The sequence below is a fragment of the Aotus nancymaae genome, unplaced genomic scaffold (genome assembly GCF_030222135.1).
Source record: "Aotus nancymaae isolate 86718 unplaced genomic scaffold, 86718_ANA_hifiasm-v0.15.2.pri h1tg000006l, whole genome shotgun sequence".
Taxonomy (NCBI): domain Eukaryota; kingdom Metazoa; phylum Chordata; class Mammalia; order Primates; family Aotidae; genus Aotus; species Aotus nancymaae.
The window spans coordinates 70702333-70846511 of record NW_026988417.1 but is presented as its reverse complement, the minus strand read 5'-3'; the positions used below and the strand labels follow the sequence as shown (position 1 = coordinate 70846511).

The window sequence follows — 144179 nt, the reverse complement described above, 5'->3', positions numbered from 1 at the left end:
GGCATAGACAATTGGGTAAGTGCTCACTGTAATGAAGTCTTTGTTTTTTGTTTTTGTTTTTGAGACAGAGTCTCAGTCTGTTACCCAGGCTGGAGTGCAGTGGCAAAATCTTGGCTCACTGCAACCTTCACCTCCTGGGGTTCAAACAATTCTCCTGCCTCAGTCTCCTGAGTAGCTGGGACTACAGGCACATACCACACACCCAGCCTAATTTTTGTATTTTTAGTAGAGACAGGGTTTCACCATGTTGGCCAGGCTGGTCTTGAACTCCTGACCTCAGGTGATCTGCCTGCCTCAGCCTCCCAAAGTGCTGGGATTATAGGTGTGAGCCACTGTACCTGGCCTCAGTCTTTGAAATAGACTCATAGAGAGCTCTTTGATTCTAGTGCAATTACTTAGATCTATAGAGTCCACTTACTATCTGCATTAGTAGTTGCTAAGATTTGGATTCTTTTTTTTTTCTTTCAGAGACAGTCTTGCTCTGTTGCCCAGGCTAGAGTACAGTGGCACAATCATGGCTCATTGTAGCCTTTAATTCTTGGGTTCCAGCAATCCTCCTGTGTCAGCCTCCCTAATAGCTGGGATTATAGGCATGAATCACCGCACCCAGCACTGGTTTGGATTTTATATGCTGAAAAGTTTAGTCCTACTGGATCACCAAAGTAATAATCTATACTAATTTTCTAACCAAGGTTTTAGTGAAAAGCATTTCTACAATACAAATTGTAGTTCAAAGAAGTAAAACTACATTTCAATGTAATTATAAATAGCCTGATGAAAGGTAAGAATACCTGTTTTTGAGACCTAGATCTGCCAAACACAAATAGATCTTGTGAATTTGAAGATCTCTTGGCATCTCTGTGATTTCTTATCTGATAAAAATGACAGTTACGATAGGACTTTGATTTCTTCGCAACATTATTGTGAAGATCAAATGAGCTGTTGTTGTACCTCACAAAGCTTTTTAAATTGTGAAGTGCTATACAAAATCAGAAATACCATAATAAAATATTTGTAAAAAAGCAAAGTAGTAGCTGGGCGTGGTGGCGCATGCCTGTAATCCCAGCTACCCAGGAGGCTGAGGCAGGAGAATCGCTTGAACCCAGGACGGGGAGGTGGGGAGGTTGCAGTGAGCCGAGATCATGCCACTGGATTCCACCCTGGGTAACAGAGAGAGACTGTCTCAAAAAAAAAAAAAAGCAAAGTTTTTTTTTTTTTTTTTTTTTTTTTTTTTTTCAGTTGAAGAGGTATAGAATGGTTTTTTTCTTTTTTTTTTTTTTTTGCCTTAATTCTTTTTATTGGATCTTTGGATTTCAGGTAACTATACTTATTGTCTGATCTGATTTTAATGAAATAGTATTATTTACATTGTCTAGGAGACAGCATGCAGGCTGGACACAGTGTCTCATGCCTTAATCTCAGCACTTTGGGAGGATGGCTTGAGCCTAGGAGTTCAAGACCAGCCTGAGCAATATGGTGAGACCCCCTCTCTACTAACGGAAAAAAAGTGGGGGCATGGTGGCCTGCACCTGTAGTCCCTAGCTAATTGGGAGGCCAAGGTGACAGAACTGCTTGAGCCTGGGAGGTTGAGGTTATAGTGAGCCGTATATGTGCCACTGCACTCTAGCCTAGGCAACAGAGAGAGAGCTTGTCTCAAAAAACAAACAGTGTGCCTATGTCCACCATTAAGAATTTTAACCAGCTTCAGTAATATGTTATGTGTGCCGGGTGCGGTGGCTCAAGCCTGTAATCCCAGCACTTTGGGAGGCCGAGGCGGGTGGATCACGAGGTCAAGAGATTGAGACCATCCTGGTCAACAGGGTGAAACCCCGTCTCTACTAAAAATACAAAAAATTAGCTGGGCATGGTGGTGTGTGCCTGTAATCCCAGTTACTCAGGAGGCTGAGGCAGGAGAATTGCCTGAACCCAGGAGGCGGAGGTTGCGGTGAGCCGAGATCGCGCCATTGCACTTCAGCCTGGGTAACAAGAGCGAAACTCCGTCTCAAAAAAAAAAAAAATATGTGTTCAAGGAAAAAAAAAACCCAACACATTAGGCTCAGACTTTCCGCTTTACTAATAAGACATATACTAAATATCTTCTGGGGAAAATCTAGAGAATGTTATTTTACCAAAAGTTAGTAACAGTGAACTTGAAGTACAGAAAAACTTGAAGGAAAATGAAAATAAACCAGACTTGAAAGATAATCAAAGAAAAGCCTATAGGGAAGTTTTTTCTTCAGTCAAGAAGGATATACTCGAAGCTTATTTAAAAGAGAGAGGAAAGAGCTATTAGAGTAATAAGAATAGTTGATATGAAAGAATATAAGAATGGTGTCAAGGGAGTGAGTCAGGCAAGGAAGATGAAGCACAAATGCACAAGTGTTGTTAAGGGAGAGAGAAATTGAAAAAATGAGTGCAAAAAGAGAGGTAATAAGCTAGGAAACTTCAGACATCCCTGTGGTTACACAATAAAGAGAATTCTTTATGTCCACATCTATCTCAGCCACTAGACTTTTAGCCCCATAAAGCAAGGTGCCATATCTTATTCATTCTTACGTATCCTGCAGCAGCTAGCTCAGTTCCTTGCTCATGGAAGGTGCTCAATGGATGTTGAGTTGAAGATGAATAAAAGTTACCTGTACTGTAGCTTACAGGCTAGCTATGAAACAAAGTGAAAGGAACAAAGCAAAACAAATCTCAATAAATATGTAGTAGTTCATTTATTTATTCTACAAATTCCTAGGGAGCACCATGTGCTAGGAAGGCTCTGTTGATAAAGCAATGAATCGTATGTGTTAGGATTCTGTTTTTCTTTACACAAATATAACCCTGATCTTCCAAATTAAGCATGAGAATGAGAATTTTCAGATGATCAGGATACAGACCGCTTGGTCCTGACTGTTTTCCCTGGCTTTCCCTTGCCACTGGGATCATTGAACTGATCGCCCTTAAGACAAACATAGCAGGGGCAGGAGGATTATAGCTAGCCCTTTTGGCATCTGGCCCACGCAGACAAATGACCCTCTTCTTGTTTCCTTAGTACAACTAAAATAGTTTATTACAGATTAGGGGATTTAAAAAATGGCAACAAACCTGAATAATTGCATGAATTTGGATAATCTGGGTTAAAATTATTCCTTGCTCTCCAAAGCTCATGTGCTACCCTGGAGGAGGAAAAAAAGATGAAAAACCAAATCTGATTTGTGCCCTTCCTTCTTAGCTCTCTGTTTGCTACTATGTGATGGATCAGGAGAGCCATTGTTAACAGCAATTACTTAAGAGTACACTTCTAAACCTTCGTGAATCCTTGATCTTTGGAGATCAAATCTCACCTCACATCAATTTTGAGCCCACTCACTTAGTAAAATGTTTCTGTCTAAGGGCTAGCCTCTTTCCTTGGCAACTGTCAACAAGAAAGACCTAGTCCTTCAGACAAGACTGTACTCTCAGATCTGAGGCTTTACTATTATGAATCCTTCAGAATAATTGCTTCACAACATAGTAAGATGAACATCCCTCCAAAAGATACTCACATGCAGTGATAATATAAGTGGAAAAGTTAGTTCCCTACCACGAAGGCACTATTCCCTAATTTCTTCTTTTAGTCCTAATTAGGGAAATATATATAGGAAAAAATATATATATAATACACACACACACACACACACACATATTTTGATATGGAGTTTTGCTCCTGTTGCTCAGGCTGGAGTGCAATGGTGCAATCTCGGTTCACCGCAACCTCCGCTTCCCAGGGTTCAAGAGATTATCTCCCCTCAGCCTTCCGATTAGCTAGGATTACAGGCACGTGCCACCACGCCCAGCTAATTTTGGTATTTTCAGTAGAGATGGTTTCACCATGTGGGCCAGGCTGGTCTCAAACTCCTGACCTCAGGTGATTCTCCCACCTCCGCCTCCCAAACTGCTGGGATTACAGGCGTGAGCCATCACGCCCGGCCCCATTTTTTTTTTTTTTTAAGACTTAAAAAGTTGTTGATTATGTCTAGATATCCCACCAAATTCCATATGCATATCATACAGAAAGGCAAAAAAATTTATGTACACAGGTCCAAAATGTGAACCCACACATCAGCTCAAAGTACTCCATGAAGGGAAGGGGGTTGTGTATGGAAAGGATAGAGAGGGAAAGACATGCCATACTTTTTTTTTTTTTTTTGAGACAGAATCTTGCTCTGTCACCCAGGCTGCAGTTCGGTGACGTGATATCAGATCACTGCAACCTCCGCTTCCCAGGTTCAAGCAATTCTCCTGCCTCAGCCTCCCGAGTAGCTGGGATTACAGGCACCCAGCTACTTTTTGTATTTTTAGTAGAGACAGGGTTTCACCATGTCGGTTAAGCTGGTCTCAAACTCCTGACCTCAGGTGATGCACCCACCTTGGCCTCCCAAAGTGCTGGGATTACATGCGTCAGACACTGTGCCGGGCCAAAGCCACTCTTTTTAAAAATGTCTGCCATATGCTGATAAAATTCTCACAACACTCACAAATATCATTTCCTTGAATCTTCAGAAGAACTCTGATTTAGGAACAATTATGCTCATTTTATGGGTGTAGAAAACAAAACACAAAGTGTCTAAGTGAAGAAGTCTTCATGTTTACTTATAATTATTGCGCTAAATTAGACTGCACTCAGCTTCATGAACTCAATGGAGAGTTACTGTGAATTTACCATGTGTAAGTATTACAATGTATCATAAACAAAGTGGTATGCATTCTCTGACCTCAAATTACTTCCACTCTAGTAATGGAGAAGAAAAACACTCCACTAATGAGGAGATTGTTCATAACCACTGAAATAATATTTTCAGATGACAACAGTGGGAGTGGAAGCAACCATCCAGTAGTTTAAAAAGTGAATGGCTGGTGAAGAAAAAAAGGCAATGAACATGTAACAGTATACTCCCTGGACATGTTTGTTCAAGTTAAAAATTCTCAAGTTCCTTTAAAAATGAAATTTGTTCAGTTATATTGAGTCATTCATTTAAAGACAGTCTTCGGGTAGGAACATTAATTAGAATCAATTGTAGCAGATCCAAATCTAGCACAGATCTCTACTTTAAAAGGGCCCGGGGTGGGGGTGGGGAGGAAATAGGGAACAGCCTCATATGTTTCCAGAAAAAAAATTGTTCCAGAAAGATCAAAAAGGAAAGGCATTTACAAAGGGAAGCTACATCAGAAGGTAAGAAAAGTATGAACAGAAAGAAAACAGCTGCTTTCAGTAATAAAAACTACATTTGGCAATATATTATAGTGGTCAAGCACATGGATTTAAACATCAAAAAGACCTGTTTGGATCCTGGCTGTCCTGAAGAAAGTTATTTGACATCTTTGAGCCTCAGGTTTCTCATTTGTCATTCCTATGACAAATCAACACATCTGTATATCAGTCTGTTCTTGCAGCCATGAGATTTACATTGTAGATACAAGAAAAAATTTGAACCTGTGTACATACTTTTTTTTGCATAATGAGGAAAAATAATAATACTTTATATGGTGGTTATTAATGTTAAACAGGTAAATGTAAATAAAATGTCTTGGGCATTGTGAGCTCTCAGTAAATTGTCCCTATTGAGATTATTCAGTGAGTTAAGGAGTTGTGCCCTTGAATTTAGTGACTAGTTGGTAATCCACTAGTGTCTTATGAATTCAATAGAATACTAGGCAATTTTTAAGATACATTCTACAACAGTGGTTCTTAACTCATGGATGTGGGCATTTTGAGAGTCGATAGGAAAGGTTTTTGGACATCCCAATCACAGGGGTGGGAGTGAGGAAGTGATATTTGGAATGAGTAGGGATGCTAGCTGTCCTAGACTTTGCAGAAAAGTCCTACATATAGGATGCATTCTGCATGATTTTGAAATGTCCCTCTCAACAAAAGGAAAAACCTGTTGATAATAATCTACAACCAACTCCATTTTCTTGATAATATAAAGGATTTTGAGAGTTTAATTTTTTTTTGAGACAGAGTTTCACTCCAGTTGCCCAGGCTGGAGTGCAATGGCGTGATCTTGGCTCGCCGCAATCTCCGCCTCCCAAGTTCAAGCAATTCTCCTGCCTCAGCATCCCGAGTAGCTGGGATTACAGGCGTGCCACCACGCCCAGCTAATTTTGTATTTTTAGTAGAGACAGGGTTTCTCCATGTTGGTCAGGTCTCAAACTCTGATCTCTGGTGATCTGCCTGCCTTGACCTCCCAAAATTGAAATAATTTTAATATGGATTTTCTAGGAATGTAGCTCTTACACACATAGAGAAAACAATGTATGCACTTTGTTTTGCTTGGAATTCACCAAGTGCTGTTCACCATTTTAGAAGAATCACTTCACTCCTTTGACAAATTAACACGTCTATATATTAGTTGGCTCTTGTAGCCATAAGATTTGCATTAAAGCTACATAGACACAAGCATCTAACTTCTTTACTATGCCTTCTAATGTAGTCAAGCCAGAGAATTTCATATTATTTCATTATAAATTATTTTGCTTTTAATTACCCTAAATATTATGGCTAAGGCATTATACTGCTTTTCAAAATAAATTGTTTACGTCTATGGATTCCAGATGAAGGTAATAAAGAAGGCATTACAAAATATTTTCTATTAAAGGGAGTGTGGCATCTAATGGGATTGAGAACTATGCTCTAGGATTATATGTAATGACAAGAAAATATATAAGCAGTATTGCTTATGATTTTTTTTTTTTTTGGAGACGGAGTCTCTGTAGCTCAAGTTGGAATGCAGTGGCATGATCTCGGCCCACTGCAACCTCTGCCTCCTGGGGTCAAGCGATTCTCGGGTCTAAGCCACCCAAGTAGCTGGGATTACAGGCATGTGCCACCAGACTCAGCTAATTTTTATATTTTTAGTAGAGGTAGGGTTTCACCATGTTGCCCCGGCTGGTCGTGAACTCCTGACCTCAAGTGATCCTCTCATCTTGGCCTCTCAAAGTGCTAGGATTATAGGCGTGAGCCACCACGCCTGGCTCCATTTTTGTTTGTTTATTTTCAGATGGAATCTCACTTTGTCACCAGGCTGGAGTGCAGTAGTGCGATCTCAGCTCACTGTAACCTCTACCTCCCAGGTTCAAGCGATTCTCCTGCCTCAGCCTCCTGAGTAGCTGGGATTACAGGCGTGCACCACCACACCCAGCTAATGTTTGTATTTTTAATAGAGACGGGGTTTCACCATGTTGGCCAGTATGGTCTCGATCTCTTGACCTCATGATCTGCCCGCCTTGGCCTCCCAAAGTGCTGGGATTACAGGCATGAGCCACTGCACCCAGCCCTGGCTCCGTTTTTGTAAACAAACCAACCCCACAAGAACTCACTCTTTTTTCCCTCACAACATTTTACAGAATTACAGAAATAAGAGAGCCAGTAATCCAACTGAAGAGTCCTCCTAGGTGCATTATAATTCTATAAAATTTTGATTCCAGGAATCAGATGGGAAATGAAAGGTAAGTTCTAATCCTGGCTTTATTATTTAAGCCACATAATTTAACTTTTATAGGTGTATTTTTTAAATCTGAAAAACTTGAGACTTAAGCTACATTATCAATAACATAAGATTTCCAGCTTTATGTTTCTATAATTCTAAAGCAAGGTTTTCCTGATTGTAGGTTTAGGTAGCATTTCACAAAGCATGTTCCACAGAACACTGGTATGATAGGACATTTATGGGTATTAAATAGAGCTCTATGGTCAATATATTTCAGAAAACACTATTAAAGTTAAACATGTTTCTTGAAGTAAGATTTCCTGATTGTTAAACGTAAGAGTATCATGAGTTTTCAAGAGAAAAAATGCAGTGTGTAGCATTTCCTATATTTATTTGAGTATAGAATTTCTCCTTTCCACATACCCTGAGAATATCATGGGAAAGTGTGTTCTACATAGCAGGTGTTGTGACAAACTAATTTAAGATGATGGATAAGTATTTTAGAAGTTTTTCTTTTTTTTCATATATATATTTTTATTGTACTTTAGATTCTGGGGTACATATGCAGATCAAGATTTGTTGCATAGGTACATACATGGCAATGTGGTTTGCTGCCTCCATGCCCCTGTCACCTATATCTGGCATTTCCCCCCGTTATCCCTCTCCAACCTCCCTACCCACCACTGTCCCTCCCTAGTCCCCCCCCAACAGACCCCAGTGTGTGATGCTCCCCTCCCTGTGTCCATGTGTTCTCATTGTTCAAAACCTGCCTATGAGTGAGAACATATGGTATTTGATTTTCTGTTCTTGTGTCAGTTTGCTGAGAATGATGATTTCCAGATTCATCCATATCCCTACAAAGGACACAAATTCATTTTTTTTTTATAGCTGCATATACTCCATGGTGTATATGTGCCACATTTTCCTTGCTCAGTCTATCATTGATGGGCATTTGGGTTGGTTCCAGGTCTTTGCTATTGTAAACAGTGCCGCAATGAACATACATGTGCATGTGTCTTTATAATAGAACTATTTTCAATCCTTTGGGTATATACCCAGTAATGGGATTGCTGGGTCAAATGGAATTTCTATTTCTAGGTCCTTGAGGAATCGCCACACTGTTTTCCACAATGGTTGAACTAATTTACACTCCTACCAACAGTGTAAAAGTGTTCCCATTTCTCCACATCCTCTCCAGCATCTGTTGTTTCCTGATTTTTTAATGATCGCCATTCTAACTGGTGTGAGATAGTATCTCAATGTGGTTTTGATTTGCATTTCTCTAATGACCAGTGATGATGAGCATTTTTTCATATGTTTGTTGGCCTCACATATGTCTTCTTTTGAAAAGTGTCTGTTCATATCCTTCACCCACTTTTGAATGGGTTTGTTTGTTTTTTTCTTGTAAATCTGTTTTAGCTCTTTGTAGATTCCGGATATTAGCCCTTGGTCAGATGGGTAGATTCCAAAAATTTTTTCCCATTCCATTGGTTGCTGTTTCACTCTAACGATTGTTTATTTTGCTATACAGAAGCTCTGGAGTTTAATTAGATCCCATTTGTCTACTTTGGCTTTTTTTGCCAATGCTTTTGGTGTTTTAGTTATGAAGTCCTTGCCTATGCCTATGTCCTGAATGGTTTTGCCTCAGTTTTATACTAGGGTTTTTATGGTGTTAGGTCTTATGTTTAAGTCTTTAATCCATCTGGAGTTAATTTTAGTGTAAGGTGTCAGGAAGGGGTCCAATTTCTGCTTTCTGCACATGGCTAGCCAGTTTTCCCAACACCATTTATTAAACAGGGAATCCTTTCCCCATTGCTTGTTTTTGTCAGGTTTGTCAAAGATCAGATGGTTGTACATGTGTGGCGTTGCCTTCGAGGCCTCTTCTGTTCCATTGGTCTATATCTCTGTTTGGTACCAGTACCAAGCTGTTTTGATTACTGTAGCCTTGTAGTATAGTTTGAAGTCAGGTAGTGTGATGCCTCCAGCTTTGTTCTTTTTGCTTAGGACTGTCTTGGCTATGTGGGCTCTCCTTTGGTTCCATAGGAAGCTTAAGGTGGTTTTTTCCGTTCCGTGAAGAGGATCATAGGGATAGCATTGAATCTGTAAATTACTTTGGGCAATATGGCCATTTTCACAATATTGATTCTTCCTAACCAAAATCATGGAATGCTTTTCCATCTGTTTGTGTCCTCTCTTATTTCCTTGAGTAGTAGTTCATAGTTCTCCTTGAAGAGGTCCTTTACATCCTTTGTTAGTTGTATTCCTAGGTATTTTATTCTCTTTGTAGCAATTGTGAATGGGAGTTCGCTTTTGATTTGGCTCTCTGTTATTAGTGTATAGAAATGCCTGTGATTTCTGCACATTGGTTTTGTATCCTGAGACTTTGCTGAAGTTGCTTATCAGTTTAAGGAGATTTTGGGCTGAGATGATAGGGTCTTCTAGATATACAATCATGTCATCTGCAAATAGAGACAAGCTGACTTCCTCCTTTCCTGATTGAATACCCTTTATTTCTTTTTCTTGCCTGATTGCTCTGGCTAGAACTTCCAGTACTTTATTGAATAAGAGTGGTGAGAGAGGACATCCTTGTCTAGTGCCAGATTTCAAAGGGAATGCTGCCAGTTTTTGCCCATTCAGTATGATACTGGCTGGGGTTTGTTGTAAACAGCTTTTATTATTTTGAGATACGTTCCATCTATACCTAGTTTATTGAGAGCTTTTGGCATAAAGGGCTGTTGAATTTTCTCAAAGGCCTTCTCTTCATCTATTGAGATAATCATGTGGTTTTTGTCTTTGGTTCTGTTTATGTGGTGGATTATGTTTATAGACTTGTGTTATGTTGAACCAGCCTTGCATCCCTAGGATGAAGCCTACTTAATAGTGATGGATAAGCTTTTTGATGTGCTGTTGCAATAGGTTTGCCAGTATTTTTTGAAGATTTTTGCATCTATGTTCATCATGGATATTGGCCTGAAGTTTTCTTTTTTTGTTGAGTCTCTGCCGGGTTTTGGCATCAGGATGATGTTGGTCTCATAAAATGATTTGGAAAGGATTCCTTCTTTTTGGATTGTTTGGAATAGTTTCAGAAGGAGTGGTATCAGCTCCTCTTTGTATATCTGGTAGAATTCGGATGTGAACCAATCTGTACCTGGGCTTTTTTTTTGGTTGGTAGGCTACTAATTGTTGCCTCAACTTCAGCCCTTGTTATTGGTCTATTGAGGGTTTCAACTTCTTCCTGGTTTAGGCTTGGGAGGGTGCAAGTGTCCAGGAATTTATCCATTTCTTCCAGGTTTACTGGTTTATGTGCATAGAGTTGTCTGTAGTAATCTCTGATCATAGTTTGTATTTCTGTGGAATCGGTGGTGAAATCCCCTTTATTGTTTTTCATTACATCTATTTGATTCTTCTCTCTTTTCTTTTTTATTAATCTAGCTAGTGGCCTATTTTGTTGATCTTTTCAAAAATTCAGCTCCTGGATTTAGTGATTTTTTGAAGGGTTTTTTGTGTCTCTATCTCCTTCAGTTCTGCTCTGATCTTAGTTATTTCTTGTGTTCTGCTAGCTTTTGATTTTTTTTTTTTTTTTTTTTTTTTTTTTTATCTTTCCCCTCTAGCTCTTTCAATTTTGATGATAGGGTGTCGATTTTAGATCTTTCCTTGCTTCTCATGTGGGCATTTATTGCTGTAAATTTTCCTCTAGATACTGCTTTAAATATGTCCCAGAGATTGTGGTCCCAGAGATTCTGGTACGTTGTGTCTTGGTTCTTGTTAGTTTCAAAAAACAGCTTTATTTCTGCCTTCATTTCATTTTCTATCCAGTCAACATTCAGGAGCCAGTTGTTCAGTTTCCATGAAGTTGTGTGGTTCTGAGTTAGTTTCTTAATCTTGAGTTCTAATTTGATTACACTTTGGTCTGAGAGACTTTGGTTATGATTTCCATTCTTTTGCATTTGCTAAGGAGTGATTTACTTCCAATTATGTGCTTAATTTTAGAGTAGGTGCAATGCAGTGCTGAGAAGAATGTACATTCTGTGGATTTGGGGTGGAGAATTCTGTAGATGTCTATGAGGTTTGCTTAGTCCAGATCTGAGTTCAAGTCCTGGATATCCTTGTTAATTTTCTGTCTTGTTGATCTGTCTAATATTGACAGTGGAGTGGTAAAGTCTCCTACTATTATTGTGTGGCAGTCTAAGTCTCTTTGTAGGTCATTAAGAACTTACTTTATGTAACTGGGTGCTCCTGTATTGGTGCATATATATTTAGGATCGTTAGCTCTTCTTGTTGCATTGGTACTTTTACCATTATGTAAGGCCCTTCTTTGTCTTTTTTAATCTTCTTTGCTTTAAAGTCTATTTTATCAGAGACTAGGATTGCAACTCTTGCTTTTTTTTTTTTTTGCTCTCCATTTGCTTGGTAAATCTTCCCCCATCCCTTTATTTTGAGCCTGTGTGTGTCCTTGCACATGAGATTGGTTTCCTGAATACAGCACACTGATGGGTTTTTACTTTTTATCCAATTTGCCAGTCTGTGTCTTTTGATTGGGGCATTTAGCCCATTTACATTTAAGGTTAATATTGTTATGTGTGAATTTGACTCTGCCATTTTGATGCTAGCTGGTTGTTTTGCCTGTTAGTTGATGCAGTTTCTTCATTGTGTCGATGCTCTTTATCATTTGGTACATTTTTGGAGTGGCTGGTACTGGTTGTTCCTTCTATGTTTAATGCTTCATTCAGGAGCTCTTGTAAAGTAGGCCTGGTGGTGACAAAATCTCTGAGCAACTGCTTGTTTGTAAAGGATTTTACTTCTCCTTCACTTATGAAGCTTAGTTTGCCTGGATATGCAATTCTAGGTTGAAAGTTCTTTTCTTTAAGGATGTTGAATATTGGCCCCACTCTCTTCTGGTTTGTAGGGTTTCTGTGGAGACATCCTCTATGAGTCTGATGGGCTTCCCTTTGTGCGTAACCAGACCTTTCTCTCTGGCTGCCCTTAGCATTTTTTCCTTCATTTCAACCCTGGTGAATCTGACAATTATGTGACTTGGGGTTGCTCTTCTTGAGGACTATCTTTGTGGTATTCGCTGTATTTCTTGGACTTGAATATTGGCCTGCCTTGCTAGTTTGGGGAAGTTCTCCTGGATAATATCCAGTTGGAAGGGTGTTTTCCAGCTTGGATTCATTCTCTTCATCACATTCAAGCACACCTATGAAACACAGATTAGGTGTTTTCCCATAATCCCATATATCTGGAGTCTTTGTTCATTTCTTTTCACTCTTTTTTCTCTAATTTTGCCTTCTCTTTTTATTTCATTGAGTTTATCTTCAATCTCTGATATCCTTTCTTCTTCTTGGTCAATTCAGCTACTGAAACGTGTGTATGCTTCGTGAAGTTCTCTTGTTGCGTTTTTCAGCTCCATAGGTCATTTATATTCTTCTCTAAGCTGTTTATTCTCATTAGCATTACATCAAACCTTTTTTCAAGTTCTTAGTTTCTTTGCATTTGGTTAGAACATGTTCTTTTAGCTCAAAGAAGTTTGTTATTACCCACCTTCTGAAGCCTGTTTCTGTCAATTCATCAGACTCATTCTCTATCCAGCTTTGTTCCCTTCCTGGTGTGGAGTTGTGATCACTTGTAGGAGCAGAGGCGTTCTGGTTTTTGGTGTTTTACTCCTTTTTGCGCTGGTTTCTTCCCATCTTTGTGGATTTATCTACCTGTGGTCTTCATAGTTGGTGACTTTTGGATGGTGTCTCTGAGTGGACCTCCTTGTTGTTGATGATGAAGTTATTTCTTCCTGTTTTTTAGTTTTCCTTCTAACCATCAGGCCCCTCTGCCGTAGGCCTGCTGGAGGTCTACTCCAGACCCTGCTTGCCTCGGGATCATCCATGGGGGCTGAAGAATAGTAAGAGTTGCTGCCAGTTTCTTCTGTTATCTTCATCCCTGAAGGGTACTCGCCAGATGTCAGCCTGAGCTCTCCTTTACAAGGTGTCTCTTTGGACATACAGGGGTCAGGGAGCTGCTTGAGGAGACAGTCTGTCCCTTATAGGAGCTCAAGTGCTGAGCTGTGAGCTCCATTGTTCTATTCAGAGCTTCTGGGCAGGTACGTTTAACTCTGCTGCAGCAGAACTCATAAATGCCTTTTTTCCCAGGTGCTGTGTCCTGGAAAGGTGGGGCTTTATTTATAAGTTCCTGATGTCCTGCTGCCTTTTTTCAGAGATACCCTGCTCAGCAAGGTAGTAGTCTAGGCACAGTCTGCCAGCAGAGGCATTACGGAGCTGCTGTGGGCTGTGCCCAGCTGCTGTGTGAACTTCCTGTTAGAACTGCCTTGGTAATGGTGGTCTACCTCAGTAATGGCAGACTGCCTCAGTAAAGGCAGATTGCCTCGGTAATGGCAGACTACCTTGGTAATGGCGGATTGCCTCAGCGATGGCGGACTGCCTCAGTAATGGCAGACTGCCTTGGTAGTGGTGGACTGCCTTGGTGATGGCTGATGCCCTTCACCCACCAAGCTGGACTGTCCTGGGTCCAGGTGCACTTGCTGTGAAACTCTCAATCCAGAGCATTTCAGATTGCTGGTCTTTGTGGAGGGTGGAACCCGCTGAGCCAGATCACCTGGCTCCCTGCTTCAGTCCCCTTTTGTTTCAGTTGAATGGGTGGCTCTGTGTCCCAGGTGCTCCAGGTGCCCGTTGAAACAGTTGCCTGGATTTATGTGAGTTTTTGTGAGGAGACCTACAGCATCAGCTGAAACAGCTGTGCTGGAAACTTGTGTTGCTTTTCAGCCCGGGAATCTCCTGGTCTGTGGGCAGTAAAAACTCGTTTGGAAATGCGGTGATAACTCGCCCTCTGTGTTCTTCTTGCTGGGAACTGCACTCCAGGGCTGTTCCTGTTCGGCCATCTTGGATCTAAAAGTTTTTATTTTCAAAGGAGTCAATTTCCATGCTGAATTTTCAGGCATTATAATGTGCAATGGGGAAAATAGTTTCATGTAGTGATTCTGTTAAATCACATCATATGTTGGAATCGTAATTAATCCTTTTTCTGTATGGCATACAGAAGGAACTGAAAAGGTTAACTAGAGAACACAAATTAAAATATATGACGAACGTGAGTCATTTCAGAACCAAAGAGTGAAATAGAGGCTCTGTCTTCACATCAAAAGATCTGCTCTATTTCATAAATTCTGTAAAAAAAATAAAGCTTGGTTGGCCCATTCAGTTAAGACAGCTAAATCTAAAAGTTGCTTATGAAAAAAAAATAGCACAAGCAAGTTATAGAAAGAATATACTATTATATATGGAAGATAAATAGGAAGAAGTTAGAAGATTTGAAATGTTAGAAATGTTGTTCTTTCCTAGCTATTTTTGGGATTGGAATACCAATATAGACAAGCTAAATAAAAAAGTAGAATATAATTTTGGAAATAACTAAATTATCCCTGTTGCAGAAAGGCGTAATTCTTTCAACTAATGATTATTTTAAAGGTCAGCTGGTGGAAGTTTACCAAATTTGTTTTGTGTAGGTGTATCAGCAGTTGGTATTAGTTTAAAACAAAAAACAAAATTTTATGCTTGACATTTAAAGAGTTATTCCAGATTATATAAATCTCAAATTTCAAAATATAAATTATTTAGTGGGTGGAATATCTGTTGTAAAATTTTAACATCTAGTTTATTTTCCCTGCCATACAGTATGTTTCCATGCCACAGTTTTCAGCACAAGATGGTGTATGAAAACTAATTTTCAGCCAGGCATGATGGCTCATGCTTATAATCCTAGCACTTTGGGAGGCCGAGGCGGGTGGATCACTTTAGGCCAGGAGTATGAGACCAGCCTGACCAACATGGTGAAATCTCATCTCTACTAAAAATACAAAAATTAGTTGGGCATGATGGTGCATGCCTGTAATCCTAGTTACTGAGGAGGCTGAAGCAGGAGAATTGCTTGAACCCAGGAGGCGGGGGGGTTGCAGTGAGCTGAGATCACCCCACTGCACTTTAGCCTGGGTGACAAAGCGCTTTATGAAAAAGGATGGGCAGTTTCATGAAAAAGGATGGGAGTAAGTGCTTGAAGGATGTGCTTGTTTGATGGTGTGTAAATGGAAAGTTGAGAAGTGGAATCCATGAACAACATGAACAAAGATACAGAGTTGGAAAGTCAAGGCATGTACAGCGAACAAGTCTGGATGAGACCTAGTGTGAATGTTTGCATCTAGATAATAAAGATCCTTGAAAGAAAGGAAGTGGGGAAGCTTTGTTAGTTATCACTGGCTTAGAAACACAGGTACAAACATAATAAACATAATCCTAAACTTTCAATGGTATCTTGGATAGGAAAAAGAACTCTTGGCCATGTGTGGTGGCTCATGCGTGTAATCCCAGCACTTTGGGAGGCCGAGGCTGGCAAATCACGAGATGAGGAGTTTGAGACCAGCCTGGCCAGTATGGGGAAATCCCATCTCTACTAAAAATACAAAAAATTAGCCGGGCCTGGTGGCATGCATCTTTAATCCCAGCTACTTGGGAGGCTGAGGCAGGAGAATTGCTTGATCCCGGGAGGCAGATGTTGTGGTAAGCCAAGATTGCACCACTGCACTCCAGCCTGGGCAACAGTGAGACTCCGTCTCAAAGAAAAAAAAAAAAGAACTCTTGTTAATAGGAGACTTCTAAAAAATTATAAAAAGTGAGGGAATCATTCTACTTGATAACTCAGAATTTACATACTGATGTTCTTTGGAATACCAAAAACAAACGTTCAGAGAGAGGAAGAGAGAGAGAAATTATCATCAGTTTCTAAAAACAGATCACGAAAGTTTTCTTGCGTATGCACCTATGCAACAATCTTGCATGTTCTTCACATGTACCCCAAAACCTAAAACGCAATAAAAAAAAAAAAGTGTCTTGCTTTAATTCAGATAAATGTAACTGTAAGATTGCTTTGCTAGAGTTAAAACTCTTAGTTATAAAACTCAATAAAATGCTTTAACTATTTCTTTGGATTCATCAACCATTCAGTGTTGAAGTGATGAATAGTATCTGTGCTGCACTTAGACTGAGGCTATCCAGTAGTTTATTTATGGTGGCAGTGTATCTCACCAAAACACTATGCTTTCCAGCTTCCCTTTCAGCTACTCATGTTCTTTCATTGCTTTTGGCCAGTGACATCTAAGCAGGAATTTTTTGGGTAAGCCCTCCAGGAACGTGTTTAGGGGTGGGGTTAATTTTTGTCCTGCCAGGAAAATGAGTGGGATAGCTGGAATCACAATAGCCATGGCATCTCTGTTAATGTTTTTGGTGCCTTTGAACAGAATAGAAAGAATTCCCCATCCTTGCAGATGAGTTATAAAAATTTCCTCCTATGGATAGAGGATACAGCCCCCATTCACTTCTTGGTCAGGTGTCTTTATAGTAAATAAACTGCACAACTGTATGGGATGGCCTGGACAGCCATATTGGACTATGAAGCAGGAAAGGAAGTCATGCTCTATAGATAGCAAAGGCAAGGAAAAAAGCAGTCTGGTCCTTGGTGACCATGGATGTGCCATATCAGCCTTGCATTGACTACTTCTCTAATGTGAGAGAAAAATACATTTATTTTGTTACTGTTATTTCCAATTTCTTTTACTAGCAGCTAATTGCTAGTAAAATTAAGACTACATGGTGCCGGGCGCGGTGGCTCACACCTGTAATCCCAGCACTTTGGGAGGCTGAAGTGGGTGGATCATGAGGTCAGGAGATCAAGACCATCCTGGCTAACACAGTGAAACCCATTTCTACTAAACCCTCCCCCCCCACACACAAAATTAGCCAGGTGTGGTGGTGCATGTCTGTAATCCCAGCTACTCAGGAGGCTGAGGCAGGAGAATCACTTGAATTCAGGAGACGGAGGTTGCAGTGAGCCGAGATCATGCCATTGCACTCCAGCCTGGGCAACAAGAGGGAAACTCTGTCTCAAAAACAAAAAACAGAAAACAAAAAGACTACATAGTATGATTTAAGAATTGCTATCATTAATTACTTAAGCAACTGTTCCTTGAGAATTCTGTATCAGAAATTCTACGATATACTAGGGATAAAGACAGAATTTCAATTTAGTATATGAAAAACAGATGTGTACACACACCGGTAATTATAGCAAAATGTCATATGCTTGTTCAGTTTGCATATTACATAAAGACATCTGGGCAAAAGGTTAGTGGGGACTGTGCTCTGACAGCCTACATGCACCCAGAGGGAAACATATCCTAATTCATCTCCACAAATGGGGTGCCTCTTGTTAAAGATGATTCAACCAATAATAATGCTTTATCATTTAGTTCAGTGATTTCCAAATTTACTTTAGCAGCCATTAGCCTTCTTTGAAAGAATAATAATACAGAATCACAACTTATTAGTTCAGATGTTTTGGAGAGATCTAACTCAAGTTAGATTAGATATAAAAGAGAATTTGCTAGTTAATTTAACCACACTTTTTGTAAGAGAGGTGGGCACAGCCTATTAAGGGAGTACACAGCAGGGTTTTCAGAAAAGGCTTCACAGAGGAAGTGATGCTTGAGATGAATCTTGAAGGATGATTTTAAGAAGGGGACAAAATGGGAAACAGCATACTATGCTGAGGAAAGTACTATACTTTGCATGTGCAAAGATATCTAAGAGAGCACATCCTGTTTAAGAAGCGACAGGTGGTTCATTAAAGGCAAGGGTGAGAGAGAAGCTGGTGGTTAAGTGGCTGCAGGTGGTTGTGGTAAGAGAGGGGCAAATCATTAAGGAACACATATGCTTGTGAAGTTTGGCTTTAATTTATAAATTATGTAAAGTCATTTAAAGAGCAGAGTTAAATTAATATGAACCGGATATGTTTTAGGAGGATGTTGGGATTATACTTAATTGGGATACTAAAACAATAGAAAAAATGCAAAAAGCTCAGGTGACAGGCTGACTTCTAACTCTGGAGTGCATTAGGATGAAGGGGTAAGATTAATGAAAATATTTGGTAAGCAGAATTGTTAGATCTTGGTGAGGCTGGGAGAGAAAAGTTAAGAATTACTCCTAGGATTCTACATTAGCTGACTATTCATATGATCACATGATTTTTAGTATGATAGAACCATTTTTAATGAGAAAGTCATGCAAGACCAAGAATCAATTTTGGAGGAAAGACAATGAGCTCAGTTTTAGACATACATACCTTACGATATGTATAGCCTGTCCAGGTGGAGATATCCAGGAGGAAATTGACAATATAGATCTAAATGTGTGATGAGAACTCTGGATTGAAGATGTACATTTGGGAGTTGTAAGCATAAAGATGGTAGTTAAGACTTGTAGATGTGACGACCTAATATTCAAATATTTTGTTTGGGTCCAATATAAAACCGTTTGAAGGGCTCAAAGAGGAAAAGGGGTCCATTATGGCATCCATGCCACCAAGTATCTTCCCACTATGCAGTGTGGGAAGATACTTGATTTATTCTTTTAGGTTAAGGTTTATTTCTAAATAATTACCTCATAAAATACATTTGGGAGGAATTAAACAGAGAAGCTTCATAAATAGAACAAATGAGTTAGATATTCAGATACCAGTTTCTAACACTGACTTTGCCATTGACTGCCTAGGTGATGTTCATTCAGCAAGTCACTTTGCCTCAGGTTCCTTATGTGGAAAATGCAGAAGTAGGACCAAGTGATCTTCAACATTTGGTTGACTATGATTTCACCAGTCATAACAACTTAGTTTAGTTCAGTGATTTTCAAACTTATTGGGCAGAAGATAGCCTTCTTTGAAATAACTCTCATGCAGAAACACAATGTATTCAGATGTTTTGGTTGCAGAGGTCTAACTCAAGTTAGTTTGGATGTAGAAGAGAATTTACCAGTTAATTAGCTACATTATGTGTAAAGGTGCAGCTGGGACCTCAGGGATCACTAGAACCTGAGACTGGTGAACCGCCAGGAATTGTTATCTACATTTCTCATGTGAGTGGTGGCTTCATTCTACACAAGGCCATTGGCCATTCTGACTTCATTCTGGGCTCTTTTGCTATGGTGGAATAGCCCTTTCCCCTTAGTTCTACCTGAAAATATCCTGGGGAAGAACTCTGCTTGCTTTAACTTGAGTCCTACGTCCACCATTGTAGCCAAGAAGTTGGAGGATTCTTTGAGCCATAGCTGCACTAGAATTAGTGTTCATAGTGCAGGTAGAAATAGTTTCTATTTCTAACAAAGACAAAGAGCATTGTTCAAAGAAAAAGGAAGGTTATTGGGCAGACAAATAGATGGTCAATATGTTAAAAGATAAAACACGGGCTTTCTTGTTGAGGACCCATTTACCTGGTTCCTTTTGTGTATTCTAGGTGGCTTCTTAAACATACCTTTGAAAACCCCAGGAGGATGCTTGGATTATAGCTTTAAAATAGTTATCCCTCAGTATACGGGGGGATAGGTTTCTGGACCCTTAATACCATAATCCATGGATCCTTAAGTCCCTTATATAAAATGGCATAGTATTTGCCTATAACCTATGTATCCTCCCATATACTTTAAATCATCTCTAGATTACTTACAATACCTAATACAATGTAAATGTTATGTGAATTGCTATACTATATTGTTCATGGGGTAATGACAATAAAAATCTGTACACGTTCAGTAGTGACATAACCATCCACTTGCTTTTTTTCTGAGCATTTTTGATCCTAGATTGGTCAAAACCAAAGGTATAGAATCCACAAATGTGGAAACCACAGATATAGAGGGCTGACTGTAATTGATTTTATCAATTGGAAAGCATGCCAGTCACCTCCAAATTCTAGACAAATTGAGGCACTGGATATTTATTGGTGGTGGCAGTGCTTGCCTAGTAAAATAATTTTGGGAATATGGGAAAGTGTGGTGTTAACTGGTGAAGTTGAGGTGGAGATTCTAAATATTCAGGGATCGAGGGACTTGAGATGGGGAGTATAGAAAGGAGAGGTAGGACACCTGCCTTCAAAGTTCAAAGATGAACTCTGCTTACTTTATCATTTTATGGAGAACTGATGTATCATATGGCACACTATTAATAATGGTGAAAAATGTTCATCTTTAGCTAACATAGTGGGAATGATCCTTGGTGCCATCCACGGCCACACCAGAGAAAGGAACAGGAGGAGATTGATGGAGAGAGTTGATGAGCCCAGAAAGGGGCAGAGGCAATGAGAAAAGCCACATGTCTTGAACGAATATGCCCACTGTAGATGGTAAGAAATATAAGAGTAAGTGGGAAATGGGAGAGAGAGTGAGAGAAGGAGGGAGGGAGGGAGGGGAATCGATATGTATAACACAGGAAGATGGAGAAGACTGTAGTTCAGTAAAAGATGGACTATGTCACTGATATATAATTTGGAGGCCCTGTTAGGAAGTCCAGGAAGTAAAAATTCAAGATTATCCTGATTAATACTTGCTTTAAAGTTATTTTATTAATAAATATGATGTAAAATATATTTGTTACTAATTATACCTTACTGAATACACTTAAATATCACATTTGTATTGTTATGTGGATATTAGTATAAAAGTATGTATTAAATAAAATCAAATTTAATAGATTATCAAATAGTACTAATTTTCTTCTTTTTTTTTTTTGAGATGAGTCTCACTCTGTTGCCCAGGCTGGAGTACAGTGGCGTGTCCTCAGCTCACTGCAACCTCTGCCTCCCAGATTCAAGCTATTTTCCTGCCTCAGCCTCCCAAGTGGCTGAGACTACAGGCATACACCACCACACTAGACTAATTTTTGTATTTTTAGTAGAGACAGGGTTTCGCCACTTTGGCCTGGTCTCAAACTCCTGACCTCAAGTGATCCGCCTGTCTCAGCCTCCCAAGTTCTGGGATTACAGCCGTGAGCCACCACACTTGGCCAAATACTACTAATTTTCTTAAATAAAAAATTGAAATCTTTGTCTTTTGAATAAGCTGCTCAACAGAATTTCAGAAAAGAGACAAAAGAACATAGTTATAAAGGATCTTATAGGATCCGCTACCTGTGTTACCAAGAAAAACATGGACAGGAAGATTTATTCAGTTCAAACATTAATTGCCAATTTGGAAAAGACACCGGTAGTCTCTAGAACATGAAGTACCTTTTTTTTTCACCTAAGAATGAACCAATTCTCTAATAATACAAGTAAACGTAATTGTTGTTTCAGAACAAATTGTACCTACATACTGCTGCTATTAAACCAATTTGATCAAAAAGGCCATACTTAAGCCAGAAGCTTCACTTAGATAAGCCACTTCTTTAAGAAGATTTTTTTTTTTTGGGGGGATGGAGTCTTACTCTGTCACCCAGGCTGGAGTGCAGTGGAGTGACCTCAGCTCACTGCAACCTCCTCCTCCAAAGTTTAAGCAATTCTCCTGCCTCAGCCTCCTGAGTAGTTGGGATTACAGGTGTCTGCCACCAAGGCTGGCTAATTTTTGTATTTTTAGTAGAGACCAGTTTTCATGCTGGTCTCAAATCCCTGACTTCAAGTGATCAGCCTGCCTCGGCCTCCCAAAATGTTGGTATTACAGGCATGAGCCACTGCACCCAGCTGAGATATTTTCTTATTGCATTATTTCTAATCTTAAAAACTGCAATATCTAACAAACATGAAAAATCCTCAGAAATGAGATATCAAAAACAGGTTACTCTCTGTAGCAAACTTTGATCCACTATAAAACTGCTTCTTAACAATGGTTAAAGTGCTAGTCATTTGTTGTCATTTCTGGAATGTCTTTTGAACTGGAATCTTATGAGGAAGTATTTTGGTTTTTTTTTTTTTTTTTTTTTTTGAGACGGAGTTTCGCTCTTGTTACCCAGGCTGCAGTGCAATGGCGCGATCTCGGCTCACTGCAACCTCCGCCTCCTGGGTTCAGGCAATTCTCCTGCCTCAGCCTCCCGAGTAGCTGGGATTACAGGCACGCACCACCACGTCCAGCTAATTTTTTGTATTTTTAGTAGAGACAGGGTTTCACCATGCTGACCAGGATGGTCTCGATCTCTTGACCTCGTGATCCACCCACCTCGGCTTCCCAAAGTGCTGGGATTACTGGCGTGAGCCACCGCGCCTGGCCTTTTGTTTTTCAATATCACTGAAGACAATTTCTTAGAGTTTGTATAGGGCCAACTATCTGAAAACTATTACTTCTCCAGTGTCAATCTAATTGCAAATGAGAAAAATAACAATATATTTTTTGGATAATATATTATAGTTAATATATAAAAGTATTGCTTTGCTTTTACTTTTAGTGAGTCAATTTGATATGGTGTAAAGAGGACATCTTTGAGAGTAAATATTAAACTTAACCTGCATTCAAATAAATGATATTATGACAACATCCACTGTCCACTTTTAATTCTGAATATTACAATTATCCCTCCCCACCATAGGTTGTGATGCATTTACTACTTAAAATTTAGAGGTCAACAAAGAACATCCCATATATAAAGTTGACCTTCAGGACCACCCAAATCTACCATTTATTAGTGCTTCTTTAACATCCACAATGACCCTGTCATTTTTCTCCACCTGTCACTACTGCCAGGCAGCCTGTGAGAGTGGGCAGATGTCATATGGCTCACGTGTAAATGCCAGTGCTTTCCGTCCATCCTCCTAGACATTGTTGTGACTTAATTTTTGTCACCTCTCAAACTTTCATTTCTGGTTTATTCTGTGAGAATTTCCTGTTTATGTGTCAGTTTCCCCTACAATGATTGTGAGTTACTTAAGAAAAGGGAATATATGAGCCAGCGCGGTGGCTCACGCCTGTAATCCCAGCACTTTGGGAGGCCAGGTGGGTGGATCACGAGGTCGAGAGATCGAGACCAGCCTGACCAACATGGTGAAACCCTGTCTCTACTAAAAATACAAAAATTAGCAGGGCGTGGTGATGCCCGTTTGTAGTTCCAGCTACTTGGGAGGCTGAGGTAGGAGAATCGCTGGAACGAGACGTGAAGGTTACAGTGGGCCGAGATCACGCCACTGTACTCCAGCCTGGCAACAGAGCAAGACTCCATCTCAAAAGAAAGAAAGAAAGAAAAAGGACTATATATGCTTGGCTGTGTGTTTCCAATGCTAAACATAGGGTCTGGAACATAATATGCCCCACACCTGTGTTTATTGTATATGAATGAAAATTCATTGAATACTCATAGAAAATTGATATACATTTATTGGTATTTAAGATACTTAAATCTGTGAGGCTATTTCATTATCTGATTTACATTTTTTCTGGTATTTATTTTCCTCTTTCCTTCCATATTTGGTAGTATTTCTCCTTGGGAGAGAGTGTTTGTATGCCAAGGAGAAATACTGTGGCGACATGCCATTGAGGCAGGCCCACTATTTGGACTCCTGAAGTGACTTGCCGCTTACAAAGCCAAAGATATATTCATTATATGTGAGCCTAGACTCTTAGTTGGGAAAGAGTGAGACTTCTTCCAGGCTTAAGACCATTTTGACATGTTTTACAGAAGATGGTGTGGGGCTGGTGTTGCTGGGGAGGGAAATGGAAAATTAACATAGGTAGAAAAGAGTCTGTGGTCCTGCATCCTGAGGGGCTTTTTCTTCACTCACTCACTCACTCATTCACGCTTCCTGGTGCCAAGATGAAAGTGGTGCAATAGTTCTGCAATTGTGGACTCTTGTAACAGCTGTTCAGTTTTAGCTAAATGATGATTTGCATTTTTACCGCACCTTTTCCCCAAAGAGATGAAGGCATTTTACATTCAGTAATAAGGCCTAAGATGAATTGCAACCAACGCAACGTGCTTAGTGTGCTAAACAACACTCCTGTAGGGGAAAAAATACAGAACATTGCTAATATACCCTTGACTAACACTGGTAAATACACGAGCCCGGGCATGCATTGAGAAAGAGATTAAAATTGTGCAAAACTGCAACAGCAGTCAATATTTTGCTTCTACAGCCGGTGTAATTTGCTTTTTGGACTGCTGGCAGTATAGCTGAAGCTGCCCCACAAAACAAAACAAAACAGAACCAAAACCCAGAAACTTAAACTATCACAGCCACGTTCACCAAGTTAACAGTACTATTTCTAGTTTACATTTGGATCTCTTCATTCTGTAGGTGGCATGGATAAACAACCAAACAACAAACGTAATTCTACCGCGAGAAGGGAGAAGCTCCGTGTTATCGCTGAGCGTCATAGGTTCTTTTATTTACCTTTGACGATACAACTTACAGATGTTACACGTTTAAAAAAAAATCCACCCAAGATGTCAGGAAACATTTTCCTCAGTCACTTCACCTCACCTGGCGTCTCAGCCACCTAGACCTACGCTCTGCTTCGCCGTCAGGTCGCCTCGGGCAAGGAGGGTGCAGTAAACAGCGCCCACACAAGAACCCAGAATGAGGCGGTTTCCCGTCTCTTCCGCCAAGGCTCTGTGGATGTGGGTTTTTGATAACCTACCAGTCTTCTCAGCCCCGCTTCTCGCTCAAGCCAGAAAAAAAGCGAGAAAACAGCAAGGGTAAAGAAAACCAGCAAGACCCCGGCCTCCGTGCGGGCACCGCGACACGACGCGGCGCACGGGAGGGCGGGGCCAAGGCGCGGCGCTGGAGCTCCGCCCCGCCACCGCCCCGCCTCCTTCCCCTCACCCCAACCCTCCGCACCCTGGAGTGACTGACTCCCGCCAGCCCCTCCACGTCAATCAACCCTCCTCCTTCTCGCACTCTCTGCACCTTGTTATTAATCTCAATACGGATATCGCCCGGACGCCTTTGCCCCGGCCTTCGGGGGTGTGAACGTGTGTGAGCGAGAGCGAAGGCACCGAACGCTGGCGTCTCTGTTCAACCTCGGCCCCAGCAGCACCCGGCGCAGCGGCAACCCCCGCAGCGGCGGCAGCCCCAGCGCCAGGAGGCCAAGGCCAAGGCCAGGCTCTGCGTGGCTTTCGGAGCAATAGACGCGGCTCCGGCCCTGCAGGGGCGCAGCTTCCTTCGGCTGGGGCCTTCGCGTCGGCGGCCGCGGTCGCGGGGCCTCTCCTGCGCGCCCGGGGTCACTGTCCTCGAAGCCCGGCGGCGCGGCCCTAGTCCCCCTTCCCGCCCCCCGGTCCGTCTCCTTCTCGCTCCCTTCAGCTGTCCTCCGGGCCGCCGCCTCTGCCGTTCGTCAGGCGGCCCGGCCCGGCCCGCCCGCCCCGCATCCCCTCCGGCCGGTGCCTCTCCCCCCGGCGGGCTGCCTGCATGTCTTTGCTGCCCTCAGCCCCGCCGCCACCGCCGCCGCCGCCTCCCCCGCCGCCGCAGCACCAGCACCAGCCGCCCCGTCGCCGCCGCCGCCGCCGCCGCCCGGACCCCGGCGCGCTGAATGCAGGTGAGGAGGGGGCGCGGGTCCCCCACGACCCTGGGCCCGGGTTCCCTGCGCGCCCGCCCGCGAGCCCCTGGTCCGGGCCCGGTGTGCCGCCGCGGCTTCCCCTCGGGGCGGGCGGGGGCGAGGCCCGCCGTGAGTGTTTGTGTTTGCGTCTGCGGCCGCGGCTGTGGAGGGGAAGCATCTGTGGGGGCCTGGTGCGCGCGCGCGCGCGTGTTTGTGTGTGTGTGTGTGTGTGTGTGTGTGTGTGTGTTTCCCCTGCCGCGGGGAAATGGCTGCTGTTGCTTCTTCTGGGCCAGAGGAAGAGCATGAGGTAGAGTGTTCTTGTGCCGCGGAGTAGGATCGAGAGTGTTGGGGAGAGGAGCGCTTCCCCGGGGAAATGAGGTGGGAGAGGGACAAATGTGCGTGTGGGTGTGCGAGTTGGGACTTTGGCGGGCGGGGAGGCGGCCCGAGGACCCGCGGCGAGTGGGTGTGTGTCGGGTGACTGGAGGGGGCGGCGGGGCCGACCCGCGTCCCTTCAGAAGAGGGCGAAGGTTCTGGGGTGTGTGTGTGTGTGTCGACGGTGGCCCGGCCCCGGGACCCCAGAGTGGCGTGTCCCTCCCGCCTTGTGGCCGAGGCTCCCGAGCCTCGCAGGTGAGAGCTGCTCGGCGGGAGCCGGTCGGTGAGGGCTGAGTGAGTGCGGCACACGCACGGCAGCGGGGCTGGGAGGGCTGCGGGTCGGCGCCGCGCCGCCGTTCTCGGGGCCGCCGTTCCCCGGGCCGCGGCAGGAAGCGCGCCGGCCTGCAGCGCGGCCTAACCGCCTGGGCGCCCGCCCGCCTCCCCGGACGCCTCCCGGGACGCCGAGCCCGCCCGAGACCACGTCGCTGCCTCCGGCCTGGGCAGGTGAGGGTCGGAGGCGGGACGCGCGGATTGCCGTCGCCGTGGCCGCCTCCGCGTCTCCTGAGGAGACGAGAAGGCTTATTTTGGCGTTCCGACTGCAAGCCTTCCCCCGGCCGCCTGTGGGACCCGAGGGAAAGTGAATTAGAAGTCAGTCTTGGGAATACGTGGTGTCGAGGTCCCTTCTTTTCATCCTTCCCCTAAGGCTGTGTGGAAGGACTGAGTAAATATTTTGGATTTTTGTTGCAAATACTTTGTCGTTGGTATGATATTTGTTTTTAAATTAGACAAACATTTTCTTGGAAGGGCCGAGGAAGAAAGGGAAACTGGCTTCCCTGGCCTCTGGTGTTGGTGGGATTGGATGGATTTTGTGCATTTGAAGTTGTTTTATCCTGCCTCCTAGGGGGAAAGGCGTGTACGCGCCGAGCTGAGGAGCTGGGCGAGGAAGAGGAAGTTACTGGTGCTGTCATCCTCCTCAACTCGGCGGTATTGAGCTTAGACTAAACGTTTAGGTGGATTGTGTACAAGGAGTTTAGCTGAGCCGTTTGTACACATTGGAAGCACAGTGTTACATTTTACCGTATTGCCTCTATTTATCTTGTCAGTCAAGATAGGCACAACAAACACGTTTTCCTCAGTCTCCAAAAACTAGATCAAGCAGCCTCTGTTGTCTACTCAGTATGTGCTCCTCGAAAACTAGTTTGAGAATAGTCTAAGCAAAATTCAGTTGTAAAGATAAACCTGCTGCCAATAGGTGTACAGTGCATTTCAGAACCAATTACAAATGGACTTTGGATAATTATTTGCTAATGTACGTTTCTACTCCAACCTCATTACATTTGTATGTAGTTAGATCATTTAGCTAGAATCCTACTATGGATAAAATCATAACACAGATTCTATCCTTGTAGGCCATGCTCTGTGTCATGACCAGAGATTGCTCTTTGCACCTGGTCTCACAAAGAAATACTGTATGCTGTTCACTGGGAAATAGAGGGAAGAGAAGGAGGGGCAAAGAGTTGTTTTCTATTACCACTACTGGAAAAACATTTAAGACAGGTAGTAGGGAAAAGGACTTGTTTTACAGACTTCAGGTAGCATCCCAGCTGTGTCATTTTTCTTAGCTTTTTGACCTTAAGCAACATATCTACTATCTATAAGCCACAGTTTTATCAGTCACAGAGAGCTAATACCTTTATAGTAAGGTCGTTTTGAAAATAGAATGTGAAAACATACGTTTGGCATATAGTAGATACTTAGATAAATTTTAGTTCTGCCTCCTGCAGCCCTGACTATGGGCATTGAAGAGCCTTTGCAAGCACAAATACTGATTAATTATTTAGAGCAAAATTAAGTATAAGATTAAAAAAATTAACTATAAGATTAAAAAAAAACTTTCAGAGTCCTTCAGTATACAAAAGGTATATATAAACAACTTTAATGTATATGGTAAGTCTTTTTTTCTAGAAATAAAAATGGTCATTAAAATAGCGTAGTTAAAAATAATAATAATATATTTTCATGTTTTAAAATAGATCATCTCTCAGTTTCATTATTATTTATAATTTTTTCTTTGTTGCCCTGGAAAAAAAAATTTCAACCTCTGTATAACACATACATGTTTCCATACAGTTAAACATTAAAAAAGATCAAGGAACCAAAGTTCATATAGATACCCAAAGTTAAATGCTACAAAAAGTACTAGCTCATGTTGACTGATTTTGGTAAATAAAACCTCTTAGAATATTTTTCTGAATAGAAGCTAAAATCCTCTGTCAACTTAACTTTCAATAACTTTCCATTTTTATTATTTTGCCTGGAGTAGGAAATGTGTTCATTAAATTTTAACTGTGATGTGTGCAAAAAATGTTATGGAGAGGTATGGAATTTAAGGTAAAGACAACAGAAAAGTAAATTTAAGGCTTCTTTTTGTTTTGGGTAAAAATAGGACAAAGAGAATGTGGGAGTTTCATTGGTTTAAATTTGTCATGTCCCTATTTACAAACGCCAGGTTTCCCAGTAGGGCTTATGTAATTTATTTGTATCAATAATGATAAGAAAAAATCTTATTTTCTAAAATTCAAACCAAAATTTCAACACATTTAGTATAAATTTTATGCATATTTATATATAAAAATTTCTGTGAAGGTTAGAGTCACAGGATCGGAAGGGGGAAGCTCTCATCATTGAGGTGCTTGAAGTTTTATAAATAACTAGGGGCAACCTTATTAGAATGCAAAATGTGATTTTTTGAAAGTGTGTGTTGTAGGAGTGTGTATTTACATTGAACAGAACCTTCTGCCATGTGATTATATTTATGGAAAAATTCTTGCCTTAAAACTATAAAAGATACTTTTTAATACCTTAGAAACAATGAAATAGAAATGAATTTGCTCTTATTTAGTATTTGATAAAGTAATTTTCATTGGACTTTATGAATTAATTTAAAAGACTTCATAATTTTTTTTTGATTTGGGAGAATTGGGAAGAACATTTCTCTGTAATAATCATGAAAACATGATATTGAACTATAAAGGTATTTGGATATGAAGTGGAAGTACTAAGGCTATTATTTAGACTAAAGGAATTATGTTACAACAAAGTCAAGGTGGAAAGTTGTTTAGGTTTTAAAATTTAATGTTACTTAAATGGGCTATTAAGCAATCTTTCCAAAGTATCTGTTATTAATGTCTTTAATTAGGGGGAATTGAAATACTTAGGAATTTCTGCGTGTATTACTTTGGGTAATGCTAATTAGAGTAATAAATACATTCCAAAATTTCAGTGGCATAATGCAAAGAAGTTTACTTGCTTTCATGACAGTTCCAGTGCAGGTGGCACTGGTTAGCAGGTTTGTTGTGGCTTTCCTCCATGTTGTAATTTGGGGACTCATACAACTTACATCTTGGGACTCCACCATTCCTTAGGGCCTTGGAGTCCTGCCTATTGCCAGAAGACCCTTTCTTAAGAAACTCTAGGCCGGGCACGGTGGCTCACACTTATAATCCCAGCACTTTGGGAGGCCGAGGCAGGTGGATCCCGAGGTCAAGAGATCGAGACCATCCTGGTCAACATGACGAAACCCCGTCTCTACTAAAAATACAAAAAAATTAGCTGGGCATGGTGGCGCGCACCTGTAGTCCCAGCTACTCGGGAGGCTGAGGCAGGAGAATTACTTGAACTCGGAAGGCGGAGGTTGCGGTGAGCTGAGATTGTGCCATTGCACTCCAGCCTGGGTAGCAAGAGTGAAACTCCGTCTCCAAAAAAAAAACAAAAAAAATAAACTCTAGACTTAAATGATAAACATTCCTTTAAATTTCATTGGCAAGTTTTGTCACAGAGTCTTTTTTGAATACAAGGGGGGTGGGAAATGTCCCTGGCTGGTGGAAAGCTTGGCTGTCTCTGCTGCAAGGGGCATTTCATGGTGTTATTTTAGATGTTAGCATATATTTATGAAATTACATCCAAAAGGTGAATTATGATTGTTAAGATTTGCTTTCCATCTTCAAAGAGTAAAATTGTATGTGAGTGGAGAGTGGTAGGGAGAGGAGAAAAGGGAAAAGAGTAAGAGTCACAGGAGTGGGAAAGGGAAGCTCTCATCATTGAGGGGCTTAAATGATAAGTGAATTTCCGTAGCTATTTATAGATGCAAATTTTTTCGGAGAACATTAGAGTTGGATTCTGTAACCTTTAGTGGGTCTCTCCTGTACTATCCAGTTATTGATCGTCATTGTGGTTTAATGAGTTCTGGCAATTTGAGTTATTTTTCTTTGTATTTTGAAATCAATTCAGGTCAGTAGGACAAAACTCTGAATTTCAGTTTCTGGGTATAGTTTCATAGGAAACACATTTTTTGAATTTTCTTCCTCTGCTAATTGGGATAGATTATTATTATTATTACTATTATTACTACTACTACTTTGAGGAAATCTCATTTAGTTGGACCTTCACATATTCTCTTGTTTGTTGCTGCAGTTTTTGTAATTCTAAAGTTATTAAAATTAATTATGTGTGAGCCTTAAACCAGAAAACAATAAAATCATCAAGTAAACAACAAAGACTTGATTATTAATTTGTGTTCATGCTTCCTGATGAAAATACTACAACTTTCTTTTACTAACTGCACTAACACTGGACCTCTAATACAGTAAATGGAATTTTTTAACCAGACAACTTTAATTTTAATTGAATCACGATTTATTCTTTCTTTTCAAAATTTTTTGATAGAGACGAGTTTTCACCATGTTGGTCAGGCTGGTCTTGAACTCCTGACCTGGTGATCCGCTCGTCTTGGCCTCCCAAAGTGCTGGGATTACAGGCGTAAGCCACTGTGCCTGGCCATAATTTATTCTTTCATTGCCCAGGATCATTATTATGTGAAACCTCAGCTCTATGTCACCTTTACTTATTTTTATTCTAAGAGTTTGGTTAGGCATCTCTGGGAGTTACATATAATCTCTTAATTTCCCAAAAGGAAGATTTTGGAGTAGTCTGGTTAACTTCTCTACGGTAAATACTTCTAATATTTTGCATCTTGAAAATTAAAAACCTAATCTGAGGACCCATTCTGTACCCATTATTGTACCCAGTTCTAAAGAGAAGTATGAAAGATGTAGAAGAGACTCTAGCATAGCTTAGTTTGTCAGTAAGGGAGATAAAGCATATAATTTAGATATTTCAAAACAATTAAACTAGTGCAAGTCAATATGATATAAACTGTTTACAGGCATTCTGAGAGGGAGTAACAAAATGGAATGTCAGTTGGGTCAGGAATCACTTAAAGGGTTGCTTGTTTTTTTGGACAACTTTTATGAGGTATAGTTTAGATACCTTAGAAGTAATCCATTTAAAGTATGCAACTCAGTAGTTTTTAGTATATTTACAATTGTGCAACCATCAGCATAATTGATTTTAGAACATTTTCATCACTTAAAATACAAATTCTATATCCTTTAAGAGTCACCCTTCATTCTCTTATGCCTGTAGATGTAGGCAATTACTATCTCCTTTCTCTATTTGGCCAATTTTGGACATTTTGTACAAATGCAATCTTAGTATGTGGTCTTTTATGATGGGCATCTTTCACTTACCGTGTTTTCACAGTTCATCCGTGTCATAGCGAGTGCTTCATTCTTGTAATGGCTGAATAGTATGCCACTGTAAGAATACACCACATTTATCTATTCATCAGCTGATGGACATTTGGGTTGTTCCAACTTTTTGGCTATTTATAAATCTTGCCGCTGTGAACATTCATGTACAAGTTCTTGTGTATGTATGTTTTGAATTCTTTTGGGTGTGTACCTAAGAATGGAATTGCTGGAACATATGCCACTTTGTGTTTAAACTTTTGAGGAACTTCTAAACTTTTCCAAAGCAGCCTCAGTATTTTACATTTCTGCCAGCAGTGTATGAGAGCTCTAATATATCTACTTCGTGCCAATAATTGTTATTACATCCTTTTTTGATCTTAGCTCTCCTAGTGGGTGTGATTTGATCCTGGTTTTGATTTGCATTTCCCTGATGGCTAATGATGCTTTTTATGTGCTTTTGGCCATTTGTATATCCTCTTTGCAAAGAAATGTGTGAAAAGACTCAAATTCTTTGTCCATTTTTATAATGAGTTTTTTAAATTATTGAGCTGTAAGAGTCTTTTATATTCTCTAGATGTGTCCCTTATATATGATTTGCAAATATTTTCCCCCATTTTGTAAGTTGTCTTTTCATTTTTGTGGTGGTGTCATTTGAGGAACAAATGTTTTTAGCTTGATGAAGTGAAATTGTTATTATTTTTGCTGTTCTTTTGGTGTCATATCTAAGAAATCATTGCCTAATCTAAGGCCACAGAGATTTACCTCTGTGTTTTGTCCTGACAGTTTTATAGTCTTAACTTTTCCATTTAGACTTTGATCCATTTTGAGTTAATTTCTGTATATGGTCTGTTGTAGAGGTCTAACATTTCTTTACATGTGGATATTCAGTTTCCCCAGTATTATTTATGAAAAGACTGTTCTTTTTCCATTGAATTGGGTCATCACCCCTGTCCAATATTAATTAACTGTAAGTATGAGGATTTGTTTCTGGGCTTCTAATTTTATTTCCTTGATTTATATGTATGTCCTTATCCATATATGTATGATCTTAACTACTGTAGCTTTGTAATTGAGAAGTCTGAGTCCTCAAACCTCTCAAACTTTTTCTTTTTGAGAAGAAAAAAAGAAAGACTCTTTTTTTCTTTTTTAAGATTGTTTTGGCTGAGTCTCTTGTATTTTCATATCAATTTTAGGATCAGCTTCTGCAAAGAAGTCAGCTGGAATTTTGATAGGGATTGTGTTAAATCTGTACATCAGTTCTGGGACCACTACCATCTAAATATTAAGGCTTCCTGTCCATGAACATGGGATGTTTTTCTATTTACTTAGATCTTCTAGTGTCAACAGTGTTTCATAGTTTTTGGAATGTAAGTTTCATACTTCTGTTGCTGCATTTCTTCCCAAATATTTTATTTTATTTTATTTTTTTGAAACAGAGTCTCTCTCTGTCACCCAGGCTGGAATGCAGTTGTGTGATCTCAGCTCACTGCAACCTCCACCTCCTGGGTTCAAGCGATTCCCCTGCCTCATCCTCCCGAGTAGCTGGGACTACAGGTGACCACCACCACACCCAGCTGATTTTTGTATTTTTATTAGAGATGGGGTTTCACCATATTGGCCAGGCTGGTCTTGAACTCCAGACCTTGTGATCTGTTTGTCTTGGCCTTCAGGAGTGCTGGGATTACAGGTGTGAGCCACCACGCCTGGCCTTTTTCTTTTAGGTGATATTGTAAATGGAATTTTAAAAAATTGGGTTTTTTTTTTTTGCATAGCAAGTGTATAAAAATACACTTGATTTATATGTGTTGATCTTGTACTCTGCATCCTTGCTGAATTTCTTAGTTCTAATAGTTTTTAAATAGATTCCATAGGATTTTCTACATACAGATACCATGTCACCTGCATACAAATGAAGTTTCAATTATATTTTTCCAATATGGATGCATTTTAGTTTATTTTCTTGCTTAATTGCCCTGGGTAGAACCTCCAGAACATTATTGAAAATAAGTGTCAAGAGAAGACACTTGACTCGCAGCAAATTCTTGTCTTGTTCCCAATCTTAGGGGGAAAACATTCAGTCTTCTACCATTAAGTATGATGTTAACTGATATTTTTTTAACTGCTCCTTGTGGAGAAGGGCTAGCCCATAGACAGGCAGTGTGCAGAAGGTAGTGAGCTGTAAATTTTTCATTAATAGCCTTTATCAGGTTGAGGAAGTTCATTTCCTAGTTTGTTGAGAGAGAGAGAGAGAGAGAGAGAGAGAGAGAGAGAGAGAGAGTCTGTGTGTGTCTGTGTTAGGACTAAGTTTTGAGGGAAGTATGAAATGTGGATTAGAAAAGCAAAGATGCTATGTCAGTTAATAAGTGACAGATAATAATGTTTAACTTGCTGGAGGAAGGGGGCTAGATTTTCCTCATTTTCTCTCTTTTTTCCTTCCTTCCTTCCTCACTTCTTTCTTGGTCTTTAATCATCTTCCCATCACTCCACATGCACATTTGGAGAGGACTTAATCTTTTACTGATGATCTGAATGATTCAGGTTTCTTAAGCAGTGGAAAGTATTGTTTCTTTTGAAAAATATTTAATAAAAATTGTGTGGAGAATTTCTTACTGAGTAGCTTGATAGCTAGGTTTGGAGGGCATCAGAGAGGAAACCAAATCTTAAGTGCTAACCATGAACTTAAAAAGAAGTGAACACAATGGAATACTTCAGCCATAAAGAATTAAATCCATCTTCAAAAAGAATGAAATCCTGTCTTTCTTGGCAACTTGGATGGAACTGGAGGACACTGTGTTAAGTGGAATAAGCCAGGAACATAAAGGTAGAACACCACATATTGTCACTTATAGGTGGAAGCCAAAAAAAGTTGATCTCATAGAAGTAAAAAGTAGAAAAGAGGATTCTAGAGGCTGGGAAGGATGGGGGAAGAGGGGCTAGGAAGAGAGATTATTAAAGGCTACAAAATTACAGCTAGATGGGGAAGTAAGTTCTAGTGTTCTATAGCACTGTAGAATGACTATAGTTAACAGTATTATTAGGTAGTTTCAAATAGCTAGAAGGAAAATATTGAATGTTCCAAATGCAAAGAAATGATAAATGTTTGAGATGATGGGTATGTTAATTACCTTCATCTGATCGCTATACATTGTATGTGCAGAAACATCACTGTGTACCCCATACATATATACAATTATGTTCCAATTAAAAAAATTTAAAAAGTAAGCAAACTTTGCCATATTGGGGTTGTGGTTAATAAAAAAATTTATGTTTAATATACTTTGAATCTAGCTCTCAGTTGATGTTCCCCCACCCTAAACATTTCAGCATCAATAGCTTTGTTTCTATACATATTCTTTATAATTTTCTAAAAAATTTAACAAATTTCATAGGAAACTTTGTTCAGAAAGGTAAAGTTGTGTTTCACTTTGATGTGGCGATTACTCTTTGTTTACTTTTAGAAATTTTAATTGTGTTCCCATGCAACCACATTTTGATTAAATATTTGAAAAAATTTTTATTTTTGTCTTTCACATATCTCTCTCAGAAGTTAAGATAACTTTGAGTTTAGCTAAGAATATTTCTGTTAACAAAATTTTTGTTTTGTATTCTTTTTTGTAGCAGGATTATTAGTTTTCATTAATTCTTTTTAGTCCACTTAAAAATTTTGGTACAGATAAAATTTATAATTATTTTAAAAGAAGTAAGCAGTTTGTTTTGCTCTATGAGAGACTCATCATTTGTACTGAATAAATGCCTGGTAATTTTGGGCTTTCAAACACTGTTTTCATTTATTAACAATTGAAATTGGTGACACAAAATAGAGATTTAAACACTTTATGTATCTTATATTAATCTTTTGCAGAGAACCTCCCTCTGTAATCTTAAAGTGTAAACTCTATTTTTCCCTTTCCCATATTACTTAGTTTTCCTAAATGAGTAACATAAATTAGTTATGTAATACCAGCTACAAATACTGCTAAAAGAATAGAACTAAGTTTAGTATATACCAATCTTAATGTCTCTCTATACAAAGACTTTGTTGGTACGTCATGTATCCATTCCTTTCTGATCATAATGTTTATAATATTTAACAAAGCAAAACCCAGAAATTACTTACAGGGTATGTTCTTGTATAGGCTCATATTTAGTACAGTCTTCTGCAACATCTACATATAATTTTATGAAACAACATAATGTCAGTTATGTACAGAATGGTAGCCTTGAAACACTATAAGAATTTGAATCATCAAAAGTATAACCTATTAATATTTATTAAGCTTCTATTTGTTTTAGACTATTGTATTCAGGGTTCTGGGGAATAAAAAGAAATGTAGAATAATCTTTCTGTCAGGAAATGGAACTAATATTTATTTGACTACTGAGTACCAAGGAATGTGAAAAGCCACTCCCTCCTTCCCTTTAAATGTGTAATTTAAATTAGTCTTCATGAAAATCCTGTCAGAGAGGCAGTATGATTCTCATCCTGAATCTGGTTAAGAAAGTGAGCCTTGGATCCTCTACTTTCTAGCTCTGTGGAAACTCACTGAACTTCTCCATGCTTCAGTTTTCTTATCTATAATAGGGAGATAATATTTCTTATCTCACTGAGTTGTGTGAGGATTAAATGATGTAATACTGCAAAGTGTTTAGAACATTACCTGGCACATTCATAATTAAAAAAACAAACTAAAAAATAATGCATGTACTCTATTACTGTTTCGTATTAGGAAATAAGTTAATTAACATGCCCAAGATTACAACCAGATCTGTTTGACTTTAAAACACTTAGTTTTATACTATTATGCTTACACTTATCGGACCTTTAAGCCTGGATCTAGTAAACAAGTGAAGGTAGAATATACCAAGTGACTAACATTAAGTGCTATAACATACAGAGTACATAAAGATTTTAACCTGCAGGGATAAATAAGAGAGGAGATAGATGTTGCTCTTACCTTTATGATGAGAAGAAAGGCAGGGAAAAAATTAATAGACGACCTCAATATCTTGCTAGTCTGCAACTTCCATTATATCTCCTTTAACATCTTTTCCTTTGTATACATTGTCACCAGAGAAATCCTTGTAAAATTCTTCTTACATTGCTTAAATTCTCTACTTATAATCATTTCATAATAACAGTTTCTGTTTTCTGGTTACCTACTATGGGCTAGGATAGGAGACAGCAAGCTTCTTTTCTTTTTTCTTTTCTCTTTTTTTTTTTTTATCTTTTCTCTTCTTTCTCTTTTCTGTTCTTTCGATGGTGGAGTCTCACTGTCACTCAGGCTGGAGTGCAGTGGCACAATCTTGGCGCAACCTCTGCCTCCCGGGTTCAAGCGATTCTCCTGCCTCAGGCTCCTGAGAAGCTGAGGTTACAGATGCACACCACCACACCTGGCTAATCTTTGTATTTTTAGTGGAGATGGGGTTTCACCATGTTGGTCAAGCTGGTCTTGAACTCCTGACCTCAAATGATCCACTTGCCTCGGCCTCCCAAACTATTGGGATTACGGGCATGAGCCACCATGTCAGGCCTAGCAAGCTTTTTTCTCTAAAGGGACAGATGTAAATACTTTGGCTTTTTAGGTCATTTATGATCTCTGTTGCATATTCTTTTTGCTGTACTTTTTTGTTTTTTAACAATCCTTTATGTTTTGTTGTAATTCTTTTTTAACAATTCTTTAAAAATGTAAAAACTTCATTGCTGCCAAATCAGGCTGGATGCGGTTTATTGACTGACTCTTATGCTCAGAGATTTACCTAAACTAACTCATTTCTTCCTGTGACAATCCTGGTAAAGTTTATATTATTAATTTCTGCTTTACAGTTGAGGAAACTGAAGCTTAGAGAGGCAGATTTGATGAAGGTCAAGTAAGTGACAGACTGAGGTCATTGGAATCCCCAAACTTGTGTACTTTCCAGGATATCTTGCTGCTTCCTATTACTTTTAAATAAGATGCAAATTTCTTAGCATTATTACTATTATTATTGAGACGAAGTCTTGCACTGTTGCCCAGGCTGGAGTACAGTGGCATGGTCTTGGCTCACTGCACCCTCTGCCTCCTGGGTTCAAGTGATTCTCCTGCCTCAGCCTCATGAGTAGCTGGGATTACAGGCTCATGCCACCATGCCCGGCTAATTTTTTGTGTTTTTAGTAGAGACGGGTTTCACGGTGTTGGCCAGACTGGTCTCGAACTCCTGATCTTGTGATTCTCCCACCTCGGCCCCACAAAGTGCTGGGATTACAGGTGTGAGTCACCACACCCAGCATTTCTTAGTATATGTAAGGGCGATGTTGATCTTGTCTTTGCTTGCTTTTCTAGTTTTCGTATTTGTTATTTCTCTCTCTCACGTATTCCCCAGCTTAGCTGTAGTGAATGACTTATAGCCTATATATGCCTACAATACTTTATACTTTATGACCTTATTGATTTCTTTAATAATCTACTTCTGGTACTCCCTACTCTGGGAAACCTTACTTGGTACTTCCAGTCTTTGCTTTATGATCTTTTTCTGTGCTCCTCTAGCATTCTGTGCATTTTCATTCATAACACTTACACATTGTCTTGTGTTTAACTTTGGTTTATGTCTCTGTTTTGCATTAGACTGTGAGGGTTTTTTTTTTTTAAGAGTTGGAGATCTTGCTATGTTGCCCAGGCTGGCGTTGAACTCCTGAGCTCAACAGAGCCTCCCGCTGTAGCCTTAAACTGTGAGGTTTTTTTTTTTTTTTTTTTTTTTTTTGAGATGGAGTTTCGCTCTTGTTACCCAGGCTGGAGTGCAATGGCGCGATCTCGGCTCACCGCAACCTCCGCCTCCTGGGTTCAAGCAATTCTCCTGCCTCAGCCTCCCAAGTAGCTGGGACTACAGGCGCATGCCACCATGCCCAGCTAATTTTTGTATTTTTAGTAGAGACGGGGTTTCACCTTGTTGACCAGGATGGTCTCGATCTCTTGACCTCATGATCCACCCGCCTCGGCCTCCCAAAGTGCTGGGATTATAGGCGTGAGCCACCGCACCCGGCCAAACTGTGAGATTTTTAAGGGCACAGATGATACATGCCTCACCTCTGTAGCTTAAATGTTTGATACATAGTAGGGCTTAATACAGTGTTTGGCGTGTAGTAGGGAATCGGAAAATGTTTATTAAATGAATGAATAATTAAATGGCATTACAGACGTGGAAATAATATCAACAGATCTATAATTGCAGAAAAATGAGTCCAGGTTCAAGGGTGGTGAGTGGGAAGATAAGTAAATTTCCCATTAACTTCTAGGGCTTGAGTGGGAACATGAGGTTAATAAGGCAAATTGGAGCATGATCATGGAGGGGGGCTTGAATACCTGGGTAAGGAATTTTAATTTTGTTCTGGAGTCATTGATACAAAGATTTCAACTCTAGAGCACCAAGCGGTTTTTAAATTCAAAACCTCAGGTCTCTTATTAATGCATAAATTTTATGTTGTAATATTGCTTTAGATATTTTATAGAACATTTATTACCTATACAATTGTTTTATTTAATAGATACTGCCAGATGTAGCTCTGGAATATCATAATTATTAATACTACTACAAAAGACATTGGCCCATGGAATGATTTTGAGCAGGTTGGTGTCAGGTGACAGTTTGAAATTAGTATCTTTTTTTTTTTTTTTTTGAGATGGAGTTTCACTCTTATGCCTAGGCTGGAGTACAATGGTGCGATCTTGGCCCACTGCAACCTCTGCCTCCTGGGTTCAAACGGTTCTCCTGCCTCAGCCTCCTGAGTAGCTGAGATTACAGTCATGCACCACCATGCCTGGCTAGTTTTGTATTTTTAGTATAGATGGGGTTTCTCCATGTTGATCAGGCTGATCTTGAACTGCCAACCTCAAGTGATCCACCTGCCTTGGCCTCCCAAAGTGCTGAGGTTACAGACATGAGCCACTGTGCCTGGCCTGAAATTAATTTTTTAAGAAGATTAATTTAGTTGAGATATTCAGAATCAGCTGGGGAGATGAGACTGGGAAGAAGGAAGCCTTTTAAAAAAAGTTAAAATATAAAGTGATAAATAGATCTATGTTGGTTGGGATGGAAAAAAAACTTCCAGGTGAAATTAATAATTGAATATGAGGAAGTCAGAGACAAGAAAAATGGAAGAGGCAGGTCAAGGAAAGAAATTGTATATTTTGTGTTAGTTAAATTGATTGCTGTGAATTCTATTGGAGTGATCTCTATTGTTGCCGGAATTTGGGCTCTACTCACTTTATGCTTGCATAAGTAGAATATCCTCATTATTGGTTTCCCTTTCTGCTGCTAATTCATGAATTCTTAATCTTTGGTGCTGTGGGCCTTTTGGCAGTCTGGAGAAGGCTGTGAATTCTTTGTAGTAAAACAATTTTAAATGAGTGAAAGAAAGTTAGTAGGACTTAAAAGGAACTTGTTATATTGAAATGCCAAAATATATAAAACAAACCAATTTGTGATACAGTAATATATATGCTTCTCTGTTAATATGGTTAAGTAACATCTAGCAATGAGTCTAATAATTACCATAATTTTGGAGTACTGGTACATATAGATGATATTTTGAGATTTCTGTATCAACTATAATATGAAATGACAATGTAATTCTGTTAGTGACAGAAATCACAGGTACTGTTAATACTATTATGGTAGATTGTTTAGGTTTGTGTGAAAATTTTGGAGATTAGTGCAAATAGTGATGTAATTTTTTTTCTATATACATTCACAGGTTCGATTTATGGAACTCAGGTTAATTGTCTTTGCTTGTATTGTCTCCTGTTTTACTCTCGTCTATGTATTTTTGTCATAGTAATGTACTTTTCTTTGCAGATGGTAGTATTTTTATTGCATCATGTCTGTTTTGAATATGTGCTCTTTGTAAAAAAAAATTCAGATGATACTAAAATACATAATTTTCTGGTTATCCTGCTTCATGGAGATCAAGCTTGTTAGTAATATAATATATACAGTAGTCTCTTGGTATAGAGGGGATTGGTTCCATGACCCTTGTGCATGCCTAAATCTATGCATACATACTCAAGTCTTACCATGTATACATATGAAAAATTGGCCCTCTGCATACGTGGGTTTCTCATCTCACGAGTGCTATATTTTCTATCTGTGTTTGGTTGAAAAAAGTACCCATATGAGTGAACCTGTGCAGTTCAAACCCATGTTGTTCAAGGCTCAGCAGTAGTACTGTTACCTGTTTCTGGGCAATATATACTTATGTAACCACAAAAACATAACAGAGATGATTCATACTGTATATACTTTTTTAAAGTTTGCTTTTCTTCATTTGAAAACATCTGTTTTTCATTAATAGATATACCTCATGCTTTAAAAAATAGGATAAAAAATTAGAGATATGTATTACATAACACAAACATTCACCATTTTAAAGTGTGTATTTCAGTGGTTTTAGTACATTCACTGTGTTGCGAACCACCACTACTAGCGAATTCCAGAACATTTCCATAACCCACAAAAGAAACCTCATATTTAATATCAGTTAGTTTCAGTTCCCCCATCCATTGATAGTTTCCACTCTACTTTTTTCTCTATGGATTTGTTTCTTCTAGGCATTTAATATAAACAGAATCATATAATATGTGACCTTTTGTGTCTGCTTTTTTTACTTAGCATATTTTCAAGATTAATTCATGTTGTAGCATGTAACATTCCTTTTTATGGGTGAACAATATATTATCATACTTGGTTATTATGTTTATTTCTTTTGCTTTTCATGTATATGTTTTTGTGAGGACGTACGTTTTCATTTTTCTTGAGTATGTACATAGGAATGGAATTGCCGGGTCATATGTATTTCTGTGTTTAACTTTTTGAGGACTTGACAAATTTTCCACAGTAGCAACACCATTTTACATTTCTATACCTTATGCTTTTTTTTTTTTTTTTTTCTCTTGAGAAGGCGTTTTGCTCTTGTTGCCCAGGCTAGAGTGCAATGGTGTGATCTCAGCTCACTGCAACCTCAGTCTCCTGGGTTCAAGCAATTCTCCTGCCTCAGCCTTCTGAGTAGCTGGGACTATAGGTGTGTGCCACCACACCCAGCTAATTTTTTTTTTTTTTAAGTAGAGATGGGGTTTCACCATGTTGGCCAAGATGTTTTTGATCTCCTGACCTTGTGATGCAACTGCCTTGGCCTCCCAAAGTGTTTGGATTACAGGCATGAGCCACCGCGCCTGGCTGATTGATAATTTATTTCTGTATTTTTGATGATTGTCAACAATAATGCCGTGAAAAAACTTGTATGTACACCTTTGCACACTTTTTTAAAGTATGAATTTTTAGGAAAGTAATTGCTAGATCAAAATAATTACACATTTAAGATTTGATACATCTTGCCAGATTGCCCTTTAGAAATGTTTGATAAGATTTTACTCTCAACAATTGGGTGATGTATGTTTATTTTCCCAAACTCATATTCACATTATTAATTTTTGTCATTTCGATAACAAAAAGTCATATATATTTTAGATTTTGAAATTTTTTGACTATAGTGGAGGTAATTTTTTTTCACATTTTTCTTTGGCCATTGCATTCTTTTGTGATTTGCCTGATCATGAGCTTTACCCTAAATTTTTCTATTGGGTGTCTGTATTTTTTTCTTATTACTTACTTTGTTAAGAGCTATTTATATATTAGAAACATTACCTTGTTTCTCATGATCAATATTGAAGAGACTTTGTTTCTCATGATCAATATTGAAGAGACTTTGTTCTAGTTTTCTTGTTTATGTTTTGACTTTGTTTATGACTTTGTTCTTTGCCTTATAGACATTAAATTTTTAAAATACTGTTTATCATTCTTTTTTTCGATTCTTTTTTTTTTTTTTTTTTTTTGGAGACAAAGTTTCACTCTTGTTGCCCTAGCTGGAGTACAGTGGTCTGATCTCGGCTCACCACAGCCTCTACCTCCCAGGTTCAAGCAATTCTCCTGTCTCAGCCTCCTGAGTAGCTGGGATTACAAGCATGTGCCACCATGCCCGGCTAATTTGTATTTTTAGTTAGAGACGGGGTTTCTCCATGTTGGTCAGACTGGTCTCAAACTCCTGACCTCAGGTGATGCAGCTGCCTCGGCCCCCCAAAGTGCTGGGATTACTAGCATGTGCCACTGCACCTGGCCCTATCATTCTTTATAAAAGGCCTCTGCCTTGCTTAGAGTAAGTTTTCTGTACCTCGAGATTATAAAATACTTTTTCTGCATTTCCTTGTGGGAATGTCTAAAATTTGGCATGATTTAGTAGAAGCTTGGATTTTGTAGTTGGTCTTAACTATGTTCAAATTCCGGTCTAGCCACTTACTAGCTGTGAGGTGTTAGATGTCTGCACAAATTCTCTGTATTTCTCAGCTTCCTCATCTGTAAAATGATAGTTGATAGTTAGAATCTATAATTTTGATAAATTCTCTAGCATACCATCTGGGCACATACTAGGTATTCATTCAGTGCATGTTTTCTTTACTCTATCAGTTTATTTAAAATCTGGTCCAGAAGATAAGGGAGGGGAAAGTTTCAAGAAATAGTGTTGTCCTTAGTTTTCAAAGCCAGAGAAGCCATGTGGGATAAGTACTGGCTGAAAAGAAGATTGAAAATTCATTTAGTAATTAGGAAGTCATTTATGTTTAATGAAAACATTTTTTAGTAGTATAAGAGATAGCCATATTTTAATGCAAAGAGAACTAAAGCCTATATAACATACATAAAGGATATGTGCACATGCAACATATATCCATCATGATTTGTAATATCTGGGAGAAATAGTTGTAGCTCTACTCTTTTTTCTTATTGCTGGGATGCTGGTAAGAGGATAGTTAGTGCCGACATACAGTATATTTATATTGTATAAATTGTACATAAATTTAGGTAATTTTTACTATTAAGAGTTACACATTACAATATTTGTAACACACCTTACAATTTTTTATCAACCTGATTTAGAGCTGCTGTTCCATTGGAATCTTCTTAGTAGCTTTTTAATGGACTTTAATGGAATTTACACACATTCTTCACTAAATTACAATTATTTATTAACAGTGTTATATTTCTTTTGTGGAAAACAACTTTACATTTTAGAAAGAAATGGGAAATAAATGTTTACAATCTAGTAGTCATTATTTACATTTTTCTCATCTTGTTTCTTGTACTATAAGGTCTTTAGGGCAGGGGGACATAGTTTTTGCTGTGTTGCCCAGGCTGGAGTACAGTGTCTATCCACAAATGCAACCATAGTTAACTATAGCCTTGGACTCCTGACTTCAGTCCTCTGGCCTCAGCCTGTGAGTAGCTGGGACTCCAGGCACATACAGAGTGCATGACTTATAATGGGTTTTTGATAAATATTTATAAAATGTTACATTCTCCCCCTGTTACTTTTTTGTCTTTTGGTAAAATAACTTCAAAATAAAGGTTCTAAAATTTGTTAAGAGATAACTCTTCCTCAAGTGGAGTAATAATACACATAGATTATGTGCAATTGGGTTTTAGAAAATGATATCAAATTCTATTCCTTGACTCTTAGTAACTAACTAAAAAAATTTTTTTTAGTATGTTATATGCATACTGTCATTATTCTGTCAGCTTCAAAACAAGGAGGAGGAAATTCTTCTGTATTGGTTAGCTCAGGAGGAAGGTAATGAGTTTTAAGTAACAAAACAGGAAATTAGCTCCTCTGTGACCTCTGATGAGTTTGTGAAGTTGGCATTGTGACTGCAGGATTAAAATTGGGAAGAGCATTATATTTAGTTTGCTTTCTTGCTCTTGCAGAGTTATCTATTTACCAGGAAAACCTAGGAATCAAAGTTAAAGGCTCTGCTACCTTTGTGGGAAATAATGAACAATACTCTTCCTTCTGCTGGCAAAATCTGGGTGTCTGTATTTTCCAATGGCTGGTTTTTGCTTTCACATAGGCTCAGAGTATCCTTTTCCTGGAACCCAGCTTGACTCAAAGCAATTGTAAGTTCTCTTGTTTTTTATCCTTTTAATCAACTATTTTAGGAGCTGTTTTAAAGTTGACACCCCTTCCCTTCTAACCTTTCTGCTCAATACAAAGCGCCACCTTCTTGGCAGTCATTTGTATAAGTAGAGTGGATACTTCTGTAGGCATTTTATTCATGCCAAAAAGTTAAGGGTTAGCTCTTTGTTTAATGCTAGTGTTTGGATCAGTGTGAGTCAGCATTGGCCTTGCCTTTCTTTTAAATCCTTTTGTAATTAAGATGTTGGTACCTTGGAACCCTTTCCTGGATGGAGCTTTTCTTTATACTTTATCAACTTTTATCTCAGACAGTTAGGTTACTAAGTTTTTTCTGTTTTACTCTACTGTTTTTAATGGAGACTTGTAGATTTTAGATATGGCTTACACACATTCTAAACCCTGGTTCTCAGAATAGTCATACTAGTTTTACCACCTCTTTACACGTCTTTTATGTTTTTCTAACATTGAAATATGGTATAATATGATTCAGATCAAAAGTATGGGATGGCTGTTATAGCTATTCTCAGACTTTCATGTTGTCCAAAACTTTGTATACAAGACTTTTTTTTTTTTTTTTTTAGGAGACAGGGTCTTGCTTTGTCACACAGGCTGGAGTGAAGTGGCATGATTATAGGCTCGTTGACCTCCTGGGCTCAAGTGATCCTCCTGCCTAAGCCTCCCAAGGAGCTAGTGCTCACTCACAGGCACATGCCACTGTGCCTGGCTACTTTTCAAAAAAAAAAAAAAATATATATATTTTTGGTAGGGATAGGGTCTCACTATGTTGCCCAGGCTGGTCTTGAATGCCTGGGCTCAAGCAGCCCTCCTACCTTGGCCTCCCAAAGTGCTGGGATTATAGGTGTGAGCCATAACACCTGGCCTTTGTATAAGACTTAATTTAAAATATTTTCCTGAAGAAATAAAAAAGCTAACGTAATTAGCTTTGTGAAAAGGATTCATTAGTTCGGTTTTTGATACTATCAAGTTCAGTTTTCAAAACCAATTTTTTGAATTAGTTTTTTTTTTGATGCAGTTCGGCACTTAGTTTATATACAGGTGATTGTTTATATAAACAAACAGATATTAAATTTGTGAAAAAATACTCAATTATTGGATTTGTTACATACTACCAGAGAGACAGAGCCTGAAATTGGAAGGTAGAAAAGGAAAAAGATGAAGGATTTTATATGAAGTGTTCAAATGTTACTTTAGTTTTTTCACATTTAAACATGTACTACATCTTTCTCTAGAGGATTTGTTACTTTGAATGAGAGTTCTCATATGCTTGGTTTATATAGATGATATGTGATCCTTTTAAAGGTACTTTTGCAACTTCTTAGTTTGGGCCTGAACATGTCCCCCCACCCACTTTTTTTTTGATACGGAGTTTCACTCTCCTCATCCAGGCTAGAGTCCAGTGGCACGATCTCAGCTCACTGCAACCTCCACCTCCCGAGTTCAAGCAGTTCTCCTGTCTTAGACTCCTGAGGAGCTGGAATTACAGGTGCCCACCACCATGCCCAGCTAATTTTTTGTATTTTTAGTAGAAACAGGGTTTCACCATGTTGGCCAGGCTGGTCTCGAACTCTTGACCTCAGGTGATCCGCTTGCCTCAGCCTCCCGAAGCGCTGGGATTACAGGTTTGAGCCACCACACCTGGCCTGAACATACTACTTTTGACTTTTTTTTTTTTTTTTTCAGTAGCAGGCTGGAGTGCAGTAGCATGATCATAGCTCACTGCAGCCTCCACCTCCTGGACTCAAGTGATCTTCCTGAGTAACTGGGACTACAGGTGCATGCCAATTTTATTTTTTTGTAGAGACAGGGACTTGATGTGTTGGCCAGGCTGGTCTTGAACTACTGGCCTCAAACAATCCTCTTACCTTGGCCTCCCAAAGTGTTGGGATTACAGTCATGAGCCACTGTGTTTGGCCTATTTAACAGTTTTCAGTTTTGGGCTATTATAAATAAAGCTATAAGAACATTTGAGTTCAGTTTAATCTTTGGGTTGATGAATGTTTTCATTTTTCTTTGGTAAATATCTAGGAGTGGAATGCCTGGGTCATATGGTAGCTGTATATTTAGCTTTTTTTGTTTTTTCTGAGATAGGGTCTTGCTCCTTCATTCAGGTTGGAGTGCAGATGTGTGATCATGGCACACTGTAACAGGCAATCCTTCCACCTTGGCTGCCTTAGTAGCTGGGATCGCAGGTACACACCACCATGCCTGGCTAATTTTTTTTTTTTAATTGAGATGGGGTCTTACTATGTTGCCCAGGCTCATGTTGAACTCCTGGCTCAAGCAGTCCTCCCACCTTGGCCTCCCAAAATGTTGGGATTATAGGTGTGAGCCACCATGCCTGGCCTGTTTACCTTTTTAAGAAATCTTCAAACTTTTTCCCAAAGTTTTACTATTTTGCATTCTCATCTGTAGTGTATGAAAGTTCCAGTTGTTTTTTTGCTTGGTTTTTAAAAAACTTTAGCCATTCTAATAGGCTGAAGCATAGAGTAGAATCTCATTGTGGTTTAATTTTCACTTCTCTAATGACTAATGACATAAGCATCTTATGTACTTTTTTACCATCAATATATCTTCTTTGGTGAAGTGTCTATTGAAATGTTTTGCTCATTAGAATTTTTTTTATTACTGAGTTTTGACTGTTCTTCATGTTGGATATACATTCTTTATCATATACATGATTTGCAAGTATTTTTTCCCAGTGTGTGAGTTCTTTTTTAAAAAATTATTTATTTATTTTAGAGACAAGATCTCACTCTGTTGCCCAGGCTGGAGTGCAATGGCATGATCATAGCTCACTGCAGATTCTGGGCTCAAGCAGTCCTACTGCCTCAGCCTCCTGAGTAGTTAGGACTACTTTAGGTGCCTGTCTATAGGTGCCCGGCTGATTTTGTATTAGTTTTGTAGAGATAGGGTCATGGTATATTTGCCCAGGCTGGTCTTGAACTCTTGGTCTCAAGTGCTCCTCCCTCCTTGGCCTCCCGAGATTACAGACAGGAGCCACCATGCCCTAGTCTATTTTCCTAATAATGTTTTTCAGAGAGCAAAAGTTCTTGATTTCGATGAAGTCTTATTTATCAGTTTTTTGTTTTATGGATCATACTTTTGTTTTGGTGTTGAAGAAATCCTTGCCAAACTCAGTCACCAAGGTTTTCTCCTGTATTTTCTTTCAGATATTTTATAATTTTGGCTTTTAAATTTAGGCGTGTGATCCATGGGCTCTTAAATTTAGGCATGTGATCCATGTTGAACATAGAGTAGTCCCACCCTTATTTATGGGGGATATATATTCCAGGACCTTCAGTGGATGCCTAAAACTGCAGTTACCACATGAATTTCTGTTGCCTTTTTCACAATGTCATGGGTGGAAGATTAATTCCTACCATAGATCTTGGCAACCCTGCTATATGATTTTTTTCTTCCCTTATTAAATTGAGAATTTTCACTTATAATGGAAGCCCCTTATGGTTTCTCTTTAGCATATCTGAATTTCCAGCATTACTACCCTTGTGCTTTGGGGCCATTATTAAGTAAAATAAGGGTTTCTTAAACACACTGTGAGACTGACAGTCTGATAACTGAGACAAATACTGATTGACTAATGGACAGGTATCCTAAACAGTGTGGATATTCTGGACAAAGGGGTGAATCATGTCCAAGCAGGACTGAATGAGACAGCATGAGATTTCATCACACTGCTCAGACTGGCACACAATTTAAAACTTGTAAATTGTTTATTTCTGGAATTTTCCACTTAATATCGTCTGACCCAGTTGGCTACAGGTTACAAACTTCAGTGAAACTGTAGATAATGGGTGGGGATGGGGGGTCTACTATATATATTTTTTTATGTAGTATGAGGTAAAGTTTGAAGTTCATTTGTTTTAAATATGGTAATCTAATTGCTCTAGCACTATTAGTTAAAGATTATCCTCTCCATTGAATATCCTTGGCAGTTTTTTTTTTTTTTTTTGAGACAGCATCTCCCTCTGTCAGGCTGGAGTGCAGTGGCACCATCACAGCTCACTGCAGCCTTGACCTCCCAGGCTCAAGTGATCCTTTCACCCCAGACTCCAAAGTAGTTAGGACCATAGGCACACCACCATGCCCAGATAATTTTTTGTATTTCTCTGTTAGAGATGGGGTTTTGCCATGTTGCCCAGGCTTGTCTTGAACTCCTGAGCTCAAGCAATCTGCCTGCCTCGGCCTCACAAACTGCTGGAATTATAGGCATGAGCCACCACGCCTGGCGTCTTTGGCAGTTTTGTTGAAAATTAATTGACCATGTATGTTTGTGTTTGCTTCTAGACTCTGTTCTCTTGATGTTTATCTTGTCAGTACCTTATTGCTATGATTACTGAAGCTACAAACTCTTGAAATTAGTTGTATTAGTCTGTTCTCACACTGCTATAAAGAAATACCTGAGACTGGTTATTTATGAAGAAAAGAGCTTTGGTTAACTCCTGCTTTGCAGGCAAGAAGCATGACTGGGAGGCCTCAGGAAACTTACAATCATGGCAGAAGGGGAAAGGGAAGCAAGCATGTCTTACACCATGGCAGAACAGGAGAGAGAGAGAAAGAGAGAGCAAATGGGAAAGTGCCACACATCCCCTTCAGACAACCAGCTCTCATGAGAACTCAGTATCACAAGAAAAAGCAAGGGGTAAGTCCACCACCATGATTCAGTCACCTCCCACCAGGCACCTCCTCCAACATGTGGGAATCACAATTTGAGATGAGATTTGGGTGGGGACCCAGAGCCAGACCATATCAATAGTGTACATTCTTCAATTTTAGTTTTCCTTTTCAAAGCTTTTTCAGTATTAGCTTTTCTAGGCTCTTTGTATTTCCATATATATTTTAGAATAAGCAGGTTAATTTTTATAAAAAATACATCATGAGGGGAGTAGGGCTGAAAAACTACCTATTAGGTACTGTGCTTACTACCTGGATGATGTGATCCTTCATACCTTAAACCTCAGCATTATGCAATATACCCAGTAACAACCTTTTATGCCTACCCCTGAATCTAAAATAAAAGCTGAAATTATTAAAGATAAAAGAAAAGAAAAAAGATCACTTTCAATGAATAAAAAAAAAAGCCTCAGGTGTTTCACTGGGATTGTGTTGAATTTGTAGATCAGTTTAGGGAGAATAACATCTTAATGTTGATTCTTCTGACCCATGAATATAATGTATGTCTTCATTTATTTAGTTCTTTAATTTTTCTCAGCAATGTGTTATAGTTACCAGTGTACTGGTGTATTAGTCCATTCTCACACAGCTATAAAAACATACCTGAGACTGGGTAATTTATAAAGACAAGAGGTGTAATCAGCTCATGTTTCTGTGGGCTCTGTACAGACTTACAATGGTGGAAAGTTAGAAGCAGGCACATCCTCACAAGGCCAGCAGGAGAGAGAGAGAGAGAGAGAACAGGAATGAAGGGGGAAGTCCTACACACTTTTCAGACAACCAGATCTCATAAGAACTCTGTCATGAGAACAGCAAGGGAGAAGTCTGTGTCTGTGACTCAATCACCTCCCTCCAGTCCCCTCCTCCAACGCAGGGCACCACAACTTGACATGAAATTTGGGTGAGGACACAGAGCCAAACCATGTCAACTGGTTTGCATAAATTTTTTAATATTAATCTCTATTTTTAAATGTTATTGTAAATTATACTTTAAAACAATTTACTGGCCACATGTGGTGGCTCCTGCCTGTAATTCCAGCACTTTGGGAGGCCAAAGCGGGTGAATCACCTGAGGTCAGGAGTTTGAGACCAGCCTGACCAACATGGAGACACCCTGTCTCTACTGAATATACAAAATTAGCCGGTGTGGTGGCACATACCTTAATCCATGCTACTCAGGAGGCTGAGGCAGGAGAATCGCTTGAACCCAGGAGTTGGAGGTTGCAGTGAACCAAGATCACGCCATTGCACTCCAGCCTGGGCAACAAAAGGGAAACTCCATCCCCCATCCAGGATTTACTTTTGCTTGTTACTTGTGTGTAGAAATAAATACACTTGATTTTTTTTTTTTTTTTTTTGGAGGGGGGCATATTAATCTTGTATTTTGCTACCTGTTAAACTTATTCATTAGTTCTGGTAGTTTTTTGTAGACTCTATAGGATTTTTTACATTTATAATTTATCGTTTGTAAATAAAGATAAGTTTAATTCTTCTTTCCAGTTTCCATGGCTTTTATATCTTATTTCTTGCTTGATTTTATGGGCTAGAATTTGTAGTGTAAACCTGAATAGAAGTGAGAGCTAACATCCTTGCCTCATTTCTGATCTTAGGAGGAAAGCATTCAGAATTTCACCATTAATGTTAGCTCTAGATTTTTCATTGATGCCATTTATCAGGCTAAGTAAATTCCCTTTTACTTTTTAAATGAAGGTTTTTCTTTTTAAATAGAAATGGCTGTTGGATTTTTAAATGCTTTTTATGCATCTGTTAAGATGATGTCTGTTCTTTTAAGTCTCTTAATAGGTAGTTATTATTGTTTTGAATGTTTAAATCAAGCTTGCTTCCATTCCTGGGGTAATCACCACTTGGTATAATGATGGATCACTCTTTTTATATTGCTGGGTTTGATTTGATAAACTTTAAAAAAAAAATTTCTTTGCATTTATGTTTATGAAGTACATAGTTTTCTTGTACTCTGATTGTCTCGTTTTGGTATTAGGGTAACGTTTGCCTCAACTTTATGGAAGAGTTTGTGTGGAGGTGGTATTGTTTCTTCCATAAAGGCTAACCAAGGTTGAGAACTACCAGACTATATAGAATGTCTCTATTCTTCTGTTTCTAAAACCTTAATTCTGTTTTCATACAAGAATGTACATATCCTATTATATATAAACAACAACTTCTAAGTTTTATTACTTAGTAAATTAACCTCCTTGGAAGTGGAGTGGGAGAAGTAAATAAGTTTTGCTATGTGCAGCACAGAGCAAGTTAATGTTTTATTCAAATTTTTCATTGAAATAGAATTGACTTCAAGGGACTGAGGATCTATGGGAGAAGGAAAGGTCAGATTTGATATACTAAGAGTGGTGTGATAGAGTTTGTTTCTACTGGTTAGAGAGGTCCAGTTGTTAATTTTTCAGGAATTTTGCAAGCCAGTTTTTAAATACAACCTATTAAAAGTTAAATTATATAAATATGTTAGAAAAAGATTGCTTCCTAATTATTTCATTATATTCTATCATTATCTATGCTTTTGAGCTTATTTGCATTCAAAATATAATGTTATGCTACCATCTCTTCCTAGCTCCTCATTCATTAGTATTTACTTGGTAGCTTGAAATCTGCCATTCATGTGGGACATGTTGCATCTTAAATGCATGTGGGAGTCTTTGCACTGTGGAAATGGGCAAATGCTTCATATAGAGCTTAATTTGTTGGTTGTTTAAACTTAAACCAATGGAGAAAATGTTAATCCAAATTAAATGTTAGTATGTTCTGAGTCTATTGTGAATAGTGCAAAAAGTTGAGAAAATACTCTTTTAAGTATTAGAAAGCCATTACAGGTTGGGTATCCCTTATTCGAAATGCTTGGGACCAGAAGTATTTTGGATTTCAGATTTTGGATTTTTTAAAATTTTGAAATATTTGTGTTACACTTCCTGATTGAGCATTTCTAATCTGAAAATCTGAAATCCTCCATTGATAATTTCCTTTGAGCATCACACTCTGAAATCTGAAATCTAAAAGTTTCAGATTTTAGAGCATTTTGGATTTCAGATTTTCAGATTAGCAGTACTCAGCCTTTATCAGCAAGAAGTTACTTATGTCATTGATAAGCAAGTGAAGTTCTGACAAATCTGTGTTGCTTCATTTTGTCTTTTCAATGGAAATGCAGTGATTAGCCATCATTTATATTAGAACTATTCTCATTGTTTACAACCATAGGTTGTCTACAGAAATGAATTCAGCAACAAATCAACTAAAATGTTTGTGTCAATTGGCTACATGGAGCTTTTTTGTTTTTTTGTTTTTTTGGAGACAGGGTTTCGCTCTTGTTGCCCAGGGTGGAGTAAAATGATGCTATTCTTGCTCATGAAACCTCTGCCTCCTAGGTTCAAGTGACTCTCCTGCCTCAGCCTCCCAAGTAACTGGGATTACAGGTGTCGGCCACCATGCCTGGCTAATTGTTCATATTTTTAGTAGAGACGAGGTTTCACCACATTGGCCAGGCTGGTCTTTAACTCCTGACCTCAGTTGATCCACCCACCTCGGTTTCCCAAAGTACTCAGATTACAGGTGTGAGCCACCGTGCCTGGCTGGCTATGTGTAATTTGCAATGAGTGTTGTATACTTTATTTTATAATTTTTAAGTTTCATGGGACACATATTAGTAAAATTGATAACATATACACCTGCACACTCTTACTCTGAAGAAAGCTTATCTGTTTTCTAATCTTGAGCAAATCCTGTGGTAGTCATGTTGGCTATGCCTGTTTCAGCTCCCCTATCCAACACCCAGAAATCAGTGGCTGCTGCTTAGTACTCAGGGAAATGCCCAGTATTCCTGTCAAGTTTTTCTTTGTTCTCCTGCTCTTTTCTCAGAGTTTTCCAGGTTCAGCATATGAGACGGGGGCAGCATGATGTAGTCTCTGCTGCTGGGACTGTACAGCCAGACTGCCTGGGTTAAATCCCACTGTGCCTCCCATTAACCATGTGACCAAAGGCAAATTTCAGAATGTCCCCATGCCTCTCTAAAATAAAGATAATTAAAACACCTCCAACTTAAACGTTGTTGTGATTACTGATGTGTAAAACACTATGGTTAGTGTTTGTCATCTGTTTGGTGCTCATCGAATGATAGCTATATCCTGTTATTTGTCTCCATTTGGAAATTGCTGGGATGCTCAGCCTTTGGTGTAATAGCCTTTTGCTTCTTAGCATCTAAAGACAATTTTGATTGGCCAGAATATCATCATCTTTCATCAAGAATTTGGGAATAAATAAAACTCATAACCTCTGATGTTTCCATTTCTCTCTGACATAATTTCTTTGCATAGTACTTGATTTTCTAAATGCTTTTTTCAACAGATACTATACTCTGGACTCATGCTTAGGTCATATTTGTGCAGGGATTCTTAACCTTAGCACCATTGGTGTTCTGGGCAAGATATTTCTTGTGGGGGCTGACCTGAGTACTGTAGATGTTTAGCAGCATCGGTGACCTTTACCTACTAGATGCCAGTAGCACCCTTGCCAACCCACCCAAGTTGTGATGACCAAAACCATCTCTAAAGATTGCCAAATGTCTCCTGAGGGGCAAAATCACATCTGGTTGAGAGTCACTTTTTTAGAGTATGTGCTGCCATAGAAAACTGTGATTTGTTATTTTAGTATTTCTTGGGGAGAGCCATGACAGTTACTAATCAATACTTCTTTTTTAGACTATTTCACTTTTTTTTTTTTTTTTTTTTTTGAGATGGAGTCTTGCTCTGTCACCCAGGCTGCAGTGCAATGGCATGATCTCGGCTCATTGCAGCCTCTCCCTCCATGGTTCAAGTGATTCTCCTGTCTCAGTCCCCTGAGTAGCTGGGATTACAGGAACATGATGCCACGCCCAGCTAATTTATGTATTTTTAGTACAGATGGAGTTTCACCATGTTGACCAGGCTGGTCTTGAACTCCTAACCTCAAGTATCTGCCTGCTTTGGCCTCACAAAGTACAGGGATTACAGGTGTGAACCACCACGCCTGGCCTATTAATTTTACTTAATATGCTTTTCTCATATTTTCAGTTTAGCATAGCTACTTGATTAAGTTGCTGCCACTGGGATTGGTCAATAAGGGCCTCTCTTTTTTTTTATTTGCTGATTGTTCAAACTGATGGCTTAAAATATATCATTTTTTGCCTGAATAGGTGCCATGGATATAGGCACCTAGGGAATTTTGGTGATTAACAGCACCAAATCTAAACTTTTTTCTATGTCATTGCACTTTGGTTTCAAAAAGAAGAGACATAGCTTTCCGATGATTTACTTCTTATTTTATGCCTAGAGGTTGTTGGGAAAATAAGTATTTTCTGTCTCAGGACAGGATATTACTGCTTGGGGATAATCTGTTATCCATGAGCATTTATAAATGACCTTTAGGTGCTTCAAAACAAACTAAAGTAACTCTGGGTAATTTTCTTTGAATTTAAAATTATTGAACAGCTGATGAATAAATACAGTGCAAAGTATTCTTGGTAGTAAGTTTTTAAGCATGCTTTTGAATATATGCTTCAGTCGTATATATGTATGGGAAGAATATGGTCTTGAATCTATAAATTAAGAACATGCAGTATTTCTTTTAGATGCAAGGTTTTCCTTATTGGAATATTTTTCATAATACCAAATGATTTAAAAAACATTATTTGCATGTGAGTGATTTACAGTCTAAAATACCTACCATTTATTATTTAAATAATACCCAAGCAAAATCAGATTAATTTTTCTCAATCAGAATATGAAAAAAACTTAGAAAAATATCATGGGTACAACAGAAGAATGAGCCTTAGAGAAATTATATGCCATTAATATTAGGCTTGTAATAACAAAGCATTTTACAAAAACCATAAATGTTCTGCTTTTGATCAAAGAACATATGAATGTTTAAATGGACACTGAACATTTTACATACCCATTTATTTTGTGAATCTGTAAGTATTCTTAAACTACTTCTTATACTTGGTAGTATTTTATTTTTCATTTTATTAATCTTTGCTTTTTGGTTTTTTTAACCATACACGTTTTTTACATATCTTGATAGTTTGCAGATGTCTTTAGGTAATATATAGCTTTCTCAATATTGATAACATGCTAGGCTGTCAGAAATATGACAAAGATTATTATTACTATTTTTTTGGAGACGGAGCCTCGCTCTGTCACCTAGGCTGGAGTGCAGTGGTGTGATCTTGGCTCACTGCAGTCCCCACCTCCCAGGTTTACGATTTTCCTGCCTCAGCTTCCCGAGTAGCTGGGATTACAAGTGTGTGCCACCACACCTGGCTAATTTTTGTATTTTCAGTATAGATGGTGTTTCACTTTGTTGGCCAAGTTGGTCTGGAACTCTTGACCTCAAGTGATCCACCCGCCTCAGCCTCCCGAATTGCTGAGATTACAGGTGTGAGCCACTGCACCTGGTTGACAAAGATTATTTTAAAAAATGTGAATGTTTTATGCATATCTTCAAATATAGCCAAATGCCTTTTTATTTTTTAGTTTAAAAAACTCTTTGTAAACAACAATGAGAAAACAGTGTACCTCTTAGAATGGCCAAATCCAAAACACTGACAACACCAAATGCTGAGGAGGATGTGGAGCAATGGAAATTCATTGTTGGTGAGAATGCAAAATAATACAGCTAATCTGGAAGACAGTTTGGCAGTTTCTTAAAAAACTAAGCATACTTTTACCATACGATCCCACCATCATGCTCTTTGGTATTTACCCAAATGAATAAAAAACTTAGGTCTACACAAAAACCTGCACATGAATTTTTATAGCAGCTTTATTCATAATTGTCCAAACTTGGAAGCAACCAAGATGGCCTTCAGTAGGTGGGTGGTTAAATAAACTGTGGTACATCCAGACAATGATGTGTTATTCAGTGCTAAAACGAAATGAGCTATCAAGCTATGAAAAGACATGGAGGAAACTTAAAATGCATAATGCTAAGTGAAAGAACCCAGTCTGAAAAGACAACACACTGTATGAGTCCAACTAAATGACACTCTGGAAAAGGCAAAACTATGGAGGCAGCAAAAAGATGAGTGATTGCCAGGAAGAAGGGGAGAGGGAATGATAAATTGGCAGAGCATAGAGGATTTTTAGGGCATGCTTTATATTTTAAAATTTGTATGTTGTATTTAGCATATGAGAATGACACACACACATATATAATTATTATTATTTTTGAGACAGGATATTGCTTTGTTACTTAGGCTGCAGTGGCACAATCACTACTCATTGCAGCTTCCACTTCTTGGACTCAAGCAATCCCCCCACCTCAGTTTCCCAAGTAGTTGAGAACATAGGCACATATAATGATGCCCAGCTAATTTTTGTATTTTTTGTAGAGACAGGGTTTTGCCATGTTGCTTAGGCTGGTCTCAAACTCCTGAGCTCAAGCCATCTGCCCGTCTCGGTCTCCCAAAGTGCTGGGATTACAGGCATTAGCCACCATGCTTGGCCTTTTTTTTTTGAGACAGAGTTTCCCTCTGTAGCCCAGGCTAGAGTGCAGGGGCTTGATCATGGATCACTGGAGCCTCAACCTCCCAGACTGGAATCTTCCTGAGTAGTTGGGACTATAGGCACATACCACCACCCCAGCTAATTTTATGTTTTTGTAGAGACAGGGTCTTGCCGTGTTCCCCAGGCTGGTCTTGAACTACTTGCCTCAAATAGCCCTCCCACCTTAGCCTCCCAACGTGCTAAACAAAAAAATAACTTTTCCCCCCTTTGGCTAGAAGTTCTTTGCATTGTATCTGAACATTTTGTTAATGAGAAAATTGAGTTGACTAAACTGTTGCATTGACGGGGGAGGCAGGGAGTGTGTACTCAGCATAGGTCAGTTTGTAGGGTATCTTAAGTTTTTCCTTGAAAACAAGCAGTTAGAGGGTTTGCTATCACTCACTGATACTGAGTTTGACTAAGAGCTATATGATTAGCTAAATAATTGAACAGTTTGGGAGACAACTCTGCACTGAATCATTCTATGTTGACCTTACTCTGTTTTGGCCTAAAATCCATCCCATTCAAGCACACCTGTTGTAGCTGCTTAAAATTTAAAAATTGAAAACATTAGGTTTATTGTAGTGAAATACTGGTGATGTCTGGAAGGGTAGTTGGTAGAAAATTTAAATCAATTGATTTATTTATGAAAAGAGAGAAAGGAGACTTATACTGTCATATAGATATGGCTATATATAACTACCTTCTTCTTGTTAAGAATAAACTCTTGTCTTTAGGCTTAAGAGGTTGAATTCCTGAAAGTGGCATCATATTTTATTGGCTTGTGGGTTTTTGTTTTTTTTTTTTTTCATTTAGAATGAGGTTAATTTTTTATATATGCATTACATATTTGTACTTTTTTCATGAATTGCCTATTATTTTTTTTTATTTTGGAGACAGTCTGTCTCTGTCACCGATACTGGAATGCAGTGGCATGATCTTGGCTCACTGCAATCTCTGCCTCTCGGGTTCAAGCAGTTCTGTCTCAGCCTCCTAAGTAGCTGGGACTGTAGGCGCATGCTGCCATGCCTGGCTAATTTTTTGTATTTTAGTAGAGATAGGGTTTCACTGTGTTGCCCAGACTGGTCTTGAACTCCTAAACTCAGGCAGTTCACCCGCCTCAGGCTCCCAAAGTGCTGGGATTACTGGCATGAGCCACTGTGCCTGGCTGAATTGCCTATTACTATAATATGTTCTCTGTCATTTAAAAAGGTATTATGCAATCTCTTAGTGTACTTAAAACTGTTAGCCTTATCATGCATCTCATAAATATCTTCCTTATTTTACTCGTTTTTCATTTTGTCTTATATAATGTACAGGAGGTTTGAATTTTTAGGTAATCATATAAATATATTTTTCTTTGTTTCTGTTTTTGGATTCCTGCCTGAAGAGATCTTTTCCACTCCAAGTTTTTTTTTTTCTTCAATTTATTTATACATATTTTTTGAGATGGAGTCTCACTTTGTCGCCAGGCTGGAGTGCAGTGGTGCAATCTCAACTCACTGCAACCTCTGCCTTCTGGGTTCAAGTGATTTTCCTGCCTCAGCCTCCTGAGTAGCTGGGACTACAGGCATGTGCTAACACGCCCAGCTAATTTTTGTATTTTTAGTAGAGACGGGGTTTCACCAGGTTGGCCAGGATCGTCCTGATCCCTTGACCTTGTGATCCGCCCACCTCGGCCTCTCAAAGTGCTGGGATTACAGGTGTGAGCCACCATGCCCGGCTCTACTCCAAGCTTTTAAAAACCTGTTCACTTGCATTTTACCTTAGTATGTAAAAAAATAAAATCTTGAATATATTTATTAAATCTTGGAATGTGATGGAGCTGTTTTAACTTTTTTTTTGCCATAACTGTTGCCACTTGTGGAATATAGATTTCCCACTAATATTGGAACAAAAAATAAGTTTTGTCAAAGAAAATGGATTTTCAGATTTATGATACTAGTATGAGAGATCATTTTGAGGGTTCTCAAACTTTAAAGACAAAGAATTTATAATTTATTGAAGGCATATATCTGAGGCAGATCAATGTAGTGGAATTGGATTGGAATTCCAGTCCCACTGCTTGCCAGCAAGCTTGTTAAACCTCTTTATATTACAGTTTTCTGAATGCTAGAATTGAAATAGTAATACCTGCTTACAAGATTGTTGTGAGAAATGCATTAAGTGAAATAAAGTTAGGTAAATTACTTATATGAGTAGCCAGTGGTTGGTAGTTACAGTGTTGGTGATTATTGTCATCATCATTTGCTGCCTCTAAAGAATCCCAAGGCCGGGCGCAGTGGCTCATGCCTGTAATCCCAGCACTTTGGGAGGCTGAGGCGGGCGGATCACGAGGTCAAGAGATCGAGACCATCCTGGCCAACACGGTGAAACTCCGTCTCTACTAAAAATACAAAAAAATTAGCCGGGCATGGTGGCACGTGCCTGTGATCCCAGCTACTCGGGAGTCTGAGGCAGAAGAATTGCTTGAATCCAGGAGGCGGAGGTTGCAGTGAGCCGAGATTGTGCCACTGCACTCCAGCCTGGTGACAGAGCAAGACTCCGTCTTTAAAATAATAAAAAAAAAAAAATCCCAAATTTAGAAATAGATAGTATGGTCTGCTTTAAGTGGATTCTCTGAGTTTCAAAGAAGAGTTTTAGTACACATTTTAGATTTGAGTCTTGTGCTAACTGAATGAATCTCTTCACTACACTAGTGATTATAATTGTGTATGCTGAAAAGCTGGGGGTAAGTGTAATGACAGTCAAATGCCATGCTATAGTTTGTTTTTATGACGGCAGTGATAAGAGTATTTTTGTATTTAAGTACAGGAATTTTAAGGCATTTGTAATGTTTTAAGAATGTGATAATGGCCCGGCACAGTGGCTCACGCCTGTAATCTCAGCACTTTGGGAGGCTGAGATGGGTGGGTCATGAGGTCAGGAGTTCGAGACCAGCCTCGCTAATATGGTGAAACCTCATTTCTACTAAAAATACAAAAATTAGCCGGGTGTGGTGGTGTGCACCTGTAGTTCCAGCTACTCAGGAGGCTGAGGCAGGAGAATCACTTGAACCCGGGAGGTGGAGGTTGCAGTGAGCCCAGATGGTGCCACTGTACTCCAGCCTGGGCAACGAAGAGACTCTATCTCAAAAAAAAAAAAAAAAAAAAAAAAAAGAATGTGGTAGCTGAATTAGTAGAGAATATAGGCCCACTAAGATGTGTAACTAGAAGCAATGTTGTTGAGTAGAGGAAAATAAAAGGGAATGAAGGAAGGAGGCAGCTAGAATTGGTACTATTGTTTATTATTATTATTGTTGTTATTATTTTTGAGACAGAGTCTCGCTTTGTGGTCCGGGCTGGAGTACAGTGACACGATCTTGGCTCACTGCAACCTCCACCTTCTTGGTTCAAGTGATTCTCCTGCCTTAGCCTCCGGCCACCTTGCCTGGCTAGTGTTTGGTGTTTTGCCATCTTGGCCAGGCCGGTCTTGAACTCCTGACCTCAGGTGATCCACCTACCTTGGCCTCCCAAAGTGGTGGGATTACAGGTGTGAGCCACGGCGCCCATCCTCTTTTATTATTAGACTCTTCTGGATAGCAAGTTCTTTACATGAGGAAAATGATTTATAGGAAACAGTCAGTAAAACATAAACTGATTTTTGAAGCTTTCTATGTTTACCTACAGAATGCCATCTCTCCATGACTCTGGTGATATTTTTCAGCAACCCCTGAACTGTTTGTAGATATTGCAGCACCCTCTCTCCTCATGTTACTTCTTTTTGAAAAATTTTTAGGCCGGGCTTTGGCTCACACCTGTAATCACAGCACTTTGGGAGGCTGGGGTGGGTGGATCACTTGAGCCCAGGAGTTCAAGACCAGCCTGGGGAACATGGTGAAACCCTATTTCTATAAAAAAATAGAAAAATTAGCTGGGCATGGGGTAGTATGCACATGTAGTCCCAGGTACTTAGGAGGTTGAGTTTGGGGGAATCTCTTGCACCCAGGAGATCAAGACTCCAGTGAACCAGGATCATGCCACTGCATTCCAACCTGAGTAACAGAGTAAGACCCTGTCTCAAATTTTTTTTTTAATTAATTTTTTTTTTTTTTTAAGCAATACAGACAGGGTCTCACTGTGTCAATCAAGTTGGTCTTGAACTCTTGGACTTAAACATGATCCTCCCACTTCGGCCTCCCAAAATGCTGGGATTATTGGTGTGAACCACTGTGCTCAGCATCCTCATGTTCTTTCTTTCTTCTTTCCTTTTTTTTTTTTTTTGAGAGGGAGTCTCTCACTGTTGACCAGGCTGGAGTGCAATGGTGCGATCTTGGCTCATTGCAACCTCCGCCTCCCGGGTTCAAATGATTTTCCTGCCTCAGCCTCCCAAGTAGCTGGGATTAGAGGTGCTTGCCACCATGCCCAGCTAATTTTTGTATTTTTATTAGCGATGGGGTTTCACCATGTTAGTCAGGCTCTCAAACTCCTGACCTCAGGGTGATCACCCGCTTTGGCCTTTCTAAGTGTTGGGATTTCAGGCATGAGCCACCATGCCCGGCCATGTTATTTTTTTATCTATGTGTCTTTGCTTATGCTTTTATTTTTGGTTTGTCTGTCCCTACCATACCTATAACCCCTTTCCTTGAGGGAAATACTGATTCCTGTTCATTCTTTAATATTCAGCTTAGTGTCACCTCCTCCTGCAAGTCTTTGCATCATCTCTTCTACTTCAGCACTGTGGTACTTTGAGACAAGTTTTCTTTTAATCCCCTTTGTTTTGTGCGTGTGAATGCAGACCAAATCTTCATCAGCGCTAGATAATACAGTCAGTTATTAAATTTAATCCTTCTAATAGATGTGTAGTGATATCTCATTGTAGTTTTTAGTTGTATTTCTCTGATGCCTAATGTTGTGCATCTTTTCATGTACTTATTTGCTATCCATGTATCTTCTTTGGCAAAATATTTGAACAGACACTTCAATCTACAGTGTAATTGCTTGAACCTGGGAGACAGAGGTTGCAGTGAGCCAAGATCATGCCACTGCACTCCAGCAACAGAGCGAGACTCCGACTCAAAAAAAAAAAAAAAAAGATTTCTGTATTATTTTGAGAATTCTTTATATATTCTGGAGTGTTCTTTTTTCAGACATCTGTTTAGCAAATATTTATTCTTAAACCCTGACATGTCTTTTCCTTCAGCTTTCAAAGAGCAGAAGTCTTAACTTTTTTTGAAATGTATTTTATCAGTGTTGTTTTTTGTTTTTTTTAATGGACCATGCTTTTTATGTTATGTCTAAGAAATCTTTGCCTGATCCAAGGTCACAGAGACTTACCTCTTAAGTTTTCTTCTGATGTTTTATAGTTATTGGTTTTACTTTTAAGCTCATGGTCCTTGTAAGTTTACTTTGTGATTCAAGGTATGGATTGATGTTTGTTTATTTTTCCATATATACTTTTGTTCTAGCACCATTTGTTGAAAAATCTGTGCTTTATGGTTACCTTTGCACTTTTGTCGTACATCTGTTGACCATGTATGTGGGTCTTTTTCTGATTTCTCGGTTCTGTTCCATTGAACTGTGTATATCTGTTTTTTCATTAATACCAAACTCTCTGGATTACTGTAGCTTTTAGTAAGTCTTGAAATCAGATAGTGTGCACATCCATATTTATATCTTTTTCAGAAGTGTGTTGGTTACTTTAGATTCTTTGTCTTCTCATATAAATTTCAGAATTAACTTGATTTCTACATGGGGGAAATATACAGAAGAAGAGGTGGAAGGTGACTTAAGCTAAAAATGATGAATAGGAAGTTGATACGCATTGAAAAAAATGAAAATGTATGTATCAGAAGAGATAGAAAACACAAAATAAGTTTAAAAAAAGTCGAATGAAGGCTGGATGCAATGGCTCATACCTGTAATTCCAGCACGTTGGGAGCCTGAGGCAGGCAGACGACTTGAGCCCAGGAGTTCAAGACCAGCCTGGGCAACATGGCGAAACCCGTCTCTACAAAAAAATACAAAAGTTGGCTGGATGTGGTGGTGTGCATCTCTAGTCTCAGCTACTCAGGAGGCTGAGGTGGAAGGATCACTTGAACCCAGGAGATTGAGGCTGCATTGAGCCAAGGTTGCAACACACTGCACTGCAGCCTGGGTGAAAAGTGAGACTCAGTCTCAAAAACAAAAAAAAAAGAAAAATTAGATCATATTCAGTATCTTTAGATGAGTGGGAGGCATTAAATGCAAAGCATTAAAGCACTGTAATTGTTACATGAAGACTAAGACTTAACTTGGAATTCTGGGAGGAAAATCATAAGCTTGAGTTGTCCATATTGATAGTAAAATAAAATGAAACATCTCTGTAGTAGCATTATTTTTGAAATTTTGAAGTGATTGATAGATTTATAACCCCAGGTATGGTCTCTATTTTTTTATTTTAGTATTTATTTATGTTTTATGTTGTTGCTGCTGTTGTCTTGTATTCCAAATATGGGAGAAAGTTTCTAAATATACAGAAAAGAAATTGTATTCTAATTATTTCTCCATTATTTCCTCCTGGTAGTACTTTATCTAACAAATAGACTATGCCTTCATTGCTTTCCAGAGCTGGAAGTTTCCTTTAAGTTATCTCTGGATTGCCATAAAGTTATCTTTGGATTACCTTTGGGAAGATGTAACAACCAATAACATTTTCTCATCTTCATCTAGGGGCTTTATTGCCACATATGCCTATGCATTTTATTTGCGTAGATAACTAGTGTTTGACCTGAGATGTATTTAATAAATAGTGCCCTAAGAATAAACTGACTAAAAACAAAACACATTGAGTCCAAGTATTTCCTTGTTCCTTGGGTTATCTAATTATTTGGTTTGCTAGCAAGGATTGTAGAAAAGAATATTATCACTGATTTAGGAAACCAGTTGCTATCATGTTAAGTTAAATGTACTTGTATGTGTTTAACCTGTTATCTTCAGTTCCACTTTCCAATTTTAGGCCATTTAAAACTTGCCGTTCTTGTCTTTGGAACTCTATTCTCTCTACCTATCCTTGACCATGCCAGAGGTTATCTGTTATTCATCACTGTCATCCTTTGTGATAAGGATGTTTTATTTTCCTTTTAGTTGTTCTAGTCATTTAGATTAGTGACAGTAGAGAACAGTGCAACTACCTGATGAGGGAGAAAAAGGAAGTGGAAGTAGTAACAAGAAATGCCAAATTCCTTGCAGAATTACTGAAAAGCAAAATACTGTATAACTTTTCTTTTTCAAGTAGTGCTGTGAAAACAGTATATGCTCCATGAGAGTAAGGACAGTGTCCATCTTGTTCACTATTGAAGCACCGTAGTGCTTGGTATAATAAATGTCAGTAGTAAGCAATAGGCCTGCAATGAATATTTCTTGAATAAATGTTAAAACTGGTCAGAAACATTACACTTCAAAAGTCTGAAGGGTATTTTTTTAATAATGATGAATGACTTTGCCATTATAAAACCTAAGTTTTGTTTATTTTTTATTTAGAATGGTCACAGAGCTGGAGATGTCATGAACACTTGGAATGAAGTCTTTTTAAAAAATATTTGCATTATTTTATAATCTGTGGACTTTAGTTGAATATATAATTAAGGAAAGACAGATGTCATCCACAGGCCCTTGGTATGGAAATGGAATGGGATTGCTAATAAAATTGTTCTTTATTCCAGGGTGTCATTTAAGCACTTGTGATTACAATCAATCTTTAATTTTGTCATTATGATCTTACTATATGCAGTATAGTTTGCTAGGGGCAGTTTTTGTGATATCAGGTGGTTATCCCATTCAGGTAAAGTACAAATTTAGTATGACAGTTGTAATAATTAATAGTTGTGTATAATTAAAAATAAATATTACAGTTGGGTGTAGTTGTGACACCTGTAGTCCTAGCTACTTGGGAGGCTGAGGCAGGAGGATTGCTTGAGCCCAGGAGTTTGAGGCCAGCCTGGGCAACATAGGTAGATACTGTCTCTTAAAAAAAAAGCAAAACAAAATGCCAGGTGCTGTGGCTGATGCCTTTAATCCTAGTAGCACTGCGAGGCCAGGGCAGGAGTTCAAGACCAGCTTGGGCAATATAGTGAAACCTTGTTTCTACTAAAAAAAATAAATAAAATTAGCTGGGTGTGATAACATGTCCCTGTAGTCCCAGCCACTAGGGAGACTGAGGAGGGAGGATCACTTGATCCTAGAATTTCAGGCTTGCAGTGAGCTATGATTGCATCACTGTCCTCTAACCTAGATGACAGAGCGAGACCCTGTCTAGAAACAACAACAAAAAAGATATTGATAAGGAAATAGAAACTTCAAAAATGGCACAGTGCAAGAGTTATTTGCTTTGTTAAGCAAGATAAACACAGACACATTTTCTCAGGAAGGGGGCTCACAGTGGTTAAGACCAGATGGGAAGGATAGATTATTAAGATGAGTATGTAATAAAACACAAAAAACATGTTTTCCCTTCCATAACTTTTGGAAGTAAATGCCAATATGAGACAGATTTATCTGAGAATGTATAAAATGTAAGAAGTTATTGATATTTACACTAAACTCTAAGCCTAATATGGGCTTAATTTTGTGTTCTTCCAGTTTTAGGAACTCTGCCAGCATATGTATCTCTGCCCATGATTGATTTTGCAAACTATTGTTGAGATGATTTTGGGTTAGATTTCATTGAGTTAGAAGTCTGATTCATTATGAAGCACTCTGGTACTTGTGACATTTTTAGTATGAATCCTAAATGAAATAACATTAATTGTGCTAAACTACAGACAGAGATAAAATGACCTTAAACTTAGGGTGGTAAGGCAGAAACTGTAATTTAACACTATAGACTTACATCTTTACATACATTATAGAGGCTTCTGTTTTTTTGTAAGCTACTCTAGATTACCAGTATTTATAGAAGCTTCGTTCTAGCTTTTACCAGTTTGCTCTGATTTGGCCAGCTTGTTTTTTCAGGGGGAGTTATGCTGCTTTATTTTCCTAGTCCTAGATATAAAATCTGAGATTCGGGGTTCTTTAACAATAGTATATTTGGATGTATTTCATATGTATTTTTTAAACATAGTTTTCATTGAAATAGCATGTTATGTAGATTTAGTTGTAGTTTTGGAAACTCTTAATTTTAAACTTTTCTGTGCAACACAGACCTAATGTTACATGTAATATTATTTATAAATTTAAAAACTGAAATACAAAAAACCCTGAAATACATTAAACATTTTTTATTCTTTTTTTTTTTAAAATTTCACTTTATCTGCATTCAAGTCCTGGATATCCTTGTTAATTTCTGTCTCGTTGATCTGTCTAATACTGACAGTGGAGTGTTAAAGTCTACCCCTATTATTTTGCGGGAGTCTTAAGTCTCTTTGTAGGTCGTTAAGGACTTGCTTTATGTATAGAGGTGCTCCTGTATTGGGTGCATGTATATTTAGAATAGTTAACTCTTCTTCTTGTATTGATCCTTTTACCATTATGTAATACCCTTCTTTGTCTCTTGATTTTTGTTGGTTTAAAGTCCGTTGTATCAGCAACTAGGATTGCCACCCCTGCTTTTTTTTTTTTTTGCTCTCCATTTGCTTGGTAAATCTTCTTCTATCCCTTTATTTTGAGTCTATGTGTGTCTTTGCACATGAGATGGGTCTGCTGAATACAGCACACCAATGATTCTTAGCTTTTTATCCAGTTTGTCAGTCTGTGTCTTTTGATTGGGGCACTTAGTCCATTTACATTTAATGTTAATATTGTTATGTGTGAATTTGATCCTGCCATTTTATCACTGGTTCATTGTTTTGCCCTTTGGTTGGTGTAATTTCTTCATTGCATCATTGGTCTTTACCTTTTTTTTTTTTTTTTTTTTTTGCAGTGGCTGGTACTGGTTTTTCCTTTTTGTGTTTAGTGCTTCTTTCAGGAGCTCTTGTAGGGCAGGCCTGGTTGTGACACAATCTCTCAGCAATTGCTTGTCCGTAAAGGATTTTATTTCTCCATCACTTATGAAGCTTAGTTTGGCTGGATATGAAATTCTGGGTTGAAAGTTCTTTTCTTTAAGGATGTTGAATATTGGCCCCCACATCAGATCCACTGAGTCTGATGTGCTTCCCTTTGTGGGTGACCCGACCTTTCTCTCTGGCTGCCCTTAGTATTTTTTCCTTTGTTTCAACCCTGGTGAATCTGACGATTATGTGCCTTGGGGTTGCTCTTCTAGAGGAGTATCATTGTTCTGGCATACATGTATAGAACCTGCATGTTTGTTACATAGGTATGCATGTACCATGGTGGTTTGCTGAACCTATCAACTCACCATCTGGGTTTTAAGCATTAGGTATTTGTCCTAATGTTTTCTCTCCCCTTGCCCCCAACTCCCCAACAGGTCCTGGTGTATGATGTTCACCTCCCTGTGTCCATGTGTTCTCACTGTTCAACTCCCACTTATGAGTGAGAACACACAGTGTTTGGTTTTCTGTTCCTGTGTTAGTTTACTGAGAATGATGGCTTTCAGCTTCATCCATGTCCCTGCAAAGGACACAAACCCATTCTTTTTTTATGGCTTCATATTTTTAAATGTTTTTTAGAGGCAGGTCTTGCTATTTTGCCCAGGCTAGAGTGCAGTGGCTATTCAGAGGTGTGATTATAGTGCACTATGGCCTTGAACTCCTAGCTGCAAGCAATCCCTTCACCTCAGCCTCCCACATAGGTGGGACCACAGGAGTCTACTGCTGTGCCCAGTTTTGAAATATATTTTCTATGAAGTCAGTATTATACAGATTTATCTGAAGTTTTTGTTTAATGGAACAGAAGACAAATTTATTAAAGTCTTCAGTCTGTGGTAGTGTTTAATGAGCCTTTGGTGATAAAGATTAAAACTTTTTAATATAAGGAGTATATAAGAAGTAGGAGAAAATCTGGTTCCATATCTAGGACTGATGGTTACTCAGAAATTTTACTCAGAGTCTCTGAGGCCTTTGTAGGAGACATGCTAAGAAATAGGTAGTGAATGGATGGCAGACTCAGACAGCTTCTGTAGTATTTGGGGAACTAAGTGGAGTGTTTTTCATAGTGTTGAAATAGAGTTAAAGACTGCAAAGTTGGAAAGGTATTGCTAACAGGCTTTTAGTTTACTTAGTTTACTTTGTTATGTAATCAGGATTCCCGGTATAAATTTGGTTGATGTAATGGGAGGATCTTTTGAGAATCTATGTAAGTTGTTGTAGAAATTAGAAACTTTTGGAAAAACTAATTCAAAAACCTGCCTCTTCATCAGTTTGAAATTAAGAAATTAGCTGCGCTAGGTTTCCCCAAATAAAACATTACTGTTTCTTGGTTGAAAAATGTTCATCACTCAGTATTTAAGCCTTGTGCTGACTTGTATATCAGATTATTTGAAACCACATGATCAGTGTCACATTTAGAGGTTTAAGTTACATTTGAGTAATTTATTTCATAATTTTAGGTTATTTTGAAATAGACTTTTGTGGTATGCCTACAAGGTGGAAAGTTGATGCCAAGACCTGAGAGGCTAAAATAAAGCTGAATGGAAGGATTTAATAATGCTAATTTCCTGAAATTGAGTTCTCTAAGTTATTGATTGACTGATTGATTGGGACAGGTTGGAGTACAGTGGGGTGGTCTCGGTTCACTGCAGCCTGCAACTCCTGGGTTAAAGTGATTCCCATGCCTCAGCCTCCTGAGTAGCTGGGATTACAGACATGGGCCACCATGCCTGGCTAATTTTCGTATTTTTAGTGGAAACATGGTTTCACCATGTTGGCTAGGCTGGTCTGGAACTCCTAATCTCAAGTGATCCACCTGCTTCGGCCTCCCAAAGTGCTGGAATTACTGGCATGAGCTACCATGCCCAGGCAGGTTGCTTGCTTTTAATAGCACAGTGAAAGCCTGATTTTGGGGGGGCAGTAATGGCCAGAACTACACTAAATTACTTAGTTAACTCAAATGAGAAATGTTTTAGCTTCAATCATTTTGAAGAATTAAGTTTCTTGTATTTTTATTGGCATCCTAATCAAATCCAAAAGAGACCTCTGACCCCTAAAGACAGTATTAATCTTACTTTGGTTTTTACATACTGTAAATATTGGTAAACGTTTTATGGAGCTTATTATTAAGGAAGAGATTTTGTAATTTAAATGGACTTACACAGATTGAAACATGAAGAATTAAAAAATAGAAATACAGTTCTGTACGATATCTATTTTAGAGAGATTAGAATTGGAGCACCAACAAAGATGGTAATTAATTAATTTCCTATCTAGATTTTAAAACTATTTGGGAAAATTGAACATGTGGATGAATTACCATTTCTTTATATCAATTCTTAGAAAAGCATTGGGTGTTACTTGGCTGTGAGATGAGTAGGGAGGGAGGAAGGTGGCAGATTTTAGAATTACAAAGCATATGATCATTGATCATTCCACAAATACATGTTAAGTGCTTCCTATGTGGAGGAACTGTATAGAGTTATAAAAAGGATATGCCTCCACACAGAAGCATAGTCCCTTTAAGGAACATACCATCTAATGGGAGCCATGATTAAAACAAATTAAATTGCCTTCTAATTCTATGCCCTGTGTTTTATAAAAATGATCTAAAATTGGGCCAGGTGCAGTGGCTCACTCTTGTAATCCCAGTACTTTGGGAGGCCAAAGCAGGCAGATCACTAGGTCGGGAGTTCGAGACCAGCCTGACCAACATGGTAAAACCTCATCTCTACTAAGAATACAAAAAATAAAGAAAGAAAGAGAAAGAGAGAGAGAGAGAGAGACAAAGAAAGAAAAGAGAGACAAAAGAAAAAGAAAAGAGCCAGGCTCGGGGTAATCCCAGCTACTCAGGAGGCTAAGCTAGGAGAATCACTTGAACCTGGGAGGTGGAGGTTGCAGTGAGCTGAGATTGCTCCACTGTACTCCAACCTGGGCGACAGAGAGAGACTTTGTCTCAAAAAAAAAAAAAAAAAAAAAGGAAACTAAAATTAATGAAACCTGTGGTTTTGCAAATTTGGGACTTTTTTTTTTACCCATTCTCATTGTAGGTAATGGATTATGTAGTGTGTCTGTGTCTTTGGATCTGAATCTGTTTGATTTGGCTTTGCTTAATCTTGTATTTTTTTGTAGACTTACATTAGTATGCAAAAGTACCCACAGAGACACATGTGCCTTCTGGTGTACAGCAGAAATTCTGAAAACCTTGTTACCTAAAAACTTTATTTTCAGAAGTATTATATGTAGACTGAATATGGTAGAAATCTAATTTTTCTCCCGTGGAAAATGATCATATTCTTTGTGATCATTTCTAAGATCAGTTCTAAGACATTTATGGAAAATAAAATATGGTTTAGTATCACCCAAATTGTATGATAAGATTAGAGTTGAAGAGCTTAACCTGGAAACTTGGAAACTAATTACTGTTAACATATGAACAGATATGGAAAACTTTCTCTTTGTTCCTTTAAGTAAGTGGAAAGAAATAACTATTAGAAATGTGAAAGAAAATGATAATATGGGAAACTTTGATTGTATTCTTATAAACTAGCTTTTAGATTTCTTGATACATGATAGAATATCTCTATTTTTTCTTTAATCTTTATATGTAAGAAATTTCAGATGATCTGAAAGCAATTCTTCCATTTGGAATATAAGTTCTGAACTTTACTTGGAAACAGTTCCAGATTCAGACACTTGGTTTTGGGGTATGTGTATATTTGTTAAAATATGAGCAAAGAACCCAATATGAATACTCTGTGGCAATTAATTGAAAGTATGCAGGAGTTTAATTTAGGCTCAGGACTGTTGTGTCATTTGCTATTCTTATTAGATATGAAGTAGATTTTATTTTCTGACTACTACCAAGTAGTACTTTTTATATTGGACCTCTTCGGTAGGGTTACTTTTAGAGACATTTGTCATCTACTTCATATGTAGCACATTTGATGAGTTTTACATCTAGCTAGTTATCATTGATGATTGTTCAGTAATTATTTTGGCAGTTACAGCAGGAAGATGGCACAATATAGTCATGTGCTGCATAACAGCATTTGGATTGCCTAACAATGCATTTCTCAGAATGTGTCTTTTTTTTTTTTTTTTTTTTTTTTTTTGAGGCGGAGCTTTGCTCTGTTGTCCAGGCTAGAGTGCAGTGGCACGATCTTGGCTCACTGCAGCCTCCGCCTCCTGAGTTCCAGTGATCTTCTGCCTCAGCCTCCTGAGTATCTGGGACTATAGATTTGCGCCGCCACGCCTGGCTAATTTCTGTAATTTTTATTAGAGTTGGGGTTTCAAATTGGCCAGGCTGGTCTCGAACTCCTGACCTCACGATCCGCCCACCTCAGCCTCCTGAAGTGCTGGGATTCCAGGCGTGAGCCACCGCGCCACCCAGCCAAATGTATCTTTGTTAAACGACCCATGACTATACTAGTTTTGATTAGGGTGGCCATGTAATTCATCCACATTGGACTCTTTTGAGCATGAAAAGGGATGATAATGATAATTTCTTCAGAACAACAGATATAAACCAAGACTGACGCAGGAAAACTAAGATATGTACTCAGACTAATTAGGATACTTCTGATTACAAGTGACGGAAAACACAACTCAAAACTAGCTTAAACAATAAGGGAACTGTATTGGCTTGTGTATCAGAAAAGGCCAGTGTTTGAGTATGCTACAGGTGTGATTCAGTGAGGACTCTGGCTTTGTTTTTCTGTTTCCAGACTCTTCCTTCCATGGCTGACTTTCCTCATGGTTGTTCCATGGCTGCCAACAGCAATTTGGACTGTATTCTTCTTTGTTTATGACCAGCAGGAGAGAGAAGCCTGTTTTTCCCATAAACATAGAAAATGAGTTTTGAGGTTTTGTGATTATTAGATACTGCTGAACTAAATCTCTGTGGCAAGGGGAATGTCACATGCTGATTGTCTTAGGCATGGGATATCTGAATGTCACTGAGGAAAGGAGGATAGAATTACCTGATTCTCTTAGACTAGTCAGAGTTCATTCAGGAAGCTGCTATGTGGGAAAGCAGTGCAGCTGAACAAAGGGAAGGGGTTAGGAAGCAACCATAGTGTTCACTGCAGAGTCCAGTGATGTTGCTTATTTGCATTTTCCCTTAGGCATCTGATAATGAGTTCCTACAAGATCCTAGCATACTGCATATAATGTGTGTGTTTTCTTTTCTGTAAGTGAGAATTTGTAGTATAAAATGACTTTACTAGACTGGCATTGGGAGAGAAAAAGAGTTTACCATCCTGTTTTCTCTTTTTTTAAAGTAACACTATAATAATTGTTGATCTTTTTTTTTTTAAACAGACTAATAGGGATGCCAAAGGAAAAATATGATCCTCCAGATCCTCGCAGAATTTATACCATCATGTCAGCAGAGGAGGTAGCCAATGGGAAAAAATCTCACTGGGCAGAATTAGAAATCTCGGGTGAGTGGAATCTGAAGCATTTAATCTGGCATGTAATAGTGATAATAAAAAAGCTGACTATTGCTATATTTTTGATGTACGTTCTTAATTTGATGGACTAGTTGAAAAGCTACAAGAAGTTCAGATAAGAGTGTTTAATTTATCTGTTTTATGTGTGACTGAATATCTTTGTTTCCACTCTTTGAGATTAATTACAGTGAGCAGGCGTCTGGAATTGAGGATATTGGGAGTTTAGTTTCTAAGTAAAACCAGGTTCTTCAATATAATAGATTTTGTTTAGGCTATTTCAGAGTAATTATTTTTGCAAATTGAAATCTTTGCATCCTCCTATCTCAGTATCGGCAAAGAAGGAAACCTGGAAGCTATCTATTTATTCGAATAAATATATAATAACTGTGTTACAAGACCTTAATACCTGTTTAGGATTTGGTAAAATAGAATGTGATTCCTAAAAACTCATACTTCCAGTCTAATAATGAGAAAAACATCAGACAAACTCAAACTGAAGGACCTTGTGCAAAATACCTGACTTGATTGATACTCAAAATTGTCATGAGTAAAACAAATTAAGGCTGAAACTGTTGCAGACCAGAGGAGACTAAGTAGACATACTGAATGAAAAATAGTAGGCTGTGTTGAATCTGAAACAAAAAGGTATAAAAACTGGTGAAATCCAAATAAGGTCTAGTATTTAGTTAATAGTAATGCACCAGTGTTGGTTTCCTAGTTTTGACAAATGTACCATGGTCATGTAAGATTCTAATATTAGAGAAACTGAAGGAGGGGTATATAGGAACTCTCTGTGTTATCTTAGTAACTTTTCTGTAAATCTAAAATTATCACAAAATTAAAAGTTTATTAAAAATAGAATATAAGCATTTTTCTTTTATGAATAGATATAATACAGATTATATATAAAATGCCTTTTTTTTCCCCAGTAAGCATTCATTTGGAAGAGTTAAACCCCACATTGTAATGTCAGTGGCAAGAATTACTTGCACATTTAGCTAAAAGGTAACTGGGTGGATGGGCAATTGGTAGTCAAAAGAATGAATATGAGCCGATCTTACTAGGTTAATCTAGGGTTTCTTAACCTTGGCACTACTGACACTTTGAGCCAGATAGTAGTTGAGGGCTGCTGTGTACATTGTAGAATGTTTAGTAGCATTCCTGGCCTCTACTCACTAGACAGCAGAACCACAACCCCTTTAGTTGTGGCAACCAAAAATGTCTCCAGGTGTTCCAAAATTGCTTGGGAAAACAAAATTGCCTCTGGTTGAAAACTACTCAGTTAAACTCCAAGGGTTTCCACCTTTTGCCACTTCTCACTTAATACATGGAAGGTTCATGAGAAAGCATGGTTGTCAGGTGAAAGTGGCAAAATTAAAGGAGGGCCAGATGTGTTTGGAAGAAATCAAATGGCATTAAATAAAAAATTAAAATGTCAGAGATAACAGTATTTATGTGTATTTGCAGCCTCTCTTACCCCTTTTTAGTCCTTGTAGTTTAGGTGTCATCTTGGGCCTGGGGTTTTATGCTTCAGTATTTTGCCTTTTAGGTAGAGTGCGGAGCCTAAGTACATCACTTTGGTCGTTGACACACTTGACAGCGCTGCACCTAAATGACAATTACCTTAGTCGCATTCCACCTGATATTGCCAAGCTTCATAATCTGGTTTACCTGGATCTGTCATCCAATAAACTCAGAAGTTTACCAGCAGAACTAGGAAACATGGTGTCTCTCAGGTGAGGAAGTAATACAGACATGACTCACTCTATAAATTTCTAAATTTAAGAAAATTAGGGGATATTAGTCATTTTACAGTAGAATTTCTGTGTTGTGATGATCAAATTACATAAACTCTCTAAGCATAGTGCTTGAGTTGGCCTCTGTTTGAACATTTCTTTTCCTTTCTTTAAATTTGGAGGTTCCTGAATTAGAATGTGCTTTTATTACTAGTTTCCTTGATAGACTTGAGGTGGGGTGGGGCTAATATAGTAAGTCTCATTATTCAATCTGATAAGACTAATCAGTAATAATTGAACAATGGTGATTTGCTGGTAAGTACAAGTTCTAAGAACTTGTCTTTATTACATAAGTCAAAGTATATTTATATTTCATGATACAACTCCTTAAGGAAACCTTAAAGCCCAATGAAATGGTTTTATTTCTAATTTTTAGGGATTCTTTAAAAATTCCCTAAGAAATTCTAAACAAATTTTGCAGGAATCTTAAGATCTTATCTAAATGTTTCTAATGAAAACAAGAATTGTTTTCTATCTTATCTGTTAAGTAATAATTTTAAAAAATTGCTATCACGTGTTTAAAATTAAACATATTGTTTTAAAATCTTGTTCTTCACTATCCTTTACTTGCTTTTTTTACTTTTGGCCATCCATTAATGAGGATGTTATTTTTTTCTATAGTCTGCTCAAAATTTCACAGTCATAAAGTTAGATCTTATTTATGCTATCCTATTCTTGTCTGTACTATCTATGCTTTATTTTAATATTTATGTTTCAGGTCAGTGATTGTCCATCATAGTATTTTTTTCATCTTTTCCATTTTCTTTTGTCTTACTTTAATATACTCCACTTGTTTTTCCTTATTAATCTTTTTATTTTTATTTTTTGGTTTGTTTTCCTAGTATTTTGATACAATTAGAATAGTATTCAGTTACTTAAAAAAAGATACAGGTGATTGGCTACTAATTACAGTTTGTTCCTGAAGTTATAGACTAGGTTCAAGGATATCTGTTGTTGAAATACTAAGGATATCATCACATTTGCATTTGATAGTCATTCTGAGTTAGAAAAAATGAGAACACATGGACTCAGGGAGAGAAGCATCACACACCAGGGGCAGTTGGGGTGGGGCCTAGGGGAGGGACAGTGGGGTGGGTTGGGGGGGAAGGTTGGGGAGGGATAACATGGGGAGAAATGCCGGATATAATATGCACCTATGCAACAACCCTGCATGACCTGCACATGTACTCCAGAACCTAAAATAAAATGAATACAGTATTAAACGAAAAAAATGACAAATATTAAAAAAAAGAAAAAAGAGATTAGATTTAGCCTGAGAATGATATGCAGTTCCTACACTTCCAACTTTAATGTGAGCTAGAGAATGAATAAATCATAGAAATAGAAACATTGTTAACAATTGTGGCAACTACACATTTTGTAGTACTTTAATATTGTACAATGTTTTTGGATGATCACATAGAAATGTGCCTTGAATATAAACAATCACTCATATTATGTTGAAAGGAGCCTTAAGAATGGCAAATACAGATGTTAATAAAACTTTGTATATTAAACTAAATTTTTGTTTTAAACAGGGAATTGCTTTTAAATAACAATCTGTTACGGGTTTTGCCTTACGAACTTGGTCGGCTCTTCCAGCTACAAACTCTAGGTTTGAAAGGTAAGTGATTTTTAAACAGTTTTGAGGTGTCTGAGCCTTTTAAAGACCATTTTGTTCTTTAAAAAGGTCAGATTTTAGTATGATTTTGTGCATGTGACTATGTGTACTTTCTCTTGAAAGAAAAAAGTAGTTCTTTGTGTATCAATTTGAACTTGAAGATTTCAATATGTGCCATCATTTTAACAAACTTGTATGGGGAAAATTTTTTGGCTATTTTTTGTATCTTACCTTTAAGTTTCTATAAAACTGAAATTTAAAAGAGATTTTAAATTAACACTTTAAAAAAAGCGTGGGGGAATTACTAGGCTGGGCACACTGGCTCACACCTGTTATCCTTGACACTTTGGGAGGTCGAGGTGGGTGGATCATTGAGGTTGGGAGTTGGAGACCAGCCTGACCAACATGGAGAAACCCTGTCTCTACCAAAAATACAAAATTAGCCAGGCGTGGTGGTGCATGCCTGTAATCCCAGCTACTCTGGAGGCTGAGGCAAGAGAATCACTTGAACCTAGGAAGCGGAGGTTGTGGTGAGCCGAGATCGTGCCATTGCACTCTAGCCTGGGCAACAATAGCGAAATTCCGTCTCAAATAAAAAAAAAAAGGTGGATTACTTTACATAATAATAATCCAAACCTCAGCCACAATGTCTCATGTTTAGCTTTTGACATAGTAGATAAAATAGCATTGATGTGATTATAGGAGATAAAATATTATAATAGTAAAATCAGCTATACCTAATAAGTATAATTTTCTAAGTTACCTGTTAATCCAAAATTCATGCTTCTCTGCCTTTCTCAATCTGGATTGAAAGGCATACTCAAATCATAGAAACACTGAAATTTGTATAGTTTTCTCTCATGGAATAGCATATAAGAGTTTATTTATGAATTAATAGGACCAAATACAAATATATTGTATTAAACATTTTCTTCTGTGTTCATGAGGAATAAACATCAATCAAAGCCTTGTATACGTTTTCATAGATTTTATTTTCCTTCTTTTAAAAAACTATTTTAGTCTCCATGAAAATGTTCTGCCTGCATTTGCTTATCATATAATAGAGCATTAAAAATGAAATTTGATTAAGAATAGAAAGAATGTTGATATTATTGGTTGAAATAACAGAAATGATATTAGGTTTCTTATTCCATTTCATAAATTACATAGTTATATGAATGATCTGAATCTTGTGTTTATAGTTTCTCTGTAGGACTTTATTGATTTTTTAAATCACATGTGAAGTAGAGAGGGAGAATACTTATATCTAAAATACTTTCCTGAGGATTAACCCAAGGCATTTGAAATTGTACTGTTGAGACATTTCACCTCATTTTCTTTATGCTCAGTCTTATTCTTATGTAGTTGAAATAGCCATTCAGCTAGAATTGGAGTAGGGGCAAGTCTGTTCCTCAGTAGCACCTATTTCCTTCTTCCTTATATTGATAGAAAGCATGTCAATGACAAAGGAATAACTTACTATTGAACTCAGTGGACTTATCCTTTCTATTAGGCAACATTCCTGAAAAAGCAACTGTTAGTATTTCTTACTCTTTCATAACTCTATTTCATATTATCTCATATACAAGCATGTTTCCAGAAAATTTGTACTAAGTATCAACTGAGTGAGTAATTTTGAATATTATCTCCTTAGTCCTTCATTCAGTTTTTTTTTTTTTTTTTTTTTTAGTTAAAATGGTAGTTTTCCAAACTATTGTCTCTGGCTTGCCTCCGATTCTAGTGATCTTTTGTCTAACTGATTTATATTCATTAAAATCTATCAAGTGAGACAGCAGCTCTGCTTTACCAACTGTAATTTAGCTTTGTTCATGCCTGTGGATAAATTCTTTTTTATTAAACTTCAGTTTGTTATATGGTGGGTACCTATATGTTGTCCTTCTCTAAACTTGTTTGAAAATCTATTTAGTTTTTTGTCAATGCTGCTTTCCAAGGTATTCCAAGGTGATCCAGAAAACCAGAACTATTCCTTTTAAAAAAGTTTAAATGGTAATAGTGGGAATGGCTTTTAAAGCAACTGAAGGGCTACAGTGTTGCTCAAGAATGATAGTTTTATATTCTTAGGAACGTAAAATTTGAAATAATTTCGAAGTCAGTCTTATTAGCCATATTATGGTACTTCGTGTCCAAAAAAAGAGAAAATGGAATGTAACATTTTAAATAGCACTATAATATAGTTAAAAGAAACAATGAGAATGAACTGCTTTTGAGACATTTTGTCTTGAAACCAAAAGATTTTTTTTCTCTATTTCCTTTTCTTCCTTTGAAACTCAGATACTGAAATTTTTTTAGTAATGATTTGGGTCATGCTGGCCCAACAAGCTAATTTTTAGAAATTTTATTTTGAGATTTTTGTAGAGAGGTTATGTGAGGAATTAGGATAAGAAGGCCGATTTTAAAACTATAGACATAGACGTGACCAATCTAGTAAGTTGGAAGTGTTCTGTAAAATCATTTAGAAAAATAAAAATATATTAATTTTATGAAGAAAAGGCATAAGTAAAAGCAATTCTTATACAGTTATTTTAAAATAATTTAGAATTCATGTCCTAAGGTATAAGGTAATGCTTTATCCGACGTATGGGCTAACAAGTTGTCCTTGAGCAATAAAAATTGATGTCCCAGATCATAAAAATATGTAGGACCTCACTAATTTTGAAAATTTCTAGCTTTTTTCCAAGGATTACTTGGTCCATTTATGGACCATGTCAGTGGAAGACTTTCTTTTACTGAGTAAATTTGTTTTATTCTTAAAATATAATATAAAAGAGTAATAACATACATTTTAAAGAAAATAATTAAATGAATAGCTGTACTCCCATTGGTCAATATTTTAAATACCTTTTTAAAAAAAAGCACTGGGAAAATGTAATTGTCATTTATATAGGAGACAAAATAGTTATTTTTGTATCGTATGTGAGCTAGAAATCAGTAAGAAAAAGAACAATCTAGTAGAGAAAATATTAATAATTCATACCAGATGATATACAAAGTGCTCTAAAATTGGACTTGATCAGCCTTATACATAATAATAGTGCAAATTGAAATTATATTCAGTTACCATTTTTCACCTGTCAGATTGGGAGAGTTTGAAAAATTTAATAAAATAGCTCTGTTGGTGAGATTATGGGGAAATAGGCACAATCACACCTTGTCTGTATAAATCCCCTATACCTTTTACATTTCCTGCATTTTCTTTCACGATTACATCATTCTCCCAGATGTTACTACTATCCTGAATTTAGATATTGGGGTTACGTATACATCTGTTAAAGGTATTTTAACCTTTTTATGAATGGAACCTTAATGTGATTTTCTATGACATGGTTTTTATTCAATGTTATGTTTTTATGATTCAGCCATGTTGATGCATACATCTAATGACAATTCTTTGTTTTACTGCTGTATTGTATTCTGATATGTGAAGATGCTATAATTTATTCATTCTGCTGTAGATATTTAGGTTGCTTCCATTTTTGTTTTTGGCTACTATAAGCAGTACAGCCATGACGATTCTCGTACATTTCTCCTGATATACTTCATAGGAATGGAATTGGGTTGTAGAGGTCTGTTCATCTTTAGCTTTTTTAGGCAATACCATAATATTTTGCAAAGTAGTTGTACTAAAAGATACTACTTAAAATAATACAGTTTTCATTTTCAGTCTTCTAACAAACACTTGATATTGTCAGATTTTTAAGTTTTGCCAGTTATTTAATATGAAATAGTTTCTAACTATACTCTTAATTTGTATTTTCCTAATTGCTGATAAGATTGTGGATCTTTTTGTGTGTCTGTCAGCCATTATATTTCTTCTTTGAAATTACTGTTGATGTTTTTTGCTTATTTTCTACTGGATGGTTTCTTGTTGAATTAGAGGAGTTCTTTTTTCTACTTTGTGTTATAAGTGTCTTCTCTCACTCTATGGGTTTTCCTTTTGTTTTATTTCTGGTATCCTTTTAATGAGTAGATTTGTTATATATATCTTGCTCTGTCATCCAGGCTGGAATACAGTGGTGCAGTCTCAGCCACTGCAGCCTCTACCTCCTGAGTTCAAGCGATTCTCCTGCCTCAGCCTCCTGAGTAGCTGGGATTTACAGGTGTGCACCACTATGCCTGGCTAATTTTTGTATTTTTAGTAGAGATGGGGTTTCACCACGCTGGCCAGACTGGTCTTGAACTCCTGATCTCAGGTGATCCTCCCCCCTCAGCCTCCCAAAGTGCTGGGATTACAGGTGTGAGCCACCATGGCCAGCCAGATTTGATATTTTTAATGAGTTTTAAAATCTTTTCTCTTGTAGTTACTACATTTTGTGTCTTGTTAACAACAGAAATCTTGCCTTTCCCAGATTAGAAATATATTATCTTGTATCATCTTTTAAAAGTTTTGAGGTTTTGCTTTTCACAGCTAATTCTTTAATTCATTTGTCATTGACTTTTTTGATTGTTTGTTCAAGATGAAGTCTTGTTCTGTCACTCAGGCTGGAGTGCAATAGTGCAATCTTGGCTCACTGCAACCTCTGCCTCCTGGGTTCAAGTAATTCTCCTACCTCAGCCTCCTGAGTAGCTGGGATTACAGGCACCTGCCACCACATCCAGCTAATTTTTGTGTTTTTAGTAGAGATGGGGTTTCACCAACTTGGTCAGGCTGGTCTCAAACTCCTGACCTCAGGTTATCCTACCACCTCGGCCTCCCAAAATGCTGGGATTACAGGCATGAACCACTGTGCCCAGCCCTTGTAATTGATTTTTAGTCTAATTTGGAGTCTGATTTGGAAAGGGATTTATTTTGTTTTTTCCCTATGAGTAACCAGTTGTCTAAACATGATTAGTGAATAGTTTTTCCTTTTCTCATTGATCAGTAAAGTCACTTCTCTTATATATTAACTATGTCTAGGTCTATTTTGGGAATCTCAGTTCCTTTCCAGTAGTCAATTTGTCTAACCTTGTACCAGTTGGTATACTGTCTTAATTATTATGGCTTTATATTAAAACTTGATATCTGGTCTTGGAAGCCCCCTCACATTTTTCTTTAGCAGTGTCTTGACAATTTGCGCACAGTGGCTCTTCCTCATACATAAGAAATAGCTTGTTAAGTTTCATGAAAAACCCTGTTTGAACTCTGGAATTGCATTAACTGTCTGGATCAGTTTTAAAAGAATTGACATTTTAATTGTATTGAATCATCCTATTCATGAATTTGGGCTCTTCCTCCATTTAATGTCTTCTAATAAAATTTTGTAGCTTGCTATACCAATCGAGTACATCTGTTAGACTTATTTCTAGGTACCTTATACTTTTTTTTTTATTGTAAACCATAACTGTTGTTTTTCCTTTTTCTTTCTTTCTGAGAGGGAGTTTCGCTCTGTTGCCCAGGCTGGAGTGCAGTGAAGCAATCTTGGCTCACTGAAACCACTGCCTCCTGGGTTTAAACAATTCTCCTGCCTCAGCTTCCTGAGTAGCTGGGATTACAGGCTCCCGCCACTGTACCCAGATAATTTTTGTGTTTTTAGTAGAGACGGGGTTTTACTATGAGGGCCGGGCTGGTCTCGAACTCCTGACATCAAGTGATCCATCCTCCTTGGCCTCCCAAAGTGCTGGGATTACAGGTGTGAGCCACTGTGACTGGCCAATTGTTTTATTTTTTAAGGTTTGGTTTGTTTGTTTTTTTTTCCCTTGTCTGTTTGCTGCTAGATATAGAAATACAATTCATTTGCTTTTTTGTTTTTTGTTGTTGTTGTTGTTGTTTGTTTTAAAATTAATCTCATAGTAAGCCTTCTTGGCTAAACTCGCATTCTCCTGAAACCTTGTCTGCAAATTTTTTGGAGTTTCACATGCAGTAAGCATTTCATGTGCTGAAAATTATAGCTTTGTTTTTTTTTTCTTTTCCAATTCTTACATATTTAATTTCTTCTTATTTTTATGTACTGACCCTAGGATATTTCATATAATGTTGAGTAGAAGCATTAATACTGGACATACTTCTGTTTTTTCCAGTTTTAAAGGGAATGCTTCTAATAGTTTTTATTAAGAATGGTATTTACTGTATGTTTTTGTTTAAAAGTTTTTTAAATTTTAGAAGTTTCCTTCCATTCCTGCTTTGTTAGTCCATTTTCAGATATTTTATTGAGTACTTTTCCCTGCAGAGATGATTATATTATTTTTCTCATCAAAAGTTGATGAGGTAAATATATGGTAAATTATATATATATATGTTTATATATATATACACACACACACACCCTTTTTTTTCCAATTTAAAACACATTTGCATTGCTGAGATAAACTCAACTTGGTCATGTTGTTATATGCTTTTATATAATACTGGATTTAATTTGATAGATATCTGTCAAGAACTGTAAAGACTTTGAGATTTTACCCTACTTAAAAGCTCATAAGTTAGGCAGTTATTGTTTCTTGGGTGGTGGTAGAAGACATGAGATTCCTGGGTCAGAGAAAAAGAACATTATTATTCAAGCTACAAAATGGGCCCAGATGCATGCTGTGTACACAGTCAGTTTGTATTGCAATTGGGTAATCCAGGTCCAGGATCCAGCACTTTTTAAGCAAGCAGCAAATATTGTAGCAAAATAACAAAAAGCTAGTAGTCTTGCTTCCCCAGGGTAAAGTCACATTGATAGTAATGATGGGTTGCCTTGACCTATTTAGTTGCCTATATAAGTAATTACAGAAACTATGCAGTATCAAGAGACAGATAACCCTTGGAATCTGTCATACCAACCAAGAATTCAGCGGGAAGCACAAGGCCCATGGCAGACTGATTCTCCTAAGAATTTTTTCAAGGATTTTTCTGTGTATGTTCATGAATAAAATAGACCTGCGTTTTTCATGTATGTGTATGTAAGGTTTATAATGACCATAGAAGCAGTGGGGAAAATTCTGTATTTTTCAGTTCTCTGAAAGAGTTTGTGTAAAATTGAATTAATGTATTCCTTGAAATCTTGGTAAAACAGTCCTGTAAAACTGTCATTGCCTGATGTTTTCTGTTTTCCTTGATGAAAATATTAACTACTATTTCAATATATTTGTAGTTATGAGAACTTTTGAGAAATTACTTTTTTTTTTTTAAGCGAAAGCAAGTTTATTAGGAAAGTAAAGGAATAAAAGAATAGCTACTCCATAGGCAGAGCAGCCCTTAGGGCGTCTGGTTGTTCATTTTTATGGTTATTTCTTGATTATGTATTAAACAAGGAGTGGGTTTTTCATGCCTCCCCTTTTTAGACCATCTAACTTCCTGACATTGCCATGGCATTTGTAAACTGTCCTGGAGCTGGTGGGAGTGTACTAGTGAGGACAATCAGAAGTCACTCTTATTGCCATCCTGGTTTTGGTGGGTTTTAGCTAGCTTCTTTACTGCAACCTGTTTAACCAGCAAGGTCTTTATGACCTGTATCTTGTGCTGACCTCCTATCTCATCCTGTGACTTAGAATGCCTAACCATCTGGAAATGCAGCCCAGTAGGTCTCAGTCTTATTTTACCCAGCCCCTACTCAAGATGGAGTTGCTCTGGTTCAAAGGCCTCTGACATTTTCTGCTTGCTTTTATAAGAGAAGCCTTAATCCTAAGAGTTACAGAGGGATGAAAGTTTATTTTCTGTAACTTCTTCATGCTGAACGGGGCAATGATATTCCTTTCTAACTATTAGTGTCTCTTGTATTTGGGGTAGAGAGGAACTCAGTCAGAAAGCATCAGTATGTTGAGGGCCATTCATAACTCGACAAGTTCTGACAAAAGGTGATACCTAAAGTTGGCCGATTGATGTTGCGCACAGGTCAAGGGTCTCTTCAATATTATCTCTTCCACAGTTTGCCAGAAAGATGTTACTGGAAAGGGATCCCAATTCCAGTGCTTGGATCTCGTGCAAGAAAGAATTTGGGACGAATCATACAGTAAAGAGAAAGCAAGTTTATTAGGAAAGTAAAGGAATAAAAAATAAATAAAATGGCTACTCCATAGGCAGAGTGGAGAAATTTCTCATTGTTAATGAGTCAGTTTTGTTGGATCATATCTGTGATAGTTTCCCTTTTTTCTTTTTAAATTGGTCATGATTTATTCATATTTAGATTTACATACTTGTTTTATCTAATTTTTTTAACTTTTTCTGGAATATGACATCCAATACAGGCAGTATATTAGTAAAGTGATTCATATATAGTTACTATATAATTATCTGTATATTCATAGTCCATTTCTAGCTATTGTTTAGTTGGTATTAGACTGTGATACTTAAAATGTGGAGATTATTATACCTCCATCACCCTGGAGCTTCTTCTGGGTCTAACATGACAGCAGAACTCGACTATGCTAAAGGCATCAGTATATGTTGGTGGCAACTATGCATTGTTTTGTTCTGGAAGTTGAGATAAATGTGTACTTATACTGGATTATAGATTTACATAGTTTCAAATGTAAGCATTTAAGGCTACAGCTTTGCCTGTTTGGGTACTTTTTGTTGCATACACTATTTTGATATGAAGTATTTCATTACTGTTTTGGTCTAAGTATTTTTATTATACGTTATCATATCTTCCTTGACTTGTCAGTTATTTAAAATATTATTTAAAATTTCTGTGCATGTGATTTTACATTTATTTTTATTGTTAGCTTTAACCTTAATTACATTATAGACTAATGAGGTAACCTGTATGAACCAGTTCTGTGACATTTGTTGATTCTTGCCCTGTGGCATAGTATATGATCAGTTTTTGTAAATGTTTAACCTGTATCTGAAAAGAATTTTTTTCTTGTTGGACACAGGATTATATTTTTGTCCATTAGTTCAATTTGTAAGTTATATTGCTCAGATTTTCTGTCTCTAGAAATTTTTGCCTGTTGGCTTTTTCAGTAATTATTTTTGTTAAAATTTCCATTAAAATGGAATTTTTCATTTTCTCGTGTAGTTCAGTCAGCTTTTGCTTTACATATCTTGGATTTATTTTATTAGATAGTACCCACTTAATATTGTTATATCTTCTGATGATAATGTCTTCTGGTAAATTGAACCCAGTACTAGGTACTGAGCTTCTTCCTTATTAGGATTTTGTCTTATAGTCTACATTTCTAATTTAGCTGTGCCAGTGTTCTTTTGGTTAATGTTTGTCTAGTATATCTTCTCTCATCCATTTACTTTCAACTTTTTGTGTACTTACACTTAGGTATAGCTCTTATAATAGTGTATAGCTGGACTTTGTTTTTAATCCATTCTACTCTTTGTTTTTAATGTGGGTTCAGACCAGTTCCCTTACCTATAATAATTGATATTTTTGTTATTGCTGTTCTAACTTTTGATTCCATTGTGTGTGATTTTTTTTCTGCTTTCTTGCCTTTCTAAAAGTAGTTTTTCTCCTTGTTTTTCATTCTGTTTACTTTCTCTTAGTTTGAAATTGTTATATTCTGTTTTTAGACTCCTTGTTATTCTTGAAATGGTGCCTTGAATATATTTTTTAAAAGATTAATTTTAAAGTAACTTTAAAAATTGACCTGCTATTTATACATAGTGAAATTCTTACCTCTTGGTGTATAATTCAGTGAATGTTAACAGACATGTAGTCGCATAACCAGCACCACAATCAAGAAATAGAACAGCTTCATCACTCTCCAAAATTCATTTGTGCCTACTGAAGTCAAAACCTTCTCTCAGCCCTTGGCAACTACTTTTCCAGAATGTCATATATTGGAACATATAGTATATTGCCTTTTGAGTCTGGATTCTTTGGTTTAGCATAATGCATTTGAGGTTCATTCATGCTGTGTGTATAAAACCTGTGTTACATCCATATAATGGAATACTACTTAACAATAGAAATAAAGGAAATTTTTTTTTGAAATTTTATAGTTTTAGATTTTATCTTGAGGCTCTTGGTTTGTTTTGAGTTAATTTTTGTATATGACACAAGGTTTATTCTTTTGCTTATGCATATCTAGTCATTCCAGCACTGTTTGTTAAAAAGATCATACTTTCTGCTTGGAATTTTCCTTGCAACTTTGTCAAAATTCAGTTGCCCATATATGTGTGGATATTCTGCTGAACACACTATTCTATCCCATTGTTGTATGCCAGTACCAAAATGTTTGATTGTTTTAGCTTTATGATCAGCTATGATGCAGGGATTATGAGTTTCCCAACTTTGTTCATAGTTTTCAAAGTTCCATTGACATTTCTAGATGCTTTGCATTTTTGTATACATTTTAGAATGAACCTATGATTTGTGCAAAATAACTTGCTGGAATTTGTCATGGGATATATTGAATATACAGATCAGTTTGGGGATAATCAATACCTTAATCTTGAGACTTAATATTGAGTCTTAATATCTAGCATATCTCTTCATTTACACAGATCTTCTTTGCTTTACTTTCATATAAAGTTTTGTAGTTTTCAGGGATACAGTAATATTTTGCTAGATTTATATCTACTTGATTTTTTTATGCTATCGCAAATGATACTTTTTAAATTTTTAATTATTTGTTGTATAGAATTAAATACAATTGATTTTTAATTGTATTGACCTTGTCTCTTGTGATGTTTGTAAATTCACTTTTCCTTGGGGCATTTTATAAACTCTTGATCTGTGAACATAGTTTGTTTCATTTCTTCCTTTCCAATATATATATTTTTAATTTCCTTTTTCTTGCTTTATCACATTGGCTAGGACTTCTGGTACTGTATCGAATAGAAGGGACAATGGTGCACATCTTTGCCTTGCTTTTGATTTTTAGGGGGAAAGCACTATCTTTCACCATTAATATTAACTGTAGGTTTTTCAGTAGATATTCTTTCAGGTTAAATATTTTTTCCTTCTTTCTCACATTTGCTGAGAGTTTTTATCACAGCAAGTTAAATATGGTCAAATACTCTGGAAGATGTTGCTAATACAGGAAGAGTTTTCAGAAGCCTTTAGAACTCAAAACACTTCTATTACTGCTTTCTTAAATGATTGGTAGAATTTTCCAGTAAAACCATATGATCTTGGAATTTTCTTTATGGAAACATTTTTAACTTCTACTTTGATTTCTTTTGTAGATATAGGACATTGAGCTTATCCTCCCACCTTTTTCTTTCTTCCCCTATAGCCATGTCAGCTCTCTCCTGCAATCATTTGGTTAATTCTCCTGCAATAATTTGGTTAATTCTCAGAGTTCTCAAATAGTTGATTCTGACAATTTTTGCCAGTTTTTTGTTTTGTTTGTGCTTGATTGTTTGGATTTTTTGGTCATTGTTGCTTATATAGAGCAGCAAATTTTTAGACATCTTTACTCTGCCATTTTTGCTGACATTTCCTTCCTTCCTTCCTTCCTTCCTTCCTTCCTTCCTTCCTCCCTCCCTCCCTCCCTCCCTTTTTTTTGAGACAGAGTCTCACTGTGTCGCTCAGGCTGGACTGCAGTGGCGCGATCTCACCTCACTGCAACTTAACGCCTCCTGGGTTCAAGCGATTCTCCTGCCTCAACCTTCTGAGTAGCTGGGATTACAGGCATGCACCACCACACCCAGCTAATTTTTGTGTTTTTTAGTAGAGACAGGATTTCACCGTGTTTGTCAGGCTGGTCTCAAACTCTTGATCTCATGATCCACCCGTCTCGGCCTCCCAAGGTGCTGGGATTGCAGGCATGAGCCACCGTGCCTGGCTTTTTGCTGATATTTTCTATCCATTTCCAGTGAGCTTTGGTAGTTTCTATCTTTCAAGGAATTTGTCCATTTCTTCTAAGTTGTTGAATTTATAGGCATATGGTTTTATTAGTATTTCCTTTTCCTTTTACTATCTCTATGTCTGTCCCTTCATTGTTGATATTTATAATTTATGTCTTTTCGTTACAGTCAAAGATAATTTTATCAGTTTTATTGCCTCTTTTTCAAAGTGCCACCTTCTGAATTCAGTACTTTTTTTTTTTCTTTTTTTGAGGCAAATTCTTGCTCTGTCACCCAGTCTGGAATGCAGTGGTACAATCTCAGCTCACTGCAACTTCTGTCTCCCGGGTTCAAGGGATTCTCTTGCCCTAGCCTCCCGAGTAGCTAGGACTACAGGCATGCAGCACCACGCCTGGCTGATTTCTGTATTTTTAGTAGAGACGAGGTTAGACTGGTTGCAAACTCCTGACTCAGGTAATCCACCCACCTCGACCTCCCAAAGTGCTGGGATTATAGGCGTGTGCAACTGTGCCCAGCCAGTAATTTTGTTTTTTTAAAAAATTTAATTGATTTCTGCTCTTAATTTCTTCTGCTTGCTTTGGGTTTCATCTGTTCTTATCATTGAATTTAGATCTTTTTGTTTCTAATATCTGCATTTGAAGCTATAAATTTCCCCCTAAAAACTGATTTTTCCATGTCCTACAAATTTTGTTAATGTCATATTTTCATTTTAACTCAAAACATTTATACTTTAATTTTTTGAGACAGGGTCTCAGTCTGTCACGCAGGCTAGACTGCAGTGGTCGTATCACAGCTCACTGTAGCCTCCAACTCCTGCACCCAAGCAAGCAATCCCCTGTTGAGCCTGTTAGTGAGTAGCTGAGACTACAGGTGCATACCACCATGCCTAGTTAAAAAAATTCTTTTTCTTTTTCTTTTTTTTTTTCGTAGAAACGGGGTCTCACTATGTTGCCTAGGCTGGTCTTGAACTCTTGGCCTCATGGAGTCCTCCCACTTTGGCCTCCCAAAGCACTGGGATTACAGTTGTGAACCACCATGCCCAGACCAATTAAAACATTTAAAAATCTCCTTGTGACATCCTTTTTAGCTTATGGAATATTTAGAAGTGTGATGTTTAATTTCAGAATATTTGGGAATTTTTCTGGGTATTTGTCTGTTGGTATCTAGTTGCATTTTGTCAGTCCATGACTGTTTATTTGTATGATTTTATTTTTTTTTAATCTGTTAACAGTTTGTTTTCTGGCTCAGAATATGGTCTCACTTGGTGCATGTTCATGTGCACTTGAAAAGAATGCATATTTTTCTGTTTGTGAGTGGAGTATTATGTAAATAATAGGTCAAATTGGTTGACAGTGTTCTGTTCTTCATCCTTACTAATTTTTTTTGTGTACTTTTTTCTGTCAGTAACATCGGAGTGTTTGAAGTCTCAATTACAATTCTTGTAACTCTTTGGAGATGCTATTTTATTGTATTTCCTGTTGTTGCTGTTGATACTTGTCACTCTCCTGTTCATTGTTTTGATATGATTCGTCCTTTTGGCCCATCTTGTTTTAAAGTCTTCTATCATTTGGCATTTTCTAGTTTGCACTACAATCTATTTTTAAATGAAATCCTTTCATAAACTTCTTTGTATATATTCTGCATCTTGTATCGGTTCATTCATTTAAAAAATTGGTTTTTGAAAATTTGCAGCCTTTACTCTTCAGATATTTTCTTGTCTCACCTCTCTCCCTAATCTTTCTTTCTGGCTAGGAGTTAGATATATTTACTCTTCGCTGTAGCTGTTGATGTAGTCATAAGGTGTGGAGGGAGAGAAGGTGTCCTATAGTCCTATAATTAGGTCTGTCTTAGTGAGTCCGAGTTGACTATTTCCCTACATGATGTCAAAGGCTAGAGAGGGCATATATCTTACTCTAGGTCTGTTAAACTTTGGGAAAACTTAGATTCTGGTAAAATAGTTTCCTTTGAAGATAGTACTTATTAAAGAGAACGTCGCTTTCTCCTGCCCCATTTTGGAAGAATGAGGGGATTTTTCTCCAGTCTTTATAGTGAGAACCTGGTAGGACCCCTGGAAGTAAAATTTAAGAAAGTGTGGGAACCCCTTAAGACTAGGCCCTCTTGGAGTTTTTAACTCTCAAGTGAATCTATATGGAGCCTCTAGCAGATTGTCAATTGTCAATTACTGTTTAAAGTGTTCTACTGATACTAGGTCTAGCTGTGAACTTCTGCTGCCTGTAAATTGTGATTCTCTGTATCTGCTTGTTTGTATTTGGGACAGCAGTTTGTCCTATGACCTCAATTGTGAGGACAGGAGTGACAGCTTTTCAAATCTTTACATGTTGGGTTAAAACTTAAGTCTCGTTCTGTTTCTAGAACTCCAATTTCTTAATTTATCCTAACTTCCCTATATTTTACTGTCTTATGTTTTCCATGTTTGTGACTCTCAGTGAGGCATTTTGGATAATTTTCTTGGAATCTGTTTTTCTTGATGACTGATTTTCTTTTCAGCTGTACCTGCTGCCTAACTCATTCATCAACAAGAGTTTTTTCCCCTAGTACTTGGAGTTATGATTAATTCAGTTAAATATCCAAATATTTAAAATCCAGCTTCACTTACTTTGACAAAGGTATACTCCTTAATAGCCAGCACCTAAATCAAGATATGAAATAGTTCCATCACCCCAGGAAGTTTCCTCTTCCCACTTTCCAGTCAATTAGGAATTACCAACCAGACTTCCAAAGTATTCATACCATTTTCTAGTAATTGAATTGAAGTAGAAGAGTTCAAGGTATTCCACATTCTTTCTAATACTTGGTTGGTCATTAAAAAAGTTTTTTTAGGCCAGGCACAGTGGCTCATGCCTGTAACCCCAGCGCTTTGGGAAGCTGAGGTGGGTGGATCACTTGAGGCCAGGAGTTCCAGAGCAGCCTGACCAACATGGCGAAACCCTGTCTCTACTAAAATACAAAAATTAGTGGGTGTGGTGGTGGGTGCTTATAGTCTCAGCTGCTTGGGAGGCTGAGGCACGAGAATCACTTCAATCTGGAAGGTGGAGGTCGTATTGAGACCAGATTGTGCCAGTGCACTCCAGCCTGGGCAGCAGAGTGAGACTGTCTCAAAAAAATTTGTAGATGTGCTGGTAGGTATGTGCTGCATTGAAGGTTTGGTTGATTTGTTATTTAACAGTTAGAACCTTCATTTTTGGAAGTTCCATGGTTTTTATTTTTTCAAATTTGAATGTTAGACTGTTGTTGGATGCTTGTCTGAATGAATACCTCCTTTATTTCTTAAGGGACTTTATAGTCTGTTACCAATAGTGTGTTCTTTGTTATATGATAAATCTGTACTCCTAATACTCACACATTCCTAATTGTTGTTATAACAAAGTTATTTTCTTCTCACATTTTACTAACATATCTTGGTAACGCATTTTCTTTTTACTTGAAATATATTTGTTTTCCCTATATGTAATATAAATATTGTAAGAAGACTCCTTAGAGTATTTATATTTGAAGACCTGCATTTACTTTTCAGACCATATTCTAACTCAAAGACAAATAGCCCTATAGGAGAAAAAATAAGGGATATCTTTAAGATACCACTTTTGGAAGTTCCATCTATAAGATATCACTCATTCTTTCTCCTATAGGTCTGAAAAGATAAATGTGGATCTTCAAAGATTAATGTAGAATCTATGGGGTTACTTCAGGGTGCCAGGTTGTGATATTACTTCAGAATTGACTAAGATTAATATATATGCTTTTTAATGTATATGTGTACATATGTTTTGGACAAGTCCAAATTTTAGTTTGAAGATTTTAAAGTTTTTCTTTATGACTATCTTAAAGAGAATATTTACACTTTTAAAATGTATATAATAGATTAAATAAAGTAAAATTAAATTTAGGAAATTAGTATTTTATCTTGTAGTATACATTTCTGTCTTGTCTTACAGTTACAAGTTTTAAAGGTTTTATTTTTGTCTTCTGCTTTAGGCAATCCTTTATCACAGGATATTCTCAACTTATACCAGGACCCAGATGGAACCCGAAAGCTACTGAACTTCATGCTTGACAATCTTGCAGGTAACTATTAGTGACAAAGCTGTAAAATAAATTCTACAGATATTATTAACCAGCTAACATATTATATGTTGCTCAAGAGCATCTGTTTTTTATAATTGTTTATGGGGGCCAGATGCGGTGGCTCACACCTGTAATCCCGGCACTTTGGGAGGCCGAGGTGGGCAGATCATAAGGTCAAGAGATCGAGACCATCCTGGCCAACATGGTGAAATTTTGTCTCTACTAAAAATAAAAAAATTAGCTGGGTGTGGTGACGTGTGCCTCTTGTCCCAGCTACTTGGGAGGCTGAGGCAGGAGAATCTCTTGAACTTTGGAGGTGTAGGTTGCAGTGAGCCAAGACTACATTCCAGCCTGGCAACAAAGTGAGACTCTGTCTAAAAAAAAAGATTCAGAGTTGATCAATGGAAATCAACAAATTTGCTACAGAGGTCTTCTTAGTAAATAATTGGGAATATGTGGCAATTTAAGTTGTATACATCGCATATGTATGCAGTTTCTAACTTACTTTAAAATTAGATATCTCTTGTCTGTATAGATGTAGCTAGTCGATCTAGCCATAGGTGTGTGCTGTGTGTGTGTATAATTTTTAAGGAGTTCTTTGTATGTTTTAGATACAAGCTTTGTGTTGATAATATGTTGCAAATACTTGGTCACATGCTATTATTAACTTTTTCATTCTCTTGTCTTTTGACAAACAGAAAAATTTTAATGTACTCCAGTCCAATTTGTTGACCTTTTCTGTTATGGTACTGCTTTTATCCTCTTTAAGAATTTTTTCATGCCACGGATCATGAGTGTATTCTCCTATGTCATTATCTAGAAACTTTTTTTTTTTACTTGTAATGTTTAGAATTAGGTTTTATGACTTTTCTATATGTATTTTATATTGACTGAGCCATTTATTGATTAGGTTGTCCTTTACTGTTTTTTAGTGTTATCTTTGTCATAAATCAGGTGTCAGTGTATTATGTGTAGGTCTGTTTCTGGATTCTCTATTCTATTCTGAGTCTTTATAGCAATGTAACAGTGTTTAATTATGGACAACTTTATAAAAAGGTCTTGAGATTGAGTGGAGTAATCCAGTAGAGTAAGTCTTCCTCCTTGACCTATTCTAAAGAATCTTGGCTAGTTCCAGCCTCTGTGTTCTTTTACCTTGTATTTTTCTTAAAATTTCTGGAATGAGGTTTTTAATTCTCTCTCCTCTCCAAAATGTAGAGACTTTATTTGGGATTATCTTGAATCTATAGATTGCTTTGGAAATAATTGATACGTTTACAACAGTGGATCCTATTCTTTTATTTGTTATGCCTTTTATAATTTCTTTCAATATTGAGTTTTAGGTTTCTGTGTAGTGGGCTTGCCCATATTATATTACATTTATTCTAAATTTTATATTGACTTTTTAATTGTCTTTAAAAATAGTCATTTTAAAGCTATATCTTACTATCTTAATGGCTGATTTATGGAATACAATTGAGTTTTGTATATTTTTTTAGTATTCAGTCATCTTCCTAATACTTACTAAATGCCTTGCTAAAGAACATATTCAGCCACTTTACTAAATAGTTTTTAATGCTAATGCATTTTTTATTTTAATTTATGCAATATGTCATCTGCAAGTAATGAGAGTTGCGTTACTCCATTTCTAATTCTTTTAATTTTCTTGCCAACCTGCACTTACTACACTAGCTAGTTTAAAGTAGTGATAATGGACATCATTTTCTAATTTCATAATTTTTCATTAAGTATCCTATTCACTGTAGTTTTTATATAGATAAACTTCATCTGATGAAGGAAGTTTTTTCTACTCCTAGTTTGCTAGGTAAGTTTTTTTTTTAATATGACTAGATTTTGAATTTTATCAAATGCTTTTTATTTATTAAGATGGATAGATGATTTTTAGCCTTTAAGATGGTAATTATATTGACAGTTTTTTTTTTTTTTTTGGGGGGGGACAGTTTTGCTCTTGTTACCCAGGCTGGAGTGCAATGGTCCGATCTTGGCTCACCGCAACCTCCGCCTCCTGGGTTCAAGTGATTCTCCTGCCTCAGCCTCCTGAGTGGCTGGGACAACAGGCGTTTGCCACCATGCCCAGCTAATTTTTGTATTTTTAGTAGAGACAGGGTTTCACCATGTTGACCAGGATAGTCTCATAGTCTCGATCTCTTGACCTCGTGATCCACCTGCCTCGGCCTCCCAAAGTGCTGGGATTATAGGCGTGAGCCACTGCGACCAGCCTATATTGATGGTTTTTTTGTGTGTTATACCACCTTTGTATTCCTAGAATAAAGCCAACAAGGTTCTGATAAATTATTATCCTTTTTATATAACCCTAGATTCAGTTTGCTAATATTTTATTTAGTTTGATTTTTTTTTTTTTTTTTTTTTTTTTTTTTCAAATGAGACGGAGTTGTGCTCTGTCACCCAGGCTGGAGTACAGTGGTGCAATCTCAGCTCACTGCAACCTCCTCTTCTCAGGTTTAAGTGATTCTACTGCCTCAGCCTCCTGAGTATCTGACATTACAGGCATGCACCACCACGTCTAGCTAATTTTTGCATTTCTAGGAGAGATGGGGTTTCACCATGTTGGCCAGGCTGGTATCAAACTCCTGACCTCAAGCAATCCGCCCACCTTGGCTTCCCAAAGTATTGGGATTACAGGTGTGATCCAGTGCGTCCAGCTTATATAGGATTTTTTGCATCTGTGTTTATGAGTCAGATTGGCCAGTACTTTTAAAACTTGACATTAAAGTTATACTGGCTTTGTAAAATTTGTTTAAATATTTCCTTATTTACTGTGGTTTGGAAGAATTTATTTAAGGTTTTTTTTTCTTTGTTTTTTTTTGTTGTTGTTGGTAGGAAGTTTTAAATTAGTGATTTAATTTCTTTAATAACTATAGTACTATTCTGATTTCCATTTCTATGAGTTTCTGAAAGTTGTGTTTTCTGGAAATTTGCCCATTTTATCTAAATCTTCAAATTTATTGGCTGAAAGTTGTTCAGAATATTTTATAAGGTCTTAATAGCCTTAGGATGTGTAGTCATGTCTTTTTTCCATTTCAGATATTAGTTCATTTGTGTTATCTTTGTTTACTTAATGCAAAATCTTGCCCAGGTATTTATTAATATTTTCTTTAGAAAGAAGAACCAACGTTTAGCTTCCTTGGTCTTCTTTATTATACATGTTTTTAATATCATTAATTTCTTTATTTCTTCCTTTCTTCTGGTTTCATTTGCTATTCTTTTTCTAACTTAAGGTGAACATGCCTTAATTTACAGTTCTTTTTTCTCAAATATATTTATGTATAAATATTCCTCTAAATTGGCTTTTAGCTGTATCTCACAAGCTTTAATTTGTATTATTTTCATTATCATTCAGTTCAGCATATTTTCTAATAGCCCTTATCATTTCTTCTTTGGCCTAAGAGTCATGTAGAAACTTGTTTCCTTATTTTCAGGGGAGTTCTTCTAGTTTTGTCATAGGTTCCTAGCTTAATTCCATGTGGTTAGAGAACATACCCTGATTTATTTAAATTTTAAAAATATGTTATTTATTACCTCTGCAGATGATTAATGTTTGTAATTAAGTATGCATTTGAAAATAATATCTCTTCTCATTAGATGCAGTTCCTGTATATTAGTTTGTTAATTATATTGTTTGAATGTGTTAGATGTACTTAATGATTACTTTGGTTTTATTAATTACCAATAATGGTTGGTTTGTCTTCTTGTAGTTATTTCAGCTTTTTAATTATATATACTTAGGGTATATTTTCATGTGTTTTATATTCATGGTTATTCAAACTTTTTGTCTTGCTGCAAATTTACTGATTCCTTGTTGTTTCCTTTTTGATGTTCCATTTCTAATTCTGTTTTTCTTGATATTTAGAGTTTCCCTAGCTCACTGCAGCCTCTGACTCTTGAGATCAAGTGATCCCCCTGTCTCAGCCTCCCACGTAGCTAGGACTACAGGCTCACATCACCATGCTTGGCTAATTTTTAAATATTTTTGTAGAGATGGGATCTCAGTATGTTGGCCAGGCTGGTCTTGAACTCCTGGCCTCAAGTGATCCTCCCGTCTTAGCCTTCCAAGGTGCTGAGATTACAGGTGGAAGCCACTGCATTTGGCCCCCTTTTAGCTATTTTTTAAGCGCAGAGCTGCTAGCAATTAAAGTGTTTTCCTTTGTCTGTTAACATAATTATTTACCCTTGATTTCTGAAGGATAGTTTTTCTGGATACAGAATTTCCAGTTGACAGTTTTTTCTTTCAGTCCTTGAAAAATGTAGTACCACTTCCTTAGGCTTTCATGGTTTCTTAAAGGAAATCTAGTGTCATTTGAGTTGGTATCCTATAGGTAATACGTTATTTCCATGTGGTGTTTTTAAGGTTCTTTCTTTAGTTTTCAGAATTTAGTCATGATCTCTCTTGGCATGGATTTCTTTGTGCTCTTTGTATTTGAAGTTTTCTCACCTTCTTAAATTTGTTAGGTATAAATCTTTCACATAAATTTGGACATTTTCAGCTGTTCTGTCTTAGAATACTTTTAAGCTCCACATTCTTTATCCTGTCCTTCTGGAACTCTGATAATACGAATCTAGATTTTTTTTTAAATTATATTTTCACAGGTTTTTTCAGGCTCTGTTCATTCGTTTCAGTATGTTTTCAGACTAAGTTCTCTTGATTTGTTCTTAAGTTCACTAATTTTTATCTTTTGGTATCTCTTTTGTGCCTTTCCAGTGAGTTTTGAAATGTTGGTTATTGTATTTTTCAGTTTGATAATATCTATTTGATATTTTTAAAAGAAAAATTTCTCTGTATTTGCTGGATTTTCCTATTCTTTTCAAGGATATTTATAATTGTTCAAGCAGTTTTGTGATGGCTATTCTAAAATCTGTCAGATAATTTCAAAGTCTGATTCAGCTCAGTGTTGTTATCTGTTGGTTTTTAACACTTATGTTGTGATTTTCCTGGTTCTTGATATGACCAGTGATTTTTATTTGTACCCTGGATGTTTTGGATATTATGTTAGGAGACTTCTGATCCTTTTTAAATCTCTGATTTCATCAGGCAGTTACCTTATTTAGGTTTAGCATGTAGATTTGGTTGTCTCTTCAGGTTCAACTGACACCTGCACTGTGGGCAGATCAGGCCTACTGCTGCCAGTCAGTGTGAGGTGTGGGGAGGGAGCTCAACCTCTTGAGCTCTGTTGAAGAGGTTGCATTTGGCAGATTGGGTCAGCAATATATTTATTTATTTATTTTATGTGATAGTAGCCTGTGTAACTCTTTATTTCTTTGTTTTTTCATATCACATATCATTGGCCATATAGTTTCATCTTTAAAAAACTGATTTTAAATGCATGTCTGACATGAATATATTATCCTTTTGTAAAAGATGTTAAAATTCCTGTTATGATTAAAATTTCTTTTAATCATTACTTTTAATCACAGTCCCTTCCATGCAAGTAATCACACTTGTAAGTTGGGTGTATATATTTTTACTTTCTGGTAAGCATTTACATACAAAAATTGTACCAGCAGAAATTTTATACTATTAATTTTAGTGTGTGCTTTAAAAAACTTTTAATAAAATGTCACATTTCATTATTTTTTTCTACTTCTTTTTACTCAACAGCATTCCATGGATATGTTTCCACTTGAACATATATTTCTCTTTTTTCTTTTTAAACTATAGCATAGACTTTCTTAAAATGGACATTATTTAGCCATTTACCATTGCTTTTGTGGATATAAACAATGGCATAATGGATATCTAAAGAAGATAGTAGATAGGGCTGATCCCTAGAAACAGAATTTTGCTCAGTCATAGGGATATGAATGTTTTAAATTCTAAAAGAAGTCAGTTCGTTTTCGAGATAGCTGTGCTAATTTATATTCCTACCAGTTGTACTGCTGTTTATCACCACCAGTCCTGGATGTTTTTGAACTTAAAAATTTTGCATGAACTTGGGTAATAAATACACCATCTCATGTTTTAAATTTACCTGGTTAGTAGTGAGATAGAGTATTCTTTCATACTGTGTTTTTGGCTCTTTGGATATTGTTGATTACTGTGCATTTTACTTACACTGCTACGTTGTGTTGTACTAGTTAAGATTTGGAAGTACCAGAATATTAATATTATATTACCTGTTTCATTTTAGAAGTTTGTTGATTTCTGAATTTTTAACTGAGTCAGCTTAGGTAGATTTTGCTCATAAGGATCACAATAGCTAGAATCTTTTTTGTTTATTCTTTCTTTTCTATATTAGATTTTTCATTTTTGAGACACTTGCTGTGACTCTGCCATGGCACTCACATAGCCAGCAAGATTGTTTTCTGGGATTCAGTTTGTTGAACAAGCTGGATGATTTGTCTGTTACCTTATAACCTTCTTTTATTTCCTGGCAAGATGTGGAATATATGAATATATGGAATGTATTCATTCTACTCTGAAAAATATGGCTGCTAAAACAGAATACTATATAGGTATACTTTGAGAACACCAAAATGGTTAGTTAGTAAAGTGACACTTTTAAAGATCTGTGCTAGTCAAAATTTCTGTGGCTAGATAATGATGGATTGTTTTTTGTTTTAAAGAAATACATTTCTCAGTTACTAATACCATGGGCAAATCTGCAAACTTACATCAAGTTGTCCTGTAATTTCAAAGATTTTGAAAGGGAGAGAAAAGGGGATAGTTAAATCTTAACATCTGATAGTTAACATCATTTAGTTTCATAGTATTGATAACCATATCTGAGCAATTTATGTTTAACAAGTGCCTTCCTTTTTTCTGCATAATGTAGTTCTATCTTTATCTCTTGTTTTGTGTTGACATTATACAAGAGAGCAAGTAAAATCAGGAAATGAAAGCCCCTCTAGAAAATTCACTAACTTTAATACATTCGTATGTATTTTTTTCTATTTTAAAGATGTTTGAGTGTTTTAATTCATCAGGGTTGGAATTTCAGATGACTGTGATTTCCCAGAAGGCTAAGTCTATACAATTTACATATATAATTAAAGACCTAAGATTCTACTTAGGGTTTTAAATAGGTACTTTTCATAAATACCATGTAAGTGAAAATGCCATCAATGAGTTTCCTAATGTTATTTTCTTAGATTAGTTCTGTGATCTCTGCATAGCTTTTCTTAAATTTCCTTTGGCTTCTAAATCTTCATTAAATTTCAGCATTAGATTTTTTAAGTCACTTTGCAAGCCATTACAGCAGAATAGAAAACAGAAATGGCTTTGACATTATAAACTAACTGATAACAGTTTCAGAAACACATGAAATTAACCTGTATTTACAATTTTTTTTTTTTTTCAGTTCATCCAGAGCAGCTTCCTCCGAGGCCATGGATTACATTAAAAGAACGAGACCAAATTCTGCCATCAGGTAAATCGTCTTTCTCATTCTTCCTTGAATTTTTTTCATAAATACTTAAAATGTCATTTGGACTTCATGATCTGTAATAAATAAGACTTCATTTTACTTCTCATGGGTAGAAGAGTTTAAAAATACTGATGGATAGACTTTTTAAAAGTCCACATTAAGACAGAGCTGTCAATAGGTGTCTTATATCTTTCACAGTAATGAAGCCCTTGGTTTTAAAATTATTTCTATAATCAGCTTTCCAAATGGCATCTTCCCAGATGAGTATTGGGTGATTTAAGAAAAAATGAGTAACAGTGATTTTTCTTGTGAAAAATTTTAAACTACTGAGAAGTACTTTATCTTTCTTGATAGGTTGATAACATTTATGGAAGAATAATGTAGACTGAGCATATATTTAGTATACTGGCAACAAAGTATAATACCAGCCCAGGGGTGTAGAAATAGTACATGGTATTTGAGCAATATAAGGATATAATCTAGCATTTCTAGAACAGAAATAATGTAGAAAACATACGTCTTTTATCTGTTTGTGGGGACCAATAATGGTTTGACATTTATAAAGCGTCTTACTACATATTTGATATTTTAGGCATGGGAATTCTACTTAAAATAAGTTATGAATTACTGTTTTTCCAAATGCCTTTTTTAAATCACAAGAGTAATAATTTTCATAATATCTAACTTCGTTTTAAAATTAAATGAAAATTTTAAGCCTTTCACTATGAAGATTAGCCCAGTCACAGAATAGTGGTACATTAATAAATTTTGGCTGGGCACTGTGGCTCACGCCTGTAATCCCAGCACATTGTGAAGCCAAGGTAGGCAGATCACTTGAAGCCAGGAGTTTGAGACCAGCTTGGCCAACATGGTGAAACCCCGTCTCTAGTAAAAACACAAAAATTAGCCAGGTCTTGGTAGCACACTTCTGTAATCCCAGCTACTCTGGAGGCTGAGGCATGAGAATCACTTCAACCCAGGAGGCGGAGGTTACATACAGTAACCCAAGATCAAGTACAAGTGCCGTTGTACTCCAACCTAGGAGACAGAGCAAAACTCTGTCTCAAAAAAAAAAAAAAAAAAAGATAAATAATTATTTGTTAAAGGGCAAATAATTAGACTTTATGTATATTTTGAGCAATATTAAGGCCTTTTGTTTGTGAGTTTTGGGCTTTTTTTAATTTAAGAGGATTCAGAACAAATCTTTTTTTAAGTATTTGGAAATATGGCTATGTAGACTCTTCATGGTTCTATTTGCATTTTAATAGCACTACAAAATATTATAATATGCAGTACATTTTATGTCTTTCAGAGGTAATAATTTTAAAACCACCACACTCTAGAGCTGCAGTATCAGCTTGTTTTAAGAGGCACTGTGTCAATGTTATGAATAACATTTTTACTATCAGGTTGCACATTGGTGGTTTAAGTGAAAGTAATACCTAAGGCTTTGTACAAAACTTAAAGCTAGATAGATTTATTTTATACTTGGCTTTTCCTAGTGAATAATTAATTATTCTCCTCTGATATTAAAAACATCATTTTCTAATTTTTCATAGAATGAGTGAACATAATCTTGAAGAAAAGATTTTCTAATATTGCATACCTACATTTCCATTAAGAAAAGGAACAATAGAAACAAATTTTCATTAGTTGCTGAATTCTCAAAGTAATCTGTTTTTTGGTTTTCCTTATTGAAAAACTAGTTTGGATTTTTCTTGTGAGGTATGGTGCTTCCCTGAGTAGCATCTGAGTGCTAAAAAAAGTTATTGTTAAAAATGCATTTTACTTCTGATGCATAGAGGGATGTGTATAATACCTTATGGTGATTAAGGGTGATTTATTGCTAAAAAAAAAAAAACCCTATAATGATAAACTATATGGAAATCAAGCCTAGATAATAAAAAAGGTACCAGATAGGTATAAGAGATGAGTGATAATAACACTTATATTAGTTTTTACTTCTGTTTAAAAATTGCTGGTTCATTATCAGGCACTGGCAGGGTTATAAAGAGTTTTGGATATATATATTTAAATTTTTTTTTTTTTTTTTTTTTTTTTTTTTTTTTTAATAAATGAGAGGTTCCCATATTGCCCAGTTTGGCCTTGAACGCATAGCCTCGTCTCCTCAAGCGCCAGGACAACTGGCCGGAGCCACCGTGGCTCCTGAGTTTTGGATATATTTTAAAAATTGCAATCTCTGATCTTTTTAATGAAATCTCACTTTACAAAGTCTTAGGAAAAAACTGAATGAAGCAAATGACAATCTGCCTTTTTCACGTTGCTTCCTAATGATATTTTAAATCCTGAGAAGCATAGTAAGGTAAATTCATGGTGCTTTCTTCACAGTGTAGTGGCTTGCAAATGATTTTGGGTCATTTTCAACATAAATACTCAGAAAATACAAATCAACTCAAATTGAAATTTAGCTCCCAATGTACAAAATGGTCACCAGTCAGACTCCCAGGAGACTGAACTGAGTTTCTCTTAGTACCTTTTCCATCATCTGAAATAGAACCAACTTTAATCAAGTGTGACTTCACTTTGGATTCTTCACGTTTTATTCTCAATCATGTCTGTTCATTATAGTCACCTGGGACGCTGGGATGCTTTTTAAAAATACAAATAGCTAGACTCTTAATATTCCAACTTAATTAGTCTTGAGTCAGACCCTTACTATCAGCATTTTTCTTTTAGAGGTCTACAAAGTGATTCTGCTGGGCAGCCAAGATGGAGAATTACTGATAAAAATCAAGGCTTTTCAGACTTTAACATACAAATGCATATGAATCACCTGGGGATTTTGTTAAAACTGCAGATCCTGTCCAAAACAGGTGTTTCTGGGGCCACAGATTCTGCATTTATAAGTTCCCAGGTGATTGATTACTGATGGAGCTGATCTTCACAGCACGCTTTTCAGTAGCAAGGATGCAAACCATCTTCTCTTATTTGTTTTTTTATAGTTAAAGGACATTTAAAAATGAACATTTTATTTCAGAAATGAACATTCGATTGACAAAAAGGATTCTCTTATAACTAAATTTTGTTAGTCCATACTCTTCTGCCTCAAAGTAGTGATAGCAGTAGGAGGCCCCCAAAAAATATTTTGTTAATAAAAAGTAATGAGATTAGAGCTCTTTAATTAGAATGCAACTACAGTTTACTTTTGTTCCACTCATTTAAAGAAGCTTTTCTTGGCAAGTTATAGACAAAAAATTAGCATATTTAAAATTTAAATTTTTTATTAAAATACATTTTCTCAAAACTCTCAAATATGAACTATTAGTCTAATTCTAGACTTAGTAAAATAAATTTTATATGATGGACTCCAGTGATGCTTTAGTTGATTAGCAGTCTTAATCTTGCCTAGGCATTTTACAATGATGATATTTGGCTTATGTGTGTGTGCTTGTGCAGGTGTACACATGATATTGCTTTAGAAAAAGTTGCCTAATTTTCTCCCGTTTGTCTGTTGTTTTTTTCTCCCACTTCTTAGCATCATTCACGGTTATGTGTTACAATGTGTTATGTGATAAATACGCTACCCGGCAGCTATATGGCTATTGCCCATCCTGGGCATTAAACTGGGAATACAGGAAAAAGGGAATTATGGAAGAAATTGTTAACTGTGACGCAGATATCATTAGTCTTCAGGTAACACCATAGAAATTAAACTGTCTTTAACTTAAAAGGTGAACTTAAACATAAGAGAAGATCTGACCAATGGGAGAGATCCTGTGTTCAAAGCCAAAGTTCAAAAAGAATTGTTTTCTCTCCTTCTCTTAAAAAAAATGGACAATTTAAATAAGCATTTAAGACATTTCCATAGTGAAACTATTTTGCTGACTGAATACAGCCATCTACTTACATTTATTTACTATTAAGTGGAAATAATCTTACCCATTATTCATGTTAATATTCACCTCATGATCATTGGTATTGCTGAAAGAGAAAACCACAGAAGATTGCCGGTCTTTTAGGAATATAAATTTAACTTATAATGGAGTCTGTTTAAAAAACAAAAAAGCTTGCCAACAGTTACTCCTTAAGCAGACATATTTTAAAATACTGTGCTATAAGTCATGCATATTTGCCTTACCTTACTTTATAAACTGTCTCTGAAATTTAGATTCTTCTTTTTTATAGCATTTTACTAATTAAACTAAAGAAGCAGCATCTTGTCATTAAATGTGTTTTATTGCTTCAACATGTAGCTGATGATTACCCAAAAAGATGTATGAATAGTTTGTAGTACAACTTTTTATTTTTAGCAACTTTCAAAGCATATTAAGTGCTTAAAGGTTTAAATTTTGTTTTAATTGGCAAATAATTGTATATGTTTATGAGGTACAATGTGATGTTTTGATACATATATACATTTTAAAATGATCAAATGAGGCTAATTAACATATTCATCAACTCAAAAACTTAGTATTTCTTAAAGGTGTTTAAAAATGTTGTGTATTACAGGCCAGGTGTGGTGGCTCACGCCTATAATCCCAGCACTTTGGGAGGCCAAGGTGGGTGGATCACTTGAGGTCAGGAGTTTGAGACCAGCCTGGCCGACATGGTGAAACCCCATATCTACTAAAAATGCAAAAATCAGCTGGGTGGAGTGGCATGCACCTGTAATCCCAGCTACTTGGGAGGCTGAGGCAAGAGACTCGCTTGAACCCAGGAGGCAGAGGTTGCAGTGAGCAGAGATCACACCACTGCACTGCAGCATGGGTGGCAGAGCAAGACTCTGTCTCAAAGAAAAAAAATGTTATGTGGTACAAGTTCATATATTCTGGGAGGAAAAATTATTTAAAAATTTTTTATGTAACAGAGTAGCTTGATAATTTGTTTTTATGTTGCTTGGGAAAAAAAGAAGTAAAAATCTTTTAAAATTAAAATAAAATTCTTCTAAACACTGAGAGTGACAGAACTGGGGAGAAAAGGAGGCAAACAAAACTAGGCTGTTATAGTTACTTGTCTACCTCTTGGTTTAGTATTAGTAGTGCTAACAGCCTCACACCTTCCTAAATATAGCAGTTTGAAGGATAAAACATTAAAATTTAAGAAAATTGTCTTCTCATTATAAAAGCAGTGCTATAATACTACACTGGATTAAAAAGATCATTCTAGAGAAGTTGAAAATTTTGAAAAAATATAAAGCATGATGGAAGGAAACACCTAATTTTATATCATAAGATAGTTGTGTTAAAACTTCCGGAGCATTTTTCTTCTACACATTAAATAAACCAAATATATTTACAGATACATTTTGTTTCTTATTTATTACACTTAATGTGTTTTCCATATTGCTAAAATTCTTCAAAACTAATTAATTATATGAATGTATATTGATTTAGCTTTTCCCCTGCCATTGGACATTTAGTTGTTTATGGGTTTTTGCTGTCATAAACTCATGCTGTTAGGAACATCTGCATACATAAATTATCTTCATATTTATTTCATTTGGAAAGATCTGTTAAAATATTTTATGGGTCAAAGGATAGAATAGATTAATAATTATCAAATTAATAGAGGCCATTGGATGATTGCTATATAGGTACTTAAAATTTTCTTAAAGTATAATTTTTTGTGAATAGATTTTACATTTCTCATTCCTGGGTATCATTCCTTTCCACCGTAGTTCAGAAGGATAAGCAATTTTTAAAAATTTTCTTTTTATATATAAAATATACTGTTCCCTATCACAGAATCTATCATATACCCAAGTTGCTTTGTTTAATTGCCAATCTTGAGGAAGTAAAGTATAATGAATGAACTGTAAAGTGGGAATCAAGAGACCTTGGGATGTAGTCCTACTCCTTTTACTATCCAAGCATGAGAAAATCATGTCACCTTTCTGGTTCTTTTATGTTTAAAAAGCTGCCATTGTCAAGTAGCAGCTGCTGGCAGTCAGGTAAGATAGTAAGATAATATTTGCTATGTGAATTATTTTTACTAAGTTGCATCTTACTCATAATGCTGAACATTTTTGTATCTTAATCAGCGTTTTCCCTGTGTCATATAGATGATAACTTTTCTTTCATCTCAGGAAGTGGAAACAGAGCAATACTTCACTCTCTTTCTGCCAGCATTGAAGGAGCGTGGATATGATGGATTTTTTTCTCCAAAGTCACGTGCCAAAATCATGTCTGAGCAGGAGAGAAAGCATGTAGACGGTTGTGCAATATTCTTCAAAACAGAAAAGTAAGTTCAGGAAACAAAGTGCAGTGGTGTACTTTTATTTATTTAAATTCTCATACTTTAAAATTGACTTTGGTTTGGCCCTATAAAATAAACAAAAAGCTAGAAAACAAGTATTATGCAACTTAAAACTATTGTTAATGTTTCATTTCCCAGACTTTGTGTTTGAAATAAGGATATTTATTGTATTATTCTTTATGCTTTTATTACCAAATAACACTAAACATTTTAAGAGATACAAATTTGAATGGTCTCATATTTCAGAACATATTTTCATGAAGTAAAAATACTCGTTTTTGTGGAAAAAAGAAAGTGGTACCTTTTAAGGTTAGCCATAAGTGATCTGGGTTTCTTTCTATGATTTTTTTTCTTTAATAGTGGTCCTTTTTGAGAATCATTCATTTTACCAATCTTTTCTCTTTTACAATTAACATTTCATACAATTATTTAATCATTTATTCACTAAATGTTTACTGAGCATTTGCTTTGTGATAAGTCCTGTGCTAGACACAACAGACACAAAGACATGACATAGTTCCTAATCTTACTGAAAGCTCAAATCCAGTAGGAAAACTATAAGGCATATAAGACAATTATAATATCATATGGTATATATAAGATAGAGATATACATGGATAGATAAGAGAGGCACAGAACTTACCGAGGTAGAGAGTTAAAAGGATTGATTGAGACAGGGCAATGGAAAATGAAACAGGATGTCTAATAGATGTTGAATCCCATGGTTAATAATTTGGATTTGATAAATTAGGGAATCATCTACTTACAGGATAAGCGTATCCATGCTTATGGCTATTTTCCAGTATTTCTCTGTTTAACATCTATTTTAACAAAGCCAGTCAGTGTTTTTATTGATCCAGGCATATTACCAGTATGACATGCTATTTTAAATAAATAAATTGAGTAAGTTTGAATACTTCGTCCACTTCCCATTTATCTATGCTTACTTTCCTGTATTTTCCATTAATTTGTTAGTAGAGATATACCTATTTTGGTTAATAATTAGTGCAAAGCCTTTTAATATTTGAGGTCAGAATATACTAAATTCTTCTAATGGTTTGGTAATTTTTTAATGCATTGTAGGATAATTCTATTAAAATGACGGATCTCTTAAGTATGGGGATATGTTCTGAGAAATGCGTCATTAGGTGATTTTGTTGTGGGAACATCGTAGAGTGTACTTACACAAACCTAGATGGTACAGCCTACTATACATCTGGGAGGTATAGCCTATTGTTCCAGGCTAGAAACCTGTTTAGTATGTTACTGTAGTAAATAGACAGACAAAATGGCATTTGAGTCTAAACATATCTAGACATAAAAAAGGTAATACATTGTGCTGTGATGTTAAGACAGCTACAACATCACTGGGTGATAGGAATTTTTCAGCTCCGTTATAGTCTTATGGGACCACCATTGTGCATGTAGTCCCTCGTTGACTGAAACCTTGTTATATGGTATATGACTGTACTTCCAGAGTGTTTACCATATGTCAGGCTTTTTCTAATTGTTTGTATTAATTGTCTTACTCAATTTTTAAAGCAACCCTCACAGGTAGCTCTACAGCTATTTCTCTATTTTTATAGATGAGGAAACCAAGGTACAGACAAGTTGAATAACTTGCTCAGGTTACACAGTAGTCTGATTTCATAATCCATGCATTTAACTACTGTAATAAACTGAATCTTTAGGCTTCTTGTTTGAGCTTTTGATATCACTAATACCTCTTATAAGATTATCTCATTTAGAAAAATTGCCCTGAAGTTGACATTAGTTTTTGCTTTTAGACAGGGCCTTACTCTTGTCACCCAGGCTGGAATGCAGTGGCGCAATCATGGCTCACTGCAGCCTCAACCTCCACAGGCTCAGGTGATTCTGTCACCTCAGCCCCCTGAGTAGCTGAGACTACACGTGCATGCCATCACGACTGACTAATTTTTGTGTTTTTTGTAGAGATGGGGTCTGCTATGTTGCTCTAGGCTGGTCTCAAACTCCTGGCATCAAGCAATCCACCCGCCTCAGCCTCCTGCAGTGCTGAGATTACAAGCATGAGCCACCGTGCCTGGCAATATTTGTTACCTATGTTCCTACACAAATTTCCTTGAAACGCCATAAGTTAAAAAAAATGTACCAGTAACCTTGAGACACCTAACAGCAGGCTCTTTTTCTATTTGCCACAGTGTCTTTCATGATAATATGGAAGATTTTTATTATTATTCTCACAGTTTTGAGAGGAAAAATCTAAAATTCCTTAATAATTTACTAGAGGTAGTTAAGGCTTTGAAATAACAATTAGAACTGTTACCTAGGAAACTTTAAACACTGGGTATTTGCAAACTGATTCTTGAATTATTAAAAATGCTGTTTAATTAGTTAAGTAATTAGCACATAGGAAACACTTAGATGTGTCACTTGTTTTTATTTTCTTCTTCAACTCCTTTTTCCTAAATAGTAACATGGATCTGGCAACAGATTAAGACTTTTTGAGTCTGATACATCTGTACATTGTACTTCTTTTCAACTTCTTTCCTGGAATGACAGGACTATACTTCCTATAGTAGAATAAAACCACCTCTGTCGCAGTACCAAATATTTATCCATGTCTTATTAGCTAACTAGTGCCAACTATTTGGAATTTAAAATATTCTACCCTGTCTTTATTCTTTCTTCAGATTGGAAAAATAACATAGGACAAAGAAAAGACTGAGTTTTGAAGCCAGATGTTTCTTCTGTTTATCTGTGTAATCTTGAATGACTTACTATTTCTGGACCTGTTTCTTCATTTGTATATTCTTATCTTGAGAGATCAGTTTTGCAGAGGTTACAGAACTAACAAAGATAACTGTGGAAGAGTAGTTTGACACTGTACTCATTCTTAGTCTCTTTCTTCTATAATCAGAGTATCTGATAATTCCTAATCTTCACTGATGACTATTTAATCCTACATGAAAAACACTAGTACAGAATTGGCACAATAAATGGAAACTATCATAATTACCATTTATAGCAAAACACTGTAATAAAAATCTCTAATCCATCATGAGGAAAGGATAGAGTATTGTTTAGTACAGGCTAGGACACAAGTTACCAATATGCAGATAATTAGAATATAATACATTTTTTTTTTTTTTTGGAGACAGAATCTTGCTGTTGCCCAGGCTGGAATGCAGGGGAGCGATCTCTGCTCACTGCAACCTCTGTCTCCTGGGTTCAAGCAATTCTCCTGCCTCAGCCTCCTGAGTAGCTGGGACTATAGGTATGTGCCACCACGCCTGGCTAATTTTTGTATTTTTAGTAGAGACGGGGCTTCACCATGTTGGTCAGGCTGGTTTTGAACTCCTGACCTTGTGATCCTCCCACCTCAGCCTCCCAAAGTGCACAGTATTCTTTAAATCATCTTATTCCAGTTTAGTTTTGGGGGATTCAGAATCTACTTCAGGATTTGACAGCACCTGTTGGTCATCGCTATGAACATCATTTTTTGGGAGTTAGATGCATAGAGATACTAGAAAATAGAACTTTGAGTAATAAAATCCCAGATCTCAGCTTTTGCTTTGTCCTTTAACAAGTATCATTTACATTCCAAAGCATTTTATAAAATACATATGCGTATGTATATAATGTATATGTAGAAACTGAGTTATGGATAAATTTTTTAGATTCATAATTTAGATTTATTTTTGCCATATTTTGTCCTGTAGACTTAACCATTAAGTAGAAATTGAGTCTTGGAGCCAGATATACAACCTAAAAATCAATAATGGGGGAAAAAATGAAGATGAAAGCAGACCTACATACTAGACTTGCTGTTCCTGAAGTTAGCAGTTCTGACCTTTTTATCATGCTTTATTTCAAGTCAACGAAAAAGGGAAAGATGAGAATAGCAATTTAAAACAATGTGGTCATTGCACTGTGGGCAGTCTCTTATCATAGGATTAGGAACTTAGGTTGTCATTGCACTTAGTTCTTGCTGTACTTCCTAACCTGCTTCCAGTCTCATAGGTACCAGATAAGGCCAAGTTCTTGCTTTTTTTCCCCTCTATTATCACAGGTAGTTTTGTGCTTGAAATGAGAGCTTTCAGAGGTTACAGTATCATTTCAAAATGCCACAGTATCATAACTGTTGTTGTGATACTCTGTCTCACTGGTCTCTCAGTTATTAATTTCCTGTGTCATAGGTGGTTGTTGCATTTAGAATTTGTATATTTGATTTTTTTGAAAATGAGATTTTGATTTCTACTTTCTAATGCTAATTTCTATTCAATCTGGGTCATAAAATTATGGCTTTATATTACAGTTTCTGTGCCTTTCAAATATAGATAATAACTATTCCACTTTAGAGTTTCTTATGGGGTTAAAATAATGAATGTGGATGTGCAGTGGTTAAAAGAGCTGTACAAATATAGAATGTTGTTTATCTACTTTGTTATTTAACCTAGTCTCAGAGTTTAACTTTTCTAGTTATCTTCTGGCACTCTCATAATTACTTAAAGGGATCAAGAACACATTCTATAGCATTTTATACTGAATATTAAGTAAGAACTTCTATTTGGTTTGGTTTTAACAGTGCTGGGATGTGATCCAGAAAGGGTCAGAGTTACTTGTTGTGATTATACTGTCATCTTGACTGTATATTACATTGTTCCTTTTTACTTGTAAATGAATTCAGGAAGGGAATATTACTTAAATCCTATAGATTGCTTTAGTTTCTCATAGGTGGCAGTCAGTGTCCTCTCTCTAGCATTGATTAATTACATCACAGCCCACAAAGTTGTTTTTAGACCACAAATTGGTAAGAAATTGAGTTATGTCTTTATTTGAAGGACTGCTTTGGATGTGTTCTTTTTGCGTGTGAAACATTCAACCTAATAATATTTCTCAAATCATAAAAGGTTTTATTTTTTGGTCATAGCAGTCTTTATTAATATATGTTCTTTCTTTTACCCATTTGACCTTTCATCTAGTTTTTTTTTTTTTCCAAAACGTGAATATACAGAAGAATGCTTAGAATAAAATATCAGCAGGAATAATGCTTTTAGCATCTGTATACCAGCCACAACGTATGAATAGTAAAGTAATGTATCAAAAGAGACAAGTTTAAGATTTTCCATATTATCAAGGCTGGATGGCTTGGAACAATGATTGGAAAGTAACTATAAACCAATATGTCTAATTGGGAAAAAATATCTAATAGAAGGAATGGCAGAAAACCTCTATATTTCAGAATGGTACCTGTATGGAAATCTGTGAGACAGGAAGTAGATGCAGAGTAGAGTGCATTTGGTTTCTGTGGGAAAAGAATGTAAGAAGTAGCATTGTTAAGGTAGTAGGGATAGAATATAGGGAATTATATCTTACTATAGTATAAATTTATAACAGTTATAAACAGAGAAATAAGATAAATTGTAGAAGATTGCAGCCATCAGCATTAATGCTAGAAATCTCATTCTTTTAAAAACAGAATACCTGAGAAAGCCTTAAAGTTCACGAAACGTATCAATACCCTTATTTACTAGAAAGAAGGACCTTTATTTCAACTGATTTTCAGCTCTGTCTTTGGTTCTTCGACCCTTGGTAAAGCTGACGTGGTAAAACTTGAGTGAGAATCTGTGCCCTAGAGTTTCTAAGTGTCAGTGGAAGGGAGTGTTAATTGTAATGAGATATGCATCCTGTTTAGGAAGGCTAGCTTTACTTTTCTGGACTTTTGAAACCAAAGACACTAAAAAGATACCTTTAAAAGGTTGAGAAGTTATAAAAGTCAAAAGTATGGCAGTATATAACAATGAGAAAGAAAGTTGGAAAGGTAGTTGCAAGCATCTGATAACGCAGTGGTTGTTCAAGATTTATGTTTAAAGAGTTTTTTTTTTAGTGAAGAAAAATCAATAACCAATCATGTATTTAAAAAAAAAGTTTTATGAACCTATGATCATTACCAAGAAACTTAAGAAAAAGAGAAGGCTGGGTGAAAGTGCTAAGGCAATGAGGAGGGTATTTTAACTAACATTATACACTGTAAATAACAAGGAAGGAATCGACCCACAGCAGACTGTGTAATCAGTAATTGATGATCAACAAAAAACAGCTATATACAATTTATGTTTTACTTTCATGATTTCTATTGAGAAGAATTTTCTTCAAAGTAGAAACACTAAGACCAGGTGAAGAGGAGATTGGCAAACCAAGAAGGTGAGATTGGTAAGCCAAGAGAGTAACTAAACTGCCCTAACTAGTTAGGTTTCCAAATGAAGGTAATTACATCTCATGGTATTAGAGATCTTACAGAAGTGTGGTTAGAGAGCTGGCAAAGGTAATCTGTTATAAATACTGGAGTAGAGAAAAAATTCTAGGATTTGGGGGATGGATGAACTATCAGACTTTTCAAAAAGACAGACTTCCCTAGCCTCAGTTTTCTTCATCTTTGCAACAGCAGTAGTAATACCTTCTACTGCAGTTTGGTTCAGAAAGAAGACTTGGAGATAGTTTGGTGTTCAGGAGTTTATTAGAAATCGACACCTGTGGAAAGAAGTTTAGGAAGCAGAATTGGACATATGGAGAAAAGTGAAGTGTTGCAGGCCTGATTCCTTCAGGTGACTCAACAGGGAGCTTTAGAGCTTGTATGGCCTGTGAAAGTTAAACCACACGGGGCCCAAATCCCTGGACTTTTAACTTTTGCTTTTGATTTCTAATTGGATGGTGGTGCTCCCAGAAGTATGTGACCATGAGTAGGCAGCTTTCTGCAACTGAAGCAGTCCCTGAAGGACTGATGAGGAATCTGAGCAGTATATCTCCATGTGCAAATTTTAGTACTAATGTATGTGAAGTACTTAAAAATCTTGAGACTAAGTAGAGCCTCAATATAGTAGCTCTTATTATTATTTTTATTCTGTCCTATTGAGAAATTTAATTATTTTGAGAGAAGAGAGAATGCTTGCTCATAACATTTATAAATGTCCAAAAGCTGGCAGGGATATTTACTCTGTTAGAAAAATAGAATGATTACTTATATTTCATAAATATATACAACTATCTTATATATCTGTAAAAAAGTTAAAAACGATGAAGTTTCAAAGCACTTAATCTCCAAATAGGTGAATTAATGAGCAGAAGTTCATAAAGTGAAACTTAACTGAGGTAAAGATTGCAAGGTTGCTGTTCTTAGATTATTAGTGGAAGGAATAAAAGAGGGAGGGACAAGAGTCAGTTGAGACTACAGAAATATACATGTAGCGGTATTCATTATGGCGTTAGTTAAAATAGCTCATGTAAGAAGTAACTTAAATGTCCAATACAGGTTAAATAAATTATGGTGAAGCTGTATAGTGGACTAATCCAGTCATCACAACTGATTTGGAAGAATATTAAATGTTATGGGAATGTCCGTGATAGAAAGTTTTATTCTAATTGTGGAAAAGTGTGTGTATGTAGAGAAAAATCTGAGGATTGACTTTTAAATGGAGGTATTGGGTTATAAGTGACTTAGTTTCCTTTGTTCCCATATCTCTACAACAAACATATTTAATGTAATAAAATTATTTTTTTCCACATTTTTAAGTACCTATACATGCAGGACTGACAAAACCTAGTTTAAGAGCAAAAAGACCAAAACGTTTCAGATATATATAAGTTCCTGTTTAGCTTATAATTAATATGGCTGTTCCCAAAGTGAAGTTTTAATCTTTATTAACAAAAATACAGTTAAAAAAATGAAGGCTGTAGTTCATTTATGCCCAGTTGTAGGTACTGCACCTTTGGGTAAACTTGAGTTGTTCAAATGAACTTTTCAAAAAGACAGACTTACCCCATTGTCAGTTCAATTTAAATTTGTTGAGCAAATTTAAACAAATTGTTCAAATGAACATCACATATCATATAAGTGACTGATCATTTCTTTTCTGGAGGAGACATGGAGGGTGGGAGAGCATCGACATCGATTGTCAAATATTTAAAGTGGTGTCATGTGGAAGAGAAATTAGATTTTATTTTAAAGAAAAGATCTGGATCTAGGTTTAATGGAAGAAGTAGGAGAAGAATACAGGAAAGCAAATTTTAGTTAAGACATTTCTTTTCATTAGAGTCCTGTGCTCCCCTACCCCCCAAAGAATGGCCTAGCTTTGGTACAAATAAAATTATTCCAGTACTAAAAATACTACGATTTACAGAATTTTTAAGACTTTTGTACAGAACCCTAGGTTCCTGTAAGAATACCATAGAAGTTCTGTGACTATTTAGAAGCTATCTCAAAAATTAAATATGAATAATTGAGCTATAATTTGAAAATAACATGTTCACTCACATGTTTCAAAAACAAGTTTTAACATTTTGGAAATCATTAACGTGTTCATGAAGTGCTGCTTAGTTAACTTGTTTTGGTGCAGACCTCTGAATCAAATTTCTTGCCTGCTTGCTTTTTGTGAGTATAGGGCCACTTATTTACCACTTATATCTGTGTGAATCAGGATTTTTAATAATAATCTGTAACCAAAACAAAATACGAAAATTAATTGGACACTGAGACTAATAAAAGACTATAATTATCATCTCTGTCCTATGATTTCACATTTTTATGTTCATCAAAATAGGTTGCTTGTTTTCAGTCATTGATTTATTCTAACATGCTGTTTTTATCTGTTTTATCTGTGGGAATCTCACCAGAAACTAAAAGGTATTCTACAGCTTAAAATTGTTTGAAGAAATCTGATATAGACAATGGTCAATCCTGTCTGTAGAACATATTTTGAATCTCCTCACTCTTTATTTCTCTTGCCTTTGTCCAAGCCACCATCATTTCTCATTCAGATAACTTCACAGACTTTCTAATCGGCCTCCCAGTTGTCAGTTCTTTAATTGAGCAGCTAAGCTGCTCAATTTATAAAAAGTAAAATGATGTAAGTTCAGACATAAAGTAGTTTAGTGGAGCTCAAGAAGTAATATGAAACCGTAGGAGAATTTTTATCATTCTTCTGTACCTACTATTAGTATCCAAATATCATTTAATGAATTCACTTAAAAGTTGCTATTATTATTAAAAACCAGAGAGCTACCTGTAATGAGTACTTTCTGGCTGCCCCTTCAGATCACCCTTCTCCAGTACACTCTGTGCCTCAGGAAGCTGATCTTTATTGCATCAACTGCAAATCCCTCCCCCCTCTAGCTTCTGTTGGATTTGATCAGTGGGCAGCCTGGCAGGCTTAAATTTTTAATTGAGCTTAAAAAATGTAAATCAAATGATATCATGTCCTAGCTTAGAACCTTTATCTCTCCCCCTCAGCGTCATTTTATACCCTTTCATTCTTTTCTAACACATAAACTTACAAAGCTTTTTTCTGTCTCAGGACCTTCCACATCTTCTACCTGGGATGCTGTTAACCCCATTCTTCAGCTTAGTAACTTTCATCTTTTATGTGTAAACTTATAGATTACCTCTTTAGTGTAGAGACTGGAAACTATAGTCACTTTAAGCATTCTGGGTTAGAAATAAGCACATAAACCTACCCTTAACACTTGTTAGGACATCTGACACATTCAGAATTGAAGCAGGGAAGGGAATATTGTTTCATTTAGTACAGCATCCTGTGGCATATTAAGTCAATATTTTTGAAGAAACAGAAAAAACAAGCTTCTGTTTCAAAGCTTGAAGGAAAGTAGGGAGGGGATGTGTTATGAGACCAAAGATTCTTCTCTCCACTGAACACCTAGTACAAGTAATATATTTAGTAGATTTTGATTACTTATAAATAGTTCACAAAATTAATAAAAGTGGGCTGAAAAAGGTTAAATTACTTGACCAAGATCCCACTGCTATTAAATGTGAGCACTAAGCTAATTGTATTAAATCCTACAACTCTACAGTAATAATCTGGCATTAATGAAGAAAAGAAAATACTATTAGTACAGAAGCTATAATCACAGAGAGAGCCATTTCTTCATCTTGCAGAATTTCTCACAACACTTACACCCCATTGCAGCTTTCTAGTAAAAGCCAGATGAAAAAATCAGTTACTTCTTAGCTGAGATAAAGGTGTGCCCCTGCATTTTCTTGAAAAATATCTTGATGTGGTGGAAATAAAACTACAAACAGGGTAGGTGGATTGTATTCTTTTTATTTTTTTCTCATTAACTTGCTCACTCAGTTAAGATTGTGTGCACCTTTAAATACCAGAAAATTCTAGCAATAGCTTAAACAAATGAGGGAAGGGTGATTTTCTCACACAAGAAGTCTAGAAATAGGCAGTCCAGAACTGGTTCATCTGCTTCCCCATTTTTAGAAGGTTGGCTTTTGCCTTCCTGTTTCTTATTTCATGGTCACAAGATGGTTATTATTTCTCCAAGCACTAGCTGTAAGGGGCAAGGTTTAAAAGTATAAAGTGATATATGTGCTGTCTTTGCTAGGTGGGGCCTCTGAGAAACTTTTTACAGTAATCAGACTTCTTGTGTCTTAGTGGCCAGAACTGTATCACATGGCCACTTGCAGCTAGAAAATGACAAGGGAGACAATGCATGTCATGTTTCTTTCATTTAACATCTTTTAGTATGATAGTCCAGGTACCTAAAATTATTATAATGCATTGTACCTTTTAGATTTACATTGGTGCAAAAGCATACAGTGGAATTTAACCAAGTGGCGATGGCTAATTCAGATGGATCCGAAGCTATGCTGAACAGAGTGATGACAAAAGATAACATTGGTGTTGCTGTGGTATTAGAGGTCCACAAAGAACTATTTGGAGCAGGTGAGTGTAATGTAAAATATTCTTACTAAGAATAAACACCTTCCCAAGTTTTTGCATCTCAAAACAAGTGAAGATAATTTTACTGTGATTTATTGCAATGTTATCTTTTTTTGAGGAAATCTAAGGGAGATGGGCAGGAAAAGAGCATCAACTGTGTAAAGCATCATTTATTTCTTGGGTTATTCTGTGCTCTCTATCACAGTCTTTTTTACTTACCACATAATCTCTGTAAAGTCTTTTTTAATATGCCATTGATCCCAGAAGATTCTTTGAAATAGGGAATGTTTTGGTTAGGCTGAATTTAGAAATTATGACGACTTGGTCCTCTTTTTGAACCGTATTTTTAGCTTCTTGAGTTTGAATCTTTTGTCTTTAAGGTTAAGGACTTGGCATCTTTTCTCTAGTTTCTTTGTTATATCTCAGTCATTGTCAGGGTAAGAGCAGGATCTTTTATCTACATGGTACTTTAGCATTTTAGATTATTTATTCCTTCCTTCATAGTCAGAAACTCATGTACTTTATATTATAGAGAACTTTTTATCCCTCCTACTGCCTGCCTTGGAGCATTTCATTGTTTATTAGTACATTTTAAGCAAGAAAGGAGTGAGACCACATCAGAGTTTTGTTCCCCCTGCACTTTTGTAGAGGAAAAGATTATTTTTGCCTTGATTATTGATTTGAATTATTCAGACCATAGATATATGTCAAACCTTCTTTTCTCACCATACTTCAATTTATTCATTATCACAGATAATCTTTGATATAAAATTTTGAACTTTTTACTTTTCTTAGCCCCTCCATTTTTATCTACTTTTATGTCCTTTACAATCTTGCTCCTCTCAAAAGTTTGGTGCTTTTTTTCCCTGATATTGTGGAGAAGTTCTTTTGGAGTTTTACTCCTCTTTTAAGGAGTAGACGAGTAATTCTAAATAGTAGACACTTTGATGTCCTGAAATACATTTCTCTTATACTCCTAGAAGGGGAATTTATATAGTACTTATGGCTCCTTTGAAGGGGAAAATTTTTAATATTGTGAATACTTAATCTGTGGCTAAAAGTGACACTCTAAGACTTCTAGGAAAAGAAGATAGCTCAGAAGATTTGGCTACAGGTATTTATGTTATGATCAAATTGCTTTAAAGGTGACTATGTCACGTATAACAGATAACTTCAGTTTCTTGCTTTCTCGACATTGAAGATAATTATAACTTTGGAAAGAAACTTTACCAAACTAGTAGACTTAGAAAATTAGCTCTTTTCCCCCAAAGTTTATATTCCAGTAGAAAAATTTGAGACATTTCTATATAAACTTTAAAAGAAACATTAAATTTGTATGTTCATGGATAGTTCAATAGTTTAAAGGTATATAAAGTAAAAAGTGAGAGATTCCTCATCTACTCTAGAAATAACTCTTGATTTCTCTAGAGTTACTAACATACAGTATGTGAGTATATATATTAATGGTTTTATCTTGAATAATTTATGGATATGTCAGTAAATGTTAACTGTGTTTAATTTTCAAAAATCTTAATGTATTATCCTATCCACCATTTGGAAAGTACTATGTTAATGTTTATTTTAACAGAATTAAAAAACATAATTGTATAGAATTACCTGGGAAAAAAAACCCTAGAGATATTCTAGTTGAATATTTCATTTCCCAAATGAATCTGGTTAAGTTACTGACCCAAGACTACGTAAAATAATTAGTAAGAAAGGCAAGCCTAAAACTGAAGTGTCCAGACTTTTATAGCACACTACTCTCTAATTCTGGTATATGGTATGAATTTGTATAGGTAGCAAATCGCTTTCTTATTTTATCTTATATAGGTGAATATAATATACTGCCTTTTACTATTGACCTGTCACTGTTGTGCTGTGTTGTGCTTGGGAAATGCAAGGTGAACGACTAGTAGACAGTAGGAAGAATTTAAATTAAGGTTTAGGTAACTCAACTGAAAACCTGCCTTACTACATTATTGTGCTGTTTAAATGACAGATATTTAAAGGGCTGTACCAAAGCATGTTGTGGGCCAGATTTAGCCCATGGGCTACAGTTTGCCAACTTGATCTAGGAGAGTAAATCCTATAGTAGGATTATCAGAATGTCAGCCCTTTAGCTTCTAAGAATTACTTTATGAGAAAAAAGGGAAGGTATAAATTCATGGAAAAGAGTAAAGAAGTGGCTATGGATCATTTTGAGAAAACCTGAGGATGCCACATTTCTTGAAACATAAAGCATAACTTTGTATTCTTTTTGTAATGTTTAAATTTAGGTATGAAGCCTATTCATGCTGCAGACAAACAGCTGCTTATAGTGGCAAATGCCCACATGCATTGGGACCCAGAGTATTCTGATGTGAAGCTCATCCAGACCATGATGTTTGTCTCAGAGGTTAAAAACATTCTGGAGAAAGCCTCTAGTAGGCCTGGCAGCCCAACTGCAGATCCTAATTCCATCCCGCTGGTGCTATGTGCAGATCTTAACTCATTGCCAGATTCAGGTATTTATAACATCATTTCCTCACTGCTTTCAATTTCACTTTTACTCTTGGTTCAGAGGCCAGCTAGCTCTTAAATTTTGAGTAGATAATTTCTCTTCTAAATTAGGGAATGTATCAGCAAGAATCTCATGGATGGGACATAGGGTAATACAAGAGAGTTTAATAAAGAAGTTATTCCCAAAGGTGTGTTGGCTGGTTTAAGGGAAACAAAGCAATAAATGATGCAGTACTCTGCCACTAGGGGATTTAGTAGTTGATCTCTTTATCATCCCTATACCTAAAAGAGAAAGTGGTGGTAGCTGTCATCAGAACTTAGAAAAAATACAGTTGTAGGAAAGGGCCATATAATAGGAGTGATGGCTTTGAATTGCATGAAGCAGTCAATCCCTGGCAAACCAACAAGAAGGGAGCCAGGGGAATATATACTCTTACCTTACTCTGCTTCTGTCCTCTGATCTCCTGCCAGGCTGCCCACTGATCAAATCCAACAGAAGCTAGAGGGGGGAGGGATTTGCAGTTGATGCAATAAAGATCAGCTTCCTGAGGCACAGAGTGTACTGGAGAAGGGTGATCTGAAGGGGCAGCCAGAAAGTACTCATTACAGGTAGCTCTCTGGTTTTTAATAATAGCAACTTTTAAGTGAATTCATTAAATGATATTTGGATACTAATAGTAGGTACAGAAGAATGATAAAAATTCTCCTACGGTTTCATATTACTTCTTGAGCTCCACTAAACTACTTTATGTCTGAACTTACATCATTTTACTTTTTATAAAAATCATTTCTGTATTTTACGTATCAAATGAAAACATTAAAGTATTACTCTCTTGCTAATACCAAAGCATATGCTAAATTTTGTATATTATCACTACTAGACTATTTTAAATTATTTAAAGTAACAATAAATCTAATCTAAATGCTTACACTTGGAGTATTAAAAAAAAAAAAGTCACTGAACTTGAAAAACATCTTTTGCTTCTTAGCAAATAAGTGCTGAAATTATTGTTCATAAATGTTTGTCTTTAACCTCTAGCCTAATTGGCACTTTAACGACATGCTCCTTTCTTAATCCTTTCTTAAGTTGAATTGCTCTCAAGTGCAAGTTTTTCTCCTACTATATTTGATTTGTTAAAGCCAGTTAGCTGTCATCTGGTAGCACAACATAGTGAACTGACTCTGCTGCCAGAATGTCATGCTTGGATCCTGATTCTGCTACTTACGAACTATGCAATCTGTGACTAAGTTTCTCTCTCTCTCTCTCTCTCTCTCTCTCTCTCTCTCTCTCTCTCACCCTCTCACCTCTCCCTCCCTTCCTCCCTCCCTCCCTCCCCTCCCTCTCCTCTCTCCCGTCTCTCCCCTCTCTCTCCTCTCTCCTCTCTCCAAGACAGAGTTTCGCTATTGTTGCTCAGGTTGGAGTGCAGTGGTGTGGTCTCAGTTCACTGCAACCTCCACCTCGTAGGTTCAAGTGATTCTCCTGCCTCAGCCTCCCAAGCTGGGATTACAGGCAACACCACCATTCCCAGCTAATTTTTGTATTTTTAGTGGAGACAGGGTTTCACCATGTTGGCCAGGCTGGTCTCGAACTCCTGACCTCAGGCGATCCACCCGCCTTGACCTCTCAAAGTGTTGGGAGTTTACAGGTATGAGCCACTGCACCCAGCCTGGTTCCTCATTTTTAACAAGGGGATAATCATGTTATCTACTTTATAGAATTGTTTGTGAGATTTACATGGGTAAAGCACTTAGAACAGTGCCTGGCATGTGGTGAATACTAGAGAAATGATAGTACCTTCTGAGCTATTTACAATACTGATATTGTGCTCATCACATATTCATTATATCTTACTATCAATCCTTATTACAAATAGATGACTAACAGTGTTCACTAATCATCATAAATGTTTTGATACTGTTTTCATGTTTGCTAATTTAGTGGAAGCAGTGCGCTTTTCTGAATGCTGTTCTTCTCTTCAGCCTTGCATTTTTAGCCAAGTGATATACTTCTGACATGTAATGTTCTTTATAGTGTCAGACTGAGAAAACTCACTCTAGCTCAAAATAAAGAGCTGACACTAGACATTGAAATGAAGATGTAAGATCTGTTTTTGTTGTAAATGACTTTTTATTAATATGCTCTACTTACATATTTGCAAAGTTGATGATTGCTTAGAATGGGGAAATACTAAAGAGACAGTGGTTTGGAATAATTTTCCAAAAACATTTAGGGTTAGGATTTTCCTGGCAAGTGCCTTACTGGGTCCTGGAAATCATTTTTAGCCTGAAGAACCACTAAGAAAACTAAGGATATTTTTGAGTGTTCCTGATATATTTTGTTCTGAAATAGGCAAACACCCTTTAATTCATTTGATTGAATCATATGAAATGGCTGGTATTTGATTTTTTAATTTTTAAACAATGACAAAAGGCAGTTTTATGTGGCTCAACCTAGTAAAACCACTCTGAACCTGGTGGATTAGCCTGATAACAAGACTTGACTGAAGCTTTGTGTAAGGTCTGAATGCTAAATGGAAGTGTTTCTTCTTTATTCTACTAGGTGTTGTGGAATACTTAAGCAATGGAGGAGTAGCTGACAACCATAAAGACTTCAAGGAACTAAGGTACAATGAGTGTCTTATGAACTTCAGCTGCAATGGAAAGAATGGAAGCTCAGAAGGGCGAATCACACATGGCTTCCAACTTAAGAGCGCCTATGAAAATAACTTGATGCCTTACACCAATTACACCTTTGATTTCAAAGTGAGTGGCAGCCTTTGGGCAGGTGTAAAAATTATTTCAGATACAAGCATATAACAAGAGAGGTATAAATTCTTTATGATTAATTGTATAATCTTCAGGAATTTTTAGATTCTTAAAATGTCTAGGCTAAGTATGCACCTAAATATAAGTAGGTTTATTGGGTTTTGTGGCTATTGTTGTCTTAAAATCTTTCTGCTCTCTCGTTTGTTTAGATTTCAAATAATATTGATCACAGTAATTTCTAAAATGCTCACTAGGTACCAGGCACTGGTCAAAGCACTTTGATATATTAATATAGTTAACCCTTACCTGTTCAAACCATTCCTAACTTTCAGCAGTAACTAGCCCCCGGTCCCCCACAGAAAAGCACCGAGTATAGCAAAACTCACTTTGAATGAATGTATATAGTATTTCCTGAATATTTTCTTTGTACCTTCCATTGACATCTTAGTATCTTTAAATTTTTCAGGTTTCTTTTAGGGATAGGATTAGAGAAGGTTGAATATCAGGTCTATTTTATATCCATGCATTTGTACTAATATATTCCCAGACAGTGCAACACTCTAAAAGGAAAAACATTTTTTGACAAATATGAAAAAAAATGGAAAGGCTGATTGTACAGGACCAGCTATTCTTTAGAAAGACAGATTGTGGTGGTTTTATGTAATCTCTTTACCAGTGCTAGTTTTCTGATCACTCTGTCTACCTGTAATTCTGCTCTTGTATCTCTCTTTGACTTTCTGGCATTTCAGACATGTATAGTAGAATCTTAGACTATCTGGAAAAATGCAAGTGTAGAAAGTGGTTTGGTATAAAAAGCCTAGAGAGAATTAATAAAATACCAAAGGAAATTTACAAAATGGCCTCTCTTACATCTCCAGTAACCTTTTTCTATTTTTAGTGTGTGTTAGCTCCTTTCCAAGAAACAAATAGTGGGAGGAAGAAAGGAAGTTCGTGTGTTGTTACTAATCAGCTTTCATGATCATGTCGTGAAGAAAAATTGCTTAGAAATTGAATCTAATTTAGTATTTTTGCTATTAGAAAAGATAATTCAATCCAGTGATAATTCATTTTGTTCCAGTCACTTGTAGGCAGTGATGTGCTGGTAAATATTTAATAATGAGCTTTTTGGAAAAAGCTCTGATTTGTGGTATTTGCCAATTTCTATAGTTTAAGTACTTCTACTGCAGCAGAATCCAGTCTCCCAACATGATACCATTGAAGGCAGAGTAGGGAAGAGGTGATAAGAAAACTAGTACTAGCTGACTCTAGCACATCATTGTGTTATGTAAGCTCAAAGGAACACCTTTTAATGATGCATAGTTTACCATAGCTTAAATCCTATCCTTGTAACTGTAGTGATATGTATCTGGCAGCCTAACCCAGAAAACCTGTAATAAAGTTCCCAAAAATAAGTGTTTAGTAATTCCATAACTATTATTGTTGTTTAGGTGTGTGTGTAGGTAAAAAGAAAAAAAATTTTTTTCTGTTTCACATAGTCGTTTTTGGTTTTTTTTTTTTTTGAGATAGGGTCTCAGTTTGCCACCCAGGCTGGAGTGCAGTGGCAGAATCTTGGTTAACTGTAGCCTCAAACTCCTGTGCTCAAGACATCCTCCTACCTCTGCCTCCCAGGTTGCTGGGACTACAGGCACACACCACCACACCCAGCTAATTTTTTGTATTTTTAGTAGAGACAGGGTTTGGCCGTGTTGCCCATGCTGGTCTCGAACTCCTGGATTCAAGCCATCTGCCTGCCTCAACCTCCCAAAGTGTTGCGATTACAGGTGTGAGCCACTGCGACCAGCCTAGACTTTGTTTTTTCAAGACAGAGTCTTGCTGTGTCGCCCAGAGTGACACAGTCATGACTTACTGCAGCTTCACTCTCCTGGGCTCAAGTGATCCTCCCACCTCAGCCTCCCGAGTAGCTGGGACTACAAGTGTGCACCACCATGCCTGGCTAAATTTTGTATTTTTGAGGGTTTTGTGGTAGAGACAGGGTTTCACCATGTTGTCCAGGCTGGTCTTGAACTCCTGGGCTCAAGCAATCTGTCCACCTCGGCTTCCCAAAGTACTGGGATTATAGGTGTGAGCCACTGTGCTCAGCCTGGACTTTCTAAAGGCTTACTTTTTACTTGTCCTTAAATCAAAAATCAGAGAAACACAATTTGGGACATTAATCCACCTTCCTCAGTCATCTGAATTGGTTTAAAATTATTTATTGGTGGTCCTTCAAAAGGTCTTACATGTGTTAATCCCACTGAGCCATTTATGTTGTTCAAATAAGTACGGTTAAAGAACTAGAAATGCCTGGCTCAGAGAGTGTTTGATGTTTGGTTGTATAAGATAGGATCAGAGAGAAAGATAAAGGTATAAGTTGGTGGGAAAGAGGCATATATGGGAAGATCAATAGGCTGGCTGGATAGATGGATGAGATGAGAGGATAGAATAGTGTAGGAAGGAAGGATAGCTAGAGACTAAACTAAGGACACAACTTGAGTAGAGAGAATTGAGCTCTTAATCCAAGTAACAGAGAATTAACTTCAGTTTTATACATATATTTTTACATAATTAATGCTATCCCAATATTGAAAGCAATCAGTAAAAAAGAATAGGTAACATCAAATATAAAATGCCATGTGATCAGCATTAAATACAGAACCAGTTGTATTAGTGAGGGGCCGCTGTATCAGTGAGGTGTGAAATTTTGTTTGCTTAGCTTAGCATTTGTTTGCTTTCTTGGTCCTTGACCAAGATAGAAATGTAGAAAAGAGATATTTAGAGTTCAGATTCATTTAATTGCAAACTGATTTGGAATGAACTGAAGGGTAAACAATTCGAAGAATTACTCCTTTTTCAACATTACTTTCAGACCAGGTAAATTTAATAAACAGCTTAATTCAAACCTACTGCTGCTGCTCCTCACCCCACCCTTATCCTCTAATCTGAGGGTGTGCCCGAATCATTTAATGAAAAAAAAAAGGAAGGGCAGCTTTTATAGCAAATAGTAAACTTTTCTGTTATATTATGAAATTGATACTGTAATTTTCTGGCATTGTTTTAAAAAACAAAGAGTGTAATGGTAACTCAGTATTTTCATTGTGTTTTGACTTTTTTCTCAAATACAGTTCTAGAGACTTATACAAATAGTAGTCCTTGCTAATGTAAAGAGTGCATTTTCCCACATTAGTATTATACCTTTTAAAAAAGAAACTGTCTCAAAAGGTTAAAAATCATTAGTCTATAACCTCCTTTGTGCATATGATCAAAGTTGGGGATCCTTCTCATATATGCATATGTACAAATATGTTGGGTGAATTCACAGACATAACCTGGCTAAGGGTTTTGATAAGAGTTTTTACTCTGGGTATTTCAAACCAAGAAAATAGTTACAAGTGATATGTTCAATTAAAAACATCTTACTTCCTGGAGTGTTTAACATTTTTATCTTGGAGCCTACCTTTGCAAAGAACTTTAGCAGCTGATGTGTGTGATGGCAGTCTAATAAAGTTGTAAGAAAAAGGAGGATTTGTTTTGTTTTGTTTGTTTTGTTTTGTTTAGACAGAGTCTCACTCTGTCACCCAGGCTGGAGTTGGTGCAATCTCAGTTCACTGCAACATCCACCTCCCAGGTTCAAGCGATTCTTGTGCCTTGGCCTCCCTAGTAGCTGGGACTACAGGGGCACACGCCACACCCAGCTAATTTTTGTATTTTTAGTAGAGATGGAGTTTCACCATGTTGGCCAGGCTGGTAATGAACTCCTGGCCTCAAGTGATCCTCCTGTCTCGGCCTCCCAAAGTGCTGGGATTATAGGCATGAGCCACTGTGCCTGGCCTTACAGGAGGTTTTATTCACCATAAGTAATTGAGATTATTTCATTTGTTTTACTTTAGAGTTGAAGCAACAAGTTGTCTCATAACTTTTTGAAAAAAAGTTTCTCAGGGAGAAATACAACTACCCTGATCCTTATTAACTCATTTTCTAAAATATCATCACTGTAAAACTAGGCATTATAACCAAAATGAAAAGATAATGCCTTATGATCCTATCATTTTTTGACTATTTGAACTTGGAGTTCCCTGGACTCCAGTAAATTCCTTAATTTGTGGCAAAGTAAGGTTGGATAAGGGCTGCTTTCTTTTTTTTTAAGAGACAGAGTCTTGTTGTCACCCAGGCTGGAAAGCAGTGGCACAGTTATAAGTCAACGTAGCCTCAAACTTCTGGCCTCGAGTTAGCCTCCTGCCTCAGCTTCCCAAGTAGCTTGGACTATAGGTGCATGCCACCATGCCTAGCTAATAATTTTTAATATTTCTGTAAAAACCTGGGTCTCATTATATTTATCACGCTGGTCTCGAACTCCTGGGCTTAAGCCATCCTCCCACCTCAGCCTTCCAAATGGCTAGGATTACAGGCATGAGACACTGTACCTGAATGTTCTCCCTTAGCAAAGGAACAGTTTTGGTAATTTTATATTGGTCAAATAAAAATCAATCAACAAACTGAAATAATGGTGTCTAAAATCTCACAACATAAAAATCTGTTTTCATTAAAAATTTTTATTTTTTAAGTAGCCCATTTCATTATGATACCATTTAAAGCATTGGTTGGAAATCATCAATAGTATTTGTAAATAGGTTTTTACAGGTGTAGGAATATTTCTCCCTACTTGGGCTCAGGTTCTCTTGATATGAATAGGAACTAGATAGGAAGATATTTGATTTTGCTACCATGCATACACAACCTGGGATAATAATAGCCCTCTGGTTTTGAAACTTACTGATCAGACAAATCAAATTATCTAGCTCTGAGAGATAAAACTGCTATGTAAGACTTCCTGCTTAATGATTTTTGATCTATTATCCTTATGCTGCAAGGAAATCCAGAATTTACACATATTTGTGAAAATGAGTATTTTAAACTTAGAATAGTTAACTGTGTAATGTTTTATAGGTATGTAGCAAATCTGGGAAAGCTGAACTAGGATTAGCAAATCCATAAACATGGTTTACTACAGGTTCAGTCAGGTGTGTTTAGATATCTTGATATGCAAATAATTGAAGATAATGCTATTAACTATGTATGTGCTTATATGAATATTCTTCTTTACTTATAGCCAATAGGATTAGTACAGGTTCCATTGTATTTATACTGATATATTAGATTTCACTAAACCAAGCAGGCCAATTCTAAAGATGACTAGACATAATTTAATGGGTTTAGCTTCTCAAATTTTCACTTATGCAGGAATGGAAGGATTTATAATTCCAGTAGGGTGTTGTGTTTCCCTATTGAGCCACCTCTATTTCATGTAATACCCCTTGAAGATTTGAGCCTTATTTGACCCACTATCAAGACAACAGGTACCAGAAGAAAGGGTATTCAGTTTTTTGGTTTTTATAAATTATGGATTGTTGTTTATATATTTTGAATTTTTCTTTTTTTTTTTTTTTTTTTCCTACCCCAATCTCTTTCCAGGGCGTGATTGACTACATTTTCTATTCCAAGACTCATATGAACGTGCTTGGTGTCCTGGGGCCTTTAGATCCTCAATGGCTGGTTGAGAACAACATCACTGGGTGTCCACACCCTCACATCCCTTCAGACCACTTCTCACTGTTAACACAACTTGAACTCCACCCTCCACTCCTGCCTCTTGTCAATGGTGTTCACTTGCCTAATCGGAGGTAGTGGAGTACTGCCCCGCCAAGACGGGGATCTGTTGCTATGGACCTGTACAGTTGTAAATCAAAGTATGTGGAGTGAAGTATGGCCATCCTTAAGCTGCTTCTTCAGGTTTCTTTCATTATGTGTTTGCTGTTAAGACTTTGTACATTTTTGAGCAGATTGGTATCATTTGGCAGTAGGGCTGGAACCAAAGTATTACTCTCTTTCCAAAATTTTAATTTAACATGTTTTTAAATTGGACCTTCTTTATATTGTATTAAGAGCCAGCATTCAGAATTGATAAATTATCAATTTGAGGCCCAACAACAGTGTGTTTGTTTTTCCAAAACAAATACTTTCTTTTGGATGGTTTCAGTGAGCCAACCATTTTTATAAAGGCAATTTTTTAAAACTATAAATATAAGGTTTTAAACTGAATGATGATATGCCTTCCAGGGAAAACCTTCTTGAATTTTTCCTTTATAACAAACTGATTTTTGGATTCCCAAGTCATTTGCACATTAATGGAGCACTTAAATTTGCTTACTTTCTACATAACTATGATATAGCTTCTACGCATTATAAGAAAATTTGAAAAATTAAAGATGGTTGCACAGTATGCTTTCAGCATGTAACACCACATGACAATTTGTTGCCAAATGCTGGTTGGTTGGGGTTTTTTTAAGGAATCACTTTTGTTTTTTTGTACCCTCTATTAGTAATAACCTTATTAGAAGTATTAATTCTAAGCCTCTCTCTCAAGTTTATTTATAGAGAAAGAGTAAGTATTCTATATTGCCACACATCTTGAAAATAGAATGCGGTACATTTAGGATACCCACAGAATGAATTTTTTCTTACTCCACTTCACCCTTCTTTTCTTTCTGTCTGGTTGTACTGGGAAAACAGATGTTATATGACCTATATCATTTTTGCCATTATAGTCAGACGTTAAAGAGAAGAAAAAAATATGAATAAAAAGGCCTTGATCAAAGTTTCAGATGGGGAAAACCGTACAGATACTTTATGTGTTTCCAATGTAGGTTATGTGGCTGTTGTGTTTTTGAGATGACAGTGCAAAGGATTTAGGAGAGGGAGAACAAATTTGGGGCAGTAGATGAAAGCCTTGGGTCATTTTCCAGACTCTAGCTGCCAAATGACCATCATATGCTTTTAATCTTTATTTCCGTTGTCTGTCAGGGTTGAATTAAGAAGCTACTAGTTTATTCCCAACTGTTGATGCCTTTAGATATGTTGGAATCTTTTTTGCCTAGGAGGGGCCAGTTGAAAATCTGTGATTCAAGAGGCAGTAAACAGAATACTGTTTTCTGGGGAAAAATTGGTTGGCTACTTGATGTTAATTATGGCACAGTAACAGGAAAAGGTTGTGTCTGTGTTTTTAAGTTTTTCTTTATTCTGCTTTTTTGCTGCTATAAGAGTTTTCTGAAATTTATATTTTAAACTTTTCATGCACTTTACTGTTTCTAGTCTCAAAATGTGATATTTTTAATAAACAAGAAATTTTCCATTATGTGAATGAAATTTTAAAAGAAAATAGCCTATATTTGTGTCTCACTAATATATAAAGTACAGGTCAAATTTAAATTATTTAATTAGTTTTAAATATACACAATTTGTCTCCTCTTTCAAACTTATCTTAGGCTGTTTTATTAGTCTTAAATGATGCATTTACTTTGGTCATTTTATGCTAATTTCTTCCATAGTAAATTAATCAGGCCATATAAGATAATATTTCCCCAGAAGGGTAATTTTAGTGGGATGAGGGTGGTGGGATGATGTAATATCATACATGGGCTTGCATCAGAAGGGTTCTGTACAGCCTAAACTCCCTTTTAAAAGTGCCTAGTGATAGAGGCGTTGTCATCTATTATAATTGGAATGTTGTCGTAGTTCAGTGAATTTTGATGTAAATAAAATATTCTTTTGAAAATGTTAAAGTACCAGAATAAACAAAAAGAAATGACCCTTAAGATGACAGATTTTCCTCAACATGCAGGTTTCCCTTCTTATATACCTCAAGTATCCAACATCTAGCCATGCAAATTGATTACATGAAGCATAGTACTGGAAAGTAGAATAGCATGAAAAACTTAATTTTGTGGACATTACCTTTTTTTGTAATCAGCTACTGTATGTTTTATTTTAGATGTTTTGTTTTGGGTGGGTTTTCCCACTCTGGAGGTATATGCACTAACAAAACATTTTCCTCCTTTCATATGTGCATGTTAATTAGCAATGTGAGCAATATTTCCTACCATACTTCACTCCCAATATTTTTTGAGATGTTTGTATAAAATGGAATTTAAAGTTCACTTATGATTGTATATGAACCACAGAGGAGCCCATTTATTAATAAAAAAACCTTTTTTAATAGTTAAATGTAGAGGGAAAAAATAAAAAATTTGGGAAACATTGTAAACAGCTTAAGTTTATTTTGTGTATGATTGAGGCACTCTGTTGCAGGAAGGTGTGTAATTGGGTTCTCTCTGCTTCAAATGCGCTCTTTCAAACCATTCATTATCCTGTGTATTTTTAATGTGGTTTTAGTAGATGTTGGTAGTAGCTCTGTTGAAGTAGGTAATTGTGTTATGTTTTGGGTGGCACACTCTTGGGGCATGGTAACCCAAATTTCATGTGCACGGTTTCCCTTTAGCCCACTGCCCAAATTTCACACACCCTTCACCCTTTGTTCCCTTTGTAAAAGGAGTGGTATCTGTTTTGAGCTGCCAATTCAGATGATCAGAAATGCTGCTTTCCTTGTCTTGTTAAAACGCATGCCATTTGGAACTTTGGCAGTGAGAAGCCAAAAGGAAGAGGTGAATGACATATATATATATATTCAATGAAAGTAAAATATATATGCTCATATACTTTCTAGTTCTCAGAATAAGTTAATAAGCTTTATGCCATTGGGCTGCTGCATATTTTAATCAGAAGATAAAAGAAAATCTGGGCATTTTTAGAATGTGATACATGTTTTTTAAAAACTGTTAAATATTATTTTGATGTTTGTCTAAGAACTGGAATGTTGTTTAAATTTACTAAACCAGTGTTGTTTGAGGAAGAGAAAACTGTACTGTTTGCCATTATTACAGTCATACAAGTGCATGTCAAGTCACCCACTCTCTCAGGCATCAGTATCCGCCTCATAGCTTTACACATTTTGATGGGGAATATTGCAGCATCCTCAGGACTGACATCTGGGAAAGGCTCAGATCCACCTACTGCTCCTTGCTTGTTGATTTTGTTTTAAAATATTGTGCCTGGTGTCAACTTTTAAGCAACAGCACTGCCTAAAAGCAAGCAGAGAACAGAATCCCAGCACCATTCTATAGGCAACTTTTTAGAATTCAGATATAGTAAATCTGTTCCAGATTTATGATGTTTTATGTAAAAAAAAAAAATTTTGTATAATAACATAGCTGAATATTTTTGTTTCATTTCTTTGATGTAAGGCGTGTGAACGTTCATTTGAATATCACATGTTGAAGTCAGGTATGGCACAATGGGTTCTGAGACCAGCTTTCCCTCCCCTCCCATTTGCCTTGTTCCAAGCTCTTTCTTTTCAAATTACTTTTCTGATATTCATAGGCAAATATTTAATTTTACTAATTAGCATCCTGTGTGAATGTATTAAAGAAGCCACTGTGTTTTAGTGTAGTTGGCAAAAATATAAAAGCTCTGTTTTTTATTTGCCCCTATTTTTTTTATGTCTAAAAGTTATATATTAAATCAAGAGAAGCAAGGGAGATATCTAAGGCTCATATCACTTGATTCTATGGTAGATTATATTAGAATTGAGGATGTGGCACATTAAAACTGTAACATGGGCAAATATAGTGTTCTATTTTAAAATTCTAAGTTTACATTGTTAAATGGGGGAAAATTTAAGTTTGTATTTGCATTTCCAAGCATTTCTAAAACTCACTAATGCCATCTATACTTTTAGTATGAAACAGCAGAGTGTAAAAAGCACAAGGAAGAATAGGCTAAATATATTCTTTGAAGAACCAGAGACATATAACCATATCCTTATGTCATTCCTAATACATGGCTAGATTTTCTAATGATTAAAAAAACTGACTGTGTCCCAATGCTTATTTATTTGATTCTAAGCTTTTTTTATTCTGAGTTTCTGAGATATTTTAATAGCTTTGCAAAGTATGCTGACTGATCAGTTTTTGCTACAATAATGGTTTTTATAGCAAGCAAAGACTTTATGGCACATTTTCAAAATAGCACTCATACATACTTAAATTTTGACAGAAATGTGAATTCTCACATTGGTAAGATACTCTTTTTCCCACCTGCCCTATCCTTTGAAAAAGGTCACTTTTCTAATGTGTAGCAGATTCATTTACACCTGTCCTTTGAGTTGTATCATGTTTGAAGAACTTTGTGAATTGTAGGTAGACAACTTAGGAAAGCCAGAAACTTAAAGTTTTGAGTTTGTAGACAGAAGAGAACTTCTATACTATGGTTGCTTTGGGTGATTCTAATTTTGTAATAGCATCATGTTCACCAAAATTAAATTCTAACATTTTAGTACATCTTTAATCTAGCTTATTTACCAAAGTTCTAATCCATTTAAGAACAGAATGCCAAGAGCATCTCTCATTTTGTAGAATGATGTGCTCATCTTTATAAGTATCACCTAAAAGTTTGAGGGTAAAAAGAAAGAAGCAGCAGCCCTGTATCCATACTACAGGATGTCTTGAACAAGATTCACAGAAAGAAATAAAAAAACAGTTATTTCCAGGAAGGTGGTAAGGAAGAGCATGCTTATTTCTTGTTTTAACCAAATACATTCTTTATGTAAATGTCTCTATTAAACCACAAGTCTTACACCAAGAAATAGGTGATACCAGGAAAATACCAAGCTTTATTAACCTAGTTGGCAATTTCTTGTGGCTTAAGTTTGGTTAGACTTGGGTTATTTTTCGAACCAAAGGAAAATAAGCATGTTGAGTTCTTCATTCAACAGACATGACGTTGAAGTAATGGAATATTTTTTAAGCAAAATAGCTTTCACTTTCAGAGCATATGAAATAAGGACATTTGTGCTTATTAAATGTTAATTTTTATGGTACATTGTATAAACTGAGTAGCATTGATCTGCATTTAGAAGTATGTCATCAGAAATAAATCAACATTATGAAAAGGATCTACAAATGCCAAGTGACATGACTTTTGGCATGGTAGCATGGTCCATTCAACTTTCAGAATCTTTCAGAGGGTATACATTGGTGTCTATTACTAGTTATTTTTTTTTAGAACAATCTCTCAAATTTTAGATAATTTCCCAGTTGTATGTCTGTCACTTTTAACTCTAAAGCATAAGAATCATGGTAACCCTCTCAGAAGTGGTCCTTTCTTGCTCATTTCAGTGTCATGCTAATTTCAGATTACTGATGTATTTTCTTTCAAGCTATCAATTGTTATATGTACCACATTTATTTAATTTGTAGTTATCTGAAGTCACAAAATTGGTTCAGCATTGATGTCAAACAATGGCTTTGCTTCTTACCAAACAGACTTAGTATCCTGCTGCTTGTTTTAATCTTGATGCAGTAAGTGATGCTGTATCTGGGTTTGTATTTACTTAAAGACTGTACTGTCCTTTCTCTGTGCTTAACTTGCTGAAAATATATTCCCTTACCTGTGAAATTCCTGAGCGGTGCTCTGCCAACTTCTCGGGGGGAGGGATTTGAATGGCTGTGTTACTGCACACTGGATCTGGAATTGTTTGGGGTTATGAGTGGCAAATTTCTTAAACACCAGCAGCACTGAGAAGTGCACTATGGGCATTCGTACAGTTGTCCAAATGCAAACAATTTTTTCATCTTGGAGAAGCTGAGATATAGAGTTCAATAGAAATACTTGGAATATTTTGAGAAAGTTGAATGTTTCATCTTTGGCTTTGTTGTCTCTGGAGTGGAGAAATATGGAGGGCTTTTTTTTTTTTTTTTAAGAATGTTTATGTGCTTTTCTCTCTATAAGAGCCAGGGTGTTGGTCAAATTCACCATGGATTAATTTATATCTTCTATTGTGATTTTTTTCAACTATATAACAAGTGCCAACTAATTGTACATGGGACAATCTACTTTTCCACTCAATTTATCATTTGAGTAGGGAAAGGTTCATTTATTTTCATTACCTGGCATTAAGTTAAAGAATTCATTATTTTGCATACATTTGAGTCATTTTGTGGCCTATAAAGTGTTTTTGTAACTATCTAATTATAATGATTGGAAAGCAAAGCACATGACTGTAAAACCAAGCAAGGTGTTTTACTAACTTTTTCCCTGAATACTTGGTAGTTTCTATTGATACTATTCCAAAACAAATTCTGCTGTTTTAGGTTGTATATTTACTTTGCTTTTGTTCTAAGAAAAAGCTAAGCACTAAATCAACTTGTTATTGTGTTTAAGTAATCAGTTAAAAATCTAGGTTTTTTTTTTTAAAGTAGAATACTTAATGAAGTGCCATGTACTTGTAGCTTGCTAGTGTTTAATGTTTAATAGACTGGTTCTGTAGGTGTTTTAACCATTTAACACTCTCTGCCATCCCTGGAGAAAGTGGTTTTTCTCTTACTGAACACGTTCTGACAAAATCACCAGCTGCTTTATTTTTCTATTTATTACAGTTAAACAGTTGATGAGGTCTGAATATTGACCAAAACTGCTCAGCTGAGATGTTTTTCACAATAGACACTGTACAAAGTGTGCGTGCAAAAGGACACGGTTGGTAGTATTTTTTCATTAATGTGAACATTGACTAAAATAAGCAGTCCTGCCTTTTAAATCTTGTGGCAGCTCAGAAGGGAGGTGCTTAAGAACCTTAACTAACTATGTCAGATAACAAAATATTTTTTTCCATTTTGGAGATTGGTTACTGCTCACACATGATGTATAGGGCTAAATATATGCTTGTTTCCTTGCACCTATGTACTTCCCCTCTCTCCCTCCCTTTCTTTCCCCTGTAGGCAATAAATGGCCATTTTGCAACTGTATACCTTTGTCTTGGTTTTTGACTCATTATTTGGGCAGTATAAAGTCTCTGCTTTTAGGTTGGTACGTCTCTTCTAAAGTGAAGTAGGGAGCCAAGATAATTCAGGGAAAAATATGTAATTACAAATTTATGCTACTTTTTTTTCTAAGTACATTGTATAAAATAAATTCTGAAGCTAGTTGTATGACTTGCTTTGCCTGAAGAAACCAGAGCAAAGAGACATATGTCACTTCTGAGTGGAACTTTAAGGGCCAGTCTTTAATTTGCCATATTTTCTTTTCTTGCCTGAGTGATCATAGAAGCATATGTTGAGATGAAACCTCTCATTCCAGATCTTTAAGTGACTGATGAACAGAACTCCCCTGCTGTCCTTTGGGTATGTAGTGTAAAAAACAATTGCTAAATCTCAGTATCTTTATACAATAAAAGTTTGTTATTAGGGCTTAATTTAGCCCAACCTGACAGACAACCACTAGACAAATCTGCTGAGTTATCAGTATTGAAGAAAACAACTGGACTTGCTAAGATCTCAAGTAAATTCATTCAACAAACAAACATTTAGACATCTTCTATGAACAAGGTGCTGTGGGGATGTTAAGATGAAAGACATCTTTATAATGCCTATCCGCTGATAATTTATATTCCAAATACTTTTTATGACACAGAAGATGAATTCAAGTGTTTCAGTCAAAGTAAAGATAACTTAAATCAGAATCTTGCAAAGGGGGAGAGAGAAGGCATACAGTGAAATAAGGAATTCTGCAAACTGTGTTTACAGATGTTCAGCTGAAAAATGATTTTAAAATAAGGTGTGATAGAGAACAGATCATTCTTAGTGAAACAAAAAACATCTGTAAAGCTAAGTGCTTGGAAAAGATGATAATGGTAGATTATTTTGGAACAGATTGTGAACATTGACAGCTCCGTGCCTATTGACTTGTTTTTACCAAGGATCCAATGTGAGCTTGTCACTGACCCTGAGGACCTTGTCTTCACAGAAGCCTTTGTGTTGGCCAGGCTTTAGGAAATCCTCCAAAAGTGGAATCACTTTCACATGAAGAGGATTTTGAAGTTGTTCAGATTTCAAGATAACTGCCTTGTTAAGATACCCTTGAGATGAGGCATTGAAGACATTCACCAAGTGTCCTTGCCTTTCACCATGTGGCCTTAGGCAAAATGTATGCTCAATGATAAAGTGGAGATGAACTAAATCTCATGAAATGGCTGTCCTAAAAGCAGAGACCAAGACAAGCATTTGCATGGAGATAGTTTCTTTGGCTAATTGATCTCAAGAATGAATGGGAGACAAGGAAGAATGAAATAGAGAAGAAGGGAAAGCCAAGTCAAGGGCACATTATAAAGCTGATCACTTCTGTGGGCAACTGGGGCATAAACATGCCAAGAACCCTCTGTGGAGCTGAATAGAAGGCACCCAAAAATTGTCTTCATGAGGAATGGGATGAGGCAAAGGTTACTCCATGGGTGTTAGTTCCTTTTCCCATCCATGTTTGTGTATGTATCAAATACACTTAGCAAGTTCCTGCAGGCGTCCCATATAGTGATAATGGAGAAATGGGATGAGGGGGTGGGTGGTGCAAAAAGCGAGAATACTTGGTGTGGCTCAGGCAAAGTGTATCAAGTTACACCTGTGTGCATCTGGTTGCCAAGGTAACAGAATAAGGAAGTGAGCTGAGAGATTGTTAGGTGGAGCATAAGTAGAGTCTGCTACAGAGTAACCCCTTGTACCACTGAGATCTGTTTGGGCCCAGGGTCAAGTACATTTCATCACAGCCTAGGTTGTGGCTGTCTGTAATTTCAATAAATTAAAAACAAAAATAGATAAGGAATAGTGGGACAAAGAATATAGTCCCCTGCTGCAACTGGCTCTGAGGCTGTTACTAATATTATCTTCCTTCTTCTATTACACATTTCAGATTTTACACAGCTTTGCAGCAGCCTATCAGTGGGTCTAGGTTGCTACTCTGAGGTTGTGTGCCCAGACTTTTGTCCCAACAAGATATATTACACTTGCTGGGTGATGGTTGCTTTCGTGGACATAAAAGAACCAAGAGATGCCCAGTGAATCTTGGGTTTCAGACATGCTGCTTTCTGCCTCCCATTGTGGGAGCAACCCCGCCTTCTCATCAATATGATGAGTCTCTGATTGTACACCAGCATTGTGAACCCCAAATGACCATTTTCTGGGGGCAGCCAATGTATTTCCTATGCCTGGGTATGGGTGGATATAAAGTCTGGGTCATAGCCCACCTCAGCAACTCTGAAGGGTCTTCCCAGTTCCCAGGGCACCTTTCTTAAAACTGCATTGTCCCCCTCAACTTTTTTCTCAGTCAAATCCCAGTTCTTTCCTCCGTTTTGCAGGTTTTGATTCTGAGAGCACTCACTGATAAGTTTCCTGCATGCTAATCTCTATCTGAGTCTGCTTCCCAGGGAATACAACCTGCAACACTGAGTTCCAAGGAGACATGCCAGCAGTATATTAGGACTGCCTCCAGGACTCCTTGCTTGATCCACTGGAGAGTGCCACCATGTCAATAAAATGCAGTCTCATTCTGGTGTCCTGGTTCACACTTTGAATGTCTACTTTTACATGTTTCTTCAGTTCCTAGTCACGTTAGCCCAGACCTTAGAATTCTTTGGGTGTGTACACTACATTCTTCTGGTGTAGATACTGTATTCGCTGCTCAGACTGTACTGTGATGTTAGTTGCTGGTCACAATCAAGGAGAGGAGGCAGGAGTGGATCTAATGGAGGACGAGCATTATCTTGTGAGGCACCTGCTATATGTGAGAACTTTGTGAATTATGCAGGCAATGGGAGGTTTCTTTCCTCTAGCATGGAAGAGGGGCCTGAGGGCTAAGGATATCTTGGAATTCAAGTTTCTCTAGCTTTTCTACCCAAATATCCCCAGCCTAGGGTTTAGGGCTAACTTTGAATGCACAACCTCAAAGATGATGCCTGTATTCTTTGTGGCTCTGCTATTATTGTGCAAATTCTGAGCCTGATCTTTGGCACTGTTTGCCCCGTGACTACTGAAATGATAGTCTGTAAACACTGCCATGGATGCATTCTGACTTTCACGGTATGCCTTGAGTTATAGTTAGCTAATTTGAGCCTGTCATTTTCTTTTTTTGAGGTATCTAAAGTCCATTTTGAAAACCAGCTAACCTTACAGTTCTTGACATTGTCCCCAACAGTTTAAGTGCCACTGCTTCCTTTCCACTTGCACTTCAAACCTACTAGTAAGGAAAGTGCACTAGTACACTCTCTAGGCACGTCAACCAACAATGAAGTGACTAGAGAGTAATACAGGTCCAGAATCCCTTCTAGAGCCTTTGCTTCCTTGGGCTCCTTCTGGTACTAATTGTTCTAGACTAAGTTCCTCCAGAGGACAGCGCCTGAGAGATCTTCCTTGTAGGTAATTTATTTTGCGATGTGATCTTCAGAAACAAGAGTAGGGATTGAAAGGGTCAAAGAGGAAAGGAAAGCCAATTTAGTGGTGAGTTACTGAACTCATCAGCTCTGTGGGCAACTGAAGCTTGATCCTAGCAGGATCCTTCTGAGGAGCTATGCACCTCAGAATGTCCACTGGAGGAGTAAAAGAGAAGAATATCCAGTGGCTCCTATACCCCATTGGTCAAAGGGCTCTTGCCTAGGTGTTAACTCCCTCCCATATTCAGGTTTAGCTTTTCTTCAGATATGACAATGGTGAAGGATTCTGAACTTCATTTGAAGCAAATCCAGAGGATATACATAAAATTAACTGCAAATGATAAAGTTTTTCTTGAAATAAAGCTACCGGCTGGGCACCACAGCTCACACCTGTAATCCCAGCACTTTGGGAGGCCAAGGCAGGCGGATTGCCTGAGGTCAGGAGTTTGAGACTAGCCTGGCCAACACAGCGAAACCCTATCTTTATTACAAATACAAAAATTAGTTGAGCATGGTGGTGCATGCCTGCAGTCTTAGCTACCTGGGAGGCTGAGGCAGGAGAATTGCTTGAACCCAGGAGGTGGAGGTTGCAGTGAGCCAAGATTGTGCCATTGCACTCCAGCCTGGGCAACAGAGCATGACTCCATCTCAAAAAAGAAATGTATTTGTTACACAAAACAAGTGGCTCTGAGTGGCCCAAGGTAAAGCTATGGTGATTGCTCTGATTGCCTTCTTCAGGACTCAAAACATTCATTTTTTCAACAATATAGGAAACTGGGGAGCTTTCTGATGAAGTCTTCCCTGAGAAGGGAGCCCTGTCTTGCCCAAGGTCATGGCCCATTAGGGAGGAGGGTTCTTGTCTGCAGTCAATGACTGGTGAAGGTAGGGCTCTTAAGCTTAGCCTCTTGCATCAATATTTGGCAATTCTGAAGGGACATGCCAGCTCCAAAGCTCCCTATGCAAATATCGAAGGCCTTTATTGTGACTACATTGCTTTTTCCACTTCCCAAGTTTGATCCTGTCATAAGAACTTCTTGAATGCTAGTTTCTACTTCAAAATAATCTGTTTCCTGGAGTATCTATCTTGTGGCAAGTAGTAAGAGGTTTTGCATGGCAGAATATTAGCACTCCCAGATTATAGAAAACCTTGCCACGGAAAACTGTAATATTTGGCATATAAGTTTCATGTTTGTATATCATAAGGATATATTTAATACTTAAAACTGTAAAACACATCAGGGAAAAACAGGTAAGCTTTATTTAAGAGATCAATGTAGATCAATTTGTGGGGATTTGTGATCCCTTCCCATGGATTAGAGATATTTCTAATAAGGGATTGCATTAAACAGAGTTTAGCTGAATAAACAGAAGCTATCTTACATTAATCAAGATAAATATATTGCAGTGAATCCGTTAAATGGGCAAGGGAAAGATGAAGTCAAATAGTAGATGTTGATGCAAGCCAGAAATTAACAACATCCAAAAGCCACTATAAGCTTCAAGACACTAGATACCGGGAAGAGATGGCACTAACAGATACAGGAAACTGGTTTACCTGTCAGGAGTTAGGATCATGGCAAGGGCTGTCCATAGGAGGTGATATTAGAAAGGGAGGGGCTGTCTTTTGAGGGCTGGGATCAGAGAAGGCTCAGGCTCTGCTGGAAATGCTACCTGAAGTAAAAGAAGAAGAAATCCCCTGGCTTTCCCTCCAGTTTCCCATCAGGTATCCTGTTGGCTGAACCTAACCATAAGTGATGGGTAAAGAAGCCTGGAAAATGTTGCTTCCTTGACACATTCAGAATAAAAGAACAGTGTGGAATGCATGCAAGACAAAAGCAAGCAAATGATTAGTACATATGTTGTTTTTCTACTCAGCATCCCCTCTCACACTTGTAGCCATTTTAAACTGTGATATGACCACAAGCTAATGCTTCTATATAACAGGATGCAACTGTCCTTTGTATGAGCATGCTTCCCTCACCAATGTATGTCTTAACAATTTGGTAAAAGGAGAGTCCTCTGGATCCTTCCCAGCAAGGATACCATTGGCAGTGGCTAAGCAGTTTGCATCTTGTGAATCCATTCCAAATTTCTGATTCTCTATACTCCTTTGCCTGTACTGCACTATCTAATACCATAGCCACTAGCCTCATGGTTAGTGGCTATTGAGCACTTGAGATAATTTGTTAAACATATATTAAAATGTGGGTAGTAGAAAATTTAAAATTACATATATGGTTCGTATTTTATTTCTGTCTGAGAGCATTGTTCTTCAGTGTGCCAAGCAAGTTCTGCTATCTCTACTTCATATCTTTTTTTTTTTTTGAGATGGAGTCTTGCTCTGTCTCACCCAGGCTGGAGTGCAATGGCACAATCTCAGCTCACTGCAACCTCCGCCTCCCGGTTTCAAGTGATTCTCCTGCCTCAGTCTCCCAGGTAGCTGGGATTACAGGCGCCTACCACCATGCCTGGCTAATTTTTTGTATTTTAAGTAGAGATGGGGTTTCCACCATATTGGCCTGGATGGTCTTGAACTCCCGACCTCAGGTGATCCACCCACCTCAGCTTCCCAAAGTGCTGAGATTACAGGCATGAGCCACCACACCTGGCTTCTACTTCATATCTTATTGGCCAAATTCGACTAAACTAGCAGGTGATTGATACCACCGCTGGTGCTTGAGCCAACACAGGAAATCCCAAATCCAGGTATATGTATCTATCTTAATAAATTCAGCCTGATTCAGTCTTTGTTTCATCCTTTTGAATAGTCTTAGGATATTTTCTCATACATGCCCCCTACATTTCTTTTAACATAAATTAACAAAATTTTGCAGCTCCTTTGGTGTATTTGATATTTCATATGGCAGCAGATCATATACTTTCATCTGGGCTATGTTAGATCAAACTCGTTATGAGACTAGAAACAAGGGTAGTTTGAATGGACTCTGGGAAAATAAGCTTCCTCGTCTAGGGCATCTACCACTAGTGAAGTCATGCAATGGTTTTATGCAAGTGAAGATTAGTTGCCTCAGGTAGGGTGTTAAATTGAAAAACTGACAAAAGGGGAGCTGCTTTTGCCAGAGAGGAAGGCTCAGTGGAATTCAGCATTCAAAACCTCCTCCCTGTCTGCCCATTCAGAGTCTCAGGTACTACTCCTTCCTAACCAGATCCTTTACCTCAGCATAAAATGCCTGATAGAACTACACATGTAACTGATGATACATTATCAAGCCTTGGGCCTGATTCTCAGTCATCTGCCTTATGGTGATGGAAGTATGGAATGTGTCTACATGGCTTGGTATTTGGGTTAAAAATTTAAGGCATTAGGCTTATCTTTTTCTTTGTAAATACTCTTCAAGGCAGTCAGAAACATCCATCCTATGTAATAATCCTTGTTAATTATAATTACTATCGTAATGGTCAAATGCAATAGTTACTTCACCAAAGTGTTGCTTTCAACTTGTACTATGTCTCGAGAAACCACAGCTTATAGTTTAAGTATGATATCACTGCATGCCACAAATTACATGTGCCATTTCTTGCCTGTAAGGAGGTCATCACCGCATTCATAATCAAACGTGACAACACAATCTTAGACTTCTATGTGGAGTATCAGTAAGAAGCCCCTCAGAAAACCACAACTCACTCTGAGGTATAGCAGGCAGAAGATATTTAGTGCAGGGGATTTGTTACACAGGTGATGGAAGAGTTGTGAAGCCAAATAAGATATTGAATTTGGCTGATGGGGTAGAAGGGAGGACATAGCGTTCTCAGAGCTCAGAAACTGAACCACCTAGTAGGAGCTAAACTTCTTAGTGACTGTCTTGTGAGATCTGGAAATACATAGGATTATCCCATAGGAGTTGGTGTTATGGAAAAAACAGTCACTTCCAGAGATGCAACTAAACAGAGAGAGAAAGGGATAAATACCCTGGCTGCTTCTCTTCTCCAGGGTATGTCTTCAAGTAATCCAGTAAAGCTTCCCATTTGCCAAACCTACTCAGAAGCCACTTGTCAAAGGAGCCTGGGAAATGTAGACCTTGAGATACAGGAGAACTGGTGAAGGATGAGAATGAATCTGAGAACGAGCAGGCAAATGACCAGCACAAGAAGCATATCCCATTCTCAGTTATGTAAACACTATGTGCTGCGGATAGAGTACTAGAGACAATGTGGTACTTCAGAGAAGCTTGCAAATATATGGCCATGTCATATATATTATGTATGTTGTTAGTAGTAACAGCAGGAATGCTAGACAAATCTTGGGTAATTCTAGCATTAGTTCTGATTAGGGCTAGCTACCTATTTTTTATATAGTATATAGGTGAAATCATTTTACATACCATATTATGAGATGCATGAAATTACTTAGGAAGCTTTTAAATAAGATTCTACCTAAGTACCTTCCTTATTCAGAAACCCAAAGAACAATATACATTTTTCCTTCTATGAGCTTGGCTGTCTTTAGTGATTTGCAACTACATAGCCAAGATGATTTGTCTAAACTTAGGAGACTATAAACGATGTGTGAAAATGAGGTACTAAACATATGGAAAGGAAATAGTATGGCACCTCCTTTGAGATATTTATTTCTGCTGAAACTTTAATCTCTTAGTATTTGCACATCTATAAAATATTCTTTGTGGTGGTTGGGGGGAGGAAACTCCCTTCTTCTGCTTTAAGAGTCCTATTTTAAACCAAAAATACACTTGCCCATTTTTTTACTTATTCCCTTAATAGTTTGTGAACTGTACCTAAGGAAAGTCAGGTAAATTCAGAAAGTTAGAGTTTGGATACTTTGCATCCTATACCACGCTTTAAGGGAGAAAAAAGAACTTAATATTTTGAATGTGTGAATTCTCTACCCTGTGGCCAGGAAGTTAGATTCAGGCATTGATCCAATGATCCCTGGAACATCTTCCACTTTTTTCCCAGTGGAAGGAAGAAAGGTTTGCAAGAGGGGCTGACAGCAAGAGAATGTGCTGCTACTTTTAACCCTCCAGAACAGTTGTTTCTGAAGAGTCTTGAATGATATCTACATGACCACTTTCTCCATTTTACATGATAATGTCTTCCATTAGTACTGAGGGGATGTCTTTGGTTAATTACCACAAACATTTGAGTCTGCAAACTTACCCCTTATAAACTATATGACACTGAATACTAGATTAAATGTGAATAAGGTAAAAGATAAATGTTTCATCTACTATCCTAATGCAGGCCAGTCTCTAGGCATACTTGTTGTTGGGGGAGAAGGAGGTGCAAAAAGATATAGAGAGAGCCATCAAGAAATGCATAGGGTAAGTTAGGGAGGTGAGAGGATACTGAAGGTTTTCCAACTACCCATTTTTGGAGGGTGGAGCAGTTTTTTTGGTTCATCTTTGCACAGAGTCCTCAATAAATGTTTATTAAATTCATTAAAGGAGAATATGACAGTCCTTCAAATACTTAAAAATCATTATATGGGACAGGCATTATTAAGTCTCTCTGTAATAGCCACTTTTTGTTTGTAGTTTTATTCTCTTAAAGTCACAAAGAATAATAAATGGGAGAGTTTCTAAACTATTGGAATTGTTTAAAAATTGACCACATAGAGACTTCTTTTGCTATTACTTCTGGACAACAATAAGAGAAAATATGCTTTCTGTCGATGATCAGGCTAGACAACCACTAATTGGTCTCCCAATTCTGCCATTTAGAATTATAGAATCTTCAGTTTTCATTTTTTCAGATACTTATGTTCGTATTCATTAATCAAAAGTGTCCTCAAAGTATCAAAGAATTAAAACATAACAGGGGATTTGGAGACAGACCTGTCTCCAGGGCTGTTTTAGTAAGTTAAGGTATACCTGTATGTTGGAAAACCTAAGCAGGCATAATATGTGTTTATGGACAAAGAAAAATGGTCGTAATGTAGCATTAAGGAAAAAAAAAAAGGCCTGTGATGATTTAGAAGTAATGGACAGAAGTTTTCTGAAATTCTATTTTGAAGCTTTCATGTTTAAAAAATGTTTTTATCAAATATGGGTATGATATATATAAATAAACGGGGACTGGAAGAAATTTTCTTATTTGGATGAATTTACTTATTTGGCATAACTGAACAACAGCTCAACTCTTAACATAATTAAGCCTCCTTTATTCTGCAGACGGTTTGATTCCATTACCCTCTCACCTTGAAAGAAAGGAAATAGTTTGATAGTGAAGGTAGGGGAGGAGTCTACCCTTGTCCTTTGTTTCTCTCCTCACACACTCACTCTTTAAACCCTCTTTACCTGGAGAAAAGCATTTTAGTGGAATAATGAATCCAGAAACCAAAGATGGACTGTCAATTCCTAGATACCAAATGAATGATCTTGGTCCTCATTGTCCTCTACTTTTCTGTAGTACTCAGCCATGATAAGCATTCATTTCTTTTGAAAATCTCTGTTCTCTTGGCTTCTGTGAGCCTTCAGAAGATTTGAAGATGAGGTAGAAAAATAATTTATATCTTATCTTGTTCATTTTCTCTCTCCACTGGTCTTCAGTTATTTCAAGCATCAGCCCTATTTGTTTTCTTTCCATTTTTCCATCCATTATCCTATTTAGACTCCCTAATGTCTGTCTCCACTCCTAATCTCTTTTAGTTCTCTATTTCCAACTGCCTCTTGGGAAATTCTTGGGCACACCTAATTTCACTGTCTTTGAAACTAAATGAATCATTCATCATTAGTCCTGTTCCTCTTGTGTTTCTTAGGTGGGATGAGTATAAGATTCCAGTCAAGATTAAAGTTTGAGGAGCC

The 144179-nt window shown here is 37.0% G+C and overlaps 1 protein-coding gene across 5 annotated transcripts; it reads left to right on the top strand.

The window, feature by feature from the left end:
• Positions 1-25972: 25972 nt before the first annotated feature.
• Positions 25973-133948, top strand: CNOT6L (CCR4-NOT transcription complex subunit 6 like). Of its 5 annotated transcripts, none has more exons than XM_064368276.1 (12): positions 25973-26167; positions 72326-72447; positions 74006-74192; positions 75791-75813; positions 91562-91645; positions 98980-99048; positions 102542-102699; positions 105092-105246; positions 115840-115991; positions 118268-118495; positions 121051-121253; positions 126726-133948. In XM_064368276.1, the coding sequence occupies exons 1-12, from the start codon at positions 26163-26165 to the stop codon at positions 126936-126938; spliced, it is 1599 nt and encodes a 532-aa protein (XP_064224346.1). In that variant the 5' UTR covers positions 25973-26162; the 3' UTR covers positions 126939-133948. The 5 variants fall into 5 exon arrangements, with proteins under 5 accessions (XP_064224346.1, XP_064224333.1, XP_012302389.1 ...); XM_064368263.1 differs by having other exon boundaries at positions 25974-26096; positions 75791-75876; positions 91556-91645; XM_012446966.3 differs by having other exon boundaries at positions 25974-26167; positions 75791-75876; positions 91556-91645.
• Positions 133949-144179: the final 10231 nt, after the last annotated feature.

Bases quoted from the DNA above. Each gene is read 5' to 3' on its own strand.
- CNOT6L (XM_064368263.1), top strand. The intron at 72,448-74,005 runs GTGAGTGGAATC...TTTGCCTTTTAG, and splicing joins GGCAGAATTAGAAATCTCGG to GTAGAGTGCGGAGCCTAAGT. The intron at 75,877-91,555 runs GTAAGTGATTTT...CTTCTGCTTTAG, and splicing joins ACAAACTCTAGGTTTGAAAG to GCAATCCTTTATCACAGGAT.